General features: G+C 40.3%; 6 protein-coding genes across 8 annotated transcripts in view; 4 read left to right on the top strand and 2 right to left on the bottom strand.

The window, feature by feature from the left end:
* Nucleotides 1-41,129, bottom strand: part of TET1 (tet methylcytosine dioxygenase 1) — a 62,582-nt gene extending 21,453 nt beyond the window's left edge. Inside the window, exons 1-5 of the mRNA XM_086466698.1 lie at nt 39,201-41,129; nt 31,882-31,932; nt 15,083-17,612; nt 13,760-13,850; nt 13,050-13,143 (exon numbers count right to left, since the gene is read on the bottom strand). Of these exons, the coding sequence (XP_086322824.1) occupies nt 13,050-13,143; nt 13,760-13,850; nt 15,083-17,612; nt 31,882-31,932; nt 39,201-41,129 (4,695 nt within the window). The remainder of the gene's footprint in view (nt 1-13,049; nt 13,144-13,759; nt 13,851-15,082; nt 17,613-31,881; nt 31,933-39,200) is intronic.
* A 16,879-nt stretch (nt 41,130-58,008) lies between these two features.
* Nucleotides 58,009-73,879, top strand: SLC25A16 (solute carrier family 25 member 16). Its single transcript, XM_086466650.1, has 9 exons — nt 58,009-58,102; nt 59,099-59,191; nt 61,483-61,616; nt 63,279-63,342; nt 69,168-69,289; nt 69,815-69,881; nt 70,673-70,835; nt 71,718-71,786; nt 73,566-73,879. Exons 1-9 carry the CDS (start codon nt 58,009-58,011, stop codon nt 73,720-73,722), a joined length of 963 nt encoding a protein of 320 aa, XP_086322776.1. The 3' UTR covers nt 73,723-73,879.
* A 5,208-nt stretch (nt 73,880-79,087) lies between these two features.
* On the top strand, nt 79,088-99,976 carry DNA2 (DNA replication helicase/nuclease 2). Its single transcript, XM_086467092.1, has 21 exons — nt 79,088-79,098; nt 79,972-80,151; nt 81,192-81,375; nt 82,747-82,892; nt 84,451-84,576; nt 85,452-85,671; nt 86,194-86,311; nt 86,616-86,781; nt 87,889-88,083; nt 89,067-89,297; nt 89,778-89,894; nt 89,980-90,089; nt 91,162-91,271; nt 92,246-92,461; nt 93,546-93,739; nt 93,847-93,936; nt 94,024-94,210; nt 98,134-98,223; nt 98,831-99,013; nt 99,146-99,292; nt 99,920-99,976. Exons 1-21 carry the CDS (start codon nt 79,088-79,090, stop codon nt 99,974-99,976), a joined length of 3,078 nt encoding a protein of 1,025 aa, XP_086323218.1.
* A 2,894-nt stretch (nt 99,977-102,870) lies between these two features.
* On the top strand, nt 102,871-129,730 carry RUFY2 (RUN and FYVE domain containing 2). Its single transcript, XM_086467275.1, has 18 exons — nt 102,871-102,898; nt 105,624-105,797; nt 106,265-106,382; nt 107,655-107,756; nt 109,081-109,204; nt 111,331-111,392; nt 111,916-111,981; nt 113,798-113,867; nt 115,111-115,212; nt 116,009-116,125; nt 116,722-116,889; nt 118,333-118,430; nt 122,365-122,484; nt 124,342-124,471; nt 125,068-125,162; nt 126,216-126,264; nt 127,228-127,305; nt 128,122-129,730. Exons 1-18 carry the CDS (start codon nt 102,895-102,897, stop codon nt 128,263-128,265), a joined length of 1,821 nt encoding a protein of 606 aa, XP_086323401.1. The 5' UTR covers nt 102,871-102,894; the 3' UTR covers nt 128,266-129,730.
* Nucleotides 129,731-131,544: 1,814 nt separating this feature from the next.
* HNRNPH3 (heterogeneous nuclear ribonucleoprotein H3) lies at nt 131,545-139,127 on the bottom strand. Of its 3 annotated transcripts, none has more exons than XM_086467257.1 (10): nt 139,088-139,127; nt 137,581-137,715; nt 136,917-137,055; nt 136,169-136,356; nt 135,666-135,752; nt 135,204-135,322; nt 133,683-133,818; nt 133,338-133,418; nt 133,167-133,253; nt 131,545-132,894 (listed from the first exon to the last, which is right to left on the bottom strand). In XM_086467257.1, the coding sequence occupies exons 2-10, from the start codon at nt 137,696-137,698 to the stop codon at nt 132,818-132,820; spliced, it is 1,032 nt and encodes a 343-aa protein (XP_086323383.1). In that variant the 5' UTR covers nt 137,699-137,715; nt 139,088-139,127; the 3' UTR covers nt 131,545-132,817. The 3 variants fall into 3 exon arrangements, with proteins under 3 accessions (XP_086323383.1, XP_086323384.1, XP_086323385.1); XM_086467258.1 differs by having other exon boundaries at nt 136,214-136,356; XM_086467259.1 differs by lacking the exons at nt 136,917-137,055; nt 139,088-139,127 and having other exon boundaries at nt 137,581-137,614.
* Nucleotides 139,128-139,963: 836 nt separating this feature from the next.
* The window catches only part of PBLD (phenazine biosynthesis like protein domain containing), a 17,379-nt gene continuing 14,311 nt past the window's right edge, over nt 139,964-143,031 (top strand). Inside the window, exons 1-2 of the mRNA XM_009948416.2 lie at nt 139,964-140,047; nt 142,332-142,431. Coding sequence (XP_009946718.1) covers nt 139,964-140,047; nt 142,332-142,431 — 184 coding nt within the window. The remainder of the gene's footprint in view (nt 140,048-142,331; nt 142,432-143,031) is intronic.

Here is a 143,031-nt window from a genome sequence, read left to right as displayed (position 1 = left end):
CCTCCAACAAAGGTGTCAAGACCTCAGCATTAAGCTTAAAACATAGTAGGCCTGGATCTCCCTAGGCGCTAGAGGCTACATCCTCTTCCTCGGCTCTGTCGTACACAGGGCGGGGACCAGCAAGTCTCCCTCCCTTACTGTGTGCAGATGGCGAGGCCTGACACCGCAGATACTCTCTGCCAGCTCCGCAGCCATACAGTGCTCAGGGCAAGCAGTGGGTCATTGTGGCCTTCCACCCAACACCCCCCCTCCATCAGCAGAACTTCCATAGACCTGTTACTAGTCATGGACTGTAAAAGCAGGAAGGTAACGGAGTTTCACTTACTCTTCAAACACCTCCAAATACCTGAGTTTTCACGCAGATTCCCTACTGGACTGACGTCAAAGCTTCTTTGAATGACAGCTGCACACCTGGCAACACATGTGACCCCTAGCATGATCAGCTGTGAATATCTAAATTATATGACGTGGGGACCAAAGAACGCTTGCACTTAACCTGCAAATGAACAGGTTTCCAATCGATGAACAGTTTCAGAGGGAATCTGTGAAGACTTAGCAGGAAGAAGCAGGCTAAAAGGTCATTTGTGCCAAGAGAGAAAGTACCACCCTTCTGAAGTTAACCATATTGTCTTGGAGTCAGCCTTAATGAGAAAACGAGCAAATGCATCTAAGGTACCATTCCTCAAAAGGAGTCTTGGTTATGACTGACCAACCAGTATTTTTTATAAAGGAAGACAAATAATGCAACTCATTTACATTTGAGTGAGGTTTACAGAAAATCTGTTATGGCTGACAGACAGTACAGGTTATTCATGTCAGTGCGAGTTCCACGTTCTTCAGGCAGCACAGCTCCTTCAAGTCAGAAGGAGGGGAATTTAGTTTCGTTACTCGGCATGAAGGGTGATGCTTTTACTCTTCTTTCTTTTGCTGGTTTCTAGACTTCGCAACTTCAATAAAGAGATCTGGTACCTCTTAGTTTCTCAGTACAACATCAGGTTGCCCTTTTTGAGTTCTCATGTAGTTCTAAACTGGAAATGCACAGTCCAGGAAAAATGACAAATGGAGAGGAAGGAAATTTATAGTTTCCTTTAAACTAACACCACACTTCCCTGGAGTTAAACACAGCTGGAATTTGCTTCATTATGCATGCAGTGGAGAGTGCAATATTCTTATTGGACCCAAAACCATTTTACAATCCCTCACCTTTCAGGCCACAAAGGCAGCTAACGGATTTATTAGTTGCCTGAATTTAATTTCTGTGGCTCTTAGGAGGGTACAGTCTATGCTCACCTGACTGCCACAGCTGGGGCGCTCCCCTCCTTTTGCTACCAGAGATAAGGCACTTTTCTCATCTGACTGTTACGGTCTTGGAAGAGCACAACTTGCACCGAAACAACCACGGCTCCTCTGGGCCTGCAGCCAGTGTCAGTGCAGACAGAGCTGCAGCCGTGTTGCTTTTCCCATATAAACTGATGATGCTCCTCCACATGCTACGGCTGACGTGGTAATTCAGAGAGATTCTCTTTTATCATAATAATAAATCCACACCACCACCACACTCAATACACAGAAAACCACATTTGAGCAGGACAACTGAAAACTATGCAATAAATCCAGCCAATAGAAACATCACGTCACTCTTTATGATTTAACAGTTTTTCTAGTAGGGGAAACTGCCACTGCAGTTGTGGCAGTCTGACTTGGTGATTTCTTAGTTACATTAACACTGATGTAACTCTGTTAATTTCCAACTTGTCACTTGTTTTCCAGTGCCTGACTACATCAAATAAATTTCTGAACCCTACAATAAATTGTATGTATATTTTAAGTGTGTGCATATATACATATATAAAGCAAAAGTAAAACCAACTGCATTTGCTTCTGCCACTAAACTTGTGGTTATCTGAGTAACTAGTACAATCCAAAATATGACTATAAGCTCTGTACTGCTAATCAACATTTTGCCTGATGCGCTTACAGATCAGATTTCTTTTTACTTTACTGTTTACTTCACTTTTTACTCTTACTGGTTTCTTCAGCAATGGACCTAGCAAGGCTTTAGTTGGCCAATCATTTCTGGAATTACTCTTTAGCTGTCTCCAGTTTATGTATTTATTTCTATTCCAGCTTCCGCAGCCTGAAATCACTGGGGATGATTCCAAGATCTTTTCACCCTTGAACATCCCCAAACCACACAGTGTTTTAACCAACCGCCTCCCCATTCCCTTTATGGAAACATTACACTTGTTAAATGCATACAACAGCAACAGCATCTTAATGATGTCATCAGGAGAGCAGCATATATAAAATCTCAGCCTGCCCTGTAGTTCACTTTATCCTTTTCTTTTCAGTGTGCATTTGACAGTGTCCTCCTCAGTTAAGGCAAATGGAATTAATATACTGTCATGGCCATAGAGAATATGATAATAATGCAATTTATTAATCCATTCTTCATGCAATAATTTAAAAAGCATATTTATCTGCTATTGGAAGTTTGCAGATGTAATTCCCCAAGGTACTTCTTGTTTACCTATGAAACACTGAGATGCCAAATAGTAAGTTAAATATGCAACAAACAGAGCAAACCCCTAAATGTCTCCCCAGGCTGTGAACCATCCACAAATCAGCTGGCAAATCTTGTGTCCAAAAGTTGTTAGTACTACTCATGATTTCTGTGGTCTAGTTAACAACAGTGATAAAGTAAATAATTTAATATTTCAGTTTGTTTAATTTTGGTCCCTAATGCATTTAGAAGGGATGAGAAACTAACCTTTGTTAAGTGGTGGAACCTTAAAGTTAGGCTTTTTAAAATGTGAAAATAAAAACTCTTCCCCTGCAACTACTTTTCCACACAAAATAACCATGACTTCTTAGTGACTCACACAGAAAAATAATATAATCAACAAAACAGACTTGTAATAAGTTTGTGAAGTGTTATGTGACACTTAAATGTCACATGGTCATGTTTTTGCAGGTATGTAGGGCCAGATCATCCCTGAACTCATTTTTGCAAGCACGAGCTCTCATCAGTACTAAGCATCCATCAAAAGATCCCCACATTACCAATAAATAATCTGTTCGAGCTGCAACACAGCACTCCTGGGAAGGAACAGACCTAACGAGCTCCTCCACAATGCTTGACCGATACCCACCAGCCCCATTCTGCGCTCACAGTAACTGGGCATGAAGTGACATGCTACCCACTCCCTCGTCTGTTTGCTAGCACAACCACATCTGGGACAAACTGGAAAACTGAAATGGAACATACCTCCTTCCAAACAGCTTCCTTATGCACACACATATCTGGACACACAATACCAAAGTATCACCCTTGTAGGTTGCTGATTTGGGCAGGATGCTCATTTATTTTGATCATTTTCAAAACCAAGTTTTTTACATCCCTCCTGTGCTGTAGTCAGGCACCCACCATTATCACTTTCTGTACCATGCCTGTTCTGCGTTACCGTGGCTATGCATGTGTCCTTGTTCATGTGTACATCTAAAGGAAGGCAGCAGTTCAAGCAATTTATTTTATTAGCCAGCCCAGATATTCTCAAATGGCAGAATCTGAGAATATGAGCAAGCCTTTGAGGTGAGTCACGGCCAGCCAGCAAGGACAGAAATATCAATCAACAGCTATTATGGCAACTTACCACAGCTAAACCTCTGTTTCTACATGCCACAAAGGTAGAAGTTTACTCAATTTTCTTAACAGAAAGCATGAGCCAAAAGCAGGAGTATATTTATTGAAGAGGTGCCATACGCAGCAGAATTTGGTCCAGCAATTTAGCAACAAGTTATTGGATAAACAAGAGGAAAAGTTAGTTTTTCACTCCCTCACATACAAGGATAGCGGAAATACAGAAAGGGATGACGAGAAGAAAGAACAGGAAGAACAGGACAAGGTTGGAGGAGTGGGCTTTCCAGCCTTATCCTGATCCCAAGACTGACAAACAGCAGTTGCCTAGGGATGAGTAGAAAGAAGGGCACTTGGAACCCAAGATGCTTCTCAACAACCTCCAGGCACCTTCCAGCCGCCTGCCAGCAGCTCGGGGACATGCTCTCTCCCAGTGTTTGAAGGACTTGCCTCCTGTGCGTTTGTCCACTCACTTCTAAATCTATGCCGCATTTTACCATCCACTATATTCCTGGGCAAAGCTTAATTCCAGCCTAGGCGAAAGAAAAAACGTTACCTTTTCCTCGTGCTGAGGTCGCCTCCTGCTAGCACCCTCTAGATTTGATGTAGGATGAGACTGAGAATAACAGATTGCTATTCAGCTCTCCATGCCGCCAAAGACTTCAGAGCACCCTGCTTTCTCCCCTTCCCTCTCTGCCAGGCTGATGAGTCTGTACCTCTACCTGCCTTTCACAGTTCTGCTGTGCTTTCTTGAGCTGGAGAACCAGAACTGGACAGCACTCAAGATTGGGCTGCAGCACGCTTTCTCACAAAGGCATAACTATGTTTCGTGTTTTCTCTATTCCTCCCCAGTAATTCTCACCAGCTTCTTCCGCTGTTTTCATCACCACTGAACACTGAAGCGGACAAACTATTATTCCAACCAGTAACACTCAACCTGGCATCCGTCACTCTATATGAAACAACACTACCCTGCTCTGTGTGTAACTTTATCAAGTAAGTTTTATCTATCATTTTAGTGGCCATTCATTCTGGATCACAAGTCCTTCCTGCTCTTCATGGTATCTGTTCCTCCTCTTCACTATCCTGAACAACTTTCTATCATCATCAGTTTGTCACCTCAGTGTCTCCCACTTTTTTCAAATCATTTGCCAATGCACTGAAGAGCATCAGTAAAGTTATGCTATCAATAAAACCTGCTTCAGCTGTCCAAAGGTTTGAGTTCTACTTACTTGAATTCTTTCTTTTAGATTGTTGAAGCAACTGTCTCAGCCCTTGGCAGGAGGTCTAGGATAAGGAGTAAGTACACTGTGAATGAAAATTACCTGATGCCCTTAAACATAAGCCAGTCTATCTAAATTAGCACGTACATGACTTATGTAAGTAGCTAAGACTCAGACTGCAGAAGCTCAGCATACCAGACACTGAATCTCACAAGGATGAGAAATTACTTTCCAATTTGGGATCACCAGAATAGCTGTGTTAACTTTAACATGATATAAACCAGACACCACTAGCAAATAGTACAAAATTTTAATTGTGAGTTAAATACACTGCCATAAATTACCAGATGAAAAAAATAATGGAACCAACAAAAAGGTCCTTTTTCGGTTTATTTCATCTCCGTGTAGTTCCACTGCAATACCCCCTCCAATCCGCTCTGAATTTCTTCAGTAACATAGCTATACCTCCTTTGCAGGATATCAGTAGTTGATTTTAAAGTGAGAACACAGCTTAACTGTTCACTGTAATTTCCTGAAATAGGCGGCTCATTTTGAACAGTTTGGCTCCAAGTTTTCTAACCTGCAGATTTCGCCTCTGTGCAAAGTCTGTGTATGGAGTTCTCTCGACGCAGCACGAGATGCTCCGACAAACCACAATTCCATAATAATCTACACCAGCACAAAGTGACAGCACGGTGTTGTTAAAACCCGCTGCTGTTCTAGCAGGTGATGCTGTGTAACAGGCAGCAGGAGAAATATTCTTGTTTGCCACAGAAGTGAGTCCGCCCTCCTTTTCCTTAATTCACCCCTACACACACATTAAGCCATATTAAGCTCTTTTTTTTAGTGGAAAATGTTAAATCCTTTTATTCTCAGAATGTCTAAAAGATACTAAAATGGAAAAAAGTTCCACTTCCCTAAATTCTCTGTTCTCGAGGACAACTAGATTACATCAAGAGTCAGCACCGAACAGTTCTCGTCAATCACAATGCTATGAAGTTACTTTGCTATTTTACAGGAATACCACTGAAGTGTGATATCTGCAATTACCTGCAAACACCTTTTTTTCAAGTGGCTACTGGAAGCAGTATCGTACTGTTTACAAATGAGCAGACTGCAGTATATACAGGTCAAGCGATTCTTCCATAATCATGCAGCCAATACTGTAGAAATGAGGGCAAAATTCAGGTCTCAACTCCCAGTGCCCTCTTACCCTCCCTCCCTCAAACTTCCCTTTCTGTTAGATTGCAGGCAACGGTAAACTGCACTCTGTGTGATATGGATGACAATAAGAATCTACTCAGTTTGTTCAGTTATCCTAATTGTTTTAATTAAAGTAGTGATAATAGCAACTTAAAAGCTTGCTCTTTCATAATACTTAACTTGGTCTACCTTAACATAGCTTTTTTGTTTCACGTTTACTCTATTAAAATATTTGAGTAGATCTTCATATTAAACCCCTCTTATTTACTTCAGAAACCACGTAAAAGTTTCTAATAGTTTTGAATCTCAAAGCATTGCAGCACTTAACAAAGAACAGCTTTACTTTGGATAATGTTACATTTTCGTCAAAAATAAACTCCTCTAATTCTGTATTTAGCAGCTACACCTCCTAGCAAACAGTCAACATAGTGCCTGCATAGCTATAGTACCTGCTACACACACTAACTTAACATATTACAACAGCATGGCAAGAATGTGACGCTTTAAGACAACGTTCTCCACAAAGGTGAGCAAAACCCCACCAACCATCCTCTCCATGTGCCAAAACAAATTTCCTCCCAGACTTCCCCTATGGAGAACATAATTTAATGATAAAGGTGGTTTAATAAATGAAATAAAAGCTTGAAGTACAGTAAGCTGTTCAAAGCAAAATGGGAGCTGCACATTCTACTTAAAGTTGTGGCCAGAGGACAAGTCAGTCCAGGAGAATTTACTTCAAAGCCCTTTTCAAATGTATTTCAAAAAATCCCCACTCTGTCATGTTCCAAAGAGCATGACAGCTCCCCTAGCTACCAGTGCTGCGCCAGACCTCCTGACTATTTCACTGCCAAGCAGGATATAGAAAATAAGCATCAGAGTCCACTGATGGGTGCCTGACTCCCCGATAAAGAGGTCCCCTGACAGCTCAGCTGATGAGTAATGATTGTCCACCTTGCTCATTCGTCACTTCATTTTCTTTAATAAATTACACATCTCCTCTAATACTAACAATAACTTACATGTAGAGAGCCTAGAAGCTGGATTAACTTCTCAGTTTTGGCGCTTTTTCAATTCCCAATTTCAACGACTTTCTCAACTCAAGCTAAACTAGGTAAACTGAAAAAAAGTCATCTCTCTGCATCTGCAGAAGAATCTGTTGTTATTAAGGCTCAAACTACAAATTGTAGTTTCTGGCATTTAGCTACAAATTTCTATCACTTCAATGATCTATATGTTTTGGATATAACAGTAGGTTATCTAAGCATTACTTTTAAAAAATGATTAATTTCAGGGGGTAATACTAGGTTTAGGTCTGTACAGGACTGCAATTTCAAATTTAACTATATTTTAAAAGTACTTGTAATAACATTTTTTATCCATTTTTATTCCATTCTTTGTTTATTACTTTTATATTCACCAATATACAACCAACACTACGAAAAAGATAATAAAGATCTGTCAAATTATAAATATGTCTCTAGTGAGACCTGGACAGGCTGGAGAGTTGGGCAGAGAGGAGCCTAATGAGGTTCAACAAGGGCAGTGTAGGTTCCTGCACCTGGGGAGGAATAACCCTGTGCACCAGCACAGGTTGGGGCTGACCTGCTGGAGAGCAGCTCTGTGGAGAAGGACCTGGGAGTCCTGGTGCACGGCAAGTTAGCCATGAGCCAGCAACGTGCCCTTGTGGCCAAGAAGGCCAATGATATCCTGGGGTGCATTAAGGAGAGTGTGGCCAGCAGGTCAAGGGACGTTCTCCTCCCCCTCTACTCTGCCCTGGTGAGGCCACATCAGGAGCACCGTGTCCAGTTCTGGGCTCCCCAGTCCAAGAGAGACAGGGAACTGCTGGAGAGAGTCCAGTGGAGTGCTACAAAAATGATGAGGGGACTGGAGCATCTCTGTCATGAGGAAAGGCTGAGAGACCTGCGGCTCTTTACCCTGGAGAAGAGAAGGCTGAGAGGGGACCTTATCAATGCTTATAAACATCTAAAGGGCAGGTGTCAAGAGGATGGGGCCAGGCTCTTCTCAGTGGTGCCCAGCAACAGGACAAGGGGCAACAGGCACAAACTGGGGCACAGGAAGCTCCACCTGAATGTGAGGAAAAGCTGCTTTACTGTGAGAGTGACAGAGCACTGGAACAGGCTGCCCAGGGAGGCTGCAGGGTCTCCTTCTCTGGAGATACTCAAAACCTGCCTGGATGTGTTCCTGTGTAACCTGCTGTGACCCTGCTTTGGCAGGGGGGGTGGGACTAGATGATCTCCAGAGGTCCCTTCCAACCCCTGCCATTCTGTGATTGTGATATAAAACCCAAAAAATGCAGACAGTACAGAAGTGAAAGAGTTTGAGAAACTACTTGCAAAAGGCATAAAAGCCCCATAATACTGTATTTTCAAACAAATTAGGGCCACCTAATCTGAAGGGGCAACAAATTATCCAAGTGTTTAAAAAAAAAAAGGCACTCAGAGAAGATAAGGTTCAAGATGCAAAACCCACTACCTTCTGTGTTCAGGAACAAGAAGTTTGGGAAGATTCCTATGTCAGAAATCTTCTTCACAGGGCACAGCTAAGGATTTTTTTCTGAAGTTCAAAGGCCTGACAAAAGTGGTTAGAGGACAACAGCAACAAGAAAAACCGAACCCAAAACCAAACAACCATTCCCCCCCGCCCCCCCCCCAAACAGAAGCAATTCACCATGTTCAGATGCTATCCACCAGAGAGACTCAAGGATGAAACAACTGAAGTCTTAAATATGATGTGCACTGTCTTGATTTATAACACATTAGTACCAGAGGACCTGAAGATTACAAGAGGATACCACTTTGTAAAAAGACCCTAGAAGAAATACGTTGGTTCAGCGGTCCCATTAGCGAGTTATCTGTGCGGGGCAAATCACTGATCACACAGGAAAGCGTGATGCACAGGGAGAAGTCAAATAAACTTTTCTGAACCGAAGCCGCAGCTCTGTCATACTGCAGGTCCTTCTAGATTCCAGAAGCCATTCAGTAAGGTCCCTTAGTAAAGGCTCTTAAAAAAACCCTAATGTGTCTTGGGACAAATGAAGAGACCACACGTGAATAATTGGTGAAAATACAAGACACAAAGGCTGGTATGTCTCTGATAGGAGCTCTGTAGAACTGTGTTCAAGCTTAGGCTATTCAGCAGGTTTGTTAAGGGCAATTAAAAGGATGACAACATTTGTTGATGACACTAAGCAATTCGGAGTGGTGAAGAAAAGCACGGTCTGCAAACAAATGAAGGAGGAGTTCATAATGCTGAGCAGGCAGTGAAATGGCAAATAAAATTCACTGTAGATGTGCATATTTAATGCACATGGTGAAAATAGTTCTATTTTTAGACAGAGATGGACTCAGAGTTGGTTGTTATCATGCAGGAATGAGAATCTGGCATAACGATAGAAAGCGCTATGAAAACGCCAAATCACTGTTCTCCAACAGAGAAAAAGCAAAAACAACTGCTGGGAATTACTGGGAGTAGAGCACAAAGCTGAAAACATTACGCCAGCATTTTAACTCATAGCATAAGAGAACAGGAACAAAAAAGAGAAATAAAAATGACAACATTTATGAAAGGAAACTGAACACAAAGACAGTGCCTCCAGCTCAGGGAACCACATAGCTATGAATTACTGGAAACTAAGAGAGTCTTCTGTGAGAAAACTGTCTTGCCCTTACACCTTTCTGCTATTGCTCAGAGCTGGAGATGGGATATCAGCAAGGACCCCTGCCCTGACCTGGCCGTTTTTATCGCTTCTTATCTCTCGTCTTTATTCAGAGCTGGAGCCTTAAAAATTACATTGCAACTCTGAATCGGGACAACAGATAGCAAAGATAGCTTAGCTGATTCAAGCCCATGTCCACCAAAATCAGGAAGAGGAACCCACAGGAAATGGGTTTAACCCAGACAACATTAAGACCCAAAGCTGACCTCCTCTGAGGTCAGAGACATGTATCTGACTTCAGTGCAGCAGGATGATGCCTACAGTGAGTTACTCATGTATGACTAACAAATTGATAAACCTTTTCACAGAAATTGAGGTAATTGTAATTTACCATCAGACATAGGGAGAGCAGGAAAAAACCCCACCAGGACACATCCATTATCAGCTAAAGTGCTGATAGAACAATGGACTTCATGAGTCAAGTCACTTATCACTGGCTGGTTATAGGGGATGCACAGTAACGTGAAACTTTTTATTATGTGAATGAGCTACTAAGAATGACAGGCCAGTAATTTCAGTACTTCAAAGGGGTTTTTTCATTAACTTATTATGAAGAAGTATGATGAACTTGGACAAAACAAAAAAGCAAAAGAAATCCAAACAGAAGAGTGCCTTTATCCCGGCATGCGTCACAGAATGGCAATTTATTTTCTAACGACACAGTTATCACCTACACATATCCACACATTTGAAATCTGTGGCACTTTGACATTAAAATGAGACAATACAATTTCTGATGCAAAAAAAATCAGAGGTCAAGCAGTCTCCTTGCCGCTGTATGTAGTGAAAACAGTAGCAAGCTCATCTTCACTGCACAGTTTAGCTCACATGGATGTCAGTCTAATCTTACACATAAAACTACCATAAGGTTTCAAATCCTGAGAACATCAGGTTCAACTAATAGGAGCATTTTTGTCCACATCCAGTGGGACAACGTATCACCCTAAAATACAATACATCAAAAAAATACAGGAGAGACAGATGTTTGTTTCTTCTCAAAAGATGACTGAAAGAGGTTCTGCAAGTTTATAGTAATCTGAAATCTAAGGAAGAAAACATCAGCTCCTTTTGGGGAAAAGGAGTCTGTCCCAGTAAATGTTCAACATACCAGGCACATCTTCGGAGCCACTTAAGTGAAAATAATTTAGGAGGAAATTGGTATTAAGAAATAGTCACTAACAGAAGAATGTATGGACATAGGTATCTTAGAAAACCTTCTTTAAGCTTAAACTGTATCTGAACCAGTAAGACAAAATTATCTAGTGGAAATAAGGAAAATTAATTGCAAAAAGTAGTTCAGTATGATCAAGATACATTCAATTTTTCTTATCACATTTGCTTCAGCAGAGGTCCATTGTGGTGCTCTTACCAGCAATCCCCTCAGGAGCCCAAAGGGCAACAGCTTGTCCATCTGCAAAGCAGAATTTAGTCTGTCCCAAAGAACACTGTAAATGAGTGAAAGTCTCTGTGCAGCTGACAGAACCTTGTGACTGCAAATATCAGAGAGCACAGCAAACTTTTTCCATATGCTTTCAAACAAATTTCACAATTGTTTCTTTGGTCATAGCCAAAACCCAAATAGGCTCCACCATAAGGATTAAAATTATGAAAAATGAAAAGTTAATGCAACATGTTTAAGAATACCAACCCCAAATGTGGATTTTATAGAGGATGAGACAGTTCTACAGAGGAGATCTCAGTGATTTCCTTCCCTCTCCTGTATTAAACAGTCACACAGTACCAGTAGACTTGGAAAAGCATTCATCCTCTTTAGGTCTGAACTCGCACACACAAAAGTCACTGCTGCGTAAAACAAGATTGGCACTTCTGTTAAATGAACATTAGAGCTCACTCTCGCAAACAGTTTACGTATGGAAATGTGAAAATCTACCTAACTGGAGAGCAGGTCCCCATACCTTAAAACAGCCTTTTCTGTACCCAGTCAAGTGCTTTCTGGCTCTCATATTGTGCACACATGTTGGACACCTACAGCCATGCAGATATACAGTAAAATCTATAATTTCTGCTTTACATAAAAGACAGTATGTTGATACCGGCAACAGAAAAATCAAAGTGAAGAGTTAGTTTTAAATGCCTTCTTTGCTTTCAACTATTTTTAAGGTAAGATTTTAAACTCCTGTTCTCTGTTAAAACCAAGTGTTTTATTCAGTTGAAACACTGAGAAAAATCATTCCATTCTTTTTGGGTCAGTTATTTATTAAACTAGTTTTACCATATTTTTTTCTTGGATGCTGATTTGTTATTAAATATTATCTGAAGCAACATGCACATATGGGATTCCTTTCTGAAAACTGGTTGATGTGTTGAGTATGAGAAACACATTTTGACTGTACCAAACATAAGCAGTAAACATTTAGAATGCAATACCATTCATGTATGATATGTAATAATCTTATTTTTGTCGTGAGTGACAAACGCTAGTCTACCAACTGTACAGTTACCTCTTCACCGTTTTTTCAATCAAGTCTGAAATTCCTAAATACAGCAACAATTTTTTTTTCTTTTAACAACCACATTCTTTTATTATTTTCCAAAATTCAGTTTACAAGATTTCCAGTCTGCTTTTTACCTCCCTCAGTGGTTTCAGCAAAGATTAAGGACAACCAATTCTTTCCAAGCTCTCTCCTGGAGCTTGTGTCTGTTACCTCATTTCCTGGCTCCTATGAAGCAATGTGAGACAAGACTTTGGTGAAAACTATCACCGTAACATTTACATTTCCAAATACTGAGTTCAGTTCCTCAAAAATAACAAGGAACTCCATGGCATATGAGACTGAACTTCCTCATCCATCACATGCTCTTTTCTTCAGGTGTTCATACAACTGACAAGGGTTTTAAAAAATGTTACTGGAGAGTTTTCCGACTCTCCCAAGCAACCATCCCTTCTTTTCTCTCTTTCACACTTCCCAATAACATTTTTCACTAGACACTCCAACTTTCAGACACTGTCAACGTCATCTTACCTTTGAATAGGTCATCTCTGCTAGCTCTGTTAAGCACCTCTTTCACACTCATTCAAACCACAGCACAACATACTGCACCACATCTTAAAAAAAAAAAATTGAATTGTTTTCCTTAGCTTCATCATTCAGGCAGACTTGTAGATCAATGAAATGAAGAACCAGATCTTTGTTAAAGATCAGATTATACTTAAGCTCAAGGACTACACATCATCTGATATTCAAAAACCACACAAAACAATTTTACTGCTGTAACATAAAAAACTTACCCACTTGGCAATCGGACACCCCTGAGAGCTTTTTCCTTCCTTCCCTGTATAAACCACTACCTCTATTCTTACAGCGCTTCCTTTTGCTCCATACCTGCATTAAAAAAAGTTCATGAGTAAAACAAACTGCTGCGGACCATTTTAAAACAGGAAACATTTTCAATAAAACAAGAATAACAAATTTATTTTTACGTTACTGAGAACAGAAGAAAAATAAAATATTTGCAATGTCAAGAAATACTTAAAAATCCTATTTGCAAGAGTGATTTTTAACATCTCTATTCTGATAACAACCTTCTATCACTAAGGAAACAGGAAGAAAACGTCTGCATGTAAATCCTAGTGCACTTAGTCACTAATGCGGCCTTTATGTCCAGTTTGCCACAGCTCCTTCACATGTAGAACACTAGAAGACCTAATTCTGCCAGCTGTTGATCTTTGTCATTCCTATTGATTTCAATGGCACCTAAGAGCACACTGCACTTGAAATTCAACTGTGAAGCTGCAAGAGCTCAGAAAAGACACGTGTGTTTGGAACTGAAACGCTAGTGTTCACCTCACGCGCATCTAAACAGAACACTTTACAAATGAGTATTGCAAAAAGTTCAGAAAACAAAGCTAAATATAGCACCTGATTTTTCATAGCTGCTCTTCTTCCCTGTTTAGATAGTCAAAGAGACTGTGAGCATTAAGTGCTGAATTTTCCTCACCTGTTCTCCATTATTTCTCTCACAGCAGCAACACTTGGTCCTGTCCCGAGGTGTGTGTAATATGGGCCTTCATCTTTCTCTATAATTTGCTCTGTAAGCAGGTTGAGAAAACTAAGTTGGCACATACAAAATTTATTTACACCATTACAAGTAAGCTTAGAAATGGTTTACAGAAACACCTTCCAAATTAAATTACAATACATAAAATTTGTCCCTGAAATGTAATGAATAAAGCATATGACAGATTTTTCTCCTCAGAGGCATCAAAATTATTTTATACATGTTTCTTCCTATTAACCTGCTAGTATTTTTTCTTTATGTTATAAAGTAATCCTAATTATAGTGATATTTTGCTTTCCTTACAAATTTTCATTACAGGAGCTGGCATGTATTGACGAGGCAAGCTTCCCAATATCCTTGCTGGCAGTGAAACACTAATCCCTTTTAGACAAAGAAGAATTGGGGGGCGGGGAATAAATTAACTGATAGTCATATACTACAGAACAGAAAACATAATCCAGGTGTCTTAACTAGCACTCTGCTCGTTCAGAACATTAAAGCAAAGATGAGAATCTGCCTGTGTACAATTTGTTGTTAAGTCTCTGACTTGTTTTTCCATCTGCATGCTTTGATAGTCTGAAAACACAGTATGTCTAACACCATCAGTCAAGCTGTATTTGCAAAATCCTCAATACTGGGCTGTCTGACATCTCATCCTGCAACACAATTGTTACATATGTGGCCTCACCTGAACCTTACCTGCCCCCTCTGTGATGAGAGGTGTCTAGGAGCATCTGACACAGCCTCTTCAAGGCAAATCGACATCGGCCCTCAGGACTAACAGTGACAGTAACAAGACCACCCACAACTATACCCTGCTGCTTATCTAACAGCATTTAGGCAACAATGACAATATAATGGGAAATTTTCGCCCAGCCCATCGCATGCAAAAACTAGTTCTAGACCATAAAAATCAGATTCTGATATACTGTAGATAAATTCTCATAGACCACAAGTCAGAGATTACAAAACAAGAAATAGAAAAACTCCTTTTCCTCCTGGGTTTAAATTTAAGTAGACAATTTAAACCTACCAGCTGCAATGCCAAAAACACTCAATTCTGCTGTGCTTTGCAGGCCCAAAGAACACCAGGCAAAAGTTACAGAAAGGGAAAAAATAATTTTCTCTCATTTCCTAATGGTGAAACGTTGATTCCTTTGCAACAGCTAAGCAAGCGTGAAGTACCCTTCCTCACATTAAAGGAAGCAACACAAACACACCTCCGTCTGAAAGGTACAGGCAAAAGTTAGCAAAAAGTCTTACCAACACAGTCACAAGTTGGCAATTCAGACTGTCCTTTTTTTGTAGGTGTATCTATTAAATTTTTTGTAGGGGTATCAAGAAACTTCATAGGTGATTCAAGGAAACTGCTGAGCGTGTTTTTTGCTGGAGAACATCCTGAGTCACCTGTGCTCTGGGGGTGGTCAGTACCCAAACTGGTTGATGTCAGAACGGTTACTTCGCCCGCGCACTCCATGTTCCTGAGAGCTTCAACAGCACCTGGTACCTGGGCCCCACCACAGGGAACAGGCAGCACCTGCGACTTCGGCACTACTTGTTGTTCGACAGCACCCTGCTGAATATAGGCTTTGTCTTCACTACGTATTTCGCTAGCTCTCAGGTTAGACTGATTAAAAGTTTGAGGCAAACGATGCATCTGACTGACATTCGCTGTTTGCTGTACCTGAGAATTACATTTTTCTGTAAACATCTGTAGGTTTTCACTTGGTCTGTTCAATAAGGATGCTGTTTTCAACTGTGAAACAGCCAGAGGATTACGAGAGGACAGGTTGCTATGTTGGTTACGTGCAACAACTTCATTTTTCAGTAGATCAATGCCTAGTGGGTCACCGGAGCCTGCAGTTTTGATTTGCTCATTCACCACCTCACAACCAAACAACCTGTCTTTTTTTTTCTCTTGCGGTACCTCAGGTAAACATCTATGGAATTTTATCTGCGTTTGTGGGAGAAATAATCTAGTTTTTTCTTGTGATGCTAAAGTATTTTGATTCAGTGCTCTCTGTACTTTGGTTCTTGGAGATTTTTTTTCAGACTGAGCTATTCTGGAGTCCTGTGGCATGGTTTGACCAAGCTTGTGCAGTTTTGATGATATCCAAATGTCCTGTAACTCGCTATGCTGGCATGACAACACCTCTAGCTGGTTTTGATTATTTTGTTGATAGCGTGCTTCTTGAGGCTTCTTTTTGTGTCTTGGTTTCCATGGTACAGCATTTCCTTTTTTATTTGTTGGTTGTTTTTGCTTTAACAGTAAGGAACTGTAATTATGCCTAAAAAATACAGATTCTTTCTTCTGCAGCACATCTTGGCTGTATTTTGGCTGCCTCTCGTGTGATATCAGATTAAGCAGTGATGCCTTTATGTCATTCTTCTGCTCTGGATTTGTCTGGTTTGATTCAATTAGTGCTGCAAGTTGAGTTAGTTGTGTAGCTACATCCTCTTCATCCTGGCTGTGAATTCCTCCTTCTTTAATCAAAGAACTAGTTTCCAAGTTCAAATCATTACAGGTTGGCTTTTGCTCTACCTGGCCGAGAGTTTCTAAATTGTTACTGCTTTGCTGGACATTATGTGAAGCATTGCAATACCGTGCAAGGGTGACTGGATCACGAGTATAATTCTTCTTGGTAGTATATCCTGAAAATGATTTTGCATTAGATGTTAAGTCAGATAAAGTTTTGGTATCTCTTGAGGATAACTGTAATTTATACATCTCACCAGCAAGATTGGCAGGTTTATCACGCGACTCAGAAACTGAACTTTGGCCATTGTATAACACTGCCTTATTAGGGAGCCACTTCTGCGAGTGAGCGCAGTGAGCCAGAAGCGTTTGCTCATTCTGTAAGTAAGTGTCTTTGATTTCTTTTAATGCAGATGATGTGAAGGAGGATGAGATCTCTCTTTTGTAACTATGGAGCAAGCTGGAAGTTGCTTCTTCCATACATTCGGTACTTTCAGTTTTAGCTGGTGAAGTTGTTTCTAGAGGGGCTTCGGATAACTGTGTTAAAGCTTCGATAGCTACAACCTGCTCTACAGTCAAATTTCTGTTTTTAATCAGGGACAAGAAAGTCGGCTGGAGAGAAGAATCCTCATGCTGTGTCTCTGTGTCAGGTACTTTAAAGCCATCCTTCCCTACAGGCACTTCCTCTTCAGGAGGACAACACAAGCTTTCTTGCAGATTCAAAATAGAACTTGTCTGCAAAACTGACTCATCAGAATCCTCGAAGATGTTACAAGTGCAGTTTTCCTCTTTCATTAAAACATTTCCTTGCTTTTCAGGGTGAACACAGCCAACACCAGTTGACAGAGTGTTTACTACGTTACTCAGATTGGTACTCTTCGTCCATTGCATATGGGAGTGGCTTCTTAAATCTGTCCTTTCCTCTATGGATACTTTTTTCAGTGAAGCAACTGCTTCCGGTGGTGAATAATGTAGGGTTTTTATGCCATTTTTGACGGTCTGTGCAAATGATTTTTTTGGCTCAGCTAACTGACTGGGAGAGACCGCTCTTTCACCGTCTTCAGTGTTTTTCAAGTGTTCTTTGCCTGTCACAGTTCCATGGATATCTCCGTTGATATGGACACCAAAAGATGACTTCTCGTTATGTGACCACTTCTCTGCTTCTAAGCCTGTCATTCTTTCTTTCTCTTTAGACTGCACATTTTCAATGGGTACTGTTTGGTTTGGTTTCACCCTGTATTTTTCACCATGACCACATATACTGCATTCCATGAGTTCTGGTCTGCGGCCATTTACTGGTTTGTTTTCTAAATTTGCCTACAAAATAATAATAAAAAAAAATTGTTGTTAACAGCTGTTCAAAACCATTAAAAATAAGAAGCACAAGATTTACAGCAATTAAACCCTACTTTGACAGGTATGAGGAATATCCTAATTAAGCACAGGCACAGACACGGGGGAAAAAAAAAAAAAAAACAACCAGGAAATCATAAAAGCCTAAGGACCGTACCCATATTTATAGCTATTTTTCCACAGTGTTGGGGGACAGAGGAAGAAAGTGTGCGCATGTGGCAGTGGTGGAAGACTAAAGAAATGAATGAACAGATAAAGGACATTAGCATTTAGGATTAGATCTAAGGATTCAATTTTTAACGAATTTGCATAAGGAGATGAAAGTCTCCCTCAAGTTCAAAGCAGGACTGAAATCTAAACGCTTGTACCACAGAAAGTTTAGTAGTAATTTGGTATAATTATTCCGATTCGGCTAGACCAATGAACTCATACAACATTTGGTTGGACATTCTACCAAGAATGGCTGGATTTCAGCCTTAGTTTCAAGTGCTTAAAAAAATGACAAAACCTAAGCTGAAACAGCTAGTAAGTCAATTAACATCAGCTCACCTGAAAGTTACCCTCTAAACACCACGTTTAGCTTCTGCACTTAGACGGTGATTTCCAGTGATGGCAACCATTTAGATGGTGACTTCTGAACAGTCTCTATGTAAGCTATCCGTAACAGTACTTCAGTAAACCCTAAATTCTAATATTTTGTTAAATATATTCTTCATCTTCACTAATATTATACAATTCTTGTGGTTGAAGCAATGTCAAAATCTATATAGAGCCAGAATAATGTGTCCTGGAAAGAATATACGTATGGGCCTTAAGACAGTACTATGGATACGAATTAAGGAGGTATGCAATTTAAGGTTTGGTTTTTTTTAAAAAAAAGCAGGAACTCGATCAGAAACAGCAATAAAGGCAGGAATCCAATTTTTATTATGTTAATCAAATTTTATTTCTATTTATATTAATTTTTTAAAAAAATAATTTTGAGTCACAATAGACAGGCCTGGTACTTAATCTTATTGTAACATCTAAGAGTTATTTAAATAATGTGTAGCCTTAAGCCCTACTTAACAAGAAAACCAGTACTGCTTTTCAAATCAGATATAAGCTATACAACTGGTTAATTAACCATACGTTGGCACAGCACATCTTAGCAGTTCCCAGAAAATAGCACCCAGTTTAATATAAAACATTCAGTTAAATAAGACATGGTTTTGTGGTCATACCAACTGAAGTGCACGGACTTCTCTGAGAAAACAACTCAGAAGAACAAATGCAAAATAGATTTATGATTAATCATTACCATCGAGATGGAATTGCCAGAAACCCCTAGGCAAAACAAGGCATAAAGACCCAGCTCTATCTGGAGTCCGTGTTCACCTCACAACTGATTCCCAATCCATAAAAACCAAACCCGGGAATCCACAGCATGTCCTAGGTATTATGAGAGGCATCATAAATTCTCACAGAAACGCTAAGTAAAAACATGTTCAGCACCTATGCAGCTAAGTCAAACCTACGGCAACTACATCAAGGAAGAAAGATACTTATTTAACGCTTTTTCATTACACACAGATGCTGACTAATGGTCTGTGAGCCTGAACTTCTCTGGACCCTGATGATTTCCAATCAAGAATCCACAGACCCAAGGGTCACCGAGCAATTTCTGAGACCCACAAAAGTGGTTGAGCAGCTCTGTCATTAGCAGGGGTAAATGCATTACACAGGCCTCTGCAACCATACCAGAAAATATTTTAAGCGTCCACCATGGAAAAGTGAAAACATACAATTCTATACCTGTGCAAAAGCTGAATTTCAATTACTCCTATTTAACTTCAGAAAGACCTAGAACATGAAATTTCTGGTTTTTTTCTTCAGCAAAAGCATATCTAAGATCTCTAACAGTCCAAAAAGTTGTCGCAACCATGTAAAACTGTTATTAAAAACTATTTGATTAGTCAATTAAGAGGCTGAGAAGACAGAAGCAAATACATTAAAACAATTTCCCAGCATTTGTGGGTTTTCAACATGACAACACATTTTCTTATTCCCTTCTACTTCAGAGGGTGTCACTCACTACATTAAAAAAAAAAAAAAAAAAAAAAATCTAAGTCTGGTAAATTGAGAGCAATGAGCGGTGTGGGGAAGGAGCAGGGTTCATCTACGATTAGCAGAGAGAAGATCTGACACAGAGCCCACTGACATCACTCAAAGTGCAAAAATGTCATCATACTCCTCTCAACTATGCTGTTCCTCAATAAAACACTTCCATCTGACCAAAAAGCACTGCTACGCTCAAAAATACTCAGGATATTCCTCAGTCTGCTAGTAGTGCACAGGTGCAGTGCTGTGTCTCCATAAGACCCCAGTGATCCCAGCAGTAAAGTGGGACTACTTTTTAAAAATAAAATTATTCCTCATACATCATAATTTCCACTAATATTACTGGAAGCTGCCCATATGCAAAGAGGAAGAAAAAAGAACCAGATGAATCATATCACTGGCATGATTTGGTTCACATTTTATTTTTCCACACAAAGAATAAATATTATCATAAAACCGGATGTATTTTTTTAAAATCAAACTCCCTTCCTTTTGAGCACTATGTTGCTTTTTATCTTCTGTTACTGAACTGCAATGAATCCTAAAAAAAAAAAAAAAAATAAATCCCTTTTTCTTTCCTTTCTTACCAGGCTTTCCAGTGGCCTTTTCTGTTTAGTATGTGAAGTTACTGTTTTCCAACGTGAAAAGAAATGCAGACATCTTAGCAGGCGCAGAGCTCATTTGATTCGTCTCCTCAGTGTACCTCTGGCGGACCAAAAGTAATAGCTCAGCAAAACCTTTTTGCAGCTGAACAACCTAGGAGGAATCTATCTTCTAGTCCTGAATCAGGACTGAAAAAAGAAAAATGTAGTGAAAACTGTAGACAAGGACACCACAATTCCAAGCAACAGTCTTAAAATTCATGGAAGTTAAGCACCTAAGTCTGATCTGATTGATTTCTAAATCTTTTACACAAGTGTAATGAAAAGCTGAAAAATAAACCAGATCAATAAAAGTAATTTCCTCTCTTCCTCATTAAAGAGAGCACTACTCTACCTGGAGACATAAAACACTAACAAATCATGCTCAGGCTTAAACTCTGCACTAGTCAGTGCTATTAGGACAGGAACCATAGAGTACAGTCTGCTGTAGCCACTGCTGCATTGCTTAAACTTCAACCAGATATTACCTCTTACACACACACACACAGAAAATTCACTCCATGAGCAAGTGATTCCAGCACAAACGAAAAGCCAGTTATAGCAAATCATTTCACCATTCTGAAAAGGGTCAGACTTTAAACTTTTAACACAAGATGCCTCTTGACGTATTGCAGAGAATTCACCAATTCACAACCAAAATACAATGCTGAAGCTATCCTAAAGCCATTTCCACATCTTCGGTACAACAGAGAGCAGGCCACAGGTTTATGTCTTGTTTCAAACCTCTAAGCCTGTAATAACACGTATGTGTACTAAAGGATGCTACCAGAAACAACGACTCCCATAAACCAGAAATAACAGATGATGCCCAGATGAACTACTGATAAAATGGCTCCATGAGCAAGTCGTGACAAGTTACACAATAACCAATGCCAAGTCCCCCTAACTAGCCCTCCCTGTAGGCTTCTGCCCAGGTCCCCATGACCAAAAAAAAAAAAAAAAAAAAGTACCCAACAGATCAAAAAATACTTGCACCTCCTAGCTTGTGCCAAGGATGACCGGAAAGGCAGCTCTTCCAAGGTCACAACATTCATCAGCTTAAAAGGACAAGTGGGTGAGAAGCACTTGCACTTTGCATCTCAATTCCATTGCAGTGCAATGGGTAAGTTTGGATCCTGCTGCAGTGTCTGCAGCCATGCAGCCAGCCCCACATGCCCTTCCACATTGGCACAGAGCTGGCAGCTTCTCAGAGCTCAAATACCACAACAGAAGTTTTCTTTCAGAGAAACTGTTTGGAAAAAAAAAAAAAAAAAAAGAAAAATACTCCATCTAACATTCAAACAGGGTGTTTTATTCATGGTCCAACTGTCAGACATCACAGCTTCACCAAGAGATAAGAAAGCACCAGCCAGCTGACCAGCAGCAATCTATTCCTATGCAATTTATTCCTACTCTCTAGCCTCTGCTCCCCAGAACATGTAGAAATTCAGTGGACTTGCACTGTACAGGATCAACACACAGGGATAAGGAGATAGGATATGGACAGGTCAGGGGACAGGGAGAAAAAGAGCACAGGTGTGGAGGAACAGTTGTTTATGCTGAGTGCTATGCAAAAAGCTGTGCGCTGGTTAGAACAGAGACAGATATAAGGCAGGATGCTGTGGAAAGCACAGGCCATCTTCTAAGAACAGCCAAGCTCTTTTGCACTCCAAAATAAATGCAGACACAATAATACATTTGCGCATAAACTTCTATTTACGAACACACTACTTCATGTTTGACTACCACAACACGGACAATAGCAACATGCTGTAAGTTGCTGCCCAGGACTGCAGCCTGAGCCGGGTTTCCGAGCAGCCTACAAGCAGAGAGACAAGAGCAGCTGAGCAGGGGCCAAGCTGCAAGCTGGGACATACTCCCACAAACCTCACCAGAGGCATAAACCAATTACCACCTCACTTGCATAACAACCATGGACATGGAACAGTCTCTTAGTACATATTACTTCTGCAGCAGCTCAAGTAAGGCACGTTTTCTATAGGTCTTCATGAAGAGAAACAGATTGGGCTCTTTCTTTATATAGCACAGCTTGCATATACAAGATATCTTGTTCCTCAGGAGAACAACGTTCATAGATAGCACTGAGGGACAGGACAGGTAATAACTCTGCATTTTAGAAGCTACCACAATCAAAGCAAGTAACTTCTATTCCTGGCAAAATGATGTAGACAAGTTTTAGCAGGGAACAAGGAGGTTCTGCAAATCTGGACAAAGCCACCCAACCTGGGACATGCAGCAGAGATCGCTCAGGACACCCAGGCTTTCCTGGAGGGATCCGCCTCACTCCTAGTTCCCCTGCCCCTGTGTGCCAAATCCACCCAAAGCCACCAACTTGAGTATCATAGTAGGTACCATTTCACAACAGCTGGAAAGTCTGCTCTAGTTGGTGGTGGTGGTTGTTTTTTTTCTTTTTCATATCCATAGCCACAACAGCAAAGAACATTCTCCAAGCTACAGTTTAACTCTCTCCTCCTCAGCTTCATCTCCATTTTATCTATATTTACATACTCTTTGCCATGTTCTTCAAACACCAGGCAGCTTTCCCACCAGGGAAGTTCCTTATCTTGTCTTTCCATGAGGAATTAGCACATTATGGCCTTAAAGTCTTGACCTCTTTGTTCTCTTCATTTTCTCTCCTACACCATTAGCACAGTCCTCTTGCCTGCCCTGTGTAACAACTTCAGTGCAACCACTTACAAAGAAGATTTACAGTATCAGACCCTAAAGGATGTGCTTACTAACAAAATAAAAGACTATAGGATACTAATTCTGGCTCTAAAGGCTTCAAATGGTGACCCCAGAGAAGTGTATTTATTGAGTTAACTACTCAGAAATAGGTGTTCTCAGACACAAACTCAAATTATTGTTTCCACCAACCTAGAGCTCTAGGTTGTGAAAGCTATAAACAGGAGCAAGAAAAAATACAAAGTGAAGGACACCCCATTCACCTACACAGGCAACCAATAAAGGAAAAAAACCCACACATTATGGTACTTTCTCCTGCCACAGAAGCAAACATAAACAAGCACCTTGCTTGGTGGTTTTCATCTTGTTTGGTTTTTGGGTTTGGTTTGGTTAGGTTAGGTTTTTTACTGGTGTTTTGAACTACTCAATCACTTGTCTTCAACATTGAAACTGAGCACTCAAAGAGGCACCGGCAGCTCTGGAAAATCTAGCACTCAATTAAGCCACAAAAGAAAAACAATATAATCAGCAGCAATACATATTCCCTAATACAACCCTCCCCTGCTGTGCTTTAACTCAAATGCAGAGACGAAAGAAATTCAGTCTTTGAATTTATCCATCCTAGCTAAGGTGGTCTATTCATCCATGAAACCATCACCATAGTATTAAGAAAATACTGCCCAGTCCTTAACTGTAAATGGAGAATCATCACAGCATTTGTAACAGGGTCTTCAGGGAACAGATCACAGCTATACATAACATTTTTAGCAGTGAAATGAAAGAACAGTGAAATTAATACTGATAAAAAAGTAACAAATAATTAAAAGATCAGACATAATGCTTCTGAACTTAACTGGAAAGTCGGCTGCAAGCACACATTTCAATACAGCTAAAGGTGAATTTGTGCATCTAGCAACAAAGACGAGACTATACTTACAAAAATGCATGTTTCTAAGAAAGCAATGCTTTTAAGGAGGACATTAACCTGGTCAATAATCAACTGCACAGTAACTATAGAAACTCCTGTTGTAACTTTATGGCCGAAAGTGTTAGTGAGATTCTTGGGTGCATAAATAACAACAACATAATTAGGAAAAGATAGGTTACTTTCTATCCTGCACTCAGCATTTTTGCACCTGCTAGTGGAATAAAGCGTCCGGTTCTGAAAACCCAATTCAAGCAAGACATTGATATGTTGGAGAGGGCTTGGAGGACTACAAGAATGACAAAGGATTGAAATATCTTGAAGTGAAACCCTCAAATTCACTCTCTACTCACTCTCTACAATTTACCAAAGCAAAACAAAACTGAAAAGTCACAAACTGTGGCTAAGTCTATATGGAAAAGAAAGCCGGTAACAGAAGGCTCCTTGTTCTAGCAGACAAAAGTATAACAAGACTCAATGACTTTCAGAGAAGTCTGGCTTTGAGCTATGGTGCACATTTTCGCAGAGGGACAGAGAAAGAGTAAAGCATCTTTAAAACATCTTGTTAGGTGTTTTGATGCACTTTTCATCACAGGAATTCTCAGCTTCACATTCTTTGAGCTATTTTTAAAACATGAGGCTTAATCCAAATAAACTGATACAGACTTACAACCTCTCAGCACAAGAACAAATGACCACAATGATCTCGCCTGGGTTTGCCATAGGGGAACCAACTGACACAAGTTAATCATTTTTCTTCAGTTTCAGTTCAGTAAAGACCTGAACCTCTAAGGTAACAACATAACCTTCCAGTTCCTATAATCTAACCAGGAAGAGATGCAGCTGCTTATTTTAGGATCCAGTTTAAGCGCCTAACCATCTGTCGTACAACCAACTGTATTATGTACAAGCTGCTCCCAGACCAGATCTGCTAAGGACATGCACTCGGTAAGTGAACAATGCTCATCAGCCCTCACACACATACAGCCTGTTTTCCCCTCACTCTGAAATATCAGTGCAGGTCCCAAATACACACTGCAACAAGTCACACCCAAGTCTTCTCCAAATTTAAACGTCTATATTATGGGTATATTCTAGACTGGTTTCAAAGCTGATCAGGAGCCACAAGACAGAAAGGAGTAACTAATACTCTTCAGCAATAGAGAAGTCGGTGACAGCTATGTCAGAGGAACAGCTAAAGGTAGTTCAGATAAAAAGAAAGAAAAAAATCACGCTGATCACTTAAGCCACTAAGACACAAGGCTGCAGCACTCTTCAGGATTTTGCATCTATGCTTTGCTTATTCTCATGGGCAAAAAAAGCCTAAAAAGAGGGCAAATTATGTTTTCTGTTCTGTCTCAATCAGAGCTAGCACACCTATGGTTTTAAACAAAGCTCAAAATGGAATTTACACTGTATGTAACTTCCACTTTCTCTTTACAGGAACACCAACTTTCACTCACACACTGCAATGTTGTTCTGGAGCAGCACTGCAACGGTGGCATTTGCATTCCAGAATTCAGGCAGTGATCATCTGTCACAACAGTAAATACTTTACATTTTTAAATATGTAGAATTTTTTCCTCCAATCCGCAAGTTCCTTATTTTACAAAAATTAAACAGAGGCAAATTTTACTACAGAACATCAATTAAATTGTAATACAATACAGACAATACCATAAAACATCGACTGCGGAAGGAATTCACAGTCAAGTGTCAAGGCACAAACCACTCAATTTTAAGTCAGCCTTGAAAAATCCTAATATTCTAGAAAGGGTAATATTAAAGTTCTTAGGACCACATGGACAGACAAATGTATTCCACATACCAATTTTACATAAGCTAATGAAAAGCGGCAATTGTTAGTTCCTTGTATGTAATTCCTGTTTTCTTTTCTTTTTTAATATTGGTTATGTTTCATGTATTTGACATTTAAAAAGAAAACACCTTTGTAAGAATGCATGGATTCTTCTTACCTCCCAAACAAAATCCTATAATTAGGAATTAAATCTTTTGGTCTCTACATAGGCAAGGCTCCTGCTCGTGTCAATAGGAAAGTTTGCTGCAGTAATATCTGCTAAATTAAGTCTCTCATCTCAGTAACACTAAATATAAAAATCTTAGCATAACATTGCAGGAAGAAAAAAAAGTCACAGAAGCAAAAATCTGCTGCTGCTCAAGTTCAGGGCTTCTCACTGGTCTTTCTCCTACATCAGTTCTGAAAGCAATAAACAAACTTGCTTAGCAATATGGTATCAGATTCTAAAGCAGTGCCCATTTTCAAAGCATTTTCTAGGTATTACTCTCTGTAAACATACAGACAAACTGCAAGCTAACAACACATTTCTGGAACTTGCAAAGCCTCTCAATTATTTCAATGACTACAACACATACAGCAAGTACAAATATTCAATAAAGCTTATCATTCAGTACTGAATACAACTCGTATCAACAAAGCAACACACCTGAAACAGGAAACCAGTGTTTATTTTGTAGGGCTGTAACTTCATTAAAAACACCTAAACAATGTATCAATATACCTATGTGACTGACCTAAATTTAGCTCCACACGTATATTTTCCTTCCTTCCCACAACCCATGTAACTTTTACTGATTATTTTATGACATTTTTGATCACAAACACATTTTCTACCTTTTTAAGAAGCTCCACCTCTAAATTAACTGAAGTGGAAGACCCAGCACTGCACTAAAACACACAGTGACAGTCAAGATCTTAAAAAAAAAAAAAAAAAAAAGTGATTCAAAATGTGCAAAAACCCTCCAAAACCACTGTAATCACCAGGTTCAGCCTGGCCTTACTCAACACTTCCCAGCCTCATTGTGCGTCTGCCTCCACCATTCCCTGAAAAGAAAAGGAGCAGCGCTGTCCTCACAACTGCCCTGCCACAGCAACAAATGAGTTAAACCACAAAACCCTACTCCTCCCTGTCCTCCTCTCACTTTCTTCCCTCATCGTTTCGGGGGAGTTGGGTTGCGGGGGCAAAGAGTAGCATGATGGTGCTGCTAAGCAGGCAGCACTAGGGTCCTGCAAAGGAAGCAGCACTGCTGCAAGGGAGCTCTGCAAGAACAAGAGGGCAAGGGAAGGAGCATGTCTCTGCATCCTATCCAGCTCACTCTCCACCACAGGAAAAAGTCCACAAGGGACAGGCTTCAACTCCCCCAGAAACTGGCTGGAAAAATTAAGGGTTAGAAAATTACTAGAGTAAGAATAATAATTTACAGACCACTTACAAAGGTCTTCTTTGTTAGGACTCCATTCAAAAAATGTCTACATACATGAGTAGCCTTAGCAGCACTGCACAAACAAAATACGGAAGGGCTTCCTATGTCCACATGAGTGCATTCACTGCAAGTGCTGGGAAGGCTGCACATTGACATGTGCTACTAAATTACAACCATAATCATGCCTGCTTGCACCCAGTGAGGTGCATGAGCCTATCAAGAGCAAAACAAAAAACTTTAATCCTGTTTAGACAGACACACGTCCAGCTTGAAAAGGGTCAAAATCAGAAGAACACTTCTTTCAAAAAATGATACCTAGACTGCTTTAAATCAAGTTAACAGCTAAGTTAATTGCTTATCTTTTTTTTTAATAAAAAAGTTAATTAATTTGTGTAGGCTACTCACACACCAAAAGTAAGCTCTTGCTATCAATAAAAGGGAGTAGAAAGGCACGTAAGAAACAGGCAGACACCTTCAACCAGTACTTAAAGCCATTTTAATTGGTATTTACTGAAGGAATACATTCCAAAAGGATAACGTCCCTTTAAAAGCCACAAAGAATAAGGTAAGTATTTTCTGGATAACATCCTTTCCAACTTGTATTACACCATCCTGTCTTCTTCCTCTGCAAAATTCCACTGCAGTGCAATTCCATCCATTGACTTGCTTATATCTTATTTTAAAGGGGGGAAAAAAAGTAATAAAATTTAATTTCCTCCAGCTAAATATTCTGGCAGATATTTTGCACTAAAAACATACACCATAATTTAGAATAAATGTTCAAAATCAGTTCAATCCATACCCACTCAAAGCATTATCACGAACATCAGCAGTTACTTTCCTTAACTCTTATTAACACATACTTCAGCTTCACAAAAAAAAGTGTATTTTTAATTTCTTTAAGCAGCAAAACTAAAACTGCATCATAAAAAGGGCAATGGCAGGTCTGCCAAACCAACTTCATATTTTAAAGTTGTTTTTGATGAGAAAGACTATGCTTTTTATGCGTGGAGAAGAAAAACTAAGAGAGTGCTCAAGTACATAATTGTAGCTTTGATAGAAATAAAACTTTTGCTGGTTCCTAATATGATATTTATAAAATAACCAAAAGTTCTAGATACGGAGTCATCTCTGGCTTTTGGTTTGGCTTAAACTGGACAGATTTTACAGAGTTTAGCAAGCATCATTCGCACTTTTCTGGCGGACACGATTACCGTTACAGTGCTTATGCATAGACACGCAAACAGAATCAGTCAGAGAACAAAGAATGTGCATGCAATTACAATACTCACTTGGCACTGCATATATTATTCTGGATCTCTCCCACAGTCTCTTCCCCCTTTTTTTTTTTTTTCTTTTTTTTTTTTTTTAAATCTCCATCCACACAGCAAACATCTGCAGCCATCCAAATGGCAGCCTTGACTCCACAGAACCTAGTAGAAAGACCATGGACTGTACTACTTCATCACCTGTATCCTGATCTGTGTGAGGTTCCCTTACTGGTGCCACTGCTATCTATACCTGGCAAGTGCAGACTTCCCTGACAATACGATGCCATGTTCAACTGTCCCACTCTTCCGAGCTCCGCATTAATAAACTTGCACGTGACAGCAAACATTTCCCCACTGTTAAATTGAATGAGAACTCTGCTAAGTGGCTAAAAGGAAAATTATGGTAAGTAAAACAGGCTGTATAATACACCTTTTGAAATGCAGGCAAATGACTTTTTAAGTATGAATCCCTTCTGCAGAGACTTCCCATTATCAGGAACAAAATTAAAGAAGTGTCTGCCTAACTGGGGCAAACACACAATTTAACCGTAAGAAAAACCATGAGTACATTCCTTCCTTGGTATCCATTACTATGAACTCACAAAGACTCTTTCTTCAATGAGTATTTGCTTGCTAGAAGTGATGAATATTTCAGATGTTCTTTCAAAAGAAACATGGAGAACCTAATACACTATTTATGGCATAGAAGAATTTCCTAAATGACTCCTCCAATAAGCAGAAAGGAGCACTAAAACACAAGTGTAGAAAATGACAAATAGTAAACGAAAGGTACAGTATAACAGTATGCATCACTTTCAGTCTTAATGTTTATATCTGTCCAGCCTGTTTTCAAGAGGAAAGCACTGCTTATTTTCACCGTCTACAGAAGAATTTGTAAATATGCCGGTCCTAAGAAGCACAATTAGAAAGAGCACTCGCCCTCCAAGTAAATAAATGTGCACCAATAAAAACTTAGGAGGATTAGAAAAATACTAACTCCACGTATCATTGGCAGAAAGCAGTACAAATCCTCCTTTAAGAAAATTTACAATACTGTTTGAAGCAAAGTACAAAGAGAAATTAAAAAAGGAAATATTCTGCTAAAATTTTTAAAGTGTCAGTGGTCAGATGCCCTCCATCCCTGCCGACCACTAAATCAAATGCTGATGTTATAATTCAATAGCTACAACAACATCACTTTACACAGCAGTCCCAACCACAACAGAAGCCAGGTTAGAGATTCACATATGAGAATGCCATATTTCCAAAAATGCCCTTGTAAAGAAGTCTGAAAATGATGCAGCTTTTTCTAAGTTTACTGCAGCCAACAGAGAGCTGCGATGTAACTTAAGATGACCAACCTCCCTCTCCCCTCCAAAAACAAAAGAAAACCACAGCAATCCCAACCTAGAGGTTTCATGAGATGCCTTCAGGGGTACCATGCCTTACTTGGTGGATGCAAGCGAACAAACTCTTACAAAATACTTCAGCACCACAAAACAAAAAGACAAACACTAGAAAACACAAAGAACAGTATCTAAAAGAGAGGAAATGCTGCAGAATCAGTTCAGCAAAGGAAAAGTCAAACCAGAAATAAACTCAAGTCCAATGACTAACATACGATACTATGCACACACACAAAACCAGACAAGCCTTTCTTTCCATTTAAGAGCCAAGTAAAAAAATAAAACCAAACCAAAACAAACTCTTCAGAATGCTTTTTGGAAAGGAGAGGAGTGACAGCATCATATTACATAACAACCTGCTCTGTCATCAAATTAGAAACAGTGGCAAAAGAGAAAAGGCTGAAGATCCACTAAGAACCACTACTGTAAACAGACACCTAACACAACGGATCTGCCTATCGCTGAAAAAAAAAAGATTTTTCACACTTCAACAGAACAGGTGTCATTCCAATCACACGCTACAAAGCTCAGCAACTCATTTACAGTCCTTATTTTGCATGCTACTATCAACTTCACCGCACAAACCAGAGGGTGAACAAATGCTGAACTTTTAACTACACCTATGTGCTATGTTACCAGAGCAGTGGTAATTCAAACGAGTCATTAAAAGCATATCCAGGACTTAAAGAAAAACATCAATTTTTAAATGGATTAATTTATTTAATGCAAGAAAAAAGCACTTGCTAGTGTTGTGCAAACCACAATTACTATTAGCATACAGGGAGGTGGCTTGCACAACTACTCCCCCACAAAAAGACAGGCACCCTTGAGGCTGGATGTACTTGCAAGTCAAACAAGGTTATTTGCCCCTTGCTTAATCTTAACTTTTAACTTCACGTCGTCTTATGAAATTGTAACTCCTTGAAGCAAGTCTTTGTAACGTGTAACAGCAAAGACAACATTGATAAGAAAGTAGGATGTTTTCAACTAAAATTACACTACAGATAGTCAGCATTTATCAAATCCACTATACCAAATAACTTCTGAAATTTTAGCGTACTGGAACAACACTAAACTATGTTACGTTACATTTAGCTGGTACAACAGAAAGTAAGTTTAACAACGTCTATTTTTTTTCTCATTTTTCCTAGCTCCATCTTACATGTACTATCCCTCTTACTTGCACCACCCATCCTCCAACGTGTTAGTTTGCAACAACAGAATTAATGACCTTTTTCTATTCAAAGTATTCTAAAGACTTAATGGGAAAACGCAGTATCAATGTGCTACCTTTAACTTTTTTAAAAAAAATTAGCCATGAGTGTAGCCAGTCTGTATTTTGTTACAAAAACTAAACCACTTCCATGTGAAACACCAATCTTTTGTTATCATGAAAGATAGCCATCTTAAGAATCTCGAAGAAATGTGTTACCACGTGAAACTGAAGGCTGTTGTAAGTTTACAGAATTTTCAGTTTCACTTGAGGCATTCTAAAGTTTCAAGAAAAAAGGAAATCGAAAGTACAGTAATGCAAGCATAATATTTTCAAGTCTGTTAATTTGGTTTGCATTGTGACATCGACTTCTCACATTAAATTTCAGATGCCACAAAATCTGCATACTAAAAACCCCACCAACATTCAACTGTTACCTTTGGAAGTATGAAACTAGGAAAAGAGGAAATTTAAGTGAATCTTCATTGCAATGGACAGCAAAGTTTTGGTCTGCAGACTTGTGCAGAAAGATTCAAACATGTATAAAACAAGCTGGAGAGAAAGAGGGGGAAAAAAGGACACGTTCTGTGCTTTTAAAATCCGCTAATCTCCTGAATAGCTGGAAAGCGCCGCTTCCCAGAAGTTAACCCTTTGGATTCCTGATCTGTATGACAAGAAAACGCCGCTTACAACGGGAGGGGATAAATACGAAAGCGATCATCGGTTACCTTTAAAACTCTTTGCTTCCTCCTCTGAGGTCTTTTGTTTTCAGTTAGGACCTAAAAAAACATCAAATTGCAGAATAAGTTGTGGTCACAAAGGCAGACACCTCCGATTTTATTATCGACCTGCAACATTTCTGAAATACCCAGAATGCTTTACATGCGGCACTTTGGAGGGCTGACGGCGGCTCTACGCGGCCCCTCCGCCGCCCCCCCGACACGCGGCGATGCCGGAGACGGCCGAGGGGAGAGGCCCCGCCGCCCCCCTGGAGCCGGCCTCGCTGGTGCCCCGCATTCCTCACAGCGGCGCCCACGAGGCGGCCATCTTGCTTCCTGCCGCAGCGGCGCCCTCCTCCAGGCGGCGTCGCGGGCGCGAGCCTCGTGCGGCTCCGCGCCGCGCCCCACCCCCCGCCTCCCCGCGCGCGCGGGCACGCCGCCGGCGCGAGGAGCCGCGGGCCGGCCGCAGCCAATGGGGCGGCTCTGCGTCCCGCAGCGCCCCCCCCCGGCCTCCTCCCGCGCCCGCGCCGGCCCTGCCCAAACAAAGGGTCTCCTGTGCGGGCGCCGCGGCGGCCGCCCGCAAGAGGCGGCACGGACTCCCCGCGCGGGAGGATGGGGAGCCGGCGCCGCCGCGCGCCCGCGCACAGGCGCGCGCCTAGCCTGGACGACGGGGTGCGGCGTGGGGGTGGGGTACGGGGCACCCACCCGGGCAGCCGTCCCGGGGTCTCTCGGTTCTGCAAGGGCTGCTGCATGCGGGGTCAGGCGAGGACATGGCCCCTGTGCACCCGCACGCATGCCTCCACGCGCACGCAGGGATGCGGGCGTGCGCGCACCGGCACGCACACGCACCTGTGCACGCGCAGGCGGGCATCGGGCAGCGAAGCGTGGGACGGGGCCAGACCCCATCCCTGCGAGCAGCGGGATTCTGCCGGCCCTGCGGGGACAGAGGTGGGGGCTCACCGTGGGCACCAGCGGCGGGGCCGCCAGTGATGCCCGCCCACATAGCCCGGCTCACCCTGGCAAGACTGGAAATCGCTGCTCACCTGGAGGAAGCTGCAGCCAGGGGCCTGTCTTCACCAGCTGCCCCGAGCAAGGGAACTGCTGCTCAGCAACAGCCCCTTCCAAAAACTGCCTGGGACCGGGAGCCCCGCACCCACCGGGCTCAACAGCCACCGAGCTCAACAGCCACCGGGCTCACACGGCCCCTGCCAGCCCGCTGTATCCTGCTGCGCGCAACCGACAGAGCCCTGCGGCAAAACAAGGCTCTGTCTTCATCTATTCCCACGGCACCTAAGAGAAAGCATCTGCTGCGAACAAGATTAGGATGGGAACAGGCCACCATATAAACTTAAAATGCAATTGTTTTCCCACATCTCCACCTGCTTAAAACATTCATCTGGATGGATGAAGGATCGAGGGGTCCCAGCTCTACCGCAAGTCTTCGCACCCAGCCCTAGCATATCACACAGACAACTGCCGAACATGGACCACAAACAAATAACACTGTATCTAACACACCACTAGTCACCCAAGCATTTACCGAAACACATTGCAGTCAACATCTAAACCAGAAAGTTGGCCATGGATTTATGCACTACACATGAAAAAACTGTAAGAACATCTTTTCAGCAGCTACAGACTGCAACTTAAAACTGATTTCTTTATCTACTGCTAAATTACAAGTGTAATTCCCATCCAGTTACTGGTGCATATCAGTTCAGCAGTACAAATGCTCAGATGTCGACACACAACTCATTCTGCAGCATATCAATTGAGTCAGAGAAAGCTGTTGCCCATTTTTGTTGTCTGATGCTACACCTTGTATTTAAGCTCCTCATTTGTTGCACCTTCCTGTATTAGATAGGATACAGGATCAGGTAAAATAAAAAGTACTGATTTGTAATGTTTTCCCAAAATACCACAAGTCTGCAAGGGTCTTTAAGCATAATAAAAACAACAGAGGTGCACTTGGCAATCTGATTCTTCATTGCCGTTTTTGGCTACTTAAGATGCTTTGCAGTCCAGAAAAAAAATATTAAAAAAATTTTTTTGGGTTGCTTTGAAACCTAAGACCCAGTATTCTGGTTCAGTCCCCATTTGTTGCATGCACTGGACAGCACTTTGGCGGTAGTTCCAGGTTTCCTTGTGAGTCAGGCAGGTTCCCCTCCTGTTAGGATGGGTCCTCATGCACAAGGAAGAGACCTCCTCAAACAAGACTTTCTCTATAAACACTGTAAGGACTGGCACAGAAAATAAGGAGCAGTGAAGAGGCAACTTTTGAAACACATCCTCTGATAATAACTAGACCCCAAACTAACCCATTTCCCTGTAATTTAGGTTGCATTATAGTCCACATGTAGGAACACAGAGAATGGCAATGAAGCGCGAGTTGTAATTATTTTACACACCCATGGAGCATGCATGTGTAAAATAAGAGTAAACTGCGCTACTCCAACTCCCTGCCCTGAATCCACAGGGTAGGCTGTACACAGCTTTGCTTATCTTTGCCACATGTGTTACCAAACTCCTGTAGCCCATGTGCTATCCCCTTACAAAATTCTCAACTATCATATTCAAGTGGAGTGCTTTTATGCGCACTCATTTTAAAATTTAACTGGCTTAAATGTTTCTGGAGTCTATTGTAAAATAAATACCACAAAGTCTAAATATCTTGATTATAACTAGGTCTGGCTAACAAACAAGAACTCCATTTTGGCGCTTTTGTTTTTGTTTTTGTTTTTTTGAGATTTCGACATTTGGCTGTGTTCCAAAGCAGAGCATACCTTTCAAAAATTCAAGAGGAGACAGACGGGATGTAGGAGACCAAAGTTCAAGCCCCTGGTCTGCATCAGGCAAAAAGCCCTAACCACCAAGCTGTTCTAATAATTCTCTCCTCCTTTTTAAGTTTGGAGCAAAAATTTCATTTGGAACCTTAAGAAACTTTCCCCCCAAAATAGTTGCATTGAGACAGATTGTAGCTGTGAAAGATTCCTGTTAAATCGGCATTTTCCATTCAAGGAATGACTTACTGGAAAGTTCCCAACCAACTCTAATTGCAGCATCCTTTTTAAATATGTCTAGGTTTTCAGCAGCACGTTAAAAACCCACAAGCAAGCAGGTCCTTATTGTTATTTAATATTTCCATGTTACTCAGATTACAGCTATTAAGACGTCTCGAGACACCTTGGTCAACCCAGTGACCTTACAGTCAGTGATCTAATTTTTTTTTTCCCAGTTTGTTGAGTCCAGATCCCACTAAACCTAACATGCTCCATGACCCAATATGAAGTAAAGCTCTCCCCAGCAGATGCTTTCAGCCCAAGAGGGCTCCCTGCCCAGGCAGGACCCTAAAACGTAGGCACCTTGGCAAGCCTTGCAGAGAGCAGCCTTTGGAGATGAGGGCTCCCTGCAGCTGTTGGTTTTGCAGCAGCTCTACAGCAGCCCTGTACATTTCTGGCCTTTGGGGCAAGAGGAACTCCAGTGGCATGTTATGAAACCCTGCAGGTTCACCTTGGTAATGGGAGCCGTTCAGCTTGGCACCCTCCTGGGCCAGGGCTGGGGCGATGGCTTTGCCCAGGAGAGCACTGGCCAGCTGGGAGCCAGAGGAGAGCCCAGCCCACCCACCCAGTCAGAGCTCAGCACACCATGCACCACAGTCAGCTCGACTGATGACTGCAAGCACCCAAAAGGCAGCATTTTCTTCACGAGTGTGTGCTGCTACATTTGCGACACCTGCCTGTGCAAAACAGGAATCCTTTTTCCAAGAAGAAAATTAAATAAGTGACAGGCCACCTTCCCTATACACATGCTGGTTTTGAAGCCTATGAAATCCTTGCCCCAACTGCAATGCATCCAGACAGCCTCAAGATGCATGATGATGCAACAGCAGCACAGCAGACCACTTCTTGGAGTGAAATACATTTTTTGATAGAAAATAGCTGTGAAATAGCCTTCAGTAACTGCTATACTGTTTCAGAAAACAGCAGCCTTGGAAAGACAAGTCGGAAATGTGGGAGCATCACACTCATGTACATAAACCCACCAACCCCCCTTTTCACTGTGATACATTCCTGCATTATTCATTCTGAGAGGGACAGTAACCCAATATGAAGCCTTTTTCCTCTTCTTTTCAAAGCCTGCTTACGTTTTTTTTAATCACCAGGCTGCTCCAGTAAGCAAAAAAATTTTTCCCCTATATATTTTAGAATTTTTCTTTATCAACTCCTAATCAAGCAGCCACAGCGTGAATCCCTTGGGAAAAGGGGCATTACATATAACAATATTGCTACGCACAGGGACTGTGAACCAGACTCCAGAGCCCACAATGCTTTATCCAGGCTTTCATGATGTCACATATCTGCAAAACCCATTACATTCAGCGAGGTAAAGTATCACTGAAGGTTTACGAGGATGTTATTTTTAAGTGATATTTTTCAAGTCCAATATAGTTCCCAAATCTTTATCTGGATTACGTGTGAATTAATGAAAATAACAGTAACGTAACTGATACCAGCTCCAAACGTGCAACTGATACTCTCTGAGGGTTGAACACTTGTGCACACATAGGCAAGCGTGTTAGTATACACACTTCAGACTACATTCATGGCTTCTACCAGCCAGGCCTTAGTCCCTATAACTGTAAATGCACATAAATTCTTGAGGAAAACCAAAACTTTTTCTTTTTTAAACAGCATGCATGGACTGCCAGCCCGTTCACTGGCTATTCCACAGTCATTTAATATACAGAACTCATTGACTTAATTGTGACTTTTGCATTGTTTAGTTAGAATGAGAAGAGATAACTCCCTTTAAGGCAAAACACCAACGTTTAAACTATGCTCAGGCAGAGCATGTCTATCCCCTGCATCCTCCTCCCAGTGAATCACCTCCAAAAAATGCTTACGTTCCACCAACATGAGATGCATGACTCTTCGAACAACGAATGCACTGAAGCCAACCTCGTTTCTCTTAATCATTATGTTCACTTTCTATACCATGGACAGAGACCTACAGTTTTGGTTTTACCCCAGCTGCCCTCTATTTGAAATGCATTACTGTCCCAGAAGTCCCAGCTGTTGCAGTCCCAGTCCTGCCAGTTTGGGAAAACACAATGGGATTCCCTTCCCAAGCACTACAAGGATAGCTGCTGAACAGAGTGACATAGCATTTCCCATCCCCCAACACCTCCCCTATATCTCAACATCTTTAAAGAGCTCTCGTAACATATTACACTGTAGAAATACTTTCCCCTCTCATTTTCTCAGAGCATGATGATTTCTAGAGATTACAAATGAGGCAAGGCTTGCTTCTAGGAATACCTGAAAAGGCACCAGGTTTCATTCATATACAATTTTATAAGAAAATACCTGACATTCTTAAATGTCAGGAATACTTCATTTCCTCCACGCAGTACTCTGAAACTTCATATGAAATTTAACGAGAAATGAAGGAGGCCTCTGGTGCAGCTCTAAATGCATTGTACAAAACGTGACCAGTTTAATAAAAGCATGCCAAAAAAAAAATTGCCAAAGAAAAGAATAACAACAAGGAATCTCTCCTAAGGAAGCAAAAGGAGCTCCCAGAGAGGACAAAGGTGAAGGGGCAAAGCTAATCTGCAAGGAGAAGGTCAGCCTAAGCAAGAAGAAAAGAAGTATGTTTAGCCTGGAAAACAAAGGTTGACAGAAAAGCTGGAGTGCTTCCTTTCACCGACCCTGCCAAAACCCTTTTTAAAACATGGCTTTTAGATCACTTCCTACCTCAACTCCACCAATTCTCTGCCATGAGGTTTTTCAATCCCACTGACTAAATATACAAAAGGACTTGATGTCACTATTTTGCTGTAAAAAGTGTAAAAAGTCAGTATCAGTCTCCATCACCTATACTGTTTTAGTATATATCTTCAGTCACATTATAGCTGTCCCTCCCCTCACACTTTTTTTTTTTTCCCCAAGAGCATTTAGGAGCAGTTGAGACACAAAGAGGGTTTTGAATGAACTCTGAGCCAAGCTGTTTAAAACTACTTCCCTAAACATAATAACTTAAAACATACTTCCCCCACAAAGGGGAATATACCATATCCTCTCACTGCTACAGGACTTTTCTTTCCACTTGCCTACCTTAAAAACAGAACAGACTTCTCTGCAAACCCTGGTAAGCACAAGACAGAGCAGAGAAAACAGGAGGTCTCTGGAGATCTCCGCAGCTGACAGGAATTTCTACCTGCTGTAAGAACACACCGTTTTAACGAAACTGCTATCGGGAAAGGTTTTGCAAGTGCATTCTCCCCAGTGCGAATGCTCCACTCAGAGCACACACTGGTGCAGAGACTTGAACCTCAGTTTCCCACATCCCAAGACAAATGTCCCAGTTACTTCACTACCGAGACAGCCTCTTCCCCTCCATGACTCAGGTACTATTGAATCAGACGAAGCAGAACACTTCCAGCAGGACGTGGCAGCACAGAGGCTAATTCTGCAGCTCAGAGGTCAGGGAATTCAGTTGGGATGTGGGAAATCTATGTTCAACTCCCTACTTACCTGAGTTAAAGCCTGATCTTGAACTGAAATCTCTCAGAAGGTCAATGCTGTTATCACAGGGGCATACAGACTGTCTTTTCCCCTCCTCTTTGTTCCAAAAGTAATGACCTGGGTTATAAAAGGCTGATGGATCAGAAAAATGAGTAAGAAACACAGAAAAAGAAAGTATGTATCAGGGATGAGGTAACAGACAAAGGGAGACAGGCAGAAGTGAAATGAGAGAAACAGAAGAATAGACAATTAGAAAGGCAGAGAGATGTGAAAGGGGAAAATGCAGCCACAATTTGGTCCTGAAGTTTATAAATTTATTTCCTCTAAGTCTGTCATCAGAATCAAATTACTTTAACTGAATTAAAGAGCAAACAGCCTGTCTTCCTTTGCTTTTTAACCTTAAGTATTTTGAAATACTGACACTCTCCCTAATAATTCACAGCCTCTTAAGGCTACCCTCATTCTCTCCCCTCCCCACATTTTGCATTTAAATCTTTCTCATCTCTTCATGCCTCAATTAATTCATTGCTTTGGCTAATATGTCAGTATCTGGAACACAGAGTTAAAGCCATACTTACCTCTGGTCTTATGCATTTACACAGCAGGAATAAGAATAACTCCAGCTCACTTTAATCTACACCTCTATAGACAACAAGAGAAAGTTACTAACAACCTGTTAGCTCCAACAGTAACCCTAAGCTCTCTAAAGCTGTACAGTGACCAGCACTTCCCTTTGTAGAACTTTTGAGATATATCTCAAGCCTCAAAAGAGTGACTTAATTCGCAACTCCTCTGGCTTACCTCAAAAGGTAGCATGATTGGCGGTGGTGGCTTTTTCAGTTCCTCACATTTTCTCTTTTTGCATATCCGGTGACTAGTTTTGCGCTTCCTGCAACAGCTGCATTCTTCACAATTTGTTTTCCGCAGACAGGGCTCACACACTCCACAACGCCTTCGTTTCTTTTTCTCTAGCATAGGGAGCAAAGATGAATATGGAACAGGGTAATCACCAGCTGGATTTTTAAGAGAGGATGGCCCTGAGGCCTCAACTGCTTCAGTGCTGTTGCTCACATTGTCCTGAACCAAATTCAAGCTTACTCCGACACTTCCCAGCTGTGATGAATAATCATTATGCTGCAGTCTTGAGTCAGATGGCAAATCTGCAGTTATGGCTTTTTCTGAGGCAAGAGCAGAGATTTCCATGCTTGAAGGCAACTCTGAAATAAAATCTTCAGAGAATTGTCCAGCGCTTTCACCAGAGATTTTATCGACTGTGCTTTTTTCTAAATCTGGAGATAAAGTGGGGACATAACCTGAATTCAAAATTAATGTCTCTGCATCAATACATTTAACAAGCTGTTCAATGTCCTCCACTTCAATATTGTTTAAAGAGGTATCGGAAACTGGTTCACATACTGTAAATATGTTTTTTGAGTCAGATTCTGAATTCTCTCTTGTATAGCTCAAATTCGAATTTGAGTCAAGTTCTTTGTGAACAGGTACAAAATCCACATCCAGTTTCATGGGGGATTCTGCAAGTGAGCTTGCACCTTCAAAATGTAAAAGCGAATTTGATTCAGAGGCAGCTACAGAGCTGGAATTTGAACCAATGTCTTTATTCTCAGACTCTAAATCCCAGCCTGCCTTCAAGCAGGACTCTGCAAGTGAGCTTGCATCTTCTAATAACTGTTCTTGTGAGTTAAACTCAGAGGTAACTATAGGTGTAGAATTGGAGTCTTGCTCCTCACCAGGTAGCACCAGGTCTGACTCCGCTTCAATGTGGGATTTGGCAAGTGGGACCAACTCTTCTAACAGTACTGCTGAGCTGAGGTCTGAGGTATCGACAGAACTGGAGTCAGGTTCTTCACTGTTAGGTACCAAATCGAAGGGAGTCTCTGCGCACACCTTCGAGTTTGATTCAGAGGTGATTACGGAGTCAGAAGGAGAAGACGGAAGCACAAGTGCAGCATCTTCAACAAATGCTTCAGCCAAACTACCCGTATTGAGATCGCTGGGTGTCTGCTCACAAGGCAGGTCTTTGTGCTTACATTTCACCTCTGACGCTTCTGTATCATTACCAGTTACCCGACTGCTTGGAACGGAGTCATTTGTTTCAGGTATTTCTACCTCTTTGTCTTGACTGGCACATGTGGTAGCAGGCTCTTCGCCTGCAATACATGGAGCATCTTCTACAGGCAGAGGAGCTAACTCATTTCGTGCTAAATCTTGTTTCAAACCTCTTTCGCCTGCTTCAATGTTTTTTTCTTCTATTACCGCCAGGGCTTCTTGTTCATGTTTTTCCTTTGTTTCTAGCCTTTTTTGTGCTGCAGTTTTCCTGGGTTTTGTAATTGGAGTTTGGGACAATCTACGGGAGAACGATCGGTTACGGAGAGACATTGTAAAGCCATTGATGTTGAAAGAATCCTGGTTATGAAAGAGGATATTGTCAGCTTTCTCCAAACTCACCCAAGATGCTCCAGACAAGGTTCTGGTTACACTGCTCCTGAGAAGTCTACCTGAAGAGCTCATGATTGGTTTCTTTTCTTGCTGTTTTTTCTTAACATCTTTTTCTTGCGCTGGCTTTTTGCCTTTTCCAGAACTAACAGCTTTTGTGGAAGTCTTTGTGGTTTTCTTTCTCACTTGGCTAGATTTCTTTTTGCCCTGGTTAGTTTTCCTTTTGCCTAACTCTTCCTTTTTGACTAATCTGGAAGGCCTCGCGTGGTGAGCCATGTCTGCGGAGTAGTAGAAATGTTAAGAGGAGAGGTGGAAAAAAATCATGAGCTCTTGAGAGAACTTTTCAATAGAAAACTGCACACTCCCATTGCTGCTCTCTGTGGTGATACAGAGTTAACTCTGAAATAGAAGATACAAAAAAGCATTAATATAATTCTAACTAATAAAGGGTGCACATATACTAAACTGACCATTTTTAAATATTTAAAATACACACGTAGAATTAGAAATACTAGTACTGGACGTTACGTTCAATTAACACAAAAGTTTTGAAAATACTAGTACATTGCAAAGTGGAAAGCTTGCCTAAATGCCTATGACACAAATGAAGAAGAAAACAGAGCTCAAACGACCAGGCAACATCACATATTTACTGGTTTATGTCAGTTCTAATAAGTTTGAATTTTCTCAACCTTATTAACAGTTCATTAACCCCCCCCCCCCTCCCTTGAGTAACAATGGGTAAAGTTTACGTCCATAGCTTTATGTTCAACAGCTTATTTATCACTATAAGGACGTTCAGGAAAAAAGAATAAAGCTAAGTTTATTGTGGGTGTGCGTGCACTCATATACTACCACCAGGACATCTCTCATTCTTTTACCATTCATAGGCTGCCCACCATGGTGCAATCCCAGGTAAAATGGGAGAAGTTACTAGCTCCCCAAAGACGTCTAACTTGTGGTGTTACTCACACAGTAAGTGGACCAAGGAAGAATTGCCTGTCCCGGTGTTCTCTACCAGCGCACTGTATTACACTGCAAGCCTTGATTCTGTCCTGCCTAGCAAATGTATTACGCAGGCAGCCATCTCTCTCTCATCATACGACTACTCACATATTTGCCGTCAACAAAATACCACACATTTGTCCTAAGCTTTTGTCCCCAAATACAACCGTGATGCAGAAGTTCCCCAACTCCCCAAAATACAATTCAGTCATCTCAGAAGACACAACAGATTCTTCATGCTCCAAATGAATTTCCTTCAAAGTGGGTTGGAGTTTTTTTAAATGCAAAGCAGTTCTCATAAGTACATAGTTTTTTATGTGCATGGTGCTTTTAAGTACCTGTGGAAGGCTTTTAAAGCTTTATTTAGCTGTTTGAACAGGTCTGATTGGTAGACAAGGGCATCGTAAAAATGGGAGCAGGCAGAGCAAGAGGCTCCGTAGTCTCAGGCAGGAGGTTGTCTTCCCTTTGTCATCATTCCTTTGAATTCCTTAAGTTCAAATCAAGTCACCTACAGGCCACATGCACCTCACTGATGGAAAGAAGGAAAGAAAAGGAAGATCCAAAAGCATGGGGATGATGTCTAAAATCCTGACCTCTAAATGAAGTGGGGAAAAAAGGGAATCCTGGCTCCTAAAGGAAGTAGAAAAGGCAAGAAGGATGCTACCATGCTCCTGACACCACCACCACCTCAAAGAGGCTGGTGAGGCAGAGTGCACTCTCTTTCCCATGACCTCAACCGCACCCCGAAGCCAGCAGGGTGAGTGTACGGAGGCTCCACTTACCCAGAGCCTGGTCTGAGCTCTGCTGAAGGTGGGGAGAGACACGCTGGTGCAGCCCAGTCTACTTAACAGCCCAGAAACGCTTAATGGTACTACGCTGGCCAGGTTTGGCTGGCGTAGGGCAAAGGCACAGGGCACGTGAAGAGCAGGCTCCACTAGCAAACAGACCCCCAGCCCACAAAAATCTATCTACAGCACAAGAGGTGCAGAAAGCTCACAACCTCCTGCACCAAACAGTGCTGCACTGCACCAAGATAAGCTCACTAGCCTGCCGTGGGGATGGCCTAGCACAGCCAACACGCATGGCCTTTGTACAGGACCACCAGCTCTTGATACTTCCCTAACCAGCACACTGGCAGCGAGCTTTTTTTCTGACCATCTCAGCCCTGAGCAGGCTGCCCAGGGGCCACAATACCTACCAAGGCTAACAGTAGCTCCCCAAACTCTTCCTGAGTAGCTTATTTAAAGCATTTTTAAGCCTAGCTCTTGTTTATTCAGCAGTAGTAAGCCAACTGATCCTGTGTACTACAACATATAAACCAAGTATCCTACCTAAACATGATGTTATTATTCTGTACATATCTTCATATTACATATCAGACAAACATTATTACTGAGGCAGCAGTTTTCCCACATACTCAAATAGCATTTTAGAGCCAGCACTGCTGTACAAGACAAGCTACACAAATTTCTAAGGTCAGATCAGAAAATAATGCCCATCAAACAAGTATACAATAAACAAACTAACAGCATCCCTCCTCCATCACAGCAAGACATCCAGCCTGGAGAGACTAAGTCGACACATGTAGTTGTTTATAATCGGGGGTAATGCTTCAGAGGCCACAGAGGAGACCTGAACAGCTCCCACAGAAGTGCTCTATAAAACTCGGGTCAGACACCAAAATAGCAAAATAAATACAAAGCTGAAACAAAGGTAATCTGAGTACTTTCCTCCCCCTACTCTTGTCTGATATGGGGGAAGGGGGACACGGCCATTACTAGTCACTCCATGAATCAAAGAAGGCATCAGCATCATGTCAGCAGGTCCATGAAATAGTTGTTGGCAGCCTGCAAAAAGCTTCCCCAGTTTCTTGTGGTTTTGACAGAGACTGGGCTCCTCATTCCAAAGGATAGCCTGGAGGGCTGCAAAACCCTTGGAAGCAAGCAGCAGGCAGCGTATACATAACAGTGGCAGGAGAGGAAATGCAAGCTACTTTCAGAGACTATAGCCAGGAGAGCAAGGAAGAAAGCAAGCAAACAGCAAGAAGGGCCAGGCAACATGAGAACGTGTGAATCAGGAGCGGGACTGAAGAGATAAAGGGTTTTTTTCCTCTTTATCAGCCCTGAAACAGAAGCAGAATGATGAGAGAATACAGGAGATCTGGAATGGAAACAGAGACCAGATTTTTGGAGATACTGAAGGTGTATAATGCTTTGTTCATATTACTTCTCTACACAAGCAGTTGCCACTGCTGTTGTGGAAGTTTGGAAAGTATGATCATCAAAATTATCAATTAGAAGCTTCATTTATGTCAATTTTGTAACTTTTTATTTTAAATCATCATTACAATTACATGATAACGTGTCTTTACCTACATTTGGAAATTGCAATGTCGTTGCTTCAGATCTGAAGCAAGACCATCCCATTTGTTTTTTTATTTTTCTTTTAACACAGAAAAACATACCTGTTTGGCAAAAACATAGAAAAGTATCAAAGAGAAAGTGTTGCTTCTTGTCAGGACCAAAATTAGAGGCTATGAACATGGAGTGGTTTAAGACTTCCCTTTTTCTTGGTAAACAAAGAATGTTGGTGTTTGTAGGAAATTGTCTGGCATTTAAATGCTGCATTAAAGAAGATGGCAAAGGCTGCTAGTATTTGGCTTGCTCAGAGATGATAATACAGGGGCACAAGAACAGTAAGTTTTATCCATTTTGTTTCAGCTGTGACACTGGAGTGAAATTAGGTTTTCAGAAGAGATACACCCTTAAAGGGAATTTTTTTTTTTTTTTTTTTTCCAGTTAATACAGTTACATTTGTCTGGGACTCTGAGCACCTGACCCCCAAGGTGACTGTAAGCTCTCGGGAGAAACGCCTGTCAGTAAGGGATCTTAGCTTCCCTTAAAGAATGCCCATAGTCTTGATAAATACTAGTCTGCCACAATAACCTTAACTGCTAGATAAAAGCTGTCTAACATTTTAAAAATAAAGTGTCCAATAAAACTAAATTACACTTATTTCTTTGTTCACTCTTCCACATTTAGGAGCAAAATATTAGGTAGCTACAAGCTCAGTATTCAAGTTTTGTTTTCTGTAACACTAGGAAATATTTTACCTTCCCTTTTCCATTTAAAGCACAGGTAATGACTCTGTTGATGCCTGCAGCAGTTGCAAATTGCCTCATGTCACTTCTTAAGGACAACAAATGGCTGTATCTCATTGGTCACATTTCAGAGCAAGAAGCTAATTATATTTCCAAAACATTTATGTGGACTTAGCAGGATTATCAAACATAAACCTCATGGGGCAATATAATAACTTGGCAGCTTTCCATCATTCTGGAGAGAAACAAACTTACTTCAATGCTCTCCTCCATAGGCCAAATCAGGTGGGACCTACCATACCCACCCTGAGAGCTGAGGACAGGCGTCTCTATGAGGTAAAATGGATAATAGGTACAGGAGGGTTTGCAGGCAACTGCCCTAGATAATAACAGTGCATCCCAAAGCTGTTTGTTACTTGAGCTGACTTATCTCTTCTAATTCATGTGCAAAGCTGAAAGCTGGTTTTAAGGCCAGTTGCTTTAGTTTTGCTCATTCACAGTAATAAATCTGGAGCAATCCCGCTGACTGCTATAATCCTCAACAAATACTGCTAAAAAGCTAATCAAGGACTAAATCTTTTAGCCTCATCTTGGTCAAAATTCCAACCAATTATAATGAGAATTTTATCTACAAAGTAATTGGGGAATTTAACCCCATACTGATGGAATGCCCCCAGGAAAAAAACAAAAACAAAAACAAACAAAAACAACAACAAAACCAACAACCCTCCACCCCCATGCTTTTCTGAGTTATCTTCCCTTTACACAAAAGGATAAAAAAATAAAGCAAGTTTTCCTTTTAGAGGTAGCGTCCATCAAGATTCTGCTCCATAACTTGATTCTTGTTGGAAGATGTGAGGAGGAAAAAAAAAGAGAGATTAAAAGACATGTTCTCATAAAATGGCGGCAGCTTTTTTATGGCATCATGAAAGAGAGCAAGTGACCCCTAGACAAACACAGCTGCATGGGGGAAAAAATGACACAGCTAGGACTAGTTGAGCCTCGTTTCCCTACAGTCAGATGCACTAATTAAATTTAGTTTCAGTGTTTGGGTATCTTAGCCACTTAATAATACACAGGTACCAAGCTTATTGCTTGTGGGCCACAGTTTGACTTAGAAGTTCTCACACAAGCTCACATCTACAACTTTTAATTGAAAAGCACCTCATCCTGTGGCAGCAAATGCTCTAGACATCAGAGAAGGCAGACGTTAGAAAATCTGACCCTCACGTTAGGTGCAAAAGCTTTTTTCAGTCTTTTAAGGATTATGTCATATCATCTGCGTATTCTTCCCAGCCGCACCAATGTCAACCTGCTTTTCAATCTTGCCTAATTCTCCATGTGTACTGATTGCTCTGTACAACACTTTGTATGTAAAAAGCAGGGAAATGGGTCAGTAGAAGGGAATTAGCTTTATTTTTCCCCTTCCCTCCCTTCTTTAATCCTTGAGTACCCATTTGGTTTTGGTTAAGAAATAAAAATTAAACTTCTCATCTGCCTTCTCAGTACCATGAGTTATTTCAAACATAGTCTTGTAAAGAGGCCTCCCCAAGCTCCCTCTGCAGAGGCACACTTAAGATGCCCCCTCACTCACCACCCTGCAAGCTGTGCCCCGCCCCCCCAAGACCTCTCCTCCTGAAGTCCTGTTTCAAGGGGTGTTTCTATCATCTCATGTGCCATTCAAGAATACTGTTTTCCGTTTTACCACATACAAGTTTTCTGCTTTACTTTACAGGATTAGGCCCCTCTTAGGGCAATCAGGCATATTTTATCCACGTATATTAAACCTTGACTTAAGTCAGCACTTTCCAATAGCATAACTGCAAATCTGGGACAAGCACTGCAGAATGCCACCTTGGTTTCTCACAGAAAAACGCATACACTCAAAGCATGACCCTTTTCCCACTGACATCAGTAACACCAGATGATGTTGAACAGACCAAGCACCAAGGCCTTCATCCTAAGTTTTTGTCCTTGCTGGACCTGGAAGGCCTTCTCTCTGCTTGGATGATAAGTCTGGATAAGGTAGGACCGCCACCACGTCCTACTTCCCTCTGCTGCATGGGGAGCTGAAAACAGCTGTGAAATACACACTCTCAATGAACTCAGCAAGAGACGTCGATGTTTAGCATTTTGCAATGACATGACTTTATGCACCTCAGAGCCTACAAAGTGAGTGGAACAGATAAAAAAATACCACAAAAAACCAAAAGCCCTCCTAGTTTAGGGAAAGCTCTATTAGAATGATTTAAAAAACCTGTGGCAAGGAACCACACATACTTAAACCACAAAACCAGATTAAGCCTCAGACAAACAACTGGCACCAAAAATCCATTGTGAAGACTCACGCCGCATGTGCAATTATCCTCCCACCACCACAGGTAGGGGCACGGGCTTGCTTTAACCTCTGTTCAGTGCAGCCGAACACTGACCTTAACAGAAGGAATGCTAAAAAGTAAAAAGATAGCAAGTAATTTCTAAGTGTTAGCCAAAAGAAAGCCCAACACTCCAGGTACTTTTGAATATAAAAAAACAAGTAAAACAAACAACCCCTCAGCTAATCATACACCCCTCTAATTCTGCATTTATGCCATTTCAGACACATTTCTTTTTGATAATATTTGACACCATTCTTCAGGGCTTTTGCCTTTTCTCAACAAGAAAAAAAAAAAAAAAAGAAAAAAATGCTAACCGAATCACCTTATCTCAAACTCAATTAAAAGGAGTGGGAGGTGGAGGGAAGAACCTTCAGGCAAAGATTAAGCCTGGAAAATTTCAGCCTGGAAGGTGTTTTGAAATGTAAGTAACTGAAAACAGAAAGCAGGATGGAAATGCTTAGGCCAGCTTTAACAACCACGGGTAGCATACCAGCCCTAATAAAACACTATCAGTGGGGATTTTGAATTGTTACACAGACTTAGGTCTTACATAAAACACAAATATCAGAGTCTGTCGGCACACCTCACCTTGAATTCTTCCTTGATTACCTGCTTTGTGCAATGCAGCCCACCCTTGTCTCCTCCAAGCACAACCAACCCCTCTTGTCCAGAAGGGTGACCACCACCCGCCCTTGTGCTGCCAGAGAAACTGCTTCTACAAAGCATAAACCAGCCTTCTCCTCTGTTACACTCAAGGTCGACCAGGCTACCTGCCCAATTTTGCCCAGACCACAAATAAGTGCTAAGCTTTCTGGATTCAATCTCTACTCCTAATTCGTGTTGACTGATATTAATGAAAACAAGGTGATTACCGCACAGAATAGCCTTCTGCCTCTCCACAAGAGTACCTTAAAAACAGTACTAAGCACAGCTGGGAAGAGCTACTATTTGGAAGATTTTTTTATTATTATTAATGTTATTACTATTTTCACATGTTTTTCCTTTGGCTTTAAAATTTAAAGAGACACCTTTGCCCTAGAAGTCTGCTCAGTCACGTTTAAATATCTAACGCTGCAAGTGCATCTTTACCCAGCTTTGCCATTGCTGCATTTAACCCCTCTAGAAAGAGGACTCTCTGGCCAGACCCATGCTGGTGCAGCCGCCCTACTGGCCCCAGCTCGTTTGCAGGGACCAGCTCCCGCTGCCCCATTCGAGGCTGGGCACTGACATGGGTGTGCTCGTGCCCTGCTCTAGATGCCCACTTGCAGGCTCCATTCTCCTCCTTAAAGGAGTAGCATCTCCCCACGCTGGTCTGCTGCTACATAGGCTCAGATGCAAGCGATGCAGACTGTTACTCTTTAAATATCTTTGGGGTGCAGCAGGATAGGCTGGCTGGGTGCAGGGCAGGCTGGGCACGCGATTGGCGTGACTCCTTTGACTACTGCTGCGCCTAGTCCCTTTGCAAACCCAGTATGCTCTACTGCCAGCTCCTCGGGCATTAGCAGCCATACCTTTGTAAGGTTAACTGGCCCTGCCTCCCAGCAGGACCCCTGGTCCCTTCTCCTTACCCATCCCATTCAGCGAATCCCACCTTTCTCCCCTAGCTCTATTAAGAGTTCGGCAGGGACCATGCCCGCCAGCACCAAGCCTCCAGTCGCGACAAGGCCACCGCCTCTTCTCCCCTAGCTCCAGGAGCAGCCGGACAGGCACTCAGCGCTCAGGGGCACCTCGGCGGCCGCGGCCCCGCCGGGCTCTGTTTCCTTCAGCGCAGGCAGGCGGACCCCGGGGGGAAGGGAAAGGGCAGGCAGGGCCCGCCTAGGGGGGAGGCAGCGGCTCCTCGTGGCCCGGCCCCGCCGCTGGCCGTGCCCCCTCAACCCCAGGAGCGCCCCCCCCCCCCCCGGGGCTGCAGACAATGGGGCCGGGGGGACCCGCAGCGCCCATCCGGACGCGCCCGGCTGCTCCCGCGGCAAAGGCGGGGAGCCGCCCGCGGGGATGCTCCCCCCGGCCCCGCACCCCAGCAGCACCTCCAGAGGGTGATGCTGTTGCACGGCCCTCGCTCGCCTGCTTTTTTTGCGGAGGGTGGCTGCGGGTTTTTTCCGGGTGGCCGGGGGCCCCGGCTGCTGGGCAGGGTCCCTTTAATGGTTCCCTTCCCTCCGCGGAGGCTGCAGGCAGTTTCTCTCGCCTGGCGGGTTTTTCCAGGCAGGCTCTGGCTGCTGCAGCGCAAACACGCTCCAGCACAGCCAGGGAGACCGGACTTTTTCGGTCTTTCGGCCAACAAACTGCGTTTTGCATTTGAATAACCCCCAGCCTTCCCGCCTGCCTTCCTCCTCGCCTCGAAACGGCCCGACCCACGGGGCTCCGAGCCGGGCCGCGGGGGTACCCCTGCCTCCCCCTCCCCACTCCACCCTTGCTCAAGTTTGCAACGAGCCAAGCGGCTAAGCGAGAAGAGAAGGGGGGAGGAACGGGGGGGCTTAAAAAAAAACCAAACAACCAAACAAAAAAAAAATACCCCAAAAAAATTAGGGGGGTCCGAAAGCAGAGGTCTCCGTCGCCCCCCACCCCGCCCGCAGCAGCGCCGGGACCCGTCCCACACACGTACCAGGGCTGCGGCGCGGCCAGCCCGCAGCTCACAGGAAGGGGCGACGCTGGCATGGCTTGGCGGTCCGCCTGGGAGCGGGGCGAGGCGCGGTTCACGGCCCGGGCCCCCGCGGGCGGGCGGCTCCCATGGCGCGACGAGCCCAGGCGCGGGAGAGGGAGTCCCGGGCCGCGAAACGTGCTCTCGGCGGCGGCGGCGCGCGTCGCCCCTGGCCGGACCCTCCGGGAGGGAACGGGGAGGGGGCGGCTCGGCGGGGCGCTCGCCGCACCGAGCCCTCCCGGCAGGCGGCAAAACGCGCCCTGGATCCCCGTGGCTGGAGCGGGATTCGCCGCCCCCCCCCCCCGCCCCCGCCCCCGCGCTGCGGGGCGACACGGCGGCGGCTGCAGCACTGGGACCGGACCGGCACGGCCCTGGGGAAAGCGAGGGGGTGGCGGTCCGTCCCCGGCTGCCCCCCGAGAGCCGCGGCCGGCGCGCCAGGCGGAACGCCGGGGATCATTTAACAACAACTGCAACTAAAACGACGATAATAAGAAAAAAGGCAAATTATTCCGTTACTTGCAGAGGCTGCGGTTTGACGCCACATACCTCCCGATCAGCAACGGAGGTGACACCCTCTGAAATCATCCCTTTTTTTTAGGCTGGAAGAGGGAAAGTCTGGCCAGCGGTGATGGGCGAGGGGTTGGCCGGGGGGGCAAACCCCCTTCCCCTTACATGTGCCATCCAGGAGAACCCCCAAACACCGGCGGCCACCCAGGCCCGGCCGTCCCACGAGTGGAGCAAACGCGCCCAGAAGCATGGGGAAGGTGCTGGCCGAGAGGAGGAAGAGCCGCCCTCTCCCTCCTGCAAGGAGGGGAAAGGAAAAAAAGCCTTGCTCTCCCCATCCCCCACCTCATCCATTAAGCGCCGCTGATGATATTTGCTGCTCCTTCCCAGAGGGAAGCGGGTGAGCAAAATGTTATAGTAAGAAGAAGAGTCAGTCCAGCCTTCTTACACAACCCATTCTCACTACAGCCTTTTGTCAGAGTGGAAAGCAGTCCACCGAGTCTTAACGCCTCTCCGGACTGGAAAACAGATGTTGGAAACGGGATCTAAAAACAGTATACCCCAGCAGTACTTTTTTTAAAAAAAGCTTCATTATTATTAAGAATCTAGCTGTTGTAGTATAAAGCACTTCAAATGTGAACCAACCCATTCAAATGCCAGTAGAGGCTTTTCTACTGCATACAGGAGAGCAGTACTGTCCACATCCCCTCTTACAAAGACACTTCAAATGCCAGTGTTTTGCTAAGCATTTTAATTGACATGTGGGAAAGGAGAAGCAGTGGCACAGATCCACACAGCTTATTGTTACTGGAGCAGTTCAGTGCCAATGGGTAGGTACCCCCTCACCAATTTGTACCTCTCCTCCCCTTTATTTCCTTGCAGTGAAAAAAGGAATACAGTCTGGGAATCTTAGCCCAGCTCACAGACACATTTCAGATGCAACGAGGTGAAAACAACACCACATACACCTGAATTTTAAACATTGGCCTGATGATCTCTCAGCAGCAGGTAATTTTGGCAAGGCACACAAGTTTTGCTGGGTGTAACGATACCATCCCCTCCTCAATCTGACAGTTTGCTGAAAAGACCTGCTTTTCTAGAGGGCTGGATATCAAGACTCCTGTCATTCAAAGACCTGCCCTTCTAAAAGGAGAGGTAACACAAGCTATTTCTGCGAGATAAAATAATAGATCACTTGAGAAGTAAAAGAACTATTGCTCTCCAAGTGTTGCACAGAGCAAAAGAAAGTAGGAGGAACTGGAACTTGATGATAAAGCCCCACATAAGCTGAGCATGTTTCTTGGGAAGATGGTATTAAGTTGGAAGTTGTGGGTTTGAACAAAATGCCGAGCAAAAAATTAGTAACTTGGAGGAGAGTAATAAGCAAGGAGGGCTAAGGCTTGGTTAGAACAAGCAGGTTAAAAGAATCACAGCTCCATTAAAAACATGCTAAAGGCAAACAAACAAGAATTAACAATTGCTCATTTTCACAGCAACAGACATATATGCTCATGGCCTTTTCCAACACTAACAGTTACCCTAGGAAGTGAACAGCACCAGGTGACAGTCTTTCCTGGCCAGTGTGAGATACTCAGCCTACCAAGACAAGCTGAATAAATGTTTGGAGCAAGATCTCACAGTAATGACTCGCCGGGCAACAAAATGGTGGATGAAATCCTTTCACTACAATTCAAAGTGAGGCATGTGAGGGGAAACATGGGAATCACGGACACTGAATTAGCTACTGTCATTCAAAACAGAGATCCTTGTACTGTGACAGATACTTCTGTGAAACTGTTCTATGTGTGCAAGTGGAGTGTTAGGAATCATTACAAAAGAAGGGGAGAACAGAACAGGAAACATCACTCCACCATTATTTAGTCCAGATCTATTGTCTGCTTACATCTTGAATGTAACATGCAGTGCTGGTTTGCTTAAAAGGTCCAAAGTGGAGCTTAAAAAGGCACAGAGAAACATAGCAGGGACAGCCAAAAGCACAAGGAGCAGCTAAACACACCAAGATTTTCACCCTGGAAAAAAGGCAATCTGGGTGAAATGCCAACCAATATACTATAAAAATAAGAGCAGCATGGAAAGTTTTACCAGAGAACAACACTCACTCTTTCTCTGAAGTAAAGGATATCAAGTCAATTTATCAAACAGATGCATCAGAACAGAAGAGAGTTACTTCAAGGAACTTGTTGTCAAAACATGAAACTCGCTACTGCAGCACATTGTAGATGCTAAAAACTTCACAAGTTAAATTTTTTTAAAAAATTAATGGAAGAAAGTTTAAGCAAAAGCTACTTAACGTGAGTGCTATTTTAACTATACATTACTTGAAGCTGGAAGAGCATGCTGAGGAAATATCCCTGTATGCTACTCAAGCCGCCTTCTTGTGTACGCGCTACTGTCTCCTGTCAGAGGTAGTTTTAAACTGATGGGCCTTTGTACCAACACAGTGCTACCACCCCCGTGTTTTTATCCAGAATAAAACACAAATTGAATGAAAAAAAAATAGACAATGAAGAATGAATAAAACTGGACAACAGGGTACCAAGGAATACAGCACAAAAACCTCTAAGTAGTTCTGCATTGCAGGCAGCTCTAGCAAAATTTGAGTCTGCTGTATCAGGGAGCTGCGAGGGGCAGTTGCACACGGAGAGACAGGGAGCCCAACAGCCAGCAGGATAAGGACCTCACTACCCAGCAGCCAGCCCTACTAGACACACACAAGGCAAACAGGACAGGCCTATGGGTGGTATCCACATTCAGCCAGGAGTCTAGATAATAAATCAGTTTCCAGGAAAAGAGGCAGGTCTGAGGTTGAACTAAGTCATCAATCTGCAGCTCAGAAGCAGGTCTGGTGACCTAGGGGATAGGCAAAGTTTGATAAAATACAAGTAGATACTGAGCAGTGTTCATGGCAACTAAAGAGAACCCAGGCCAGACTCCAACTGAACAGAACCTAGAGTTCACCCAGTGCTGAGCTTAAATAGAGCTCCTGGCCCCATGGGCAGAGGTTGTGGGTGGAGGCTCCAGGTGCAGCTGGTCAAGTCCCTTAAGGTCTATTAGTGCCCTCAGAGCCCTGACCCTGGAAACAGAACTATTCAGGTATGTTGTCCCTAAATCAGATCTGCAGAGCCACCTGGATCAGACCTCTGCAACAGGCACAGCATCAGTCCAGGCTAGGGAAGGTTAGACGTTGTCACTGATGCAGAACCTAAGTGAAGCCCTCCACAAACCAAAACCTCTAGAAATTACACTGCAAAGATACCTATGCTGCTTTGTAAAGGAAAGATTGGATCTAACCAGGCCTATCTTGGCTAGCCCTGCCTCTCATAGTGGAAATGTGATGCTGAGACATTAGAGTCATCTCCTTGTGTGATTACAAAGCATGGAGTAAAGCATCTACCTTGCAAAGCCTCCCTCACATTTATTAGCTCAGACTCCAGTGTGACAAAGTGACCAGCCTGCTCCCAGAGCAGATGTGACCTATGAAGCTATATGCTGCAGTGACATGGTGCTGTGCCTGCGAACCCAGATGAACACAAGCCAACCACTGTTAGTGCCTTTGTACTTGTAATATAGATGATGAGATAAATCACCCACAGCATTGTTAGTTGGCAGTATCTGAAAGAGAAAAGTCTTGGAGAACATGAGTTTAATGCAGAAACTCTGGAATTCTAATTGTGGTTTTGACAATGACTTCCTCATTTAGTCTTTCTTGGCCTTGGTTCTGTAGATAGTATCTACCTGCCTGATTGGCACTGAAAATAAGTTAACAGTGTGAGCATGCTGAACACAGACAGTTTAAGCGTTAATACCATTTCACATGAAGTAAGGCCAGAAGGGACTATGATTTTGTCTTCTAACGCCCATTATACAGGCCCATTACACTAATTCTAGTATTTCCTATCAGATGTTCCTGACCTGTGGTGGACAGCAGCTTGCCCTCAGTTTCTATTTTTATTGGAAATCTTGGCCCTTACTTCACTGCATGATTGTGCATGAGCAACGTAAAGCAAGAGTACAGAATGATCGTGTTGTGCTTGGCTGGTAAACACAACATCTGGGAAGACATGGCTAATTTTGCATGGACCCACCCATCATTTTTGGAGGCTTCAAATCTACAGCACTTCTGCAGTAAGCCCCATGATACCAGAGGGCATGAAGTGCATACCTCTTCCCTGCACCTATAAGGAAGGAAGAGGCCTGCTTAGCTAGAGAAATTTGGCACCACTGTATTTGCAGGCTCAGTGACTGCAAAGAGAGTCAGACACTTCTGTTCCTTAAAGACCTCACTGATATGCTATGGGTAGGGACTGTCAGGGGCCTGAGGGTGCCAACAAGCATTAATGGCCCTGACCAGCCTCATCTGGGGCCTCCACCCACACACCTGGTCCATGGGCCCAGGAGCTCCATTTAAGCTCAGGCCTGGGGAGGCAATCACTCCTTGTCTAAGTGACACTATAGGTGTGTTTCTTTCGAGTTCTGGCTCTGGCCTTGTTTCTTGTCTGGTCCTGGCTGCTAGATGAACCTCAGACTTGTCTCCAGCCTTGTTTAGGGCCTTATCTCCTGCTGTTCATGATTTACCTCTCTGGATGGACCCTAGACCTGCTTTGTGTCCTTGCTGTGATGGTTGATGGAACCTGTTCCAGCATCCGGCTCTGCCTGCCCTGCTGCAGTACTGCACCCTGTTGGTGAGGACACTACTCATGCTGTGGTTACCCTTGGCTCCTAGCTCATGTTACCTCAGGAAGCAGCACTGTCCTGTCTGCTTGCTAACAGAGATAAATGGAGTTTGAGATGCCCCACTGGCAAGGAATTGAGATTTGCTTGAGTATTTCCAAGCTCCAAGCCATAATTCCTGTTGCAGAAGGGAAAAAAAAAAAAACCAGCACAAATTCCTGAGTTTCATGTGGAGAGAAGTTCTGTACTTCTAGTGGTTTTGGATATGGTTTGGGGCAAATAAGCAGACAACTAGATAGATGTTACTTCAGATCATACTACAGATAATTAGTAAAGACCAGAAGCAAGTATAAAGTGCAGAAAAATTTTCTGATCCCTATAGCCCAGAGACATGACACTTAAAGATAACTTGTACAACTGTCTCAAAACAGAGCTTGAGATACATCAGCATTTGAAGATCACTGAGAATAATCTTTTTGGCAACAACTGCTATGAGAATAGCTTGCATAACTTTAACCTTGATAATTTCAATTGATAAATATTTGAAACATCTTTATAAAAACAAGTGTCCTCAACAACAACAAAAAAAATCAGAAATTAATTACAGCCATTGATTAAACTACTTACATGCTTGAACTTTTCCTCAAGTTAGTGGTTCTGTTCTTCAGTATCTTGACTTTAATGTCTTCCCCTGTTTATCATCAATCTGCCAGGGAGGGATGACATAGGGTCAGGCATGAATGTAATCTTGAGTGACACTAAAAATGCTGATGACTTTTAAGAATGGGTCATAAAAGCAAAGTCACCAGAGAAATTCTGTAAACGGCATGAATACCTCAAGGTAAAAAGATGAGGTGACAGCAGTGAGAACATTGAGATTTGAAGGTGCAAATAATGAACCAATACAGAAGCTAGTAAAGAAAGCAGAACTTCAGAGCATTTCGTGTTAGCAAGTACTAAAAAAAAGTAATACCCATAAAGCTCATTGCTGAACTCCTTTGTCTGTTAGTATAGCTCTATGAGATGTTCTGTTTAATTTTGCAATGCATGTTTCTTATTGCTGTTCTAAACACTATGCACTTATGGCACACCGTTCCCTAAATTACAAAGGTTGACAAAGTACTTTCCTGAAATATCTTGACTGTATCCAGAAGAAGTAACATCCATTTATACAGTTACTTGATTTTTCTAGTCATTGGTGAAGCTCTAGAAACTAGATGACTTTCAGCTGCTACTGTAGTTGCAACACACTTTGTGTGAAATCAGTAAATAAATTTTCTGCAGTTGGAGCTGTTAAAGCAGTACAATTGCTGTGGTTGGGGTGGTAGGGCTTTTCCCAAGCAGAATCCCAAAAGAATAAAAATTGTCTGGGGAAGACCACATGGACAGTGACTATAAAGCTTGCTTCAATAACTCACAGAACAGTTGCTTTTCCATTAGAGGCTTAAACATCAGAGTGACTTCAACAAAAGTTATGAATTTCCCAGATATATTAAAAATGTAAAAAGGCTTGAGAGTTTTCTGTTATAAAGGACTTATTCCATATTTTCTGGAAGAAATCTGTTCACTTTTGCCATGTGTTTTTTTATTATTGGAAAAAATGCACATTTCCCAAATATATAAATGACAAAATGATCAAATAGAGCAAAAAAAAAGTTTTCCCAATGCTGAAACAGACTTAAAATTAAGGAATGTAACCAATTAAAGGAAAAAATGAGTAATTTTCATTGAAGGCAGTTTGATACAAACAGGAAGCAAAAATGTTCCAGCAAATTTGTTTGGAAACGGGTTCATTTTACTTTTGCAAGAATTGAGATGTTTGAGTGTTTTCCTAACATTGAAAGACTGACTTTTAAAAAAGGGATTTTGGTACATGAAATATTTGAAACTTGGGTCAAGATATATGGGGCAAATGTGTATAAGAAATACATGAGTAACTGCAGAAATCTGAGAAGCTGACAGCATTAACGTTCTTCCCAGTGTCTGGCATCAGGTATACTCTCCTTCCCTACACCATGCACCAGCATTCAGAGACTGTGGGGGTTTTCTTTCAAGAGTCGAGGACAAAAGTTTAATTAAGCGTCTCCCGGAAAGTCCTATACACTGTATTCAACAGAGACATTGCAGAAAACCTGAAATTTGAAAAAAAAAAAATTTGACAGCTGCAGAGATGATAGTGGGCTTGACCTTTCCGATTCTAAAAAAGCTGGACTTTTTGTTTGTTTTGACATATCTACTTCCCTTTCTGATGCATTTTGAAACTGGAGTTTGAATAAAAATACTGATTATTTTTTGCTGGATATGAAACCACAGTCGTAGACAAAAGAAGCACTGATGTTCTAACACAAAGTTTAAAAAGCTATTTAAAAGCTTAAAAAAACCCATGTATTTTATTGTATAGCCTAATTAAAGCTATTTAGGGTTTGGTTGCATGCGCCTACGGCTCTAAAACCACGTATTTGCCGGAACGGGGCCACCGATGACCATTTTTAAGCGGCAGTAAGCGATATCGGGGGGTCACTGAGGATTCACACCGCCAGCCGAGAAGCCCCCACCCCGCGTCCGCCTGGCTGCAGCGCACGGGCCAGTCTGCCCCGCAGCGGCGCGGACCGGCCCCGGCCCGGGCGGCTGGCGGCAGGCAGCGGTGGGGCGGCGCACCCCGCAGCCGCCGCCTCTGACGCGATCCGCAAGCGCCGCGGCGCGGCCGGGACCGCAGTGACGGCGCGGGCCGCTCCGAGCTCCGCCCCTGCGCCGCGGCGGGGGTGCCGCGCGGCACCACGCGCTGCCCGTCCGCCGCCTGAGGGAGCCGCCGTCGCCGCCTCCCGCGCCCAGCCCTGCCCCATGGCTTCCCCGGCGGCGGCGGGGCCCGGCGCCGCGCTGCCCCCGGGCGCGGCGCGCCGCGACTTCTACTGGCTGCGCGCCTTCATCGCCGGAGGTGGGTGCCCCGGGCGGGCCCCTGCCGGGCGGCGTGCGGTGGCCGGTCTCTGCGAGCCTGCTGCTAGCGGCGCGAGGCTGGGCGTTGCCGGGGGAGAGCAGGGGAGCCGGGCCGGGGTCTGGGGGCGGTGGGGCGGGCAGGCAGGCGAAGGTCACTTCCGTGTCAGTATCCCCGGTAAAGCTGCTGTCGAGAGTGTCGTCATCTGAGGAAGCAGGGGACTCTCTTTTTTTTTTCCCCCTTTTCCCCCTTTTTTCCCCTCATGTGCTAATGCAGGTGACTCGCACGTGTGTCAGAACCGGCGAAGCGCCCCGGGTAGTCGCCAATTAACTGTTCAAAGAGCCCCAGCCCTCGGAAGGGCCCTCGGGGAAGGCGGGTTGCCCGTGTCGCGACTGCTGTCGTGAAGATTTAGGTGGGGTGGAGTGGGGGGCGGGAACACGACACAGCCCCGCAAGCACAGCCGCGCGTTTTTGGCCTCCGAGAGAAAAAGCCTGCTTATTCGTGCCGTGGGGTGTTTCCCCCAGCTCTGTGGTTTGCAAGGGGGCAGGAAGACGTCGTGTTTATTTAAAGTTTTCATGTCACGCTGCGCTTGCTGTCGGGTCTGGCTCTCCGGAGCAGCGCAGGGTACACGGCAGACACGTAGCCTGCTCCCTTGGGGAAAGCAGCCAGGGCCGCTTTCCGCAGAAGGGAAGGAGGAAGCAGGGTGGAAAACTCTTCACTAACTTTCTCTGAAAGCTTCTGCTGCCACTCCGGCAGCTGAGGGGTGATGGCCTGGGTTTTTTGTAATCAGGAAAAGTAGCTTAGGCATTTCTTTAAGGCTTTAAGGGTTTCCTGACATACTTCTAATAGAAGCTGTTTACTTGTTGTCGGGTTTTTTTCCAGTTCTTGAGTTTCTCCTCCCCTATTCCATTTAAAAATACATTAGAAAATTCCCTTATTTATCTGCTGATGTAAAGAACTCTTGCATCCCATAAATTTTCTGTTTCCCCTCTTGGAAAGGTGTTGCAGGATGTTGTGCCAAAACAACTACTGCACCACTGGATCGAGTAAAGATTTTGCTGCAAGCTCATAACCACCATTACAAACATCTAGGTAAGATGGCTGCTGTGTGTCTAATTTTTGGTTTTAAATGCAGTGTGTGTGGTTTGGGTATGTTGATTTATTTGGCCATGTGGCCGATAAAAAAAAGGCGCTAATCAGACAGAAGGTTATGTCTGTCTGGTCAGTCTCTGTGTCATGTTTTGTTAGTGTTGGAAAAGAGAAACAAGGCCCTGCGCAAGTAAGTTATGGTATTGGTTGCCCTGTTAGAGATTAAGATGTCAGAATAATCTTCAATAAGGCGTATAAGAGCTGGGCTTGATCTTCCCCTTACTGAAGCCAGCAGGAGATTGGTTCATCCTGGTTCAAGCCTGGATCATTTCTGTCAAAACCGTCAGCGCTGGTAACTGCCGCAGTGGGCCCGCTACAGCGATCGCTGGTTCCCAGGGCTGTGGGAACCGGTGCTTTTCAGAGCCTGGTAGCCCTCACGGTGGGGGCTGGCGAGTACAAGACAGCGACCGCTGAATCCTGCAGGACTTGTGTGCGCTTACACTCACAGCAGTGGCGTGGTTGGTATGAATTGAAGATAGAAGCGTATTTGTGCTTGGCATGAGGCGCAGGTGATCTGTGTCCGGCATCTGTGTTGCATCGTGGTGAGAGAATAAACTCAGGGTTGTCAGCATGTTCAGAGCCATTCTCTGTGGGCTGTAACAGTGCCCTCTCGTGCATGCTATTTGGGGTATTTCATGCCATGTGTTCTTGAAAGATGTCGTAACTTGTGTTCAGAAATTTAACTGTGTTACAGTTGTCAAGAAGAAAAATAATAATTTTGAGTTGGTTAATTTTACAAACTTCAAAATTTTTAACTTAGACACTGAAGATAATTGGTTTTTAAAGGCTGAAAAAATAAATCCTGAAACAAAACTCAACAGATAGGTATTCACTTCACTCTACCCAAAAGGGAAACGCAAGTAACGTGGCGTTTTGGTAAAACAGTCACATAAGTATGCACTCAAATCTGCAGTCAGAGAATTGAAGGCTGAAATAATGGGTCTGACTGATATTTTTAAATCCTTATTTTCTGTTTGCTTTGTACTGTGCCGTAATTGGCAAGTAAAATCTTCTATTTTTCCCTATTTAGGGTGTTAGATATGATGCTGATTATTTGAAATCTGTCTGACTTGAATGCACATTCTTGTTACATGAGGCAAAAAAGAAAATTATGTGGATGAGATACCTGTAAGTGCAGAGACATGATGGATCAGTTAATCGAAGTCACCACTGAATGTTTTTACTGCCCTTGCTCTGTGGAGTTCGAGCCACATGGATCTCAGAGCATGTGTTTTAAGAAACAGGAACAGTAACTCACCATTGCAGAGTAGAGAGAAGTTAGAATCATGGTATAAGTATTTTCAGAAGCGTGTAATAAGCATGACATCCTAAAAATGCATTTGATATTGTAGTCTTAGAACTCCAGGAACTAATTAATACTTGTTTAATTTAAACTTCACATGAGAGTTTGTCAACTACTCTTTTTTTTTTTTTTTTTTTTTTTTCCTGCCTGAAGGAAAGATAAATGTGTAAGCCTTTTTCAGGTACAGCTCTTTATATTATTAAGTAGTTGCATATGAATGAAAACTGTTTAACTGTTACAGTTTATTCCTTAAAAACATTAAAAATCCAATTTAACAGCAATTGTGTGTAACTAATAATGTGTTTGTAATAAAACTAGGTTTTGCCCAAGCTTTGTGTGATCTTGTGTTATTTCCCACCTATTAAAAGGGAATAGGATTGCTTCTTGTTGCAACAACTCTGGGACAGGAAGTGTGAGATTTTTAAGTTGAAAGTAATGAGAGTCTGAAGCTTGTTTACTTAATTTCCTCAGAGGTGGCATTTAATCTGTAATTTAGCATGTAGCAATATTAGATTGTTCTCCCATGGTTTTAGATTTCTAAGTATTTATTAATTTATTTTGAATTGACTGAATGGCAAGTCAACCAGTTTCCTTCCTTCCGTGGCTAGTTAGCTCTGCAGGTGGATGGTACCACCTGCAGCAGGATTGCCTGTAGCCCAGGCAGGTCGTGGGGGCTGAACGCACGAACTTGGGGAGAGCTCCACTGAGGCTAGGAGGCGAGAGAGCTGACGAAATTTAGCCTTAAACCTCCTCCTTCTGGCAATGTTTGGGCATTGAAAGTGGATTTTTCCACTCTCCATAGTTACATGAGCAACATGATCTGGCCTTAGTTCTGTGCATACTTTCTTATTGTCAATGATATTTGCTTGATTTTTTTATTTTCCCCTCCCCCAGTGTAATTGTTAAATACCTCTTTTTGTGTTGCTGGCAGGAGTGTTTTCTACATTGTGCGCTGTCCCCAAAAAGGAAGGTTACCTTGGGCTGTATAAAGGAAATGGGGCAATGATGATTAGAATCTTCCCTTATGGCGCAATTCAGTTTATGGCATTTGATCAATATAAAAAGGTAGTTGAACTTACTTTGTTTTTCTTTCCTTTTTTTCTGCCTACAATGAACACAGATTCTTTAAGTGATCGAAAATAACACTGAAATCTTTTGTGTCTTAGTAATTTAGCTGTGTGTCTTTTCTAAGGTTGCTTAGTTTTATCTGAATCTACCCATTAAAAATGCCAGGGCAATAAAACCTTTTGCAGTGTTGCTTAAGGAAAAAAAATTCTCACCGATTTTTGTACTTTTGTATTGTTGAGAATATTTTTTTTTTGATGAAAGAAAAAGGTAGTCTACAGTCTGCTGCTATTTGTATTGCTATAAGGTAGCCCTTTGTGAATAATGTAGGAAGAAAATGTAAAATGGAACCTCTTTATTATATCGCATTGTGCTGCTTAGTCCTTGATGGATAGAATAACTTAAACTTGAGAGTCTGTGTGGTTATGACTGTTATATTTGACCTGACAAACAACTATGTCAGGCTCTAGGTAAAAATGAGCTGGAAGAGAAAATGCTAGTTTCAGGGTCTGGCAAGACTGGTGGATTCCTTTCTGCTCTTGTGCATTTACTCTTTCATAGTAAATACATAATAAATCCCTGCAGCATTTTTTGGAGGTTAGGTGTTGGCATAAACATGTTTTTAAACATTGCTTATATGTGGTGAAAAATACCATTTTACTGTTAGCGATGAGGAATTCCATGTTTGAAAGGTCAGATTTAGTACCGAGTGAAGTAAATTGCATGATCTTTACTGCAGTGAGATTGAAATTGTCATTCCCTTCCCTAAAGAGCAAATTTCATACAGCTGATACAAAGAAGTAACTGTAACGAGTTTCACACGTTCCTTTTTTTGTGGTGTAGTCATAAATGCTGTTGATCTATGCTTTTTTTTATGTTGTGTTGAATAAAAGGCTGCATATCATGCTTTATAATGAAATGATTTTTGAATCTGAAAATTTCAAGAAACTGCTTAGCATCACAGCAGTTTCTTTTATCTATTAGTTGACAACAAACATTCAAGATGTTTTGCAGGAATGTGTAAAAGGGAAAAAAATAAAAACAATTCTTAGAGAAGGAAGATGTGAAATGATCTTCTTTATAGCAGAAACTGCTTCTTAGATAGTCTCAGTTATTTGATAAAAGCCTGGAAACTAATTTCTAACTTCCTTCCAGGACGTAATGTAACTTAGGAAATTCTTGCTCTCAAATGCTTGTCCAGTTTCTCAGTTGAAGTCTGAAAAATATCTTTATAGGAGTACGTTTCACATGCTGTGCGTGGAAGAAAGACTTACTTTTCTCAAATGTGTGACTTTTCAACTTTGCTCAGTGTCCTTTGCTCTCCACCATGCAACAGGGATAGTATTCAGTTTGCCTTGTTTGACACACGGTAAAGATAACTAAACAAACAGTCTAGTTCCTGAAGTAAACAGTACAAATACCTTCAACTAATTGTTTTGCCTTGATAGTAGAATTTTAGCTCTTTATGTTTTTAATAAGAAGTTGGTAACAGGAGCAACGTTCAGAAAATTAACAGTAATTAAGTGCTCTGGTTTGTATTTGTAGTAGTGTAAACTTCTTGTAAACAGCTACAGAGTTTGCATTAATGTGCTAATGAACCGTGTGATGTACTTCCCTGTATGTTTTGATATACGACTATTGCAAACGTTCCCTATTTTGTAGGTAATAAAGAAGCAACTTGGGATTTCAGGGCATGTGCATCGATTAATGGCTGGATCCATGGCAGGTATGGTTTTGTACTTGGATTTCAGACATCCCTCTTGCTGAAAAGTTAATATTTGTTTAGAGGATGATTTGATGTGTTTTCAGGTCAAACTGTTGCAAATTTGTATTAAGCAAAAATACTAGTAAATGGTTAATGTAACAAATAGTTGCCTAACTGAAAATGGTCTAAGAGTATTCTTTAAAATGTATTTGTTCAAGCCTTGAATTCTGTGCTGTGTTGTAAAGCACAGCTTTTATAGTGTTCATTATGGCTTAAAAAAAAAAAAAAAGAAAAATCCAGTGCCATCAAGATGAAGTATAATGAGGCAAGTTTTAGTAGAATTGGCTCATCAGCCTGTCTGCCGTTGCTGCTAGGTTGAATATAAGACCATAGGAATAGAGAGAAATGCAGCTCCTTAAATGGGTGGATTCTTTGGATTTGCCAGAAATGTCTATACTTCTCAACATCCAAGGCAGGATTGTCATGATACTCTTTAGATCATGTGTGTGGACGTTAAAAAACCCCATCATTTATCAATTAGTGCAATAGCTGTAGAAAAACTCATTTGTAGACTGCCAGTATATGGTATGATTATACATTTCTGTCTGCCTCTTGCTAGTCAATTCAGCCAAAAGTAGGTGAGAAAAAACAGGGAAAGGTAAGTGATAGTGGACTGGTTTTAATTGAGGTTGTTTTTTGTGTGCTTTTACTTTGTAAAACAGGCTTAATACTGTCTAGTGACAGTCCTTAGTTATGACATGAGTATTAGCTTCCTCTGGAATAAAAACACTGGAGTTTGTTAATACTATCTTCAGTTAAACTAGGAAGACCTCATGAAAGTACTGTGGCTTTGCATGCTATCAGAGGAAAAGAAAGAGAATGACATGAAATAATTCAAAGATCCAAAAAACTAGCAAAACCCATTTGGCAAGATATGTTGCAGACCTTGGCTGGCTTTCTGTCTGAAAGAAGTGGAAAAAATACATAGAATTTTTCTTTCTTCTCCCCAGCTTTAACTAAAGAACACTTACAGTTTAATTTTTTTTTTCCCGAAAGCTTATTATTAGCTTTTTCAGGAGCCTTGTCAGAGATGTGAAACCTGACTTGTGAGGCGCTGTGAAAACATTGACTAATCAGCTTAACTCTGCCAGTGTAGGATGTGCTGGAATTCTTTGTGTAGATAATTAATAGCACCTGGCATTGTTTTAAGCACCTTACTGGTTAAATCTGGTTTGTGCGGTTAGCGTAACAGAAATAAAATTAATATACAGTACTATCTGGAAACCGTGATCAAATGAAATGCTTTGTGTGGTGCATTTAAGTACAATATACTCAATAGTCTGGTATTGAGAACCCCAAAATGTGAGTAGATGAGGTAGACTTAGGTGTGCAGTGAAATAAATATAGCAGCCAGGTATAGGAATGGTATCCCATGTGAGTGTCTTACTATTTGTTTACTAGGTGGGCATTAACTGCTTTTTGGGATATTCATTAGGTAAATAAGAGGGAAGGGTTTATATTGAGTATGCCAAGAAGATACAGAGGAGGGAGGCAGCACTAAGAAGAGCATAGAGTTTGAAATCTGATACACAAGTTGTCTAGATTTGCAAACAAAACAGGAAAATACTTTTAAAAGCAACTTGTAATCTGTTAAATCCTGTGGCTTAGTCTCTTGCTGGCTCCAATAAGGGATATTTAGTCATTTAAGCTTGGAAGAAACAGCAAAAGGAGACGGTGTGTTGCATGCACCCCAGTGTTGGTGGAGAGGACCCCAATATTATGCAGCTGAAAATGGATAACCTTGTTTCCCTTTCCTTTTTTCTGCTCTACACCATGTAGCCACACGGCTGTCTGTTTTCACTACTGTGTACGCTACTGATACTTAAAACTTGCTTATATCACTGTTTCCAATATTACCTGAATCAGCTTCAAAGTGGCGGGAAACATTTGAGTATCTTCTGTAACTGATAAACAGGATCAAAAGCATATCCACAGGGAAAAACAAGGCAATGAGGATGGGGGTAGTGGAGTGAGAGAAAAGAAAAACCTATTGTAATGCATTTATTTAAGGAGGCCAAGTTAAAGTTGCTGTGGAAACTTTAACTCTGAATTTCCTGAGTCTTGTGTGATTCAAATTTCGGCTGTAACACCTCATTAACAGATAAATGGTGTATAACTTCTTTTAAGGAAAGACAGAGCTGGGGAGAAGATAGAGAAATCATAGAGGTTAGTGGGGTTTAGGAAACAAAATGATCAAGTAACACCGGTATCACAGGATGATTTTGCAAACCTAAATATTTTTTTTAGTTTTCTAACTGAAAAATCTGAATTAAAACACAGAAATGTGTATTTCCTCCTCTGCACCTGATTAACTTAACATCTAGTCTTTTTTTTCTTTTTGAATTTTTATCTAGGAAAAACTCAAGTTCCATGAAACTAATACAGAAAGCATGGGGTTTTCTTTATGTTTACTTTTAGTAAAAGTGATTGCAAAATAGTACTGATCTAGGAGGATGCTGACTGTCTCAATTTTAAATAGTATGTACTTAACAGTTACCTGTTTGAGTTAACATTTTAAAAGAATCTGTGCTGTTTATTTCTTTAGGTGCAATTCAGAAAGAAACAATTATATATTGGAGATCTAGAGATATTAGGACTTGTAAATTAGGCAGTTCTTTAACCTGCCTCATAAATACTTTTTGTCATCAGCTATTTCTCTGTGTGTATAGTTCCTGAATTACTCAGATGCCTCCTTGATAAATTAATCTTTATACTAGTTAAGCAGCATATCTTCTGCAGTTCAAGGCTGTGACTTGTGCTTATCCCTTTTTGAACTGTATACCTCTGAATCACCTGCTAGTACTTAATTTGATCTGTGTAGTTACTGATAAAGTATGAAGAACATAATACAGAAATCATAAAAACTTGCCTATCAGGTATGTTTGCAGTACCTGATCTTTATAAATGTATTTCACTTGTGTTTTCTTGCTCCAGATGTTTTGTTAATTTTTATTTTCAAAGAAAGAAAATTACTAAGAATAGAGGAATAGCAGGAAAATTAGGAGACAGAGATAAATCCCTATACAGCTAATCTCATTGTTAACTTGCAAAGCCTGGGAAGCAAATCAAGGACGGTCTAATTCCTGTTGTGCTTCATTGGCGCTAAGTCTCAGTAAAGGTCTGTGTAATGCAGCATCTTGTCCCCAAGAGTGGTCAAAGGTGCTTGAGGACAATATGGTAAGTGAAGAATGATCTTTCCTTGAGTTCTGAGTCAGCATTTGCAATAAAAAAGCATGCTCTTTCTGAAGGAGTGGTTCCTTAAAGGAGGGTGGCGCTATGTTGCCCTATTATGATTATTTCAGATCAGACACTGGGAATTGCAGTATGTATCTCTTAACTGTTGAGATACTTCCAATTCCATCCTGTTTAATGACCCATGGGAGAGATTTTTGGCTCAACTCCCGTTATTTGGGATAGACTTTGCTTCCTCAAGACAGGGAGTCAGCCTTAAGATGCTGTAGTCTGATTCTGATAACTCATAATATTTGGGGAGTAGAGATGAGATTAGTAATTTTGTAGACTTCACCACAATGACTTTGGGTCCCAAAACTGGCTGCCATTCCTCCCAGAGAGGTAGTGTCTCTTCTGAGCCCCAAAGGCAATCTCCATCCCTTGTATGTACATTTTGTTTATCTGAACAGTAGGCAGTAACCTGCCTCTCCTGGTTGCTCCAAGAAAGCATGTTTTGTGGCTGATGTTAGAAATCCTTTTTTTTTTTTTTTTTTTTTTCAGAATTCATGGCTAGACGATTTTAAGGAAAAGTGAAAAGAAAATAATATTTAAATCCTTACTATGGTTTCTTTCAGTTTCATCTGATTTTTTTCTTTTTTTTCAATTATACTATTTTTGGACTATGTTCACTGGTTAGTACATTCTCCAAGCTCTTGGTTGGTCTGTTTGCTAATCTTTGTTCAGAGAGTATTTCTGGATACCTATCAGTGCATGATTGGAAAGAAAAGGGGGATAAAGTTGTCTGTTTTCTGAAGTGGGATGACTTTCTTGTGAACTCTTAAGCTTTGTAGAAGTTTTTTTTTTTTTTTTTTCCCCTGTATTAAAAAAAAACCCCAACGGTTTAAATTAATCCATTTTACAATATTTCTGGACATCTCGGGCAATCCATTAGGAAGAGGCTGTAGTCTGAGGGGTTGCATTGAATAGTGTAGGTCAGTGGAAACAGTCCTACAGTTGCTTTGGTATTTTGCAGCTTCCAACTTTTGAACCCTATGGGCAAGACAACATCAGAAATCAACTGCAGATGTCTGCTTTTTGTTCAGAGGAATTGTCCAAAATCTCTGACAGAGATGTTTTTGTCTTTGAAAATAAATTACTGGTAGGATACTCTGGAAGGCCACAAACTTTATTCTCAATTGACAGTTGACCAATGTCAGATTTTTGGATAGCTCACTTACAGTGTTCCTTCCTCCCCCTCCATCTAACCCTGGTATTTTCTGTCAGATCATTCATCTTACTAAAGTTGCACGTTTTCCCTCTTGGCATAAAAGTTTTGAAGAGTTTGTTTGCTGGAGGAGTTGTGTTGTATTTGGATTCTGTTGTTGGTTTGTTGTTTGCTTTTGTTTGTTTGTTTTTTTCGCCCCTCCCTATTGCAGTTTTCTCTTGACCTTGTGGAAAGGAGGGGAAATGATACATCTACAAAAAGTGATATCATTGAGAGACTACTAAAACTTAAGCGGAAGTGGCAATTTCCTGCCAGCATAAAAAGCATGCTTATCTTCTTTAGGGCCAATTTTTAAGGGTGATGTTTAGCTAAATCAAGGCGAGCTTCTAGAAAACAGTATCAATCACGAATTGTTTTGCTTTCTTTTTCTCTTTTTCCCAGGTTTTTTTTTTTTTTTAGTGACAGTGGTATACCAGCAGAAAATGACCTCTGTTTTTAGTAAATAGTTTTAACTTTTCCCTCCAAATAATTTGTCAGCAATTGAGTGGTTTATCTCAAAAATTAGCAGTAGGAAAGAATTTGTTACTTGGCTAACTGTTAGAGGAGTTACTCTCTTTACTGGCATTCTGTTTCCAAAATTACAAGTTGGTCAGCACCTAATCAGTCTTGAAGCAGTTCATAACTGGATGAATCCTAAGATTTTTTTTTTTTTTTTTTTTGGCATCTTAAGTCTAGAAATAGGTTTTTTTGGTCAGAGTTTTAAAACAGAAGTGCTGGTGTAACATGAACCATTAAAATGGAGTAATGCAACACAGTTAAGTATTCTTCATCAGTATGATCCCGACTTTATTTTAAAAGTCATTAGAATATGTCTGGTATTTTCAGATGCAGTAGAGAAATACATGTATCTATATCCAGTAATCACATCAAATTGTGACACAAACTTTTTGAAATTAAACATGTAAATTTGGTCGTTTGATTTTTTTTTTTTTTAATTTATTTTTATTTTTTAAAGATACGGTAGGATTCGGTTTCATGGTTGCGATCCAGGAAAGCCAATGCGCTTGACTAGCCTGATGCTTATGAGCCACGGACTTAAATAAGATTGCTCCTGTGAATACAGTTAGGCCCATAAATTTTTGGAAATCAAGGCCTCGGTGTGCAGCTTCAGTGAACACCAAGTGTAAACATAAATCCTTTGTGTGTTGCTGAAGTTAGTGTTCCTATTTGCTGATTATAAGTGAATTTAATTGTTTGTTTAACAAAATAATTTGTATATGCTATTATATTCACTGCCACAAAAGGAAATTCTACTTTTCAAAATAATCCTAGAATCAGATAAGGTGTAGGTGAGTTTTGTTTGCTTGTTTTGTTTTTGTTTTTAATAAAGGTATTACAGCAGTGATTTGTACTTACCCTCTTGATATGGTTAGAGTTCGTCTGGCGTTCCAAGTAAAAGGGGAACACAAGTACATGGGAATTGTCCATGCATTCAAGATGATTTACACGAAGGTATTTTTTCTTTTAATCTTCAGTCCTGTCAAAGCAAAATATGCTCTTTAAGGAATGTTGCACTGCATTGAAAGTACTGGCTTAGTAAAATAACATGACTCCATTGCGTGCACATTGAATTTTTTAATGTAAAAAATTATCTGGGTATGCTTCCTTCTACTTAGGTTGGTAAGATGTAGCTAAGACTCACGTAAGTGGGAGGTCAAAAACAGCAGAGAGAAGTTGGTTTTCAAGAACAAGTAGTAATGATACCAAAAAATTTGGGGAGGAGGGATATGTATAGTGCCAAAGTGTCTCCTAGATTATGATGGATGTAGATTTTTCTCCTTCATTTTCACTTCCTTATCTCCTTTGGAGCTAGGCAGTTGTCCCCTCAATTCTTCGAGCACAAGAAATGGAACTTGATGTTAGCTCCTTGCTGCTAGATAATGCTAGTCAGATTGCTGTCATATGAACCTCTATGAACAGTCATAAGACATTTGTTGTATTTCTTGCCACAAATGTACTTGTATTTTTCTTTCAAAGGAAGGTGGTTTTAGTGGGTTCTACAGAGGGCTGATGCCAACTGTTGTAGGAATGGCGCCATATGCGGGTAAGTTAAAAACAGAACATGGCAGTCCTTCAGCAGTTATGTGCGCTACTAAATTTACATAATATATTTACACACCTAGTTAATTAGCTTCCGTTAAAATCAGGGATTCTGTTTTTTACTGAATGGAGAGGGAAGGCCAGTAGAAGCATTTGCAACTCTTCAATCTTAATCTAGAATTGATCAGTGTGTGTTAAAGCATCTTCAATAGGCAAAGCCTGCCTTTTCTGAAGCTTGGAGTTGAGAGGGGAGAGGTAAAGTAGTGGTTCTTTCTCTTCTGCTTCCCAGTTCTCCCACAAGAAAGCATGTAGAATACTTCTCTCAAACAGGTAGGTCCGTGAGAGAGCAGAGCTCTCAATAGATGGAGACTTAGAGCCTCTGTATTGGCTCCATCTCCTGGTGACTTTTATGTACGTACACAAGCTAAAGCAGCGGGTGACGTGGGGTGGAGGAACGTCAGAACTGCCCAGCTAAACTACACTCATATTTGGAAGATGAGAGATGTTCTTCAGTCAAAAAGATCTTAGGAGTTACTCCTAAGAGCAATCCAGTAATTTAAACCCCACAGTCTAGCTTATTTAAAGGATTCTTTTAATGTTACTCATAAACACTAATTAATTTGGACAGAAGGTACTGTAGAAGTTATTTGTCTCTTTCTTTCTTCTTAGGAAAAACTTCCAAAAGAATTGGAAAATAGTTTCATTTTGTAATTGCAGCTTTTTGTTTATGATGATGATGCATCAACAAATAGTTTTCTTTTTTATGAAAGTACATAAAATTAAATTTCCTTTTAGGTTTTTCATTTTTTACCTTTGGTACCTTAAAGAGCATTGGACTTGCTCAAGCACCTAACTTGCTTGGACGGCCTTCATTAGATAATCCTGATGTCTTAGTTTTGAAAACACATGTAAATCTGCTGTGTGGTGGCATAGCTGGAGCAATAGCTCAGACGATATCGTAAGTTTGGGTATTGTTTGGGTTTGTTTTTTTTTTTTTCTATATAGCTGTTCATTTTAAAGAAACTTTTATCTGACAATATGATTTTGTCTAAGTCTAGTCATTAGTAAAGTTTTTAAATCAAGTTAATCAGACACTGGAATTCAGTTTTTTCTTATTGCTTTGTTGCCTAAACATCTATTTAATCTTCAGGGTCTTTAAAGATACATGCATTGAGTCACTTAAACGAATTCAGACCAATCTCCTAAAATCTTCTTTGGTAAGCTATGAAATTTGGACCATGAACATAATTTGCAGAATTTTATTATTAAAATTTACTTTTGAAACAATGTAACTTGTGAAGCCATAGAGTTTTTTTTAAAAAAAAAAAAGAAAAAAAAAAGTCTTAGATATTGTATTTGGCATTAATTTTTTTATTACTTTGCCTGCTTTGTCCATTCTCATGCTTTCTTTGTCATATTTTGTTTTGTCCATAAAATAAATTAATTTAATGGACTTATATGGCATCGATTTTTCACTAAATCACTGCATTACAAATGTCATTTTATATTAATCCTTAAACTGTTAATTTTATTTTCAATTCAGGTGTCTTCTCCCTCCAGCATTTTACAGACTGTTTTATACTCTCATCTGATCTTCATGTGTCTTCCTTACTCGTGCCAAATGGAATATATTAAGAGATCTGATTTGCTGGTTTTGGTTGTATAGGGGAAGTCTCCCTTTTTGGAGAACTTTCAGCTGTGTTGAGAATCTGAGCCGGATTCCTGACTCGCTGAAAAGGGAGCTTGGAGGTTGCGCATGGACTTCTTTGTATTTTTTAAGCAGCATTCATATAATCATCACACAGCTGGTTGAACTGCTGTTCCAATATCTCCTCTGTAGATATCCCCTTGATGTAACTCGTAGGCGAATGCAGTTAGGAGCGGTTCTCCCAGACTCTGAAAAGTGCCTGTAAGTATTTTCTTTTCATCTGTAGTAACTGGATTCTTAGATGTCTGAGCAAAGTTGAAGTCTTAGTTTTAAAGGGTAAAATAACCGAAAAAAAAAAAAAAACCCAAACTGCTATGTTGTTGATTACTTCATTCTTTTAATGAGTGAGTTTTTACACAGACAAAAGCTGCCATTATCACTCTGGGGTTAACAAAAATAACTGAAATCACAATGACATTGTTGTTAGCAATACTGTGTTTGTATTAGTAAGATACTTTTTGTGTGTTTTAACTCAACTTGCGATGTCTTTCTTTAATATCAGCATGATCGCTGAGAGACTGCCTGCTTCTACTGAAATTAAATGTTTTGAAGCATTTTTCAGTAGTGCAGAATCTGTTCCATAAGATGATTTTCCATGACTGTTTTATTTGACCTTTCTTGCACTTATGGTAATGTCCCACACCCCACATGTAGTTGGGGTTCCTCCAGTAGAAGTGGAAATGCCTTAACATCCTTAAAATCATAGTACTAAATCTGCTTTCATCTCGAAAAACTTCCTGCATTCCAAATTGCCTCAACCAAATTCAATTCCAGTACAGTTTTATCTTGGTTACTTCAGTCTTGTGGAACTGTGTATGTCTAAGTTCAGCGTGATTCAGTGTGAACCTCCTGCGTGGCGAACTGGATCTTACTAACAGTAATCTGTCTTCGTGACCTTGCCCAAACGACCTAGATGTTGCTTACTGTGAAAGCTGCTGTTCTGTTTTCCTTAGCAGCCTTAACGTTTTGTGTGCTTGGCTATTTTCCACTCTGGATACTTTTTAAAATAAAAATGTGTTAATTGTTCTTGGGGTTTTACTTTCTGCATTTGTGAGAGCTACTTTTACAGACAGTAGGCTTCCCAATTTAACATCATCTTTGTGACTGCATTTGGAGAGCTGTGCCTTGGAGGCGAGTAGACGTATATGTCTTTAGAGGATGAGAGGATAAAACAAGTAGGAAATCTTGAAGCTTTGAGGCATATGGAGGATATTCTCAAAGAGCAGTATCTTTCATAGCTTGGAAATACTGAGCACCTTACAGATTTTTACATTGCTTTGCATTTAATGTCCCTTTGCTCAGTTTCAATATAAGTATATGAGGAAAATCGTTTTCCTTGCAGATACACTGCAAATTCTGCTTTTAATAAGGTCAAATATTATATACTTAATATAAATTCTAGCATTTCTCTTTTTAGAGAAAATACTGGGTCTTTGTCATGGTGGAGGAAGCTCACACATGCAAGATGTAAAATACAGAGCTAAACATAAATTTTATATGACAGTTTTAGGAGGACGGGTAGTACAATTGAGTGCTCAAAGAAAGAGTATGGGATGCAAGCTAAATACTGACCTTTGATGCAAGAAACGTGAGCTACATTGGGCAAATTGTTTCTGTTACTCTGTGTTACGTTTGTAAGGAGAATTGATGCTTCTCAACTCCTTCCTGCCAGATAGGCAACAGAATATGCATAGCCGTTCTGGTGTAAAATGTCTTAATATGTCTTTCCAGACTGAAACTTATTTAGATGGGATTGCACTGTCCTCCTTCCAATGTACAGCCCTTGTGCCCAAGCTTCTTGCAGAAGCTCGGACTGTCTTCTGAGTCCTAAAAAGACTTACAATGCTTTTGCTATATGGAGTGCCACGGGTTTTTCTCTCTAGATCTCTTAAGAGCCAAGTAAACCAAGTGTCTTGTATTTAAAGAAAGTGATTTTGACTATGTGTTTCCAATAATGATTTGAGTTCTTATTTTTTCCAGTACAATGGTGCAGACACTGAAATATGTCTATCAACAACATGGAATACGAAGAGGATTATACCGTGGTTTATCTCTAAATTATATTCGTTGTATTCCTTCCCAGGCTGTGGCTTTTACCACCTATGAACTTATGAAACAATTCTTGCACCTCAACTAATTTTTTTTTTAAAAGACTTTCCTGTAAAATACACTATCAGTCCTTAAATTATATTGGTGAGTAAATTACTTGAAGTTTTGGAAAAAAGCTGTTACTGTGGAACTGCTCTTGTCTGAGATTTTTATTTGCCAAAATGTGGTTAATTTCCTGGAATAAAACCAGGAGATGGATCAAAATAAACATTAGTTAGCTATAAACATTTTTTGTACTTGATTTCTAGGCTTCATTAGATTAATGTTAAGAATTACTCAGTTTTAAAATTACACCCACATCTTATACGGGTTTCAAGCTGTTAGCTATTTAGCTTTATCACCGTTCCAGGAGTTACACACATGGTTGTATTGCTTTTTAAGCTACTAGTTAGACATCTGTTCTTCTTTAAAGATTAAATTGAATAAACTGATTTGAACAAAATGCAGTCATTTTCATATCCAAATACTTGCCAGCTCTGTCGAAGGTGAACTCAGCAGACAACTTAAGGATCTTTCAGTCTTTTTTTTTTTTTTTTGTGTACAAGTTTTCTCTATGCAAGAACAATGCTTATATCTTCAGATTGATACATATAGAAGTCTCCTCAACCATTTCAATTAAAAAATGACAGGATGTATTTAACATTATTAGAAATCTTGCAATTTGGAAACCAGTTTCTTGACGTGCATTCTATTCTAAAAAATGCTGTATCTACACAAATAAAATTGGGAGAACTTTTACAGTGACAGGTGCTAGAAAAGAGCTCCTTATGGCAGTTAGCATGGGCCTAATCTTACAAAGCATTTCTGTACCTTTTCTCTGGAACCGAGTGTTCTCGGTTCAGTTTATTGAAGGCTGAATATTTTATGTACTTTCCAGTACTAGCTTGTGTAATAAGTTTGTCCCTACCTCAAAACATGGTGACAAACAAGACTGCATGCTGCTGCATTTGCTTCTTTAGGCATATGGACCATGTTCAACCTTGCGCGCAAGAAAAGAGAATGAAGATTATATTTGAATCTGTAGATGTGTTATGTACTGTTTCTAAAGTATGGTATGCAATAGACTATTACATGTTTTTCTCCTCCTGCAGTTCCTTTTGTAAAGCGGAGTTATTTTCCAGGCTTGTTTATACATGATTTGCATTTGTACTTTTGATTTTCCTTACTTGATTCAGGAACCTGTAAAAACTGTAAAGCATTTAAGTGATGTAAGTTATTTATTTATTGTAAATATTTTACCAGTGTCTTTTAAAGATTGGTAATGCCTATGTTAAGTGGTAGATGGTTAGACTGATTTGCTTAAATTTGACAAACTGGATTTTGAGTTACATATTCGATACCAACTTTTGTGGCTCAATTTTTTTCCCCCCAGTTTCTTAGAAGTATGGTGTTTAACAATATAGCTATGGACAGAGAATGAAATGTATTTGAATTTATTTTATTAAAAGTTTTGAACTAATGTCTTGGTGTGATTTGTATGTATGTAGTGCAGCCAGAACGAACACATGTTTCTGGAATTACCTGTACATTTGCCCTTGTAGATAAATCTGCATAACATTGTTATTCTTAATTAAGAGACAACAAATCAGATTTTTCATCTGATCTTTAGTTTCACTTAAAGGAAATATCACAGTGAATTTTTATCTTTTATAGTCCTTGCAGTAGTTAAATCCACTGTATTTAAAAAAAAAAAAAAAAAAAGAGATTTGCCATTTTTCTTTCCCGTATTGTTTTACTGTGTGAGCAAATAAGCATCTTCTCAGGTGCCAGTTCTTTGCCATGTTAATACTGTTAAGGGTGTTTAAATTTAGAGTTTTACATCTTAATTTTACTAAAAGTGATACATTTCAGGAACTCAAGTAGGTTTCAGCTGTGTCATGAAATGTTAAGCAGTTCTGCAGAATAAAGGAGAATCCAGGATATTCACTCTTGAGAGGAAGGGAGCAGTAGAAAGTATCCCCTAAGTAACTGAGTAGGATGTTGAATGTGAAAAATATATCTACTGGATGAAAATGTGCTGTATTTTCAGGATTGGTTTTTCAAAATAAACTTTCAAAGTGTATGAATAATTTTAAATTTGGCAGTATTTTAGTACTTTTGAGCAAGGTCTATGAAAGGAAAATACTTTTGTGCTGGGGCTAGATGGGAGGAAACTGGAATTTCTAATACTATTTTTTGTTAGTAGCTATTTCTAACCCTTTCTGGAAAGCTTATTCAGGTATTTCTTGTTCAGTTAGAACACAGAATTTATTTAGAATATCTGACTACCACAGTGGAAACATGGGACTTTATTGTAAATCCTTTCTTTCTTCAGCCCTATGAAAACTCGGTTTAATTTCATTTTGAACTACTGAGTGATTTATTCACTTGTTTTTTCTTGTCTGTCTCTTCAGTATTTTCAGTGTACTGAACAAGCAACATCTAATTTTAGCCAGTAAAAAGTACAAGATTAAGCTCTAGCCAAGCTCATTTCTATGCCTTAATCACATACTTTCTAATTATTTTTTTTCTGTTTACTTTTTCAGTAAACAGAAGGGGCCTGAATATCTGGTTTTGTCTTTATTTCCTAAAAATTAATATCATAATAGTACCATAACTAATAGTTCTATCCAGTGAAGTAATTATTTTTGTGAAGAACTGGTTATGTAGCCTTGGATAATATTATTAAACTCTTAAAGCCACCTATTTCCAATACTCTTTGACATAAAAGTAGACAAGAAAGCCTCACCATTTTAGGACTCCATCAGGCGAGACAGTTTCATATAGGCTTATCCATGATAGGTCTTGAAAATCTCAGTCTCGGAGGAAGGGTTGTTTCCAGTGATTAAACATTATTTTTAAATTAAACCCCATACTTCCTCTGCACATTCTTACAATTGAAAATTTTGCCTGCTAAAACTAAGGCATTTATGTATGACCAATATTGCAGTTTACACAGAAAAGTTTCATGTATTTGAACCATTTTTTTACACTGATTAATTCCAATGTCTCTATTTAATGACTAATATTCTCCAGATGTTTTTTGTTGCTCATTTAGATAAGCTGAGACCTTAGGGTAGACAAATTCTGTTGACACTCTTCAAATTCTTTCCCTCCTTCCCTGAAAAAGGCACTTGTAAGACTTCTTTTATATTTACAACTCAAAACAACTATGTTTGTTCAATTCAAACAGGTATAAAAGATCTCTGCGCTTGGCCCTTAACTGTGTTTTTATTCCGTGCAATTAGTGTGAGTCTGTTCGGCTCTGAGATCTCATGATGTGAGTGTCAGACTGCCCCCTGAACATCCTCAGAGTGGATCCCAGGATGCTTCAGGCTGGTCTGAGCTATGTTTCCTGTACTCTCATTCTCCTTTGCACTCCTGTTGGCAGGATCTGACCTGTTCTCTTACCTCAATGCCAGTACAGTTGCATAGTGAATCAGTTCAGGAAGCTGACGCCTTTCCTTGCAGCTAATTTATACTGATTACTTCTGCTATTTAACTGTACCTTTGGGTGCTGTTTGACCTTTTGCCTCATCCAGGTTAAGTGGACTAGAAACCATGGTGCTTCCACTGATCTGATGAAGGGTTAACCCGCCAAAAGAAATTAATGGATTCTATTTGTGTCACCTTACCAAACCAGCTCACATTGTGGCTGCACGCTTGCTAGATCTGATGCAAGGTCAATTTAAGCTCAGATTTAGCTTTAGCAAAAAACTTACTATCTGAGGTGGTAGCAGGCAAGTATATATTACTGAATCAGTTTCTGGGGAAGATGCAGCTGTAGGTTCCTCTCATAGATTTCCTGGATTAAACCTGTGGCCTAAAAAATGAGTGTATATAAAGCATATTAACTGTTTGTAGGTATACTAACAAACAGCTAACTCCCTGTTTGTCTCAGGATTGGAAGGAACAAGTTTTACAATAAATTCGTCAGTTTACACAGTTCAAACTTGATGGAGAACACTGATGTATCTTAAAACTTTAAGAGTGTTTTTCTCAACCACTGATGTCAAAAAGAATTAAAAGAGCCATAGTCTGAACACTATAGTTCAACTTTTGGTACTCAAGTAAGGTTTGGTATTTTTCTAGATTTCATAGACTCTCTGTAGAGATTCCCCAGACTGCTTGGATTTTAGCTAACTTAAAAAAAAAATTTAAAGCATATTTTGTACTTTTATCACCATATTCTGTTAAGATATTTCTTTTTTAGTGTATGAGAGGTGTATAGGCAACATGAAAGAGACTACAGAACATGAGGTTATCAAGTGTACAAAGTAAAAGTATTAATGTAATCTTTTAATACCATAACAAATTATGTGACTGTGCATTAAATAGTATCAACATGTAACTATTAAATGACAAGTAAGCTTGTATTAGAGGTTCTGCAATGGAAAGCAACATTCATGTAGTTTACTGCATGTATTTCAGGACTATCCCAAAGAAAACCAAAGGGGCTAATTTAAGTATGTTCTCACCTTTTAAAATTCAAGCTTTGATCCTTCTGTTGGGATGTCTAACCACTGGCCAAAACTGTCGTCTTTGCAGGACTAGAGCCTCAGTTTCCCAATGTTTGGCTATGTTAAAGAGATACAAGACCAAATTCTTAATTCATCATTTTCCTAAAATTTAAACTACAGAACAGCCATACCGATGTATTGAGAACAGATTTAATACCTGTGTCCTTCAAGGTTTGGTTTTGGTCTGAGATACAGAATGCTTTGCTGAAGTAGTGGGTTTGTGGCAAAAAAGAAAAAGGAAGAAAGGAAATTTGCATGTCTGAAATTTCTCTATCACCTCAGAAAGCCTGTCAGTGAACAGTGCCGAACGTAAGAAGTTCTTAGTGGAGAAAAATTCCAACTCTCGGGCTCAGATTCACCCATAACTAGTTAGGAGCAAAAGGCACATCTGATTTTACGTCATACTACTGCCCTGCTGTCAGAGGAGGGGGCCACGGCTGTAACGGCACCCGACGCTGTGGAAATAAGCGACAGGTAGGGCCGAGAACGATTCAGCACAGCCACACCCGCGCAGGCCGCAGGGGACCACCAGGCTTCCGCACGGCGCGGGCCCCGCCCCCCGCCCCGGCTGAAGGAGCGGCGTACCGCTTCGTGCCTTCAACCCTCCTCTGCCCGCGCGCGGGAAGCGCGCGCCCCACACCGCCCCCGCGAAGAACCAGTCTCCCATTGGCTGCGCTGGCTCGCTCTCCGCCAGTGGCCGAGCTGGGGGAGGCAGAAGGGCGGGGCTTTTCCGCAGAAGGGGGGGGGGGGGGGAACGAGGTTGTACTGCGCCTGCGCCCTGCCGGAGCGGCGGGGCGTTTTGAAGCGCGGGGCCGAGGGGAGCTGCATTTACCTGTCTGTTCGCGCTGGGGCCGGGTTGCGGGCTGGGCCGTGGAGCCGCGGCGGGACGAGCTTATGGCGGAGAGGTAGCGGCTGAGCGGGGGGAAGAACCAGCGGGCGGAGACGGCCGCGAGCACGCGGAGTTTGAAATGCAAAGTAGGGCGCGTCTCGCGCCCCTCGCTGCCTCCGTCGGCGCCAAGCGCGGGGAGGCGGAAAGGGGTCCTGAGGGCGGCGGGGCGGGGCCGGGGGAAAAGTGGGCAGGGCCCGGGGCTCCCCGGGGTGATCGGTGAGAGGAGCCCGCCGCCGCTCGGCGGTCGCGCTGGGCAGGGTAGGCTGCGGGGCGCAGGCGCCGGGTGCGAGCTCTGTCCTTGCCTGCGCCCCGGAGCTCTAGCAGGCGTTCTTTGGTGTCAGGGGAGCGGCTGGCCTGACTATTCGAGCCGAAATGTTGGCTATTGGCCACATGAAACTTAACCCTGAATGCCAGTTTTCTAGTTATCTTTATGCTAAGGTGTTAGTTCTCTGTGTTTGATGCACTTGGGTGGTTGTGGGAATTGTGTGCTTTACAGTGTTCAAAGAGATACAAGCTTTCTCACAAGCGCAGGGTTGCAGTAGGGTTATAATTAACTTGTAAATGAATATGAATATTTGGACACTAAAAGGAAGTACTAGCTGCAATCGATAGCAACTTATTTAATATTTGTGTCTTTCCGTATGTCTCTCATGTCCAAATGCTTGTTTTTCATCCCTGTCATCCAAAGAAGCAATGTGGAAGCATTACCAGAGAGAAGATTTCTGACACTCTCCCTGTATAGAACTAGAAAGCCTCACTAAATAGATATAAAAATTAAAGAGGGTTAAAGTTGGGTTTATACTTGAAGCTTTCCCTTTTCTTGTGTGTGGGTTGGCTGTTTTCTTTTCAGTTAGTGTCATGTCTCTGCATTAATGAATTGTTACTTTAGTTTTCAGAAAAAAGTGACTGAGTCCCCTGATACAATACTTAGGAATGGGTTGAACAACCGATACCGTGTGTTGGAAGTCAGCATAATACAGAGAAACAGAAGTGACCCTGAGAAACACTTGTCAATTACAGCATCTCAGTCACTGGAGAACACAGAACTGTGCATTCTTAGGAATGGCTGGTAATACATACAGAAATGTAGATGTCTGAAAAGAGGACAAAATATTGGATTGTTAGGTCGACTTTCTTAGTGTTGCCTTTGAGATGAGTTTTACTGTCTTAAAAGTGATATGAAATCCTGAAGCAACCTTTATCTAGTGTAATACTATCTGTATTTTCATGTAATGGATAGTGGTCTTGAGGGCACTGATGTCGTGTGACCTGTGTTAAGTGGGTATTGCTACCTTAAGGTTTTAATTTGTATTTGTACTAACAAACAGCAAGACAGTAAACGTTAAGCAGGCTGTCTTAAGTGTTGTCTTCAACAATTGGAAATGTTGTTCTAAATGATGTACCTTCATTGTACATGTAAATATATAAAGCTACGTCTGTGAAATGTGAGGTTTTATACACTCTGTTAAAATCACCTTAGCTTGAGCTCTACTGCAGGAGCGTTCTTTCAAGCAAGGATAGGATTCTAATTTAGGTGTTTGAGCATCGTGTGGTGTGTTATAGAAGAAGAGACTGCTTTAGTTTTTTGGAACATGTGGATGTGCACGTGCTATTTGGCACTGCTTATTTTCTGTGCAAGCCTAGAAGATGGAAGAAAAGTATGAGACTCCATTTCTTGAAGGAAAAAATATAAAAGATCTTGAACTCTGAAATTTCTAAATCAATAAAATATTTTTAGATTTTGCTAAGCTTCTGAAACAAGTAGGATTGTTAACTAAAAAGGTCGATCTCATGTAATGAAAAAGTAGTATGCAAGTGTAAAAGATAACGATGAAATGGCTTAATACATGGATCTGGAATGACTTGGAATCAACAGCATTTCCCTACGTTCAGATTGCCCTGATGCATAATCCAGTACTCAAAATCATCAAAGCTTTGTCAGTAAAAATTCCTTTATTCACTTTTAGAATTTATTTAGATTAACTTCTTAAAAAAGGATCACACTAACTTCCTGTTTCGAAGTATGTTGAATCTGATATATTAATGTATAATTTCTAATACATCGTGTCTGTAGCTTGCAAATGGTTATTAAAATGTATTGTATTATAGGGAGTCTGTTCCAGTTGTTCCAGGAGACATCATTCATCTAGAAGGGGAGTGTAACTCTGGTACCTGGGTCATAAATGAACAGTCTGGATACCTGGTTCTTTACCCGGATCTGCTGCTTTCTGGCACTACGATATCAAACAGTATTCGATGTACAAGAAGAGCAGTGCTGAGTGAAAGGTTTAGGGTAAGTGTTACTTCTAGAGTGTCAAGTGTATTGATGGGTTACCGTTCCATTGAGACTGGTGGTTTAGCTCAATATTAAAACTGGCTGAGAGCGACACTGTATTGCAAAATGTCATTGTTAGCTATTCACAATGTTTACAACATAGAATAAATTTAGCATGGAAACTGTCTGTCTCTGGTTGAACTACTTGTATTTTTTGAGAATTGCAGCTGAAATAATCCTGTGTTCTTAATACAGCTAATGGGGCAAAGAAATGATCTTCCCATTTAAATTCTTGCAACTTTTTTGATAATCTCTTGCCATATTTTGTATGGATATGAATCTTTTGTGAGGGATGGGCCTCTTGTTGACCATATGAAAACATAACCACATTTGGCCAAGTTAAAAACCTCTGAAAAAATCAGCCAATTAAGAATTGGCGTGGGTTAACTCTGGCATCTGAATCCAGCTGCTGGAACTTGGAAAGAGGAAAAGTTTCTTGTGGTAGTGTCCTTGCTGATACATGGATGGTAGGGAAGCAACAGCTGCCACTTTCAGCTGAGGAAAACTTCCAGACATGGAAGGAATGTAAATCCAGATGGGCAAGGGAATCATAATGGACTGGTAAACAGGCTGGCTGGGAGCCTGTGACAGAAACAAGAAAATTAAGTACAGGAGATTAAGACTGTGAAATACAGTCAGCCCTTCGTTAGAAGAGTAATGGGAATAAACCAATTGTTTGGAAGGGACAACGTAGAGGGTCCTGACCCTGGGATAACACAACGCACAAGTGCCAGGTCTGTAAAAGATACCAGTGAGTAATCAAACTACGGTGATTAGATTTCCAGTTGCTTGGTGGTGAATCATGCAGAGGTCATGACTTGCTATCGCTTTCAATTCTTATGAGTCTACAGAACCTGGTCCTGGTCATAGTTAGGTGGGTTCTGAGCCATTTTGGTAATACTTGGAGTAATTTTGTGTGAGTTGGGAAATGGCTTTGTGCAAAAAAATAATATCCATAAGATTGTAAAGGTGTTTGCATTAGGAAGTACTGCTATTAATACTGCCCACAGGCAAAGCTTGCTCAAAATTCATTTTAATCTATGCCTTTGTTTCTCACCGGTCAATCACATAGCGATTGTATCCTGACATCAGGGTTGGGATAAAAATGAGAGATAAAGGAATAAGAGAGACTAGTTTTGATTTGTCTGTTTTCACACTCAGGTTTGAATAGATATTAATTAGTGAGGGGAAAACTCTAATGGTCTTGCAGTTAAGTAAGTGCAGTGCATCATCTGCAGCAAATAAAACCCAGAAATTTTATAGAGAAGTTGGCACGAAGTGGGCGTAAATTTTCATTTGTATATGTAAATTACATAACATCTGTTGCAGGGCTCAGAGTCTGGTTCACGCCAAACACTTGTTGGTACAATTCTTCACGAAATTTTCCAGCAATCGGTAACAAATTACTTGGCACAAGAAAAAGTAGAAGAACTAGCAAATAAAATTGTGTATGGACAAAAGTATCTCAAAGAAATGTAAGTAGCATTGCAGTTGTGTTTTATGTTTGGGGGGCAGGGTAGGAACACTTGAACTAGCAGATAAAATTGTAATTTTAAAAATGTAGCGCTACTGTTGGGAGAATATTCTGTCAAATGACCTTGCTTAGTGAAACTTGGGTATCTTTTAGCAAGATAATTCCCTGTTTTGTACTGTAATTTAATTTGCCTTCCCTGCTGAGCTGCTTATATAGATCTGAACTATGCTTCTGGAATGTGTGGGTGTTTTTTTTTTTTCTTTCAGGCCAAGCAGGCTGGAGTGTTTGCGCCTGTAATGTTAGATTTCCAGGCATCTCCCACAGCTGAGTTAAATGTGATGGGAGTAATTAATTTTGATCCTCAGGAGAGGAACTAGAAACTTGTGACTGACCAAGCATTGAGATATCTGATATTTTCGTGTTCTTTATCAGGTTACTTAATGGCTCAGTTGTTAGAGGACCTTTAACTTATTTTCTCTGCAAAGCTGATGGAAATGCTAGCCAAACAATTAGTCTTTGTATTTCCATCAGAAAATGGCAAGATGAATGGCTGTCAGTTTTAAGGTTTTACTGCAGACTTGATAAAAATCTAATTCAAGTCATGTAAAAAAAAAAAATTAAATCTAGAATATTATAAATTATATATTGGGTAATGTCCAGGATCTGTTAGCCCCGGGATGAGTTGGAAGTTGAAATTATAACAAGATTTATATTGCTCTGGTTCAGTTGTGAAGGTAGATATTTTGAATTGTAACTGCTAAGATTACTTAAAGGCTTTTATGTCAGTCTGGGCCTCTGAAATTGTTGATTTGCAATTCCTCTTTGCCTATGTAGGCTACTATTTGTTGGGGTTGAAAAGCAAATTACATAAGTCTGCTGGCTGTGGTCATTTGCACTTGTATGAACCTTTTTATGCAAAACCCGCTTGTGTTTCTCTGTTGCTGTAGGATAATGACATTATTTCCAGTGAATGCCAGCACTGAATTATCTAATGCTGCATGATTAGGTTCTGCCTAATGAGACTTCTGCTTTAGTGTGTATTTGTAACTGTAGCAACTACAGAGGATCACGATTCCCTTCCAGTTAAAACGGTCTGAGGCCTGTCAAAATGTATACGAAGAACAAGTAGCAGTTCAGTGTATTCAGACAAACAGCAAATGGTCTTTGAAAAATTTTTTGTAATGATTTCAATTTTTCATAAAGCATACGGATAGCCTTTTTTGAATGTATGAGTCTGGTACTCCTTTCTTGTGGTCTAACAATTAGTTTTGTTTCATCCCATCAACTATGCTGATGCTTTTGTTGTGCTACACCTGTTGTTTCAGAACTTACATCAGAAAGTATATTCTATCTCTTGTAATGGATGTTCAGTTACAGTTTTATGTATTAATCAACTGAGTTGAACCTTAATGAATCTGTAAATATCTACAATTTATAGATGTTTATTAAAACTTGACAGTTATTTCCATTAATCTGGTGTCTACTTGAGGCAAAAATCTTGTTAGTACCAGCAGCAAATCTATTTCTGTCTTCTTAATGTGCATGGCTTTATTTTTTAGGTATCACTTAAATCTGAAACAAACAGAAATAATGCAGGAAGTAGAAGAATATTTGCCATCATTTTTTAAATGGATGGAAGACTTCATGCACAATCCAGCTAACCGAAATAAAATGCAACTAAAATTGTAAGAAGCCAGAATTAAAAGTTAAAACGTTTCTACATTGTATACCTTGTTTGATTCACCTTTAATTTTTAGAATGACACTTTTTACGCAAATCTGTGTTCAGTGTTATGGAGCTAATTCGTGGCCTCGCTGCCAAAATAGCTAATCTTGAGGGCTGCATATTTACCTGCCATTGTGAGTACCGGAGATGATGTTAAGACTGAGGGTGAACTGATATAAAATTCTTATTGGTCTTAAAATCCTTGTAAACAACGTGGTATAAAGTAGAAATTTTATTAATTAGAAAAGCAAGCATATTTGATCTGCTGACTAAGCTAGAAGTTACTGTAAATATGTACAAGACTACAAATCAGGACGTGAAACAGTTTTTTAATCTAATGTAATTCTTCACTAAGGTTATCGGTGAAAGGGTGATTTTGCTGAACTGCTGCTGAGCTCTTCTTGTCTGTGACTTCTTGCTGTTAATTTTAATGTCAGTCGGGCATTAAAGTTTCAGTGAAGTGCCAGGTCTGAGTAAAAACTGTATGCTACTTTCCAGTGTGTATCATTAAACTTTTTGAAGAAACAGTGTTTTAGAGTGCAGTTATTCAGAAAAGACCAAAACATATTAAAAATAGTTTGTTTTTTAACGTCAACATTTAGGTCAATAGCAAAACTACATGCCGATGTGCAGTTTAAAGTACCTTTCTGATATGATGCTTCCTCTGTCAATGGGAAGATAGTTTGAGTGAGACTCAATGCACTTTAGAAATAAAGTTAGTGCCTAAAGAACACCTATAATGCAAAAATATTAAATATTTAATTACAGCCATTTTAATATTTAAATACTAAGAATTAAGGGAAATTGTTAACTTCTGACTTAATTTTCTTCCTAGGTCAAGTGCTGAAAAAACAGAAGATTTGTCTTCTAAGATAGAGATTGTAGATATATTAAACATTGAAGAGAATATCTGGTCTCCCAGGTTTGGGTTGAAGGGAAAGATTGATGTAACAGCCAGGGTGAAAATCTATTGCCGGTCTGGAGTACAGTCTAGGATAATGCCGTTAGAGCTCAAGTCTGGCAAGGAATCTAACTCCATAGAGCACAGAAGTCAGGTACGAACCCCAAATGTCTTATTTCACTACCAGTGGTTATGTATACTTTTTTGTTTTATTAGATAACCTATTTTTTCTTATGAATGTGAAACACTTTGTATGTGCTATAATCTAGATTTATGGATGGCTGATCCTGGCATGCCCAAAGCTGCTGATGTAAAATGAAAGTGAACTGAGGAGCAAGAAGTATATACATTTACCACTTTCAAACACACTTATAGTTTTTAATCCTGAAATATCTGTTCTTTAGTCTCTTCTTACTACATTCAAGTATTAAGTTGCGAAGTGTCATACATCCTTCCAGATAGCTAGCCTGATGTAGAGGTAGTAGCCTTGTTATAAGCTGTTGTTGAGGAAGATGTCTTTTATAAACCCATGGTTAGGTGCTCACTACTTATGGTTTACAGATGACTTGTGGTAGTAATGGCTGCTTAACCATATAAATTATGGAAAAATTAAATACAGTTTATAATGTATTTTGGTTTTAATACATTGTAATAAGTTTATATATAATGTTCGCAGGTTATTCTTTATACGTTGTTGAATTTAGAACGGAGAGTAGATCCTGAAGCTGGATTTCTTCTTTATCTTAAAACTGGTACTATGTACCCTGTTTCTGGGGCTCGCATGGACCGAAGAGGTAAATTTGTTCCCCTTCCTCAGAAGCCATAATTATCTTAATTAAAATGAAATGTTTTGGTAATAGTTATAAGATTTAATCTCATGAACATATCTGTACTTAGAGATGTATCACTTGTTATAATATTACTAATTCCAATAAGCTTATGTTAAAAACAATTGTTTTATTAATGCTCCACTAGGACTTTGCTATATGAATATTCACTTCTTATCTGACTAAAAAGTTGATAGCTACTTACTTTTGAGTTAAAAATTATTACAGACAAACCCAAAACCATCAGCTTAGTTTGATCTTTTCTTGACAGAATTAATGAAGTTAAGAAACCATGTGGCCTTCTACTTAACACACAGTACATATAAATCTGCCGTGGGAGGACAGCATTCACAGCTTGCTGCTTTGCCTCCTGTAATTGATGACAGTCAAGCCTGTAAACATTGCTCCCAAATACACAATTGCTTTCTATACAACAGGTAAAAAAAAAATTTCACTTGTGTTTTTAAATAAGGTTGAATAATTGTAGCTTTTGATACTGTGATTTCATTTTTGTGGTTGACAATTTCTTATTGCTTTATTGAGGACTCACCAAAAGAATGTTCCATAGACTCCGCTGCAACTTTTACAGTGCAAGTCACTGATCTTGCAGAGACTTGATGTGTTTGCTCAGGTACACTTTCTGCAGGACAAAATAGGAGATAAGTCTCAACAAAATACTTGATGACAATAACAGATTTGTTATCTCTGTTAATTATGATTTTAAAAAGCTATATTCTTGCCACTCTTTGAAATGGACAATCTTTTGAGGCTGAATTATGGTTGGACAACAACTCTTTCACTTTGACTCTGTAGAAGATGGTTTCCCTGTAGGGAAACATACAAGTAATGGTACATTGATATTACTCTGTGGAAGTGTTATTTGATCTCTTGTTAAAGAGAAGTCATCGGCAAGTATTTGATAAATTTTCATCTAAAGCTATTTAATTGTTTTTAAAAAAAACCTGTTACAAGTTTGTCTTGTCTTTATGCTGCACAAAAAAAAAAGCCCAGGACCAAAATTGTACACTCAAGAGATCAAATGAGGTGTTAGAACAGGAGAACTTTTGGGGTGACCGTGTGTAAATATAATGCCTGATTGTTTTTAAAGTTGTAGGGCTTAAGTGTATGTTGAGGGAGATAGCTTTGTGGGCATACATGATATGTCTTTGTGAAATATTACTAATATTCAGTTGTTACAGCAACAGGATTATTACTAACTGGTTAGCTATTCACTTCTGAACTAACTTTTTTCTCTTTGGTGTTTTGATATGTGATTATAATGTCTGTTTATACTTAGTTTTGAAATAAATTGACTTGAAATCTGCTTGTGTATTAACTATTAAATCCCCTTTGCTTAGCTAATCTCAACATAGTGTCCATATGTTACCAAAAAAAAGGAATAAAAGATCAACTGTCTAAATGTATATAGTTCTGTCTTTGCAATGTATTTAATTGATCTTTGACTAACTTATTGTCCTTAATTCAAAATCATAGTTACTAATAAAAAAAAAAAGTAAACTTTCCTGTGTTTATTCTACTCCTAGAGCTGTAGAACAGAAGATGGCCAATGTGTCTTTTCCTCCTGCTATGGTACCTATAATTGAAAGAGAGACCCAGCACCTGAAACCCTCCCACTTAGAGTATTTCAGCCTGTGGTATCTAATGCTAACCCTGGAGCTGCAAAGTGGAGAGGGTAAAAAGGGATATAAAAATATATGGATGATACCTTCTTTGGAAAGGTAAGATGTCATTTCTAACCTGGTACAAATGGTGCTCCCTTTAGTAACTGGAAATGAGGCATTGTCAACTGTGTTTTCACTATGAGGAAAACTAGATGTTTTCTAGCGCTTGTAGAAGTGGTCAAATATGTTACTTGAGTAGATAGGGTGTTTGTGAGATGTGACCTAATGGAGACATCAGCCTAATAGATTTACTGGTATTGTATTTGCAATATGACATTTGTTTGGGGTTTTTTGTTCAACTTGCATGTAGGAAGCAGCAAACTGCCTTGGTCTTCAGAAGCAAAAATGGTATAATTCTGTTTCACTTGTGTCGCTGGGGGCTGAAGCTGGGTGCTGACTGTGCGTCCAGCTCGCTGCCTTGGTTTCCTGAGGCTTTACTTGACAAACAATGATGCGTTTTGGACCACACTCCTAGGTGTGGCTACGAACGTGGATAAAAGCAGACTAAGGGCTCTTATTGGCTGAAGTAGTGTTATTATACATCAACTAGTCCAGCAGCTGTTGAAAAAATAATTGGTGGTTTGTAGGCACATTTCAAGGCATCTGTGGAAGTGAAATGTAGCTGAGTTGTTCTAAGTGAAACAAGCAACTCCACAGGCAAATATGGAACATCTCAGTGAAGTGGATCCATACATTTCAGTATTTGTTTTTTAACAGGAAATTATAGATAACTTTAGCCTAGATATTAGTCTGTCTTGGAACAAGTACAAGGGTTCTATATATTTTTACAATCCTTTTCTGGTCAAAATGGCTATTGTAAACTGACTGTTTAATCTTCCTGGTTCTCGTTGTGTGTGTTTGGGTTTTCTTGATGTTGTTGCTTTGGGGATATTTTGCTTGTTTGTTTTTGTGCAGGTTTTTTTTTTGTATTTTGGTGGTTGATTGTGAGTGGTATGGTTTTTCACTTGTGTATTTTTTTTTAATATTTCTTACCGAGAGGGTCTTAATAGTAAATATATTTCTTTCTCTAATATCTTCAGAGAGAAGGCTGGAGATTGTGTTGGAAACATGATCAGAGTTGATGAAGTGCAGGAAATTTCTGAGGGACAGTATCTACATTTTTTCCAACGTAGAAATGGTGCCATACCTGGAACAAACCTATTGGTTGGTGATCGAGTGGTTGTGAGTGGAGAGGAAAATGGTTTACTTGGTTTGGCTACTGGCTATGTTAGAGAAGTCAGTGTGATGAAAGTCTCCTGTTTGTTGGGCAGGTAAGAGAACAAAAGGAAAAAAACCTGTTTGAATACACTATGATACTGGCTTCAGGAAGGGTACTTCTAGGTGTTCAAATGTGTTCTGACTCTTCTTGCTGGGCTTGGGGAATTGCCATTCAGAAATTTCCTTGTCTTGGTTGAGAATGTCAATACTTGGTCACTGTATATACCTGTCTATTTAATGAGGCTGTTTGAGTAAATGCATGCTTGCAAGCTCTATTTACTTATGTCTCCAGCATGAGACTGTATGGATACAGTGATTACTGTGTTAATAGTAACTGTCACTATTCTGGCTATATTGTCTTTAAATTGGGCTCTGATCATGTTTTATTTAGATCGGTTAATAGTGTGTTTCTTCTAGCTATTGACTCACTCTGGGACCTCTGTAAGATATCACTTAACACTTAGTAGTCTTTAATCATCAATAATATTGCTTGTAAACAGACTTATTTTGTCCATGTTACTGTCATCCTTCAGGAATTTGTCAAAGCTCCCCAAGAACACTATATTTAGACTGGATCACGAAGAAGGAGATTTTGGTATAGGAGTCCCTTTTGAAAACCTTTCTAAACTGATGAAAGATTCCCCAGTCAGGTATGAATAATCAAAGTTATTTCACACTTTCAATATTTTCAGATAAACTTTCTCAACTGGTAACTCTTCTTTTTTTTGCCTACAGTGAAAGGCTTCGCAACTTGATAATTGACTTTCACAAACCATGTTTTATTCAGCATTTGAGCTCTGTCCTTCCTCCAGAAGCAAAGGAAACTGTTGCAAATATTTTAAAGGGTACGACGTGGCTTTCCCCAAAGTCCTCTGTTTAGTAGTATGTCTCTATAGCCAAAGCATTTATCACACTAAATATAAGGGGTTTTTTTTTCTACTTTGAGGTCCAGTGATAGTTTTCTGCTTAGAAATAAGTTCTTACTTTGCATATCTCCCTAAAATTAAATTAGTCTTAAACTAGTTGGAAGATGTGACCAGGCATTTGTTTACAACTTTATTTTACTTTTGTTAGTTGCTGCACCTTGAAGTTTCAAACAGAGTGCTATATGATTTCCTCTCTAACCTTTACAAAAGGAAAGAACAGGGAAGGTTCTTGGGATAGAGGAAGCAGACTTTGAGCGAGTGGAAGGAGATGGGCATTGGTGTGAGCATTCACTTGTATAAGCACTCCTGCTGACTCTGGCTGCTCTGTAGTGTGTGATGCTTTGTGGCACACTTTTTTTTTTTTTCTTAATAACAAAATTTGTTTAGGTATGTGGCAGTGTCTCTATTTGAAAATATTTCATTGTTCTTTGACAGTTGTCTGAAAACAGAAATTTAACTGAATTCTCTTAGAGCAAATAGAACTTATAAAAACCCAGTTTGAAGACTTATTTTTTTTCCTTGAGCTTTGTCTAGTCCAAATAGCTGGAATGTGCTGCTTATTTGCATCAGACTGGGAAAAAATAGTTCTGATGAAATATTTCTCCTAAAGAAGATGATGCTATACATGCAACTCATTTCCCTTTTGTTTGAACATCAGAGTTGGTATGATAAAATAGAAATGCCCATACACAATGTCATATGAGGTGGTCACTAAGGATATTAGAAAAAAGTCACAAAAGGTAGAAGAATAAAAATGTCTTCAGTGATTGTTTTCTCGGACTGTAGTGCAGACCCTGTACTGCATGTCTTGAGTATTAATGTTTAATATCGTTACTTCATTAGAGCTTACAGACTTACTCTGCTCAATTCATTCCTTTAAGGGCTTCAGTGGAGGAGGAAACTATAGTTTTGTTTTTATTAACTTTTGCAGTTATTACAATGATTTGAAGTGTAGACATTTAATTTTGATTTTTTTTTTTTCTTCTTAAAGGTCTAAATAAGCCTCAGAAACAGGCAATGAAAAAAGTACTGCTTTCAAAAGACTACACACTTATTGTGGGTATGCCTGGAACAGGAAAAACTACTACAATATGTGCTCTAGTAAGATCATGTACTTTGTTTAAATTGTTTTGGTGAGAACTAAAGGATAGCCTATGTGTATAAAGCATGCTGTCCAAAATTAATTGTCATGACTTAGTCTACTGGTGTCTGCATAATTTCAAAGAAGAAAACACATTTCTTCTTATTTAAGAACTTACATTTGGTAGAACTGAAAATGTATTTTGTGGAGTAGGATTCTCTTTTGCTTGTGTAGGAATATATGTGGCAGGGAGGAGATTGAAACGTGATACTTAATCACTTCTGTGACATTTAATGTTAAAATTCTTTGGCCTCAAATGTCAGCAAGTCCTCAAATTCTAGATTATAGCTCAAAAAAGGGACTCCTTTGGGGAAGTAGGTAGCTTGTCCATTGTAAACTGTATAAACCTATGGTGTTGAACCTATGTGCAGCTTGCTAGCAATCTCCTGTAGTTGGTGCTGCTTTTTCCCCAGGAACGGAGTGTAGGAGCATACTGCATTCAGGCTGTGGGCTGAGTGGGTTTTTCTTGAAATAAGTGTCCTCTCACTTCCAGTTGTATTCAGCTGTTGGAGAAAGAGGAGGCTGGAGAGTAAGCAGCTGCTGCTATTATCAGATCAGCTTGTTCTTCTGAATCTCTTGTGGCTGAATTGTCACAGAGAATGGTGTTTGTGGGAATGGGCTGCATGACTTGATCTTACAGCGGGGATCTTTAGTGTGAAGTTCCTTTTCACTGCAGTTTGCAAGTGAGCATGGATGTTCTTAGCTAGCACTGTTTGCAGTATGTGTAGTAAGCCAGGAGAACCATCAGGTCTCTTGCCCATATTGGTTTGACAAGAGCTACCTGGCAGATCTGGCCAGAAAGATGGATATAAAAGTAGTCATACTTTTTATTGTCTCCCTCCAAAACTTATTGTATTTTTTATCTAGTCAAATATGGGATTGTTGATTCTTGTGTATGAACTAATAACTTTTCTTTCCCTTTGCCGCTCATCAGGTGAGAATTCTTTCTGCTTGTGGCTTCAGTGTTCTTCTGACCAGTTTTACACACACTGCTGTAGACAATGTCCTGCTAAAGCTAGCCAAATTCAAAGTTGGTTTCTTGCGCTTGGGGCGAGCTCAGAAGGTTCATCCAGATATACAGAAATTTACAGAGGAAGAAATTTGCAGATCCAAATCTGTAACAGATTTGGAAGAGGTCTATAACAGTCAGGTGAGAAGACTGGTTTTTGCTAGCCCTGCAAAATATTAAGGATAACTACATTAGTATTCTGATTGCTTGGATGCGGCAGAGAAGGAAGCCATCCTAAGGATGTGTTACTGCTACAAGAAATCTGAGCTGAAAAAGATACTCAAATCTCTGCCTCACTTCAATTTCTTTACAGACAATGATCAACATTAACAGTCTGAAAGTTGAAAAGCATTGTTCATGTCCACACAAAGTAACTTATAATTTTAAGTAATAAGTCCCAAAGACTCGAATGCTTTTATCCGAGATCCCGTGGGGGTGGTGCTGATTAACTGCTGCAACCTCCTCCATCTTTATTCACATATTGCTGCTGTTTGTCCCTTTCCCTCCCACTTGTGCTCATTGTGCCATTTCTACAGTTAGCAGATGGGGAAGAGGAAGGGGCATGCTGTGGAGCTGACCTGGCCAAACACTAATTTTTGATTGAAAGATTAGTGCTGCCCTGTGTGACCATTAATGCAAACCATAATGGGATCTGGGTAAACTGAGTCGGTGGCAGCTTTAAAGTAAATTTGTTGAAAGAACAAAGCTTCCTGGTAGTCGGAGTAAAGGCCAACTTTGCAAAAGCTGCTATTTTTTTTGTTGATAGGCATTGTAGGGAATGATTGGAGTCATAAGGGAAGTGATTAATGTTTCATATTTTAGTTATCTAGGATTGCAGTGGGAAGAACTGTTTTATCTTCTCTTTGGAATGAAAAAAAACCAACCCGAAACACATCATTTTCTACAGTAGTCATTTCAGCACACTCCATGAATTGTATATGCATAGAACCTGATATCACCCAGAACACATGGCAGGGACAAGTTATCTATTAGAGTCTTCTCTAAAGCAGGTTTTTTTTTGGTCACTTGCAGTCCATGCAAGAATGAGAGGCCAATATGCATGGAAGGTGTGCTGGTCTGACTTTGAGGATTAACAATTTGATTTATTTTATTTTACATTTTATTTTAGTTTAATGGGAAATACTATTTCTTCTTTTAACCTGGAAAATGTAGTGCTAAAGGATGTAAGATGTATCTTGTCCTTAAAGTGTGTCTCAATTTTCAGCCAGTGGTAGCGACGTCTTGCATGGGGATAAATCACCCCATCTTTGTTCGGAAGCAATTTGATTTCTGTATAGTTGATGAAGCTTCCCAAATAAGCCAGCTCACCTGTCTGGGCCCACTATTCTGCTCCAAAAGGTTTGTGCTAGTAGGGGATCATGAGCAGCTGCCTCCACTTGTACTGAATGCAGAAGCAAGGTAAGATAAAGTGTTGCTTGACAATTATTAGTAACACGAATTCTGGGAAGGCTCTTGCAGTGTTTTGACTGACGCATTTTTGGTGTTTTTGTTGTGTGTTGTAACAGAGATCTTGGCATGAGTGAAAGCTTATTTAAAAGGCTGGAACGAAACCAAAATGCTGTTGTCCAATTAACTGTACAATACAGAATGAATAGGTATTTAAACTTTTTTTATTACATTGGGATTTTAATGTGGGATTGAAACAGCAAGATTTGATGCCTTTTCTTGTTTTTTAACTCTAGTAAAATTATGTCACTGAGCAACATGTTAGTGTATGAAGGCAAACTGGAATGTGGCTCAGAGAAGGTGTCAAATGCCACTGTTAACTTGCCTAACCTAAAAAAATTGGAACTGGAGCTTGCAGATGCTTCATGGTTGAAAGAAGTACTTGATCCAGACACACCTGTGTGTTTTCTGAACACAGAGAAGGTAAAGGTCATTATGTTCTCCTTTCAAAATTACATTTTGGATGCAAGTTCTCAATACAGTCAACATGTAAAGCTTCATGCTGCTTAGGTAGGGTAAAATACATAACTTTAAAAAGTAGTTTTCTAGTTAGGTGTAAAATGTGCAACATACAAAAGTGTTAGTCTAGCTGATCAACTGGGGTGGTACAACCACTGCTGGAAACATTGCATCTAAGAGCAGCTGAAAAGACAGTATTTCAGAAAATGCTGAATGTACTATAAACTCTGTTCCCGTGTACAGAGTGTAGCTCAAAGTGTGTGGCCCTATTGGTTGCCCTTGCAACCATCAAATGACCTCACTTCCAGCAGCTGAGGGTCAGTGGTGCTGAAGCTGTGTACCAGTGGCAGGAGTAACTGTAATTCTGCACTGAATTTTGCAGACTTTCTATACAGTGAAGTGTGAGGGAGGTGTAAGTTGGTTTAAGTGTGTCCTTTCATGGAGACTCAAATTTTTGCCAGGAAAATAAAACTCTAGAGTGGGTAAGAATTGTGCAAATAAACTGACTTCTGAGTAAAATGAGGAAGAGTTTAAATGCATGTGGAGAAGATGAATAAATTGCTACGTATTTTGTGGTCTCTAGTACTTGCTGTCACTCTGGTTAGTGACTGGATTATGAAGATTTGAGTCTCTTCCTCTCTAACAGGTTTTGATGTTCGTTCCTATTAATACTGTGTTTTGCCAATAATTGTATCAACTGATGTTCTTTCATGCTGAACCTGGAAAGAACTCTCCAATCTCTTTCTGTACTCTCCAGAACATTCTGCAGGATTCATTAATTAATAGCATTTCTGATACAATCTCATCAATGATCTGAAAAGAAATACAGTGTTTACTTTAGTGACTTAAGCATTTCTGAAAGTTTCTCTGGACTAAACCTTTTCCGGGAATGCTGCTGTCCCTTTCACAAAAAAAGCGTGGACAGTTGGTCCCAGGAAAGACGTTTGTTTGATTAGGAAACTGTCTGATACACTGTTCATCTATTAATCGTACAGAAGTAGTAATGTGAAAGCTAGAGTTTCTGTTCTGTTTTAATTTTTTTTCTTCCCTAGAAAGCTCATCTATAGTACAAGACAGCTGTTCTGTTTGTAGAACCAGCAGGAAAGTTTCGCTTTCCAAAATACTCTTGGTTTTGTTGAGACGTTAGGCTATAATGTCATATCTCTTTCTGGACTTCTGTCAAAATTCCGTGTATTGTAGCCATAGTGGGGGGGAAAAAAACAAACCAAAACATGCCCCCACCAAACACAAAACTGAACAAAACCAGCATTTATTTTGTTTTCTTTGACTTTAGAGTGGGTTTTTTCCCCTGTATATTATTGTTTGTGGTATAACCAAGAAAAGCTTCTGAAGAACTGTTCTTGGGGGGAATAAAAAGGGGAGAAAGGAGAGGAAAAAGTATTGTATGATACCACCAGGAAGCTTGCATTTATTGTGCTTACTTCTTTAAAAAAGAAAAAAAGCCTCTATTGTTTTCTGTTTAATAATGTGACATGTTTGTGACAGTAATTGGAAACTACTTGTTCCTTTTCTGCCAAACCCTGTGTTGCACTGCTTTTCCTCTGACAGCTTGGGTCTGAATGCTGAAAAACTATATTGTTGATTTAACGTCAGTCTTCTGAGTAATTCTTGGCCAAAGTTGGTTTTGTTGGGGTTTTTTTTGGTGTACTATTTGAACATAATAAATATAAATGTAAACATGTGTTATCATAAGCATGACCTAACTTTTAGAACTTTTTTCCCCTAAAATAGTTTTTGTATAGCTTTTGGCTACTTTAATGCTAGTCTGGATAAAAACCAACTGTTCATTAAAACAGTGCTTTTCTGCTTGAAGAAAACCTGAGCGCATGCAAATTTGGAGGCTTCTTATGTGTGATGTTTTCGGAATAATGAATACCAGAAAAAACCCAACAGCACAGCTATAACAGCATAGCTTTTAATTCAGTTGTGGTATGACCAGTCATAACAGTTAGACTGAGTGCATGACGGCAGCGTGAAAGCACATTAGCTTATAGTGAGTATTAAGCTGCGTAGCTGTTGAAACACGAGCTATGGAGAAGTTGCTGTTTGGAAAAGGCAATGCAGTCTTCTAATATAAAGCAAAATATTTTCTTTACGCAATACACTGAAAACACACTGTCATGTAAAATAATCTTAGAGGCCAAGTTGCAGAAAAATAGGATTCTCGCTGAGGTATGTAGCACCCTACTTAAGCAACACAATACAGCTGACTATTTTTGCATGCGGTTGGAATCCTAAAATAAACCTGTGGATGCAGTAGCCTACTATTGATACATATACATAGAGAGGGAGGCACGTGCGCAGAGAGGCAGGGCGAGGGGGAGAGGGGGAGGCGGGGCGGCAGGGGGAGAGGGGGCAGCAGGGGGAGAGGGGGAGGCAGGGCGGCAGGGGGAGAGGGAGATATACATGCCCTGCCTCAAGAAGACCACTATTACATAGAGTTGTAGCAGTGTTGTATATGGGTTTGTCAATCTCTGTTAGATTATTTTTTTTATTAATTTGTGGTGCTTTAGTGTGCTAGGCATTGAACATAGATTACACTTAATGAGCTACTGAGTCAGCTGAATTCCTGGATTTGCGAAGCTTTTGATGCATGTTGTCTCTGTCAGATTCTATATGTGTGCAGTGGCACTGCTCTAGCAAGCAGATACCACTTACCTAGAATATGCTTACAAATATTAACTATGTATTGCTTTACCCACGTGTTAAACATCATAGTGATCTCCAAATTCAGCCATTTGGATGATACTGGGTGGCTGTTTGGAGAAGTAAAACTAGTTGTAATAGGATTCTGAGAGTGTTACTTTAAGTCAGGTTAAACCACCTCCCATTTAAATGGCAATGCTGTCATAAAAATTTAGAAGGAAAACCAACCAAAGTGGCATCTAAGAAAATGAAGTTGATGTATGTCACTAGTAACAGAGGCAAACAGTGGAATAGGTACAGTAGTAAATAGCAGTAAACAAATAAGGTAATAAACAGAATTCAGAGCTGGAAAGCAGAGGCAGATTTAGTGTATGCTGAGTTTTAGACTGTTTTTAGATAAAGGTTTGTTACTTGACCCCAGATGTTTAGCTGCATGCTGTTTTACTAGAAGGATAAGATCAGGGACACGTTTGTGGCTCATGATACTACTTAAACTTTAGAGAAGGCAAGAGATAAACAACAAGAATAAATGATAAAACTGTGATACTGGAATGCCAAGAGTTGACATTCTAAGCTTGCTCCTGGCTTTCTGGTTTCATTCATACACGATGCAGGGAAAGAGAGTTAAGAAATGGTAAATTCAGTGAATATTTATTTTTTTAAAATTTGGAAGTTAAATTTAATACTACCATTTTGGATGGCTCTTCCTGTAGCTTTAAATGTGGGATTTCAAGTGTTTAAAAAAAAAAACAACAACAAACAAACGAACAAAAAAACCACCAAAAACCAAAACAAAACCTTTCTGCCATGGAAATGGAGAAAATTCACTGTAAATGTTTGTGTGGAAAGCCTTAAAACAGAAGTCCCATGTGAAATATAGTTTGCTCTTTTACCTTGTCAGGCTGGGAAATGTAGATTTTTTTTTTTTTCCATATGATACATATTGTGTGAACTGTAAAGTCAGATGATGAAGCTTTGGCAGTTTAAGGTGACTTGTTAGTACTAGAAACTCATTTCAACAGATTGTTTCAGCTTGTTTTACAAATGCGATGTTCTGATATTACAGTATAGGCTCTTACACTCTGTAAAATTTAGCTTTTAGCCTTATTGTTTATTAAAACTTACTATAAAAACATGTATGATATGGTGAGTTAGGGATCAGAATGTAATATGCCATTGCGGACAGCAAGAGTCATTATTTTCTCTTTATATTTTTAAAGGTCCCAGCACCCGAACATGCAGAAAAAGGTGGTGTAAGTAACGTGACAGAAGCTAAACTAGTACTCTTCCTCACATCCTTATTTATTAAGGTATCTTTTACTTTATCACACTGTTTGGAGGACAGCTTTATGTAATTTTTACATTGCTTTAGTAATGGTGACTATATGTATCAGGTTATTCTTTGAGGGATAACCTTAAGGATAAATTAAAGGTTGGCTCCATGACAGTATAGTGAGGAGCCTGAGGTCTGCATTCAGTTCCCTGTCCCTGGCCTGGCTGGATTTGGGATGTAACAAAAGCTGGATGCTAATTTCTTTTAAGAGATGTATCCTGTCCCATCCTTTCTTCTGAGGGACAGGATTTGTGCTGTTCTTCCATATTCCATCCAGTCAACTTCAGGAGCAGTACAGACTAGGAGTTCTGAATGTTCACCTCAGTTTGAAGCAGACAGACAGATGAGGGTTTCAAGAATATCTGTCTTTGTGCTAGGTTAAGACAAAGCTTGTGAGCTTGCAGTAACTAATATTTTCTGTTTTCTTCAGTTAATACCTAGAGTTCCATTGACAACTTAGTGTAGTCACGATATCTTGCAGCACTGTTTGGAAAAAAAAAAAATCCTTGAAGGTCTTCTGACAGTAATGATTATTGCAAGTTAACTGCAGCAACAATTTTTCCTTCTGTTTCTTCTTCATTCAGGCTGGCTGTAAGCCTTCAGACATTGGCATTATATCACCATACAGACATCAATTAAAAACAATCACTGATTTGATGGCAAAACTGAAGGAGAACAGAGTGGAAGTCAACACAGTAGACAAATACCAAGGAAGAGACAAAAGTATCATAATTGTGTCTTTTGTTAGGAACAGTAATGATGAAAATGTAAGTTGGTCATATTAACTTTGTTTCAGTCAATTTTGACAGTTAAATCCCTCATTTTCAAAATGCATCTATCTACATTAAATTCTGAAATTTAAGTAGGAAAAGTAAAAGCAAATTGCATTTACTTAACAGCTTGGCGCCCTCCTGAAGGACTGGCGACGTCTTAATGTTGCTATCACAAGAGCCAAGCACAAACTAATCATGGTGGGCTGTGTTCCATCCCTGTGCCTCTATCCTCCTCTAGAGAAGCTGCTCTGCCATTTGCAGTGTGAGGCAATGATATCCTTTTTCTTCATGCTGTTTTGTGAAAGGGGAAAGGTAAGATTGACTTCTTGAGATCTGAGAAAAGGATGGGAAGGTCTTATGTTGTTTAGGTTCCACCTGTGACACTGACAGCATGGTACGTGCCAGTTAAATATGCCAAAAATGTACTTGAGTTCAAGCTAGTGGATGGAACCTTCAGTGTCTTCAAAAGTGGAAACAGAAGTCCAAGCTGATTTGCAATTCAACTTTGACATAATCTGGTTTATTTTTGAGGCCTGAGTTTTTAATGTTTTATGTGTTTGCAGTTCTTTATCACCCTAGTTTCTTGACATCTCGATGTCAGTGTGTTTGTTTTTCTTCAGAAGTACTATGCGGTTAAACATGGCTGGCGAGAGAAGGGTTCATGACTAATGTTGCTAGAAAGGAAAGTGGTGCAACTTTCAGATGACTTGTTAATTTTTTTCTTTCTCTCTGGTGTTGTGCTGAGTTAGCTCTAGCTAGCTGTTTCTATTGCCTATTTAAATAGGAAAGACCTTGTTCACTGCTTTCTTTGCAAACGCCAACAGGTATTCAAACAGGTTTTGTGGGTTTTTTTTTTTTGTGAATGCATTACGTTACCAAAGTGTTTCCTTAACTTGCTACATCTTCAATCTTCCAGCAGGGGCTCATGAAAGTATCCACAAGTGTAACATTTTATGATTGCGAAGATGGAGAGTCTTACAGGCATTTGTACGTCATCTTCTGGTGCTGCTTAATGTAAATAACTGGTTAGTGAGGTATAAGAGCTGATGTATATGACTTAATTTGAATGAAGTCAAACTAGAAATCACATTAGATTATTTTAAAGGTTTCCTGTCAGTAAAATAATACGTTTCTTCCTTTAATAAGCTGATTGTTAAACTGGTTGTTTGAGTACTGGTGTCCTTATAACAAACCAGAAATACGAATACAGAATACTCTGTTCCTTTAGACACTGGATAGCTATTTCTGTATTCACTTTTATCTTGATAAACAGTTCTTTGCATAAGTGGAGGGGGAAAGTAAACCAGTGCTGCAGAGAGTCATAGTTTTCTGGGCTCAGTTTTGTTTTAAAGACTTTAAAATGTAGTTTACATACAGTAATTCCGTTTATTAGAATTTCTAATTAAGATGCTGTGGTGTTGTGCTGTTTGGAAAAAAATTAGGAAAAACTTCTTTCTCTTTTTCAAAGCCTCGCATCCTTCTTTAAAGTGTGCTTCTGATTTTTAAATACTGAAGTCTGTTATATTTATATGCATAAGGTAATTAATCTCATATGAACATCTCTTTGACTTTTCTAATCTCTTGATTTTGCATCTGGGAGAAACATGGTGTTGATTTACTGAATTCCCTTTTATGAACTAATGTATTAGCAGATAAATCTGAAGTGAAATGCTGCCTAGTTGAAAACCATAGTAAAGCTCTGGTTTCAGTTTCTGATCTGTAGTCTTTTCTTAAAAAAAAAAAAAATCCAAGAAACAACATTAGAGATGCACTTGACTATTAAGAAGTGTACATGCTCAGGTTCTATCTCTTGTAAAGATGATAGCATATGTACAATACAAAATATCCTTTACTTGACAGATCTTTTTTGTTTCTTCACACTACCTCATATTCTAGACTGTTACCAAGATGTTTCTTTCCAAGATTGCTGGTAGAAACATCACATTTTTTTTATTCTTCAAAATCATTAGTATTTGTTTTCTCTTGGGTCAGTGTCAAGTAATTGTGTACACGTGGTTGCAGACAGACTTCTAGATGTTAAATGTGGGTATTTTCACTCTTTTTAAACTGCTCCCTAACTTTTGTAATGTTTGAAATAAAAATTTGATGTTGGTTCGATTTGTTATGGTTCATACTTTGTTAATACTTTGCTTTATATAATACAAATATTTTGAATGGTACAAAAATAATTTTAATAGTTGACAGGCTATCTTCTTTTTCAGGTGAAAATACATGCTGCTTCATCAGCTGTGTATATGCTCTGGGTCTTTCAAAGGATCAAAAAAGTTAGGGTAAAATATACTCTTATTACAGTAGTGATTTCAGAATAACATATCCTTGTATAGAACAGTTTTTCTGTGTTTAGGATCTATGTGTACAACAGTCTTAAGATTTAGTTTATCTATTTTCTTACACCAAATAATGCTTATCCAGGAAATTATCTGCATGCTATTAAAACTTAATAAATAAATAAAAAGAGGTATTGCCATCTCTACACAAAGTTGCATGAGAAACAGGCACAAGAACAATCCTGTATTGCCTTCTCTACTTCTAAAATGCGTCCTTTCTTCTTGTTGCATGGTAAAAATTAGATTGAGCAGAGCCCTACAGATTAAACAGTGCTTTGATCTGATATAGTGAAAATTGAGATGTGATTCTCTAAAATGCTCTTGAATTATGATGAATGTATATATGTTGAAGGAATATCTTGTAAAAGTAAGAAGAATCACTTTTGCTGCCTTTAAACTAGCTTTCCCCTGCAGAAGCAGTCATTGATACTTCTGGAAAACAAACAGACACAGGTTGAGCACTGCCTTAATGCATTGTGTGTTGCTGGAATTCTCAAAAAAAAAAAAAGTTCTTTTATGCTGCACTAGTAGTAATGAGCCTGGCTATTGTGATAGTTTAATGTTTAAATGTACAGGTTCCTTTTTTAAGAGATGGGAACCATGGATGTAAGAAGAGGCCTTGTCCCTGTGGGCTGTGTTCTACCTTGTGCTGCCCCTGTCCTTCCTTGCAGGCCCAGGCAGAGGTAGCCTTTTTCTCTGTGCTGTTTTGTGTGTTGTCTCTCAAGCTGGAAGAGGTGCAGCACACCCTTTTGTTCTACAGCTTCTTGGTTAGCCCTTCCTAAGAGGGGGAGAGGGAGGAGAGCATGCTTTAGCATAATTATTAAGCAAAGCAAAGCTTGGTGCTTGGAGTGCAGCAAGCATCACCTGAGCTCCCTACTCTGTATGACAAAAAGGTTTAGTCTTCAACACCTCTTACTTCTGTGGCTGTTGCTCTGTTTTTTGGTTTTCAGGGGAGATTAAAGTCTTCAATTTTTAAAATCAAAACCCCCTCAAATTTGAAAGGACTTATCTGTGTTTTTTAAAAGATCTGCTTTTTAAGGTATGGAACTCAAAGCCTCTTCTACACTCATAGTACTTGTTCTGGCACATTATCCATCACTAGAGAATTATTATTTGGAATAAAGGTTAGAGGTTGAAGCTTTTAGTCACAAGAGAGAGGCAGAGAAGGCTCAAGGTGATGCTGCTTAATAGTGCCGGCGAGAGGAGGTACGACTGCCCTGACGCTCTTTGCCAGCTTTTGGAAAGGCAGCTGCCATCTTTGCTGTCCCCTGCGCTCAGGGCTAGGGACAGAAGAGCAGCCCTGTCGGTAGACCCTGGCCGCGGGGGTTACCGCGGCAGAAAAGAAACAGCAGCCCTGCCCCTGGAAGAACCGCAACCGCCGGGCGGGGCCGGGCCGGGGGCGGGGCCTCCCGCTGCCGGGGGCGCCGCTGGGTGCGGGCGGAGGGGCTGGGCCCACGCAGCGGCGGGAGGGGAGGAGCGGCAGGGCCCGCAGGGAGCGGCCGGGGCGGCGGCTCCTCCTCTCCAGCCATGGGTGAGCGGGGGCTGCGGCGCCCGGGGAGCGGAGCCCCGCTGGGTGGGGGGTGCCCGGGGAGAAGGGGGCCTGCGGCGGCCGCCGGCCCTCAGCCGTCGCGCGTAGCGGCTGCGAGCCGCGTTGCGGCGGCGCCCGCACAGGCAGAAAATGTCCGCTGCGTCGGGAGCGGGGCTGGGGACGGCCTGCGGCCTCGGGGGCTGGCGCCGGTGCCGGCCTCTGGCCCCGCGGGCTGTCAGGAGATGTGGGGGTCTGTTTCTCTCCTTCCCTCCGTGTCGCTGGGAGGTGCGGCCGGCGCTCATGGAAACCAGGTGGTGTGAGGGGGGGACCGTGCTTTGGGAAGGCTCAGGGGTTTGTGCAGGCGAGGACGCTTTAGTGGAGGAAAAGACGTGTTTTCCACTAGCTGTCGGTGAGATAGGGAGACCTCATTTAGCCTGTAGCCGTAGCGACTACACGCTTCCGGTTTTTTTTGTTTGTTTGTTTGTTTTGTTTTTTTGCAAAAATACTGTTTGCAGTAAGGGTTTAGCTGCGCTTCTGGGAGATGAATGTTGTCTGTCGGGCCAAGCCTTGCTAGTGAGATCCGTGCCACCTGCAGGTAGTCCCTTCGGGGGCTGCTGCTTCGAGGTGAGAAGAGCCCTTCATAGCTCGTTTTGCTCCGTCTATGTACAGTCTACCCTATACAATCCCTGAGCAGCACTTACTAGAAAACATGCTACATGAAATTCTAAATTTTGATTGTTTTCTAAGAAGCCGGTAAAGAAAAATAGCTATATGCAGGTAGACCACGCTTTAAAATAGACCTAAAATGCGTTTCTGCCTCAGAAAGACCAGGCAAGAGGGCTGACGATTAAAAGGGCAGGAAGGCTGTCCGTGGGGAGGATCAGCTACAAAAGTCAAAATGAGGTCACTTGGAAAAGGAATTTGTAAGATGCCTTTGGGGAAATAGACTGTGTGGCTAGGGAGGGCTGGCCACTTGAAGTCTGAACGGAACAAGGCTCTTCCTACAGTAATACTTGTATGTAGTACTGTTGATAGTAAACCTAATAAGCAGGGAGCCTGACGTCAGCTTTACCGACAGAAGGGTCTCTGTTGTACAAGCCTCTATCTGTTCCAGACGGGGGTACCGATGCTGCTTTTGGTAGGGTGGGTTCAGTCCCCAGCGGCTGAGCAGGCATGAAGTCGAGAGACAAACTAGTGAGCTGTGACTGCTAACTGGGTAGAGCTGTGCCACAGCGCTGTCTCTAATTGTCTATTGTGTCTTCTAACATCTAGTGTTTTCTGTTGAAGTACTCCTAAATAGAGAGACTGTAGAAGTAGTTTTTAACGTTGTCTTGGATACATTATTTTGGTCATTTTCTTTTTTTCTAGAAAACTGGGATAGGTTGTCTTGTATGGTAATAGGGTAATTTGGTATTTGACGGACAGTTAGGAATACAGAAAACAAGAAAGTATTTTTTTAGTTTCTGACATCTAATACCTCAATACTAAAGCTGTGGTATGCAAGATGTGAGACAAGTAATTTCATTGCTGTTTGAAGAACTGAGAATTATCTACCTGTTATAATGATCTGGGGTTTTTTTTGTTTTAACATATACATATGTTAAACATATCGTTCTTTATGCTTTGTGATGTGCAAAGAGATAAGGTCATACACCAATGCTAAAATTTGCGGAGGAAGAGGGTCATGTTTTTTTCTCAGACCCAAATCTATATAGATATAGACATCTGTATCTCAATGTCTTAAAAAAAATTATGTGTCCATTTGGGTTTTTTTTACTTCATTTGTTAGATTTAATTGCAAATAGTAGAAAACAGTAAATCATCAACTTTTTTTACTTTCCAAGTTATTTTGGTGAGGGTGAGTAAACAGAGGGTTGTTTTTGTCTCTCTTTCAGTTTGGCAAAAATAGAGGGTGGCCTGAATGTTCGAGCTGCTTCATTATAAGTGAAAATAAACTAAGAATCTCCTGAACACGCTCATTTCAGTAGCAGGAGCTCTAAGAAGAGGAAGCTTCTCTATTCTGTCAGATTAAAATTATTTTAAAAAGCTATGGGTTTTTTACTGACTAGATTTAATCCCCAAATGTATTTTTGTAGCGTACATTTGTAAAATTTACCAAAACCATTTTTTAAGTTAAAGCAAAACCTTGAATTCTCAAGCTTTCCTATGTGAAAAATATTCTGTAGCTGTATGAGAAACTGAAATTTCAGAATCTAATACTTTCCTGAAACTGCACCTGGTTTACTGGCTGAGACTATGTACAGCCTAAGAAGGAAAGCATGTGTTTACGTTGCTGTGAAATTAAGACTACAGCAGAAAGTAGTTATATATAAGGAGAGCGATGTCTGTTTCTGTAGGTAGACTGTAATATACCAAATAGATACCTGCATTAATAGGAATGCTGCTTTGATACTCTGGTAAGGGCACTGGTTGCTGTTATGCAGCAGAGCTTTTGAGTGCAGCGTTGGTGCCTAATACCTGAGAACTGACATTGCCAGCCTCATTTTTTCACGCACGTATTGAACCAACGTAAGATCTGTGAGGGTGTTTGTTGGAGTGGATGCTTTTCTATAACATGGTGTTTTATAGCACTTACTAAATTACTCCTTTGAGCTTATCCAGGTTGAGATAAGTTTGTCTTTGAACAAGGTGGCCATAACGGATTTTATTATTTTTGTGTCTCTTCTAAAACTTGAACCATAACGTTATTTTTTCTTTATTGTCTTAGCTGTAAAGGATCCTACGGCTGTAGAAAGAGCAAATTTACTGAACATGGCTAAATTGAGTATCAAAGGACTTATTGAATCAGCTTTGAGCTTTGGCCGCACTCTGGATTCTGACTACCCACCCTTGCAGCAGTTCTTTGTTGTCATGGAGCACTGCCTGAAACATGGCCTTAAAGGTGTGGTAATTGCTGTAGCTGTATATTTCTCATCCCAAGCATGCCATTTTTCTTCCTTTCTCTCTTGAATGAGATAAAACCAAAATGTGTTATGTTGCTTTAAGAAGTAAAGAAAATATGTAAATTGTCACCTTTTATAGTTAATAGTGGCATTATTAATAGTTCACAACATTTATTTTTCCATTTACCAACTTTTTCTTTTGTATACCATTTGTTGTAATTTGTCCAGGGATTACCAGAACCACATGTATGTATGTAGCTTGAATTTTTAGTTAGTCATCCTTTTTTATATTATTTTGTTCTAGCACAGCTATTTTATGTTCACAGCAAAGTAATTAGGAAGATGTCTTTGGATACTGATGAACTGAGCAAGCCGAGCAGTTAACCCTTTCATCACACCAGCTATTTTGAAGAAAGCTACTCCAGTAATTTAAATTAATTCAGTTACTTAATTTTTCTTTTCCTAGTAAGAAAATCCTTTCTAAGTTACAATAAAACCATCTGGGGTCCTCTGGAACTTGTGGAGAAATTGTATCCAGAAGCTGAGGAAATAGCAGCAAGTGTTAGAGATTTGCCTGGCCTTAAGTAAGTAGTATTTCGTAAAATACAGCAAGAAAATAAAAGATGTGATTGAAAATCTACAGATGTCTCATGATTTCATTTAGCATTAGTCAAGCCTTTGAACAGCTAGCATGTGATATTTGGGGAGAGCACAGGTGAATCTTGATAGCTTTTTGTGTTCTCCACAAAACAGCTAAAATATTTTTATGTTATTTTCTGATGTTTCTGCACTCTGCTTTTCTGTTTAGCTTTATAATTGGCTGTACATTACATTCTAAAAGGGTTTGGTTACATTGTGATTGGTATATGGCAGCATAAGGGTTATAATTTATAGCTTTAGCCTTATCTAAAACGCGTAGATACATAACTTATTATTTACTCTTGTTATCAGGCCAGATGAAATAATACCCTTTGCCAAGTGTGTTACACTCTTCCTATCCTGATACAGCATGTGCGTTTTTGTTTTTTTGGGTTTTTTTTGTTTGTTTTTGAATTTAGGTGCTTACCACTTCCAAGTGTGCAAGCACTAGAGGAGGAGGTTCTAAAGGTTCAGGTTTAATTTGTTGGATATTAATGTTTGCCAATTACATACATTTTCATCTCTTTTGAGTTATCTTTCTAAGATACCACTGAATTTGTAAATAAGTATGAGTTAAATCTAGAATTCAGTATGTGTTGTGTAGACCCAGAGAATAGGATTAGGAAGGCAAGCTTGTGTGCAGAGCTGTAATGGACATTCAGCTATTTTTCTCACAATTCCTCTGAAGACTTTATAAGCAAGTTGCAGAAAGGAGGCTGAATTGTTGCAGATGTTTTACTTCAGCTAGAAACAGAACTTTCAAGATTATCTTGACAGGCGCTGTCACGTTAAGAAGGTGGTACTTAGAGGAAACCAGCACTGCTCTTAAGTCTTTCCATGCTGCTAGCCATTTGCTGTGTGAGAGCAAAGCACACTGAAATACATCAGTGTGTAGAAAGTTGCATGTTTTCTCTCTCTGAGCAACATGGTTCATTTTACTGTCAGGCTCTTGTGCTTTCTCTCTTCCTGTTCTTTCTAGAGTCTGCTTCCAAGCCCAGCTGAGTGGATGAAAATTTTTCTGATATCCTAGAGCTTGGAGTCAAAGCCTAGACGTTATGGCTTCCCAGACTGCTTTGCTCAACTAATAGTTTAAAATACTCTTTCAGAAATACCAATTGTTCTATTGACTGCCTATCATCTGATAAGATGTTTAAGACAGTGAATTAACTGATATATTGTTGATTTGGGACTGTTTGTCTTCATGCCGTTTTTTTCAGAACACCACTGGGCCGTGCCCGGGCCTGGTTACGGTTAGCGCTAATGCAGAAGAAAATGGCTGACTATCTTCGTTGTTTAATCATTCAGAGAGATCTCCTCAGGTAAACAATTAAGTAAATTTTATTTACGATTTATTTTTAGCTTTTTAGTCTCCTGAACGATACATTATTATTTTCTATTTGCTACTTTTTAATCCATCCTTAGTGTAGCAAGGTGTAGCTTCTGGCTTGTAGGCTGATTTCTTCCAGACCTCGGGGCAGAGGGACGAAACATCACTGCCTGATTAAGATTCAGGGCCAGCTGATGAGTGAAGGGATGTTTCTTCCTCATCATTTAGGTGGGTCTTCTGCAACATGCCTGGCTGTTCCTTCATAGATGAGGGTGATGGGGAAGGGCTCCTGCTGCATTTCTCTGCCATGGAGAATATGGACTAGAAACCTCTGGAGAGGGGGTGAATTTACCCTTACCATATGCATGGCTTCCTGTTGAGCTACCGTTGCATGGAGGACTATTGCATTGAATTTTCTTTTCCTTTCATAGTTCTAAAACTGGCATTGCTGTCTTCTAGTATAACTTTTCCTTTCTGATGGGGTAGTTGAAGAACGAAGGGGAAAAAACCTTGTCATCTTAATTTCAGTTCTATAACCTATACATACTTTTAAGACTTTTCTTATCACCTAGACTTATCACCTAGATAATGCTGGTATGCCAGGATGATACTGGTGTTCAACAGCAATGGACTTTTTAATTGAAAGCACAGTTTGTTTCAGAGAGTCTAAAACTTTATTTAAAAAATGCAAGGAGAAGGAAGTAAGTGTTGGTATTCTGTTGTTTAGTGGAGTGTTTTTCTTTTAAAAACCTTTTTAGCATTTCAGCCCTTTCTGTTTGTCTTCTCTTACCCATTTAACATCTTACTTGGCTTCTTTAATTTCAAGCATATGTTCATTAAAGTCCAGACCTTTTTTCACACAAGGTAGATTTTTTTACCATTCTTCTTTTGCATTTTCTAGTGATTCTTAACGTAAGAGTTCTCTGACTGAGTGTGGCCAAGCATCCACCTGTTGCAGTATCCTATTCGGAAGTGGCTAATAGCAACCAAGTATAGGGAAGACCCTGTGTTTTGTTTTTTTAAAGGCAAAATAAGTCTTGCCCCCCAAATTTCCCAGCTCTCCAGCAGCTTGTGGTTCATATTTCTGGAGCCAAAGATAGCATCTTTGTTTTCAATAGCCTCTGAGACAAGCTATGCACTTGCAATTTTTAAATATTTATGAGGTGAAAGTATGGGCAGACCCAGTTCATCTGTAAGGATGTTGGAGTAAGGCTAAAATCAGATAAACAATTCAGATTTAGATGTCGCTTATTATTTATTTATTGGATGTAAATATACTGAGTATACCAATAAGATGCAATTTTCTTCTTTAACAGTGAATTTTATGAGTATCATGCACTAATGATGGAGGAAGAAGGAGCAGTTATTGTTGGGTTATTAGTTGGGTTAAATGTGATAGATGCTAACCTGTGTGTGAAGGGAGAAGACCTAGATTCACAAGTAAGTCAATACAGGTAAAGTAATGTACATGCAAGCCATAGGATTTTTATGTACAGTACATTTTGTTACCGTAGAGTTGTCACTTGTTAGAAATCTTACTAGAGATTGTGTAGGGTGTGATCCAGCTCCTGGATCAGTGGGGACTGTTGCATTAACCTCAGTGTCAGTTGAGTCAGACCTTTCGATGCAAGGGTAAAGTTTTATGCTTCATCATCAAATGGACTCAATAGTAACAATGCAGAGTTCTTTCCATCTTAATTGCGTAACTCCTCCTTTCGCTTTGCAGGAGAAGTACCGTTCTATGATCAGTTTATCCCATTCGGTTCGCTTATTGTTCTTCTGGAACATAATAGGAATGTTTCAAGGACCTGAAACAGAAACTTGCTTCGCACAGTATAATAAAAGACCTTGTAAGAGGGTGACTGCTTTCAATCTGCAAAACAAGACTTAGAATTCTTCCTCCTTTGCAAAGTGCTTTGACTTTGAACTGTGATCTTTTCCAAGAAAATCTTGACGGATTCTTTTTAAAGGCAGATGCACAAGTATTTATAAATGTAGGCTGTGTTCAGTCCTGGTTGTTTTTTCCCAGCTTCTTTGTGGAAAAAATTATAATAGTTTCAGTAGTTATTACTATATTTCAACTTATATTTGATGAAAAAGCAATTTCTGTGGCAAAGTTATAGCTAATTTGGTATGTGTGCTGTTGAATCATAGGGTTAACTTGTCTTTGATTGTCCATTCTAGTTACTATTTAATGTTTTAGGCACTGATTTTGCATACCGGATGTAACATTGTAAGTCCTGTAACTATAGAAAACTATCAACGTGCTCTTCTTAGTATTGCGTATTGTATGTGTGTTATAAGTCACAAAAATCTGTTGCTAGCTATGCCTTTGTTATCTGAGGTCACGTGGTGGCTTTGCTGTATGAGGGGAGATAAAACTTTGTTTGAGAAGGTAGTAGTGACTGTCCAGATGAGATTTTAGAGTAATTCTGTTTGTGAAGAATAGTATAAATAAGGCATCTTCTCAGATAAGCCAGAAGCTGCAAGTTGTATTGAGCAGGAAGAGAAGCTTCTGAAGCATGATGAAAGTTGCATCCAGGAGCATCGTTTTGGTATGTTAGAAGAACACTATTCAGTAGTGAAATGGAGGTATGCATACATGGAGAACTGAAACAAAGTAACTTTTATAGAGAGTGTTTTGCTTTAATAAGCAAAATATGTTTTTTAAAAAGCTTCTGGAGAGGAGAATTTTTAGAAAAGATATGGAAAGAACAAGTAGAAGGCTTTCATAGGAAATGGACAGGAAAGCGTTGTATAAACCAAGGAAATGTTAAGCTTTGCAAGTTACTTGTATTCAAAAGCTAAAGGGAACTCAAGAAGGAAGCAGTAGGTCAGAAAAATTGAAACACTTTTGTGTAGAGATCAAAAAGGAAGGGTTTTGGGTAAGCAAACGTGGTTAATTACTATTGTTAGAGGTTCATGAATAGAGTTGGAAGCAGAACTCATGGTAATGTTACTTATAGCATGTATGATTAAATTACAACTTAATAGAAAATAAATTAATGAGATTCAGATTTAGCAAGGTTTAAAAAAATGAATGCAGTTGAGTTGGCACACCTAGGAATCGGCCAGTGTGGAGAGGTACTGTAATTTGGCAAGGAATATTGAAAAACTAAACATGGGGGAAACATCAGTTTGGGCGATGTGCTGTGATAGGAAATCACGTGAAACACTGCAGACAAATTGTCACAAGTCTACTTAATCAGTGGTAGGGTTGAGTAGTATCTGGTAGTTTCCCAAATTAAAGTCTTTATGTAAGTTCTTGTTTAAGCTCAGTCAGAGGTAAGAAGTCACCTTTTCTTTGGGATTTGGTACATGGTACATTGATAACTGTTCAAAGGTAACCTAATTCTTAACAAATACGTGAGACTGCACTTAAAAAACCCCCAAAAGAATCTTATTTAGAATGTTACAGTTTGGTTTTTTGAGCTTCTGTCTGAAACTGGACCAAGCTTACAAAAGCTGATGTAACAGAGGTTTTCGAAATTTTGTAGATACAAGACCACAAATATCAACAAAGTTATTTGTGTGATATGAAACTGTGTACATTTGCTTTCCTCTAGGTTGGGGTGATCGATTTCTCTATGTATTTGAAGAGTGATGATGACATTGGCGGTAAGGAAAGGTATGTCCTTAGCAAATACTTTAGATTTTGCACATTAACACATGGTTTCTTGCCTGGTGCCCTGTTCTTAGTAGAAATAAGTCAGGTTCCATAAATATGAAGTCTTCTGATCTCACCATCTGGAGAAAAATGGCACACTACATTGTTCTGTATTACTAGTTAGCTGGAAGAATATTTGCACTCTGAAGCAAGCCTAAGCAACATCATCTACTTTCTTTACCTGATGGGTAGTATTGGAGAATTGCAATGTGGCAATGAAAAGGAACCTGCTAACGTTTAAGCCCCCAGCTTGGGATTTAGTCAGTGTTTCAAAGAACCAGAGTTATGGCAGAGTAAATAAACATCCTTTTTCTTTTGAGACTGTGTATGTTCTTATGTCATGATTGTGAGATGAAGTTGCTTACTTTCTTTTTAAAAAGCACAATTAAGATGGACATTTACATATGATAGATATGTGTGTTTTCAGTACATAGTTCACGACATCGTTTTGTTAAAGCTGATTTTATTATGTGCTTGCTTTTAGAAATTTACAGATTGCTGCAATTTTGGACCAAAAGAATTATGTTGAAGAACTAAACAGGCAGCTGAAGTAAGTGTGTTACTTTGAACTATACATGTCAGGCCAGTCTTACAGGTAAAACACCTCTAATTCCTTTTGTACCATGGCTTTGTGAGAGAACTTCAGAGAAAGGGGTGCAAATTCTTCATGTTTAGACTGAGGATGTAGTGAACTTGGAAAGGATACACTCTTCTGGAGAGACTCGGGAAGTCTCAGTTTTCATGCTTTTGTTTTTGACAGTCAGAACCTTTATTCTTCAAAGAAACTAAGAACAGCAGGCCAAAACTGATCAAGGTCCTCATGATTCATAATTTCACAGGAATATGGATTTTAACTGCATTCTATTTAACAGTTTTCAGAAAGTCTTACTGAGTGTTCTGGGTGAATCCCTATGTTTTGTTTGTTTGCCTTTCCTAATATTTTAGTTTGTAACTTTAATGCCCAGGACCAAACTGAGTAAGTTCATTGCTTGCTAGAAACTAATTATACATTGTAGGTTGTTGTTCCTGCAGCAACAGTTTTCAGGAAAGCAGCCTTTCCCCCTTGCTTTGCTGGATAGAGCAAACCTAGTCTACCACTGTGTTTGTTACTGTACGAATGAAGGAACAGTGATTGTAATTCTCTGAGGAGTATTGTACAATATTAAAAGTGTGAGAAGCTAGAAAAACAAAAAAAAGAAAAAACCCCAAAACCAAACAACAAACCCACAAAGAATATCTGTAGAATCTGTCATATAGCTGATCTTCTTGATCCCTTTTTGAGACGTAATCATATTTTTTCAATTTTAATGCTGGCAGTCTTGGTCCTTGGTTACTATATGGCTACTTTTGGGGTAAAGATATTCTGATTTGAAATCATGTCAGTCACTGAACATAAACCTTCAACAGGACAGAATAACTGACTGTGTCAGATATGAGCAAAATGAAAGTAAGTTAAGGAGGAGAAAGGAGCTGTCACAATTAAGAATAGTGGTGCTTGTGTGATGATAGTTGTCATTATTCAGGTGAACTCCTGTGTATTGAGTATGTTCTTGTATGCTGGTTTATGCATGGAATTACTTGCAAATTAGTGGCTCAGCAACTCTCCTATTTTATTTCACATCAGCTGTTCCTTTCCTCACATCCTAAAATGCATTAATCTCCTCTACCTTGCCGTTCTTAATGAACTGGTAACTTCTGAGGACACCACAGTATAAATACATGGGAAAGTAAATGGTGTTACAGAATAGGGTTTGGTTTCGTTTGTGAAGTGCAGCCTAAAAAAATGTGCCTACAGCAAAAATAGGCAATCAGGTAATGGAGAAGGCCTGGATGTAGTTTGGTACGATTAAAAAGCACAGAGTAATAAAGGGGAATAAAATTCAGATGAGACTTTTATAAATGAAGTCAACAAGCATCAAGAAAGAGGTAGCCTGAGGATAAATAACAAAAAATATGGAGAAGCAAAGAATTTTATAAAATAAATGGGTTTTGGAAGAAGAGAACCTGGAGAATGGTTTTGTTATATGGGGGAAAACACTGCAAGAAGACTGTAAACTGTCTCTTCAGGGCACTCATTAAACGTTTGGATACAATGTAGTTGTGAGGATAAAGGAAAGGGAGAGTACATGCAAAGTCATACCTAACCAGGAGTTTAAGCGAACAAGGATCATTTTGGGAGTTGGAAAGAAGTGTATAAATGTTCAACAAAGGAGACTAATTTTCTTATATTTAGGAAAACCTCAAATAATGGGAGCAGACCTTTTAGCACTTAACCATTAGGCGTTGTACCTCACATTAAAGCTTTTGAGCTTGGTTGAATGAGTTTGATGTAATCCTGAATAATGTTTTTTCTTTTTCTCTTTCAGTAGCACAGTTAGCAGTCTACATGCAAGAGTTGATTCACTAGAGAAATCAAACACTAAACTGATAGAAGAGGTATTATTTTCTTTTAGCAATGTGTAGCAGATACTATTTACTCTCAAACACTTTTCGTAAATATACTTATATTATTTTAATGTACATAAGTTCTGTATGATATGTTTAGTTACTTTTAATCTAAGAAGAAATGCTTGAAGAAAAGGTGTAGTAGCTGCAGGGATATGAAGTGAGCTTGCCTAGGTATCCTGTAGCATCATTAAATTAATTCTGTAGAGCATTGCAATTTCCCACTTTGGACAAAACCAGAAGAGAAGCCTTTCTTAATGCCAGCTGCCAGTCTGATTTTGTGCAGATGACTAGTCCGCAAAGGGTGACACCAGTTACTACAAAGAGACAGAAAGTAGTTCACTGAGCAATTTCTGTAACCGTTCTCAGCTTTAGCCAAAGGGTTGTTTCTTGCTTATTTAGCATATGCTTATATACAGTTTTTAGAATTGTCTAGCTCTGGTTTTGTATTTATATCCTACATTTCTGGTTATCTTTGATGCTTGACTAGATTCCAATATTTTTAGCTTTGTAAGAGCAGAATTTTTTTTTTTTTAATCTGAGGTGCTTGAGAAATAGTTAATGAAGTGGAAAACTGAAATGTCTAAATTCAGCTGTTGAAGGGATAAGCTTGCTCACTCTGAGTATTAATGTATCCAGATAGAGGGAAAACATTTTTTTCTGAGTGTTGATTGCCAGAGTATTCTGGTTGCTTTACAAGTCTTCAGCCCAGCTGTCCACCTGTTTTGATCAGCTGGCTTATAATTCTGACGTTATGGTCTGTACTGTAGGGTCCAGTTATAATGTTTCCACTTTTGTAAATACATTTTCTTTTCATTTGGGAAAGATTTTCTTACGTAAATTGCTCCATATGAAATATTAAGAGGTCCAAAAAAGAGCAAAACTCGATATATTTGAATCCAAGTGGAAAGAAAAACTTTAGGATGAGGAAAGGGAATTGAGGATCTTTAAGTCATGATGAAGCAATGAAAACAAAGCCTGTTCTCTACTAGACATGAAATAATGAAGTATCTTAAGTACACATTCTGTTGTGTGATGAAAGTTAGTCATTACTAAAACCAGGAGCTTATGTTTTCTTTAAAAACAATTAAACCTCTGTTTGGTGAACTGTGCGAATAGTTCAGAGAATGTCTTGGTCTTGCATTCATCAGAACATTTTTTTCTTTGTGACCCCTTTTATAAGGGGTCATACTGATTTTCCCCTTTTTCTTTTTTTTTTTTTTTTTCTTTTCAGTTAGCGATAGCCAAAAACAATATAATTAAGCTCCAGGAAGAAAACCATCAATTAAGGAGTGAAAATACTCTTATTTTAATGAAAACACAGCATCATCTAGAGGTATGTTAGTCTTGCCACATTTAATATGTAGCAAAGTCATGTGGTTCATTGTCGTTCAAATGTTCTTACATTGCAACTTATAAGCAGTAGCTGGGCCAAATCTAAAACAACTTTTATTAGGGAAAGGACCTGTTACATCTGGAAAGGTTTATAATGGCATAAGTATATTGAAATTATGGGACACTGGATTGTTTTATAACCATATGCACATTTTATAGCATTTTTCCTTGTATTCTTTCTATTTTTCTTTCCTTCCTTTTTTCTTTAGACTGTAAACTATATCTAATAGCTTTTAAGGCAATATTACCTGAAAATCTTGTCAAAACAGCGCATATTTCAGTTGGCAAACTGTCTCTTCTGACCCGTCTCATTATATGGAATATCATTTGGAGTAATCATGTATACAGCTGCTGAACCTTTTTTTTTTAGGCTGTGATTTGGAGCTCTTTATGTGACTACTTGTATGGGTTTTACAGGATGATTGGTAAAAGCACAGGTTAAGCAAATGTTTGGATTGCTCAGTGTTGAAACAGTTGTGTGTTAGAGTGACTTACTGAAGGAGGACCTCACTGTAGTACAGCTGTTTATTTTGCTAGATTTACTCAATTCATATTATAAAACTGATGACCACATAGTGGAAGTAGCTCTTTCCATGGTTTGTACTGTGCTTGGAGAATGTATTTTTTAGCGATTTTTATTTATTTATTTATTTATTTTTTCCCCCACAAGTCATAAATTTATGCTATTGATTGCCAAACTTGTGATGAACATAGATAGATTCTCTGTATCTTTGTAGGCAACTAAGGTGGATGTTGAAGCAGAACTTCAGACATATAAACACTCCAGGCAGGGTTTAGATGAGATGTACAATGAAGCACGTAGACAGCTTCGAGAAGAATCACAACTTCGACAAGTAAGTGCTCTTTTCTAGGATTATACAGCACTTCTAGAAAAGATTGAGCTTGAGAAGTGTCATTATATCAATATATCTAGTTTTGCTTTTGCTGAGCTTAGATGCTGCCTTTAATTGCCTTTTCTCTAACTGCCTGTAGTAAAAAGGGTTTTTTAAGGAGCAATCAATACATCAGTATTTCTGTAACAGTGTTGCTAAAGAATGGTAGAGAAAATACATTTTCTTTGAGAAATATTTAGGTACTTTGTATGCTCTGTATATATGCTACATCGTTCTTGTGAAAATAGAAATCCTTTAGCTCTATTTTTGTAATTAATGCTTAGTCAACTCTATGCAACATTGGCAGGGTAATTTATTAGAATGTGAGTTGTCTTCTCCCAAACTTAAAAAAACCTCCACATTGGTCACTAAGTACACAAGAGTGTAATGTTCATGTACTGGATAGTTTGTGAGGTTAGAGGGGCAGAATTTCTGAAGTGATGAAATGGGTGGTGCTGCAGCTCTGTTAGAGTTAGCTTTTGTATTTTTCAAAACAGAGCTAAAATGTTGCATAATTGTTTAAATATTCTGTGTTGCATTGTGTTTGTGTTTTACAGGATATGGAGAATGAGCTAGTGGTTCAAGTTAGTATGAAACATGAGATAGAACTTGCCATGAAGTTGCTGGAGAAGGACATCCATGAGAAGCAGGATACCCTCATAGGCCTTCGACAGCAGCTTGATGAAGTTAAAGCAATTAACATGGAAATGTACCAAAAGCTGCAGGTAGAGGAACAATCTGCTTTTAAACTGACTAAATGACTTTGATTGCAGAGAGAGAGATGCGTTACCGTTTTGCTTAGTTAAATAAGCTGTTTCCTTAATTTTTGGTTTCTTTCTATTTCTTAGGTTCGCTTTTCATTTTGGAACAGTACTGATGCAAGCATGATTTCACACAAAGAAGTTCTTAATGCAGTCACTTAATGTTAGTGCGTTTATAGAAGAAAAGAGCATGAGAATAAGATCATGGCCTAATAACATGCTATGTGGAATAGAGAGAGTAATAGAATATCTAGTGATAATGACACTTTTTGGCCTGTGTTGTATAAAAAACCGAGAGAATGTAGGCACGTAGTGAGGAATTAGAGAGGAGATCTGAACTTTCGGAGTAAAGAAAGGCATTTGGAAAACAAGGTTGTGTTAAACGTAAAAAGCTAATTACAGGGTGGGGTTTTTTTTGTTTGTTTGTTTGTTTGTTTTTTATCTAATTAAGAAACTCTCTAACAATGCAATGCTGCTTCAGGAGAATGCAGATCTCAGAAGCCCAAAACAGTTAACAAATGACCAAACACCAGGGAGGTTTAGCAGTGAGCTATTTATGCAGGTTTGACTTATAGAATAAATTATCAAAAACAGCACAAGAAACCCAGTCAAATCTGTGGCAGAATGAGGGGGGAAAAAAATCAGGATGCTGCAGAGAGATAATTGACACTACTTTTTCACCTGCAACTGGGAGGAGACTGGACCAGAAGAAGAGAAATATAAATAAAGCTGGGAAAAAAAAACACAGGAATGTTCTTCAGTATGTTAGTATCTGTAGGCTTTTGTTTTATTTTAAACCTGTGCTTCTGGGGACTGTGGGTAACACTGATTTCACTTGATGACATTCTGGACCGCTTCCTGGGCAAAGGGATTAATCATGCCCAGTCTCTGCGGTTTAGGGACCAGTTGATAGTGTTGATCTGTACAGCAAGGCTAATGCTTTACCTTTTACATGGATCTTCAGGCTGTGGTTGTAACAGCTCTGCAAGCAGTCAAAATTGTGAAATGTGGTAGTAAAATTCCTAAAAGATTTTTAGGCGCACTTAGTACTTGATATGAGTTGGACAACCTTTAGTGATTTCCAGGACTAAGCGTCTTAGTTCTTCACTGGTAAGGTTCTAATGGGCTACTTAAAAAGATGATCAGTGAATTTAAGTTGACTTGGAATATGATTGACTAAGAAAGGAAACCAAAATGAAAAATGTATACTTGTGTAGTACAAAACTACACATTTGCTAGGCATAAAATTTTAAGTACTGTCAATTACATTTTTCAGTTGGGATTTTAAAAATAATCAAAACCTGAAGCCATTTTAACATTTTACCCTTCAGATCCTGAAGAAAAATCCCCCATGATGGAGCAGCGAAATATATACTTATTTCAGTTTTAACCTTTTTTGTAACACAGGTTTCTGAAGATGCTATGAAAGAAAAGAATGAAATAATTGGTCGATTAGAGGATAAGACCAATCAAATTAATGCAGCTATGAAACAACTAGAACAAAGGTACAGGCCCATCTTTGGTTTTCTTCATTCATGTCTCCATCCCCTTACATTGTACTGCGTTCCTACACGGTTACCACTGAAATGTAACTTACTGAAACTTTAACTAGTGCTTTACTGTTTAATTGTTTTTCTTTTTAACAAATACAGTTATTTTAAACACAAACTTAATATTTCAGTTTTCTTCCTCCACCATCTTTCTTCTAGTCCTAGGTTTTTGTGCTGATATCAAAAAGTTGTTCTTCCGGCTGTTTCAAAATTCTGATTCATTATTACCCCCCTTTTCTTTTGCTCACCTGCATGAATGCGATAGAAACTAAAGCATTAATCTTGCTTATACTTAAGCATGTGCTTAATATAAATGTTTAATGCCTTCATGGATCACTGCTGTATTTGCTGAAGCTATTAAAATTGGTATCTGTTGCTTTGGAGATACCATTATTTTCAATGATCTAATGAGTTTTTACACTGAAAGGTTGAAAAGTGAAAGACTAAAATTCCAGTATATAAATTTACGCTGTGATTAGACTGCATGCATTACATAGTATTAAAATGTGATTCATATGTTTTAATTTAGTGGCCTATATGCAACAATGATCTTTTTAATTGTAAAATATAACACATCCATAAACCCTGTCATGTTGGTGTTTGACATGTCTCTTTTTTTTTCTTCATTTAAATCTGATTATGAAAAACATGGTTATATATTAAAAAAACTAGACATGAATATTCTTTTATTGACATCCTTTTTTCCTCTTTTTTCTTTTTCTTTTTATCCTTTATCCCAATTTTTGTTTTTTACTATTTTGCTGCCTTCATCTGTCTTTGATTTTTTTTGTCCACTGCATTCATGAAGTGACAAAGATCTGTTAACTCAAACTAGGACTATTGCAATGTCATTCATCAAGTGTGCCAGCAATGAAGCTCAGCACCAGTATAAACTTGTCAAAGATATATCATTCTGAAAACTCCTCCAGATCTGTTATCTTTAAATAATTATTGATAAAATACAACTTAATTCTAAAATTACAACTTTAAATATAAAGTGGTATTAGAAATACTGCACTGTAACTGATCATAGCTGGGTTCTAATTTGTTTTCTGAAAGAACATCATCTCCGATCTCATTTTACCCCTCTTTAAAAAAAAAAAAAAAAAAGAGAAAGAAAAGTAAACTACTGCACTATTATTAAGCAAATGTAAGCTAGTTTTCTAATGCTATTTAATCACTTCTTAATTGTCGAAGTTTATTTTAAAAGGTTAGATATCTTTACTTTGACTGTACATTTTTGACATTAGTTTCTAATTAGTAATTTTTCCTATTCTTTATGGTACTAATAGATGTAAAAAGTAGCCCTTCTGACTAATATTTCCCTTCTCCCCTGCTTATTTCTTTCACTTCTAGGCTGTATGTATCCCAAAAGCATGCTCTGTGTTGGGTTTTTTGGTTGTAACTAGCACTGTTTTCTTAAACAGAGTGATAGGAGTTTGGGGGAAGGGGGTTGAGTGCTGTATCAGAACGAGATATTTAAAAACAGAGTGGTGCTAACATACACGTTTGGTATGTACAATGAAAGAATTACAGGGCTTGGGGGTAAAACAACTAAAGCACAATTCCATTTTGCCGATGTGACGTGGGGTGGAATATTTTTGTGGAGTTACAATGTGTTTGGAGCCTGGACTTGGATGGGGCTCCAGAAAGGAAGGACAGCATGCTCTAGCAGACTTCGCAGCCGTGACTCCTGCCTAGAACAGCTGCACCAGGATAGCCACAGTGGAAGCTGTAGTAATGAATAGGATTTACATTTAGGGCCCAGATCCTGAACTTGTCTGACTTGTTTGTCAGCTAAGGATCTTGCCTGTCTGTAGCCATGCCTACACTGTAATCACAACCTGTGGTTTTGCCCACCCCCTTTTCGCTCCCTCCACCCATCATTAGGCAGTCTTCACATCTCACGTTCGAGTTGCTGCTTGCCTGCACTGCAGAAATTAGTTTTAGCTGCTGGCTGTCCTTGATGAGCTTCCCAATGTTTGCTCTGAAGTGTAGAGGGGTAGTTGACTGGGAAAAGAATCTTAGGGCCTTTCAGCAGAAAGGGATGTGTTTGCAACAGTAGGGGCAGGACGCAATAATACAGAAAGGATTTCTACTCCATGATTATATATTACCTTATTCCTTGGTTTGGAATCAGAAGGAGCCGTTAACATGGGCTGGCTACTAAAAAATAAAAATAAATAAATATCTCCCATCCTTAAAGAAAACCCAAACCAGAAACACTGAATAGAACAGATAGACCATAGCAGAAATGGGAGCGCTGGCCATCTCACGGTCATTATGCAAACAAGTATCTGCCTCGGTATCATCCAAATCACGAATCCTGCTGCAAACTCGGTCCAGCTCAGCATTGGTCTGAATTCCAGCGGTGTAGTTAGCCTTGCTGCTAGTCTAGAGGATGGTGCTGTAGCTTGGGTTGGCTAGCGTGTTTCTTGGGTAGCAAGGTCCTTTCTACCTTGTTTGTGGAAACTACACCGCAGTTTAATTTGTGATTTAGGGAGGGGTTTCACTTGCTTTTGGTGTTACTGGCTTCTTTAGCTTCATTCAGCTGCTTCTGCCCAGTGAATTGACCCTGCTTTTTCCCCAGTATTCTCCTTTCCATACGTGTTTTGGCCTTCTGTGCACTACCATTTCAGATGTGACTGGGAACATTCTTAAAATAACTGGTATAGTTGAACGAGATAGTACACACTTTCTAAGGTAGTTTAATTCCAGTCTTCTATGACTTGTTTACTGGCAGCTTTTGGAAACACCTGCTGGTGCAACTTCATCAGTAGAAGCACAAATGTAGACGTATTGCTGACTTAATTTCTTTTTGGCTGACATTGGGAGTTGTGAGTTACTCTGCATTCAGCTAGCTGCTGGGAAGCAAGAAATCAAGCACACAGAGAGAGTATCACAGATTTCTTCCACCACTTACCTGAGAGGCTCTTGAAACAGTTTTGTTAGACACGACACAGCAGGTGGGGACATTCAGTGGCATTTTCGAGGCTCTTTTACTCTCCTGCGTTTTCATCAAGACAGGTGTAGCTATGGTATAGCACAAGTTCCATTTTAGTACCTTTACTTTTGTTACATTACATCAATCTTTTTTTTTGGACTGAAGAGGTGACCAAGCAGAGAGGAACCATGGTGAGCTAATGGATTCCAGGGGGAGTGCTAGCTGAAGCAGAAACAAACCCCTGATTCAGAAAGGAAAGATTAAATAAGAAACCAAATCCCTAATTTCTAGATTAATCCGTTTTATTTATTTTGTCTATAGTATGGAGCTATTTTAACCAGTGTAAGAATGCATTATTTTTAATACGGATTATTTAAATTGATTTAATAATATGTTGTAGTTGAAGTAATTCTGTAAGTGTAGTGGGACCTGTCAGGATGTGTCTTGTTGTATTAGGCTAGTTAAGTTTTTTTGCTGTCTGATTGCAGTGCTCTGTATTTAGCCTTATGCCTGAATTGTTTTGAGCTGCTTTTGCACAACACATGCTAGGTGGTTAGTACAAGCCAAGTACTTTTACAGGATTTATTTGAAGTGGGGAAAAGCTTCCAAAAATAACACATGAACATATGCTAAAGAAAAAAAAAAGCATTAAGGTATATGCTTCAATTCTAAAATATGTATCATCATGCTTTGGCATCTGTTATTCATAAGCATAAAATAAAACAGAGATTACTTACAGTGATTACTCTCTTACTGTATGAAAAAACAGGAGCTAGTTCTCTAGGCATTGTATGGATTTCTCATTTGAGTTTGTGAGTTTCCCCCAAACTTTGTTTTTATTTAGAAATGTTTCTATTTCCCCATTTTTCTTTTATTTGTCTTCTTCACCCTCTACACCCTAGTTCTAGCTTCAGTTTTACCCAAAGTTGATTTGAATTACACCAGATTGCAGCAAGCAGAGAAGGCTCAAATGGAGGCTGAGGCTGAGGATGAGAAACTTAAACAGGAATATGTGAATAAATCTGAAAGTCTGCAGAAAGAATTCTCCCAGAAGGAGAAACAACTGTAAGTATATATCTTTCCTGTTTGGAAAAATACACAGCAGTAAACATTCTACATTGCAGTATGTCCTGTGTCTTAATACCGGCTGGCTGTTGATAAATGATTTTGAACAGAATGTAAATACTAAATATCTTCATGTTAGGTACTGGCAAGGTGGAAGAAAATACGCCATTCCAAGAAAGTCAAGCTACCTTTGGGTGCCTCTAAAATGGTGTGCAGCTTGAAAGGAAGGGGAAGAACAGCATTATTTTTGTCTAAAAGTGCCAGCTTAATTCATGAAGAAATTATCATAACTGGAGGAAAATATGTAGTGTAGTAGTAGTAGTAGCAATACACACTTTTGACAAAACCCACAAGTATGTAGTAGTATAAACTTAAACAGAAATGGTGTAAGAATAGTTTTATTGGTCAGGCTTATGAATAAGGTAGAAGTGGTTTAACTTACTACTGTGCAGGAAATAAAAAATAAAACTCCACTGGAATCATAAATAGTAAAAAGTAATATAAAAGCCAGCCCTCTAGTCTTTCTCTTGTTAAATCCTTCAGTACTGATTTAAATCAATACATAATGTAAAAAGCTCCCTGTAAGGGCAGGTGTTTTCCCGGTTTGGAAAGGTAACAAGTAAATTATTTAAGACAGTGCAAATCTGTGGCACAACAAGGATTTGGGCTTAAAAATTAGTGATTTCCAATCCAATTACTAGCCCACCCTGCCTCTCTTACAACTCTGAATGTTAATAAACTTGTTTAACTGTCATGACAAATGTTCACTTTGCTACCACAGTCATCTTTGCAGATTTTGGCAAAAGAACAATTCAGACCTCAGCCTTAGAATTCTGCAATTCTGAAACCTCAAGGTCATGTTCACTTCTGATCTTTTCCAGACAGATGCTGAGGTAGTGTCCCGAAATGTAAGTCTTTCCTTTAAAAATGGTTTTGATTTTAGAACAGGAAAATTCATGTGGATACAGGTTTTCCATCAAAAAACCTCGCATGACTGCTTTCAGATTTTTCCCTCTTTTTGTCATGTTGGCACAGTTTAGATCTAGAAGGTTGAGCAGTGTGCTTCCATCCTTTAGTTTCTCTGTAACATTCTGAACACCAACTCTTCTGTGAAACTGATAGTGAAATTCCAGCTGGAGTGGATCTTCCATCAGAGCAGCCCTAATTCTTTTCACTGGACTCCAGTTAAACTGGTAGATTTTAAATCCTTTTTTATGTTAAACCTCAGCTATGTAGGAATACATAGAGTACATAGAATACATGTAGAAACTCAATACAAAAATACTAATTTAAAGTCCTTCCTCCTTTATTTTCAGTTCTGTTCAAAATGCCATAAGCCATAGTCTAAAACAGAAGATTCACATGTAATGGTATAATATTAAATAACCTTTAAGAGCAGCAGAGATACCTGCAATCATTGTCTGCATCACCAGTGGCAGCGTGGTTGGCTGGTTGGGTTTATTTTAGAAACAAGCTATGTAAGGTTAAGGGGGCTTTGCCTTATGCATGTTTAAAAATACTTCAGAAGTTTGTGGTTAATCTTCTCTTGCTCATTTATTACCAGGGTCAGCTCTTCAAAGTTATACCGTATTCTTGGTCCTTTAAATACACTACTTTTTAAAAGCATTTTCTGAGTGACAGTGTTTTGTTTCATTTATTACATTGCTGTCTAAAATAATATGATAATGATGCATTATTTCTGTTTTAGCAAATGTGCAAGCTGATCATTTGTTTATTATGATGATAGTATATTGCACCCAGAAATAAAAAACACTTTTTTTGTGGTGGTTTTTTTCTTTTAAAATGATACTGTTATGCACAGTGAATTTTTTTGTTTGTTTGTTTGGAATATTCTAGGCTTCAGCTGGAAACAGATTTGAAGATAGAAAAAGAGTGGCGGCAAACCTTAGAGGATGATCTTCAAAAGGAAAAGGAAACTCTGTCTCATCTGAGAATAGAGACCCAAGAAATAATTAACCTTAAAAAAGTAAATTCTGCAGTAAAACTTGACTAGTAATTTAGAAGAAGACTGTGAAGTTAATTATGGACGTGGTTATTTTTAAGAATTTCTGCAAGTAGATAAGAAAAATTAATGTATTCTCACAAATAGAATAAGAAAAAAAAATTGTTTTTTTCACTTCCCATTCAGTCCTCAGGTCAGAACTGAGTGCTTTGAATAAGGAAAAACGAAATCCTTGTTCTCCTTTCTCAGTTGTATTGAAGACTCTCTTCTCATCATAGGGCAGAAAGTGCTTCAGCTACTCCCTGACTTGGTATCCATGTCTATATAGTGGTGTTGGTCTCTGCAATCAGTTATTTTTGTTTTCTTCCTGGAGAGGACTGCAGAAGCAAAAATGCTTCCTCTCTTGGGGTCTAAGAGAGTTTAATCTGGAGTTGTTGCTCTTCGAGCGGGATTTGGGAATCTTAATAGAGAGTGTGGTGGATCATTCATTCACTTTGCTTTCTCTGTAAGATCAGCTTTGGTTAGTAGCAGTTTTCTAGGTGGCAGGCAAATACAATTTTGAGAATAATTTGGGCTTTTTTGGTATTTGTTTGTTTGTTTGTTTCATTTTTTGTTTTAAGGAGTTCCTTAAGCTTCAGGAAAAGAACAAGCAACTGAAAAGGATATGTGAAGACCAAGAAGCTGCTCTTCAAGAACTGGCATCCAAGCTGAGCGAGTAATTTCATTACTCTTGATGATGATTTTGTCATATAAACTTGAATTAAGAAAAATAGGATGGCGGTCATATGAATTAGACTGTATACAACAATATTGCCTAGCCTGTTAGCAAAAAGAAATGTGTCTAGTTAGATCAGGTCTGTTCATTTTTGGTTTTGGCTGGTGGGCTAGCTGTGAACTCATGGGTAACTATAGTGCTCTGAGTAGAAAATCCTAGTTTAAAAGGGCCTGGGGGCATTAGGTGTTGTTTTGCATTGAAAATGGGTTGGCTAGTTTGCAGTTGTGGCATTCCCAAAGCAGAACTCTGGCTCCAGCAGGACAGTGCTTATCTTTTTGTGAGGATGCATGTTCGTGGATTCCTTTCTTTGAAGAGATGAAGGGTCTGTGTATGACAATCATGGGCCATAGTTGCTAAGTCTGTAGAGGATGTAAGGGGTGACCTTGTGAAAACCCCTTCAGACTATAGTGAGCAGTGAGCTCTGAGCACAGCTCTCGATACTGTTACATGTTGTTAAAGTTCCATGTAATGATATCTAAGTACTTTTGCCATGACTAGTGTGGGCTTTCATGCCCTATAGAGTAACTTAGTATATATACTGTCAGGAGAGAGAGAGCGCACGTGCGAGAGAGAGATACACTCAGTCGGTTCTGAGCGGGTTGGCACAAGATGGCTGTGGGGAGGCCGTTTTCTCCATAATGATGTGATGTGGTCTTGTACAAGTCCAGAAGTTTAAATTCTGGTTTTGTACCAGTGCTGTGTGCTAGCTTTATTTGCACAGAGCTATGCTGGTACAAATTTCTCTTATCCACATAACCTGAAGCAAATTTACAGCCATTCGAAGGATTCTGAGCCCTGTGGGGAGAGCTTGTCTTTGTATAGTACTTTGTACAGCAGGGCATGATACTAATTGCATCTCCTGGATGCTGCTGTAATATAAAACACTGACTAAAAGTTTAGAGTGCTTTGCTTACAATTTTTTAAGTATCTGCAAAGTTGTTAGACCATAACTGACGATATAGAAGTTTGAAATAGCATTATCTTATTCTTTAGATCAAAGCTGAAAATAGAAGATATAAAAGAAGCGAACAGAGCGTTGCAGGTTAGTAGTATTTGGAGGAAAGAGAAACTTTTTTTTTAATGTTCCCTTTGAAATATTTTGTAACCATGAGAAGACTTCTCTCCAACAGCAGCTATTCAGAAGAGATTTATTGTATGACTTCCTTCAGTGGGAGAGAACCAGACTCCTTGTAACCTCACAGGAAAAAGATACTCAGTTGCTTTTGATTTTTTTGTTTGTTTGTTTGATGTACAGCTATGCATTTTGATGCTTTTCTTGTGACGGCACACCCTTCTATATTTTACAACACGTATCTGGGACAATGTGTAGCCAACTGAGCTTAAATTATGTTCTACTACTCAGTGATCAATAAATATTTGATCATCCTAGGAATTAAGTAAACTTGTAGCACCAAAACTGATGAAATATGATACGTAATGTTGAGAGTTTTGGAACTTTCTTAACGATATGCAGGGAGCACTTGAGAAGAGAGATTTTGCTGGCACATGTTTGATCACATTGTATGTCACCTTGTGTATTATTTCAGTCCAAGTATAGGTATCTGAAATGGTTTTGTGGAGCAGACTCCTGTTTTTATTAATTGGTTTAGACAGAAGGAAATTAACAGTTCTTGACACTGTCCTGGTTTGGTTTTTTTTTTTCCGCTTCCCTGCATCTTGGGGACTGTTCCTGTGTGATGAGCAGGGCAATAGGCTTCAGCTCGGAGACTTGGCTGCCTTTCTGCTTTTCCCAGCTCAGCCATTGACCAGCTTTCCTACCTCTAGCATGTTCTCTTTGCACCTGTTCCTGCTTCATCTTGTCTTACAAGGTTTTGCAGTGTTTCGGAGCAGTCTTATACTGCTTTAGTGTCTTTGTGACATTATGCTGGTCTCGGGGCATTAAGCAATTCAGGCAGTAGGTGTGTTGCTATTGATTTGTCTTGTCCTCTGGAACCCAAAGTTTAACTTCATCAGATACATATAGTTACGGTAATTTTCTCTCCAGGGCCAGGTTTGGTTGAAGGACAAAGAGGCTACACATTGCAAGTTATGTGAAAAGGAATTTTCTCTTTCCAAAAGGAAGGTAAATCTTGAACAAAATTTCTTCCAACTTTTTACATGTGTTGTGAGAAGAACATTAATAATTATAGAGGTGCGGCATGAAATGTCAACGCTCAGATGAGTGCATAGTTACTTTTGAGATGTCTTTCTAGTTCTTTGGTATGAACAGTGCAGCTGGGCCTCAGTTTCAAAAGAAACACTGCCTTTTGGTGAAGTGCTACAAAGGAACATACTTAAAAATTACTCAGCCTGCTTTGTGGACTCATTATCTCAAATGCCCCTCAGCTCTGGCACTGTTATAATTTGACATGTGTGGAAGTCTCTTTATGGCGTTTTTTTGTACAATAGACTAAGAAACTATGAGTTTATTGTTGTGTTAAAGTAAAATGTAGTGTTAATTTCCATGCTTAATTAATGCGTGCAGGAATTTTTATTTTACCTTTTTATGTTAAATCTCAGTTAGCTACCTGACAGAATCCTCCGCTGTCTTCAATATCATTGCTTATATTGTATTTTTATATAGCAGAGTATGTTCTTAATCCAGGGATTGAATGAAATCTGCAAAGCATACACACACAGATAAAATAAAAATATATACGGTCTTTGACAGACCATCTGTCTGTCTGTCTGTGGTGCATCTAGACCATGGTCTGTCTAGGATTGCATCATAGTTGGGATTTAGGTGAATTATTTTTTGAAAACTTGATTCCGTGCTCAGACCAAAGAAGTGGAATGAATCACCCTTCGGATTGCTCTGTGTGTGTTGTTTATTGGTGTCCAATCACCAAGTATATTTCCACTGTGAATTGTAATTTGTATTCTTCTCCCCATTATTTAGCATCATTGCAGGAACTGCGGTGAGATCTTCTGTAATGCCTGTTCTGACAATGAGCTGCCTCTGCCTTCTTCACCAAAGCCTGTTCGGGTCTGCGATTCCTGCCATGCAATACTTATACAGAGGTGCTCTTCTAATGTGCCATAAGGTTATTTTACAAGATGTTTACTACCTTTTGGTATTTAGCTAATCCTGTTAAAAAAAAAAAAAACCAAAACAGCAAAAACCCTAACTAAAGAATGTACAGCAGTATTTCCAGAATTTCAGGTAAGCAGTTTAAAGTTGCATTTTCAAGGTACTGTGGAGGAGTTACTTGTCTGCTTCCTCTTGAAACAGATAGAGAAAATGGGACCCAAACATAGAAGATGCATGTGTGGAATTTACAGATGACAGTGTTAGTCTAACAGATGGCTCAGAAGCTGTTTTGCAGGAAGCAGGGCAGTTTATAGAGAAGGCTTCAGTGTTAAGATGTATTTGACAAGTATCTTAGTCGTTATGACCATCTCGAAAAAGGTGATACACTTACCTGCTTTTAGAGGCTAGTCTGCAACAAGTCCAGCCTAATTCTGCTGCAGAATGTGCCTGAGGTAGGCTGCTGTGAAGCAAAACTGTATGGTAGTTTTAAATTGTATTTAAGAAAAGCAATGCAATTAATGCAGTGGTCCGATAAGTTATTGCCAAACACCGTATTTGTTTACTTCCCCTTAGTTACCAAGATTTGATACATGCAAGAATATTGCACTGACAACTCTGTAGTCACAGGTATAAGGGGAGAGTCTGTCAGACAGCCCTCCTGTCTGTCAGGTGCTTCTAGGCATCTGATGTAGGAAGGTGCAATTTCCTCAATTATTTTTTAAAACTAACTATTAATTTGACATATCCATGTTTCTATTAAGAGAGATGCCTGTCACAAAATTTTGTGACATTGTCTGTACCCTTGAACAAGTATCTTTGCACTGTTCCTGTGTAAGTTGTGCTTTCGGGCTTGTGCATGCAGTCACTGCATAGCTCTAGCAGCGGAGCGAGTCTGCCAACAAGACAGACTAGGGTTTAAATACTGGGGACCACATCCGTCCTGGGTTGGACAGGAAGGTTCTTACATGTTTTGTCATCATTCTCAGACTGTCAGAGTTTGTTCCTAAACTTCGTTTTCTTTCCAGTGCACTTCTGAGTACACCTAGGTCTGACCACTCTTCATGCCGATGGTAACTTCTCCAGGAGTGTAAACCCTTATTCTTCCTGTAGGCAGACACAAATACCTTTGGTAAATTGTCCTCACTTCCGCAGCACGGCACGCGAACTGATCTGCCCTCATCCCTTTAGCTGCTCGTGCAATGGAGTCCAGCCATGGAACCTCCACACTCTGGTCAGCACTGACGAGCTGTCAGCAGAGTTATCAGCCCGGTCGTTCCTTCAGCCATGGGGTTGGAATATTCTTACTAATGGGAAAGGAGAGGCTTTGAAACAGACCTTTTCATTGTTCTTGCACTTCATTTAGCTTAGCTTTGTCTTTCGAGGGTAGGTATTTAGTTAACATTCTAAAAGCTTATACAGCTGTTCTTTTTAACACCTCAGTGTAGATGCTTACGTAGGTTTTGTAAAGAAAAATGGTTTTTAAATTACCTGATGTAACTTTTTGTAAAATATAAAGCAAATACTTGTAAATCTGTAAATAGCTTTTGGAAAAAAAATAAATCTAATTGATCTGCAACTTAACTATGGGAATAATGTCACTTTATTTAAATTTGTAATTCAGAATATTTTGGGTATTTTATTATGACTTGAACAAGTTGCTCAGAAAGCCTTTGTGTACACTGGGGAGTGGGGAGCTACCCTCCTAATGAGGTACCAGACCAAGTGCTGCTCGCCAGCCTCCCGAAGGTGCTGCGAGAGTGCTTCTAGTGGGCTTCACGTGGGGCAGGGGTGGAGGGGCAGGCTTGATCTAGGACAGAGGTGATGCTAATCTGTGCTGCTTTAACGAGTAATTTTTCAAAAGGTGTGCAGTGAAACAAAATTAGCTTTAAAGTAGGCAATCTGTTAAAATAAGAATATAGTGCATTTCCGTAACGTGCAGTAAATTAAATTTGTTACACAACTACAGTATTCTCCTCTCCTCTGTGCTGCCCTGTTCAGATGGGAAAATGTCACTGAAGTAATGTGTAATTATTCAGATTGCTTTTACTTACTTGAAGGAAGACTTCTGCCTTGAACACAACGGAGAATATTACATGTTCGTTGTGGTTTTATCTCCCTTAGCGTCAAACTATGTGCCTGGCCTGGCCTGCTTTTGGCAGATTTTGGGACCACACCATTACTAATGCTGTCTTTGTCTTTCTGTACCACCGTGCTCTTTGACAGGTTGCAGTCTGTCCTCCCGCGGAGCGCAGGACGAGCTGTGGGGTACCTGCTCCATCCATCAAAGGGAAGGGTAAGTGCTCACACGGTGCCGGAGCACCTGGGTTTGTGTCCTTGCGAAATGACTTCTGCTGTGATGAGCTTGGGGGCATTAGGAAGCGCACACACTCCTCCTCCTCCCCGCAGGGGTGTTGCACCAGCTATGCCCACCTGCTTGCAGAGGTGGCTCACTTCCCGTAGGTGTTCCCTTCCTCTCCTCCGAAAGCAAGGGAGAACCCAGCTGCTCCTGAGCGCATGTCCCACCACTGCTTCCATCAGCCCTTCTGGGGGGCGTGCAAGCACTTCAGCTCCCTGCACTTGCTGAAGCATATCTTTGTGTACAGTGGTGGCATCTAAAGCTTTCTCACTGACAGCAACCTTTTTTCAGAGGTTTTTTTCTCAAAAACAGTTCTTCTGCAATTTAAACGCTGCTCAAGTGACTTACAAGGTTCAGGACTGAACCCTGCTCTTGTTGCAGGGTGGAGTGTCGCAGGGGAAGGGATGGGACAGGCTGAAGGGATTTAATTCGTCAAGACTCAAGGTCAGTGTGCTTTTTGCAGGTTGCGTGGTTACACCAAGTAGCCAAAAGCATGACTCCCCACCCTGCTCTCAAAGGTAAGCGCAACACAAGCGTTGGTGCTCCTGCCCACGAAATGGAACACAAATGCTTCATGGCTGCCTGCTGTGCCGACAGAAAAAACATGTGTCCAGTAGGCATAAATGTCCTCTACCTTACTGTGAGGTGTTCTCTCCTGCAACTGGATTAACTCTTGTCCTGACCGTTGTCATCTTAAAACTTATGTGTTTTGTAAAGCTTTCAGCAACAGGTCAAGAACCTGTGTTTTTAAGAGCACTGAGTTGAAGCAAAGCCCCAAAAGATCTCTGCTGTTAAGAGCTCATCTTCCCACCCCTTCCTACCCAGAAATGCTCCAGTACTGGGGAAGCTTCTCTGCCAAGTATCCTGTTAGCTATCATTTCCAGTCGCTTTGACACATGAACACACTCTCTGGTGAAATAAACTCCATTCTCCTCTCCCACAGCAAGACATTTATTACATATAGAACACAGTACTAGCAGAACAGGTGACAGACTTTCAATACCCAAGATCACATTTGACATTTGAAGGGAGGCATCGAGGACAAAGCAGTCACTTTGGGAGATCACACTGGCTCAGAAGAATAAATACCTTTTTTCATTACACATCAGGTATGTTAAGTGTCTTCAAACAATAGTTTCTTACATATCTTACATGTCACAAATGCACAGGAAGTTTATCGCCATGTTTGGAGTTGTGTGTTAAGCACAGAGTATTGGGCTTATCGGTATTTGAGACTTTTTACTTCTCATGAGCTCATCCAGATAATGGATGTCAAGTTTTGAACAAATACGGACACATCAGCTCCGTGTAGCAAAAGAAAAGCTGAACCACATTTAAATACAATAATTTCATGAAAGAAAAAGTCTTAACTTGCTTCCAAATCCCCCACTCTTCCCAAAAGCAGTGTGTGTTTGTGAAAAAACCTGAAACCCTCCGTCGACCGCTTCAACTGAACTATGTTTGCCCTATTTCACATCAGCCGAGTGCCATGCTAGGGTTTTAGTTGGATGGGCAAGTTATGCATGTGAAGTGCAGTAGCTAGAGTCCTGCAGCAAAGCGTGGAAATAAACATCGTTGCTTGGCTGTGCAGAGGCACAAGCCTTGGGCATGACTCGTACGTGCTGTGTGCATCTGAAGGCGAGAGTGGATTCTAGTAGTACAAGAACGAAAGCCAGAGCAATGACTTCTAGCCTCCACAGCTTTACACCGTGTCAAGAAATTACTACAGAGCTTATCAAAAGGTTTAGGAAAGATTGTTACCAACTAAACTAGTCTATTCATCTACCTTCTTCCCCTTAAACAAGTGGGTTTTTCAAAGTCATTCACTACACCAAGATTACATAGAACCAAATCAGTGTTCATAGCAGTTACAGTACAACCACCTTTATTGAACCATAGTACAACATCTTAAACCGACTGAAGTCTTGAGTATGTAATACATCCTTAGGAGTAACTAGTATAAAAAGTATCAACATCAGTGGTTTGAATATAAAAATTTATTTAAAGTCAGAGTATGCAACAAATAAAACCTACAGAAAACAGATTTTCCCATCACAATCTGTTGCTTACCAAATAATATTGTGAAAACACATTCCTTCAGTCATATTATAAAGTTCTTAAAATACAAAAGAAATTAAATTTTGTAAGAAAGTCTAGTAGACCAGAGACTGTTTCTTCCAGGATGTTTTGCAGAAGCAAGGCTATCCTTCAATACATTCCACGCCATCCTCCTCCACCCATACTGCCTTGCCCATAGTATCCTCCACTATTTCCACTGCCACGACCTGCAAACAATTGACACAAGGTCACGCATACATACCTTAAAAAAAGAAAAAATGTGATGGGTAATATGGAACAGCTGGCTGAAGATCGCTTAACTTACACTAGAACACCACCACCTCAGCATGTTTTTTCTAACCGAAGAGCACTTTACAGTTTCAATTTGACGACCACCTCCCTCCTGTCCTCTCAGCACACAAAGCCCACCACGCTTCCCCGCTGTGCGTGTGTCAGCAACGTTCTCACAAAGTACATCGAAACCAGAGCTGTTACTTACTGTAGCCGCCCAGGCCATCGGGAGTTCCGTACCCGCCGCTGTAATTGCTACCCATGCCCATCCTACCAACGGAGCCGTAACCCTGATCTGAAACGCAGAAAGCACACTGTTACCAGCTGGGGACTCACTAGACTTGGCAAAGCGTCAGCGAAGTCTGGAACTGATGCGTACCCATTCCGTCTCTGCCATAGCCTCCCATTCCAGAGCCACCTCCTGCAGTCGAGTTCAGGAACAGCTCGATATATCGATGCTCTGCAGGAAACAAAAGCGCCTTGCTTTGCGGTGTGCTTCAGGACCCAGCAGCAGAGGCACACAAAGCAAAAACCTGACCTTACAAGTAACAGAAACCCGCAAAAAGCACATCTGAAGCGTGGTCAGCAGCAAAAAGTCTCACGGTTTGTACATTCACTGCACAGCAACTTCAGTGAAGGGCAGCTTAAACCCTTAATTTGCTTTACCCTCCTGTACCCTGCTGAGGCCTCGACAGTGAAAGCTGCAGGTGAACATGACACTCACGCATGTGATTTTTATCCTTGGACATGGCAGCTACCGCATCCTCGTGTGTTACAAATTCCACATCTGCCTCTCCTGTGGCTCGTCCATCTGCCCCAATATCAATGTGAACTCTTATAGGATTCAATGGTGAGAAAAACTAAGAAGGAGGAAAAAAAAAAAAAAAAAAATATCCCATGAATGCAGAATTCAAGCCAGGTACTTCTTTGCCATCCCAGCGGTTAGTGCAGCACTGCACCAATTTTACCTCATCCTGCCACGTAAGTTTAATTACCAATTTCCAAAGCATTGCCTAGTGATAGTGGACCTCCAACGTTATGTCAACTGACACCTACGCTGTTGTTATCCCACAACTTGAAAAGCTCCAGCTGCAGAGCTTGAGGAGCTTTCTTTAAAAGCAAAGATACAAACAAAAATTCCTGTCCACACATATCGCTGTAAGCAACAAGTTCTAGTATGATGCCATCCTGAAGAAGGAAAACAATTATTTTTTTTAAAGTTTCTGAAGAAACAGAGCCAAATGAATGTCTCAAAACAGGGACATACCTGTGGAATTCAAAAAAGGATTACTTTTCCTTGCTGCAGCAGATACACAGCAGTATTTCTGACCAGCAGCCCTTCCACCAAAGAGCATGTGCAAACGAACCTGTGGTACGCTGCTGAAGTGCTGTGCAGCAACTTGCAATAACGTGCTCTGAATCAAAGCCTGAAGTCTTGCCCTTGTTCTCAGAGCCTCTAAACTAATGAAAACAATCAGACTGATACAGAAAGTATAGCTCAATTTAAAAAGCAAAACCAAAACCACACCAACAAATCCACAGCAAAACCAGAAAAGAAAATGAGCACAAGCCTAAAAACAGCCTTCTGCATACATAAACCCCAGGTGCACCAAAGGAAGACAGAGCCCCCTACAGAGAGCCTATGTTTAAGCCAGGACGTCTATTCCAAGAAAACTCTTTCCCCAACAAACAACAAGAACTGACACACGGACATGTTACCAAGATCTTGCAGGTGTGCTTTTATCTGCCACCCTGATCTCTTGATGAGTCATGGGGTACCGTTCCCTCTGACCCAACACAGCTCCCCTCTACCCTCCCACCCCATCCCTCCTAAAATCAGTCTCAGGTCAACAAACAAATACACAAACTAAAATTGCTGTTTCACTCTTCTACAAAGGTACAAATCTTCAGCCAAGCTTAAACTTCTAAAGGCCTTAAAATGAGGATACTGATCGCAACAACCGCTCTCTCTCCAATACACCTCGTAGGGAAATGGAAGAGCAGAGTACAGATCAATGTTCAGTGCAGCCTGGCTCACTTTTCCAGCCGTCTTACTTCAGGCATCGCCTTTGGAAAAGCACATTTACTAAGCTCTGTAAACTCTCACGCAGGGCTGTGACTCCAGTTAGCAGATGCCTTCGAGCTATCAATTGCTAGTTTGAGAACTTTAACTCAGTTCGGAATAGGAAAGACAAGAACATGCAAACCCTCGGCGTCAGAAAGCCCTCCTCCCCGCTGCACTTACGTTAGCAATATCATTTTCCGTTGCTCGAAAAGGCAGTCCTCGCATGTGAACAAAGTGGCCGCCACCATGGAAACCCGACCCTGCATCTCCAGCTCCACCATAGCCATGTCCTCCCATGCCTATTAAAAAACCCACACCAAACAAACCATGCGCTTGTAAGATCATCACAAAAGACAAAGCAGTCATTACTACTGGTTTTCTGAAAGCACTGACTTTATACCACCGAATGCAAGATGTTTATGTGTCCCACATACCAACCCAAACACTTAACCAGAAGACACCCTAAGCAATGTATTTACCTTTTCGTAAGATTCCCCAATTTCCCCCTTTTTTAAAGAATCTTCTGTTCTTTACAAAATAATCTAACAAAGCAATTACTGCTGTCTTGGAAATACCATCTTACAACTTAAAAGAATACAAAAATATTTTTAAACAAACTATTAAAAAAAAATTTTCTTTTACCTCTCCCATCCCTCATTCTGTCATCATAGCCATCATTGCCATAGCCGTAGTTGTTATAGCCGCTGTAATCATCAAAGCCACCATATCCTGTGCAACGGAGAGAAAGAAAGGAATGATTACATCACCACTCACAGTTCCCAGAGCAATGCACAAGAGTCAACGTTGCAGTCTTTGGGCACCCAGAAGTTTGCAAACAGCCTCTACAGACTGTCAAACCTGAATTTCTGAACAGAGCACAAATGTAAATTTCCTTTTATATAGTAAAAGACTGAAACATGCAAGTGAGAAATCAAATTCTGCCGAAAACACAGTTTCCTTATTATTCCCATTAATCATAAATTCTAAGCCACATTTTTTGATACAAGTACAATTTTTTTTTTTTTTTGCGAGAAGCATGTCAAACCTCATGGGTACTGCAGCTACTGCCATTTCTTTATTTCTTGACAAAAGATGTCAGAAACATGAGACTGACAACAGAACCTCCATTCATTAGATAAACATACCACCGTCATATCCACCACCTCCTCGACGCATTCTGTCATACATACTTCCACGCCCAGCTCCATAATAACCCCCTCTTCCTCCTAATGGTCTATCATATGGTCCAGGTCGTTGTTGCCCCATCATTCTTCTTGGCATGTCACAGAATCCTCTGATTTCGCTCTTACTACTTTTGAAGATTTCAATGTATCTAATAAAAGAGGATTTTCAAGGTACCAATAAGAATACATGCATAAACTGGCTGAATATTATAAAAGGCCATACTACATTTTCTATAACTAAACGTACAATCCAACAGAAGTAACTACAGATACCATACAACTTAAGTTTCTCCTCAAAACTGTAAGAATCTTAAGTGTATTAAAAAAAAAAAACCAAACAACAAAACATTTTACAGTGGCAAAAATTACTACGTGGAAATTCTAGCTGTACAAATTAAGCATAAAACATGTCTTTCCAGTATGAGAAACATACTGTAGCAAAACAATGTCTAGCTATAGGAGCATTTATCACAAATTACCCTACAAGAACAATTGAAACAATTTTCTGAGTTTAGCAAACTACCCAGAGCAATACTGTCTCCCCCACCCCCCAAATCTACTGTATTTCCCAAGATAACTTAGGATCAGTTATAAAAATTCTTAAAAACAGCCAGTTCCATATCATGGTCCCCAACCCCCCCAAAAGCATTACTGACCCACAACCCCCAAAAATAAAGATTTAACACCATCCCAAACTCTCCATCCCCACCTGTGCCCTATTCTTTCCTTGTGTTTCCCCAGAGCATTTTCTGCTATCTCCTTTGAAGCAAACTGCACGAAGGCCTCCCCTGTGCTTCTCCCCTGGTAGTCCAGCGTCAATGTTATCCCATTTGGCACGATTTCCAACCCTTTAACCCAAGGACAAATAACCCCATCAAGGGGAACAGTGTTAAAGGCTGAAACATTCCCATCTGTAGCAAATACTTAAAGCATATCTAAACAACAACAACGAAAACCGCCTTGTTTCCCCCATCACCCAACAATACAAGCCAATGATCTTTCATTAAACATTTATGGATTTAGCCATACTTCTTTTCTGTTTAAACTATGCAAAAATACAACCACCTAAGTTACAAGAAAAAAATATAGCTACCAATCAAGCAATTTAACTGATCCAAATGCTAACATTCAGGTTATCCCAATATGCATAATATGTTTACCACCTCGACAAAAATAGGTATATACGGTGTTTTACTAAATCTATGGTTACTTGTACTTCATTTACAGGGCACAATTCTTACTTAACATAAACTATTTTAACACAATCCCTCCCATCCACCCCATTAACAACTCTTACAAATTAAAATGTACAGAACATTGTGCAAAAGATATAAGAAGACTCAGTCACTATGCTTTGACTATACTAGAGATACCTTGGAAAAACTGAACAATCTCTTCTTTGCTGCAACCAAATGGCAGGCCTCGAAGTCGTACCACTGTTCCATCATTAGTTGTATCATTTGGACCATTGTGTTTTCCACTCCAGTCCATCTTTTATTTAATCAAATCTAAAAAAAAAAGAAGAAAAAAAAAAGAATGTTGAGATCTCAAATACACCTAAGTCCCTCCCCTTAAAAGAAATCGGTTAGTTTTTCTTCAGGTAACTAGCATTACGGATAATACCTTTGTTTCTGTTACTGTTACATATTTGAAACTGTACTTTATCACATCTACAGCACACACACATCTAAACCCACCCCGAACTCTGATAGGGAACGCAGCGTGTAGGGAGAGCAGCACGTGGGTAGGCACAGCACATAAAGCTTATTACTCAGAGTCCATTGAGCCTCTGTCCAAGAAGGTTTTGTGGGATTTTTTTCTTGTTATTTTTGTTTGTTTTTTTTTAAAGCATGACAATTGGAGAAGAAGTAGGAACCGCACAACGGCTCCTGAATGGAAACACAAGGTCTTCCTTTGTCTGCAAACAAAGCGCCACGGGCCACGCTCCCGGTTTTTCGTGGTCCCCCCCCCCCCCCCCTTTTCTCTTTCCTTCCTCCCTTGCGGAAACACCGGGGATGTGCTACCTCGAGTTACGCGGGCCCGGGACAGGACAGAGCGCTGCGGGAGCACCCTCCGGGGCGGGAGCGAGGGCAGGGCCCGGTGCGGCCCGGCGGGAAGGGGAGACGCCTGACCCGCGCTGCGGGGGCGCCTCGCGCCGCCACCTCAGCTCCCGCGCGGCGGCAGGTGCGCGCGCCGCCCCCAGCCGAGGGGGGGGGGGGGGGGGAGGAGAGGCGCGGTGGATGGATGGGGGGGGGGTACCGGGAGCGCCCCACAACGGGCCGCGCGGCCGCCGAGACGCAACGGTGAGGGAACCACAATCGCCGCCCTTGTCAGGCGCGGGGCGCTCCCCCCCCCCCCCCCCCCGTCCCTCCGACCGCGGCGCCGACTACCGCCTAAATCGCGGCCCTGACCCGCGGCCCGCTCCCCGGCGCCATTTACCGCGCCTCCTCAGGGCCGCCCCCTCCCGCCTCCCACACTCCTGCCCAGCTCCCCGCCGCGCCCCGGGACCACCTCTCCGCCTCGGAGGAGCTGTCCGGTCTCCGCCTGCGCACCCTCTACCCGTCAGGAGCCCCTCGCCGCCGCCCGCCGCTCTCCCGGGGCTGCTGCCTCCCTCTGCTCTACCACTCAAAATGGCGGCCGCGCTCGGGAACGAGGCTCCGCGGAGAGGGACCGCACCGCCCCCCTCTCCCCGCCCTCCTCCGGGAGCGCCGCTGCCCACAGCTCTCGCAGGACTGCGCCGGCCCCGACACCGCGCCGAGGGGAGGAACGGCCTGCCCGCCTCAGGGCCCGAACCCCCGCTGCTATCGCCGCCCTGCCTGCAGGCAGCCCAGGCGGGCGCAGCCGGGGCTCGCTCAGCCCTCTCTCCCCACTCCCACTCACCAGGAGACCTTCGGACACCCCTCGACGTGCCCGAGCAGGAGCTTCTACCGGGAAGGAGGCTCCTCCTCACTTCTAACCGGCCGGCGAGCTCAAAACCTACGCAACCGAGGCAGGCAGGATGGCGTCCCGGCTTGGCAAATATCGCGATAGCCACACCGCGCTCTTCAGCCCCTACTGGGCGGCACCAGCACATGCGCGCCTCCGGGGAGAAGAAGCGACGGCGCATGCGCTGCGGATGGGGAGTTCCCGCCTATTTATTTCACCGCTAAGGCTGTGAGCTGCTGAGGCGTTTGCGTGTTAGGGTTCCTGTCGCGCGGGCTCTGTGCTCGCTCGTGCCAGCCGGGCTCTGGGCGGGGGCGCGCGCCGCCTGGGTGTCCCCGCACAGAGGTGCTGGCGGGCGCGGCGGCCGTGTGTCGGCGGGGGTGTCCGGCTTCCTCGGCGGAGGCCTGGGAGGGAGAGGGTGTTTGTCCGGTATGGGCGCACGCAACGGCTGCCTGCGTCTCCTCGGCTTTGCAGCTGTGGTGAAGTGGGCCCGAGGGCGACCTCGCACAGCTCCCGCCTTTGCAAATGCCTCAGCGCGAGACAGGCTGGGCCGGGCGCTGTGGTGGAAGGGCCCGTGAGGGCGTTCAGGAGCTGTCAGCAAGCGATGCCAGAGCGAGGTTAACATCTAAAGAATCGAAAACGGTGCTGAGGGCTCAGGGGTGTGGAAGGAGGGTCGCGTCCATGTATGTGCTCGATAGTGAGGGGATGGGGGGGCCGCTGGCTCCTCCTACACTTAGGGAAACATTAACTTGGAGTTCTGCTGTCACTTGGGAACAAAACAGGTTACAGAGCACTTTCCAGAAAACACTTAAAGACGAAACAGGCGCAAACGAAATGCAAATTCCTGTTTTTACGGTTGATGCGTTTACAAGCCGGCCATTTTCTGGAAATCCTGCGGCAGTTTGTCTGCTTGAAAATGTAAGTTAAAAAAACCCACCCTATTTTATGAGGGACTGCAGTGCCATTTACTATTCTGTACTTGACCTGAGCACTCAGCACTGAGTTAGACTTCCTTTACTCAGGAGTTCTGCTTGCAAGTATTGGCTGGCGCTCCAGGAAATGAAGAAATTAGTACAGGGGTACTCTTTTCTTCATCAGAACTGTTTCATCCAAGACAAGCTTTGTATTTTTTGTGATTTTTTAAAAACTTTTTTTTTTTTTAAACGACTATATTGGTTCTATTCTCAGCTAAGTGTAAAAGAAATGGTTTAATTTCTTCAGCCAGTGGTTTCAGAATGAAATCTTTGAAAGGAAATGCAATTACAAAATCAGTACTCAGTAGTTTCTGAGTGAAGTGTTTAAAGTGTGGGTTTTGGTGTGGGGTTTTTTCCCCCTTTCTATGGAAGGAAAGGGGGAGTATAGACCTGGATCTGTCTTTCATCATTAGTGTGTCAGGTTCAGCTTTAGCCAAGTTTAAACAGCCGGTTTTTATTGCTTTGAAGTTGTATGGTAGCTTTAGTGCAATTGGCAGTAGTCATCCTAGTCATGGTGTTCTGAACAGTTGGTACTAACTGGTACACTGTTGACAATTTCTACCAAAAGCTGATTATTAACCTGTATTGGAAATTTATAGGCTTTATATTATTTGTGTAGTAACACTTGATGAAAATTGTAAGTATGAAAATACATGTAGAGCAGTCAATGGCAATAGCTTGTAATGACAATACGAATCCTTTCTAAATGTTCCTAAGCCTATCTAGATCTCATACAATATAGCCTACTTACTACATCAGCTAAAAGTTATGACTGAGAACAGCTCACTTTAGAGGTATTTTTTGCCCTCTAGAATCTTAAGTACTCCCTCTCAGAATGGACTTTAAATTATGAGCTTCTAATTGCATTTTAATATTAATTTTACTTTATTATATTACGATATTGAGGGCAATGTATTTGCATGTTGCATTTGGAATGTAGAGATTTTAAAGTTTTTTTTCTACAGTACCTGGCGCTAGAGGCTTTAGCATCAGAGTTAAGCTGAGAATCAATTAAAGCTGAGATTCTAATGCACAATTTTATTCTAAGCTCCCAGAAAGTATGGTGCAGCTAGCAGCAATATTTCTGCTCTGTTCCCTTCAGAGTCTCAGCAGGTGCTTTACCAAAACCATGGGGAGTAATGCAAGAATGGCAAAACAAGCCCTTTCTGTTTCAGAAGTGCCACAGGATGGCAGTATTTCAATAAAGTTCTATTATTTTTAATAACATTTTAGTTGGTCTTTGTTCTGATTTAGTATTTTTAGAGTAATTGACAGACCTGTTTTCCTGGAATAAAGGAGAGGTGCTTGTTACTGTAAAAGGTTAGAATGTTGTTTCATTGTATAGAATTCACTCTGCAAATACAGGTCTATGACACACATCTGTTCTTTCATATCTGTAGTCTGGCATCGTTGGCTGAAAAGGATTAAAGTCGTTAAGGGAAATAAGTAAAGCTAGCAGGACAAATTATTATCTCTCAGAGGTTGAACCTGGCCAGGTCCAGTTAGTACTTTGTTTTGTTTGTGTTTTGATATTTTAAAGACCAGATTTTCAAACCTGGCCAGTGTGCATAATTGGGGGGAAAGAGCAATGGAACAAGGGTGAAGTACAACTTTATACAGTCACCACAGCTCGTGTATCCTGGATCAGTGTTTGCTGGTTTAAGTCTGCAGGCAGTTAGAGCTGACTGTGGTGAGCTCCAGCATTTTTGGTTTTCGCTTTATCTCCTCTCAGCTTCTACTGACTTAGCATGTTGTTCCCGTTGTTCAAGTAGTATAGAGGGTACAGACGTGAGTGCTGATCAGCCATCTTGGCTGTTACTACATACTTCTTGCTGGCATGGATTTTTCAGAGTTATGAAGAGAGAGATGTAGTTACTTTTAGATTATCTTAATAATGACTTCTCAGTGTGACTTTAATCATAACTTTAAAAACAAAAGGTTTGTGTTCATCGAAAGACTGAGTTTAGGTTTTCTGGTGATTTTACTTTCCATGTGTTCCAAGAATTTGTAGACTAGTAGGACAGATATTAGAAATGCCTGTGTATCATAATGATTGAACTAGTTACCCCTTTTTTTGCTTAAAGTTATTTTTTTTTACTCAAAGTAATTTGAACTAAAAATGAGTCTATCTTATAATAGAAAATTAAGTGACTGTATTTATTTGATGGAAAGGTTGATTTTGCATTTTTTTGGCCTGCTTTTAATTGGATTTGTTGTTTCATTGTTAGGACTTGGATGAAGATTTGCACCAAAAAATCGCAGCAGAAATGAACCTTTCAGAAACTGCTTTCATCAGAAAACTGCACCCTGGAGATGACTTTTCCAAAAGTGAGTGGTTCTGCTTATCCACCAAAATCTCTTACAAGGGCATAGGAAGACACTTTGGGTGCATTTATAAGGAATGGTGCTAATTTGTAATGTAGCCCAAGCAAAATCTTGGGGTTGTGATGTATCTTACTTCATAATAATAAGCCTTATGCACATGGATTCTTTAAAGTATTTGTGCTCTACATCAAATTCATTTTACAATAAACAAACATTTATTATTCATAAATTAGACCATTTGTTTTAGTGCCTTTTACTAAATAAGCAAGCTGTATATAGAAGGTCTTCTAAAAATGCTATGCAAAGATCCTTCAATTGATGCTTCCCTTATTACTAGTAATCTCCAGAGATAATTTCTTGTTGTACATGCAGAAGAATAGAGACAGAACACACTTATTCCATATGCACAAGACCGCAAAGTGAGTAGAAACTGGCTTGGCTGTTCAGGAAATAATCACTGGGATAACTGTAAGCTATTTATTTGTCACCAAATCTCATAAACTGTCTGTGGAGCCAATACTGGAAAATACAGGTTTCTGACAGAACTGGGAATTCGAAGTTCCCCAAATCAAACGTGTCAGGCTGCTCATGTGATTAGTTTAG

This window comes from Leptosomus discolor, chromosome 6 (assembly GCF_034619465.1).
Source record: "Leptosomus discolor isolate bLepDis1 chromosome 6, bLepDis1.hap2, whole genome shotgun sequence".
Taxonomy (NCBI): domain Eukaryota; kingdom Metazoa; phylum Chordata; class Aves; order Leptosomiformes; family Leptosomidae; genus Leptosomus; species Leptosomus discolor.
Note: the sequence above shows the minus strand (reverse complement) of the source record. Positions and strands in the feature narration are given on the sequence as shown.

What these genes read in the sequence shown, in the direction of transcription:
- HNRNPH3 (XM_086467257.1), bottom strand. Translation starts at nt 137,698, where the DNA reads ATGGACTGGAGTGGAAAACACAATGGTCCAAATGATACAACTAATGAT. An exon ending in AAGGAAAGAATAGGGCACAG is followed by an intron (nt 136,357 to 136,916) that starts GTGGGGATGGAG and finishes CTCTTTTATTAG; the next exon opens with ATACATTGAAATCTTCAAAA. An exon ending in CAGAATGAGGGATGGGAGAG is followed by an intron (nt 135,323 to 135,665) that starts GTAAAAGAAAAT and finishes GTTTTTTAATAG; the next exon opens with GCATGGGAGGACATGGCTAT.
- SLC25A16 (XM_086466650.1), top strand. Translation starts at nt 58,009, where the DNA reads ATGGCTTCCCCGGCGGCGGCGGGGCCCGGCGCCGCGCTGCCCCCGGGC. An exon ending in GCGCGCCTTCATCGCCGGAG is followed by an intron (nt 58,103 to 59,098) that starts GTGGGTGCCCCG and finishes CCTCTTGGAAAG; the next exon opens with GTGTTGCAGGATGTTGTGCC. An exon ending in CCACCATTACAAACATCTAG is followed by an intron (nt 59,192 to 61,482) that starts GTAAGATGGCTG and finishes TGTTGCTGGCAG; the next exon opens with GAGTGTTTTCTACATTGTGC.
- RUFY2 (XM_086467275.1), top strand. An exon ending in GAGAAGACCTAGATTCACAA is followed by an intron (nt 109,205 to 111,330) that starts GTAAGTCAATAC and finishes GCTTTCCTCTAG; the next exon opens with GTTGGGGTGATCGATTTCTC. An exon ending in ATGAAACAACTAGAACAAAG is followed by an intron (nt 118,431 to 122,364) that starts GTACAGGCCCAT and finishes GAATTACACCAG; the next exon opens with ATTGCAGCAAGCAGAGAAGG.
- DNA2 (XM_086467092.1), top strand. An exon ending in AATTGCTTTCTATACAACAG is followed by an intron (nt 86,782 to 87,888) that starts GTAAAAAAAAAA and finishes TTCTACTCCTAG; the next exon opens with AGCTGTAGAACAGAAGATGG. An exon ending in ATGATACCTTCTTTGGAAAG is followed by an intron (nt 88,084 to 89,066) that starts GTAAGATGTCAT and finishes TAATATCTTCAG; the next exon opens with AGAGAAGGCTGGAGATTGTG.